This window comes from Phodopus roborovskii, unplaced genomic scaffold (assembly GCF_943737965.1).
Source record: "Phodopus roborovskii unplaced genomic scaffold, PHOROB, whole genome shotgun sequence".
Classification (NCBI taxonomy): Eukaryota; Metazoa; Chordata; class Mammalia; order Rodentia; family Cricetidae; genus Phodopus; species Phodopus roborovskii.
In genome coordinates this window covers 4607489-4751667 of record NW_026126514.1, presented here as the reverse complement: position 1 = coordinate 4751667, position 144179 = coordinate 4607489, and the positions used below count along the sequence as shown (strand labels likewise).

The 144179-nt window shown below is 43.7% G+C and overlaps 1 protein-coding gene and 1 non-coding gene across 2 annotated transcripts; one reads left to right on the top strand and one right to left on the bottom strand.

Moving 5' to 3' along the window:
* Nucleotides 1-51693: 51693 nt before the first annotated feature.
* Nucleotides 51694-51852, bottom strand: LOC127230804 (U1 spliceosomal RNA). The gene has a single exon (XR_007835206.1). It is a non-coding gene; the product is annotated as a U1 spliceosomal RNA (small nuclear RNA).
* A 32112-nt stretch (nt 51853-83964) lies between these two features.
* On the top strand, nt 83965-111241 carry Egln3 (egl-9 family hypoxia inducible factor 3). Its single transcript, XM_051195858.1, has 5 exons — nt 83965-84684; nt 104799-104918; nt 106418-106554; nt 108586-108659; nt 109648-111241. Exons 1-5 carry the CDS (start codon nt 83986-83988, stop codon nt 109662-109664), a joined length of 1047 nt encoding a protein of 348 aa, XP_051051815.1. The 5' UTR covers nt 83965-83985; the 3' UTR covers nt 109665-111241.
* The last annotated feature ends 32938 nt before the right edge of the window (nt 111242-144179 follow it).

The following is a 144179-nucleotide window of genomic DNA, read 5'->3' as shown; positions in this document are numbered from 1 at the left end:
CCTTTCCCCCTCACTCCCCTTTCTAAATAAACTCCTCACTCAAGCTCTATCTGTCTGGCGTGTTATCCCCTCCGCCTCAGTCACCCTCACCTACTATGGAACCTGCTATGCTCTCCCACATGGTCCCTTACCTTGGGATCCCAACTCGGGACCACCACCACCCCCTTCTCCAGCATTATTCCTAACTGTAACAAAAGAACAACACCCCAGGTTTGCCTTAAGTTTGACAACCCCTACCTTAAGTTTATGACAACTTCAGCCTCCCAAGTGTTGGAATTACAGGGTGGTAATTGCTTCTCCTCCTTGTCTTCCTTCTCCTCCTCACCACATTCCTATACAGGCAAGGGTCACAGTAGTGTCCATTGAAAAAGCACAGGGAAAGGACAGCCTGGTGAAGGCTAACCGCATGGGGTCATAAAGGAACTGAACATTTCATGGCAAGATGGCCTTGGCTTCTAGCTTAGAAAAAGAGACCCAAGCAGCTGAAAAGCAGAAAACCTTTGCCACCTATTTCCAGCTACCTGCTCTGGATTTGTAATAAATCATGTTCTGAAGTGAAGTGATATGTCCCAGGCGACAAAGAAGAGCATCTTGCTCTGTTTGCCTTTGGAGTCAACAGCCCCAACTGTCTAGCATTCTGGAGAGGTAGCCCAAGAGATTCTCTCTTCTCTTGTTGACTTTCGCACGTGACTCAATATGTCCAGACACTCATGGTGTCGTTGTGCTGGGTAGACTTGGCAAAGGAGAAAGGAGAATCAGGTTGGGTGGGTTCAAGATGGCAAGCTTCATCTTTGCATTGGGGATAACAGGGAGCGCCCGGCTTCTCGCTTTCCTGTGGTGCAATCTTCACTGTAAACTCACCTGAAATGGATCTTGGCTGTGACTCAGGTGCTGAATATTGTGGCAGATCATGTTGCCTGTGTGGCATTTCTTTCTAGTCTGAGGAATTTGGGTTTCAGATGGGGCTGAGATTAGACCTCAGGCCCCTGTGTTGGTTGGCACCTTACAGGAGGAAAGGCCTGTGGGTGCTGGACTGACAGACAACTGAAGCAGGCTGTTGTCTTCGCTCAGCCTGAGGTCCTGATAGTGCAGTCAGAATGCCTTGGTACCAGTGAGATGGCTTAGGGAGTAGAGGGGCTTGGTGCCAAGCTCTAAGTTCAGTGCCTGGGATTCACCTAGTGGAGGGAGGGAGAGGGAGAGAGGCAAGTAATTCCTGCAGATTGTCTTCTTACCTCCACCCATATGCGTTAGTGTGTCTGTGTGTCCCTGTGTGTGTATGTGTGCATGCATGCACACACACATGCACCCCCCCAACACACACAATATAGATTTTTATAAAATCCTTAACTTGTAAGTAGTTATGAGAGACTGACAGAGCAGGACAAGAGTCAGTCACACATGAATCATTCCCAGCGAGTGTCTTAGGAATCCAGCTGGAGCTTTCTAGGCACACAGGGGTGGACAGACCCTGCCTTGGGAGACCAGGCCTTTGCTAGAGACCTTTAGACCTCTCAGTTTACCTGCCCAGACATACTTAAGAAATAAAACTCACCCCATTGTTGCTGCTCCTCTCAATTAATAATCTGATTAGCAAACAAGTGTGTTCATTGTGAAGCAGTAGTCCTCTCTATCCTCACCTACAAGAGGAGAGAAAGAGCTATGTCCTAGGCTTTTGTGAGCATCGACTGGCACAGAACCAAGCTGAATGAGCAGTTGGTAATGTTGGATCCCCTCACCGACTGTTTCCATGGCTGCAAGGAATTGCCCCCTTCTGAGAATGGCTTCTCCAAGTGGTCACAGCTCCTAGATTTGCATGTCTGCTATTCTCCCTGCAGCAAGGCAGGGCTGTGAATAAACCGCAGATCAGTAACTGCCTTTCCTGTTAGTGTCCTGGCTCTCCAAACTGAGATAAGCTATGGGCTTCCCCGCCTTCCCCTAAGGGTCGCTTTGAACTTACAGTCCTCCTCTTAGCCTCCCAAGTGCTGGGATCACAGACGTGAGCCTACTTAGTACAACATAGCTTACCATAAGGAAGGCTTTTGCTCAAGTACTGGCTGCTAAAAAGACCAGCTCCTCGGGAGTAAGCGGGGACCAACCATTTTGATCAGTTCAGCTCCCCTAGAATCTCCTAATTTAAAAACCATTTCTCATTTCATCTACACACAAAACAGAGGGCTATAAAACCCCCGGTGCTGCACTTGAGTGCCGGGTCACTCCGCTGAAGCAGGCCTGGGAAACCAAGGGATTTTTAAATGGTGACTCATAAGGCCGTGGTCACGAATGGGGAGGAAGTGGGAGTATTGATCCTGGAGGTAAGTAAGCAGCCTCGACTTGGTTCCTTGCTCCACCACGTCCCTGTCTACGTGACTTGGACAGAGTGCTTTCTTCTTGCCATGCCTCGGCTTCCTCATGTGTTAACGAAGAAGCTAATATATACATCCTATAGGGTTGTTGTGATGGGCCAAGCAGGTTTTGGATCCATGAGTGGCATGGTACACATAGTAAATACAAGTCAGCCATAATTAATGTCATCATGTCCTGGGGGAAATTGGGGGAGGGAAGATCTGGGGCCTTGAGGTAAGCTGTGACCCTAAAGAAAAGGGCACGAAGACAGCTAGCAGCCAGGCCTGTGACAGTGGGAAGCGTAGAAAGAACTCTTCAAGGGAGGTGTATGACCAGCTGCCAACTCCTAATGGGACAGGAGAGGTTGGCTCGTTGACAGGAATCTGCCACCCCAAAGCCCCTTTAGAATTTGACAGTCTCCACGATACTCTGTGGAATTCCTAGATACAGTCTCCCTGCCAGCTGGCCCAAGATTTGTTCCAATGAGAATGACATGCTAGTACAGGGCTGAATCAGCCACAGACCCTTTGTTCTGTCTCCTGGACTCCTGGGTGCTAGCGTACAGACAGGTCCGGCCTGGCAGACAGCTGACATCTGAAGGAATCAGGTTGTTATCAGATGGACACTCACTAAACAGTGTCCCTCCCGGCCTCTGCAGTGCATGCAGGCGCGCACGTAGGCCTGCATACCTCCTATCTCTGCCCAGGCAATTACATGCCAACCACCCTTCCCCATTCCAAGGCAGCTGGAGCCAGCTGGGGCGCAGTGCTTGGGTCAGGAGCTATGCAGTTTTTCCTCTCTCTATCATGTCTGATTCCACAATAATTTTCTTCTAAGTATAGGCAGGGACAGCAGTGGTCAATGTGGGGATACAAACCTGCAAAAGCAGGAAGCTAAGTTATGCCTGCTCTGAATGGCAGCCAGTGGGCACAGCCTCTGCCCTTAAGGACAGAAACATGGGAAACAGCTCCCTTTCTTAGGCCACAGCCTGTCCTGAGAACTGGATTTAAATACTGCTGTGGGACTCAGAGGCTAAGTGGGTAAGGGTAAGGTGTGTGTGTGTGTGTGTGTGTGTGTGTGTGTGTGTGTGTGTGTGTGTGTATGTGTGTGTGTGTGTGTGTGTACATAGGTCCTTGGCCAGGATTTTTTGCAGCCCACCTGTGCTAGATAGTTTTATGTTAACTTGACACAAGGTAAAGTCATCTGGGAGGAGGGAGCCTCAATTGAAAATGCCTCCATAAGATCAGGCTGTAGGCAAGCCTGTAGGTTATTTTCTTAATTAGTGATTGATGAGGAAGGGCACAACCTGAGTGGGTGGTGTCATCCCTGGGCTTGTGGTCCTGGGATCTCCAAGAAAGCAGGCTGAGCAATCCACTGGAAGCAAGCCAGGAAGCAGCATTCCTCCATTAGAAGCGCTCCTCCCTGGCCTCTGCATCAGCTGCTGCTTCCAGGTTCCCGCCCTGCTAGACTTCCTGTCCTGACTTCCTCTGATGATGAGCTGTGATGTGGGAAGTGCATGCTGAATAAACCCTTTCTTCCCGAAGTTGCTTTGGTGATGGTGTGTCATCACAGCAGTAGTAACCCTGACTAAGACACCACCAGACTGGTCCTCACAGCTGGTCTCCAGCATCAGAAACAATGCTGGGCCATTCTGTCAGCTTGTCACAACTCCCCACAGTTTGTGGAATCTCTGGTGTGTGTTCTCTTACATACACACATAGTTTGAACACTAATGGTCAGGACCACTTCCTGATGGCTTGCTTTGCCCCAGGCGGTGGTTAGGATGCTTTGAATAGTCATTTCCTTCTGTCTTCCCACCAGGGCTCAATGACCCTGTTGTCAGTGCCGCTGGACAGGTGTGTACCCACAGCATTGTGCTGTAATATTTGGGAACTTGGCCAAGGACCCCCAGTGTTAGGCCAGCGTCCAGGACCCTGGCAAGCTCACTCATTGGCTGGGAACAGCTCGCAGGGGTGTGACTTGGCCCTGTGCAGCCCCCCCAACCCTGCACATTGGCTCCCTGTGGGAGGGAGTCCATTCTGACTGTGTGTGTGGGGGGTGGTTTAGCGGTGACTTCTGGCTTTGCAAAGGAGAAAAGTTACCAAAGCTGTGTCTTGCATAAAAGGGCAGGGAATGGCCATTTGGAGGCTACACAATTATTTGTTGAGCAGCAAACAGAATTTGAAATTTTAAAAGTGACCATTGGATCCTGAGATTTCCCTTCCTTTTCAGCTTTCACCTACTGCATCGCTAAGTTTTCAAAGAAACTTTTGGCTTAGGAAGCACTTGCCTTGCAAATATGCTCGTCAACAGTCCCCTGGGGCTCTTTCTTTAAGCTTATTTCAAGTGAAAGAACAGGCAATTTCAACATGTGGTCAGCATGGAGGAAGATTTTGTATCCAGTTACCACACTCCTGGGTGGCAGAGACTTTGGAGTGTGAGCACAGGGAGCCCCGAGGGCTGGCTCTTCACGGCTCACCCCAGGCACTGTTCAGTTTGGCTTGCCACAGCTCAGTCACTTGCACAGTTGTTTACTCAGGCTACACTTGCACAGTGCTCAGTGCCAGAAGGAGTGGAGTGTGTGATGGGCCTTTCTTTTCTCTACGGACAGCCTCTCCAGAGTTTCTGCCCTTCTCCCATCTCTCCAAGCACCCCTGTCATAAACTATGGCTTGCTTCCTTACATGCTTATCTGCTGACGTTGAACTTAACTTCTTAGTGGCACCTGTTTAGTTGGTTGGCCCTTTTTAGGATTTCACTCAACTATTTTCTGAGAAACTGGCAGAGGCAAATCCTGTGCCTGAATTTTCAGCATATAGGATGAGGGCAGGACCGATTAAGGCATCAAACTTATGCATGAAATGTGTACACTGGTCTGAAGAATCAAGTCTGGTCAAATGCATGCATGGCTCATGGGTAGAGAGATGGCTAGGTCAGACAGCTTGCTCTGCAAGCATGAGGATCTGAGTTCGAATTGCCAGCACCCATGTTTAAAAGCAGGGAGGAACTGGGCATGAGTACATTTGTGGGGAGGAGACATGTATATTCCAAAAGCTTGCTGGTTAGCCAACCCAGGCAAAACAGTGAGCTTGTGGTTAGTCCAGTAGAGTCCCTGTCTCAAGTCAGTAAGGCAGAGAGAGTAATAGAGGAAGACATACAACCTCCTGTTGGCATCATATATATGCAACACACACACACAGAGGCTCACACACATGCACACCTGTGCACATGTCTCAAATACAGCAGGGGAAGAAACAACTTTCCCAAGGTGAAGAGGCAGCCTTTGATACAGGGCTAGATGCCTTTGTGAGGAAGGGGCTTGGATGGCTTAGGCGGGGCATTGATAACTGTTGTTCCTTACACAAATAATTTGTGAAAGCTGGAAGACAGAGCCAAGGACAAACTAGAATAGAAAAAAGCAAACTACGGCAGCCTTTGAAAAACGTATTCAGCAGCTCTCCATGGGCCAGAGAGCGATACAGGAAGCAAAGTCAGAGCTCCTTAGGAAAGTATCCCGATGAAGGGCAGAAGTGACAGACAGACGTGACACTGAGTTAAAGTAAGTGCCGGAGTAGTTCATCAGTTAGGTAAGAGGGAGACTGTGTCTGTAGTGATGAACACAGAGGTAGGCAGCAGAGGGATGTGGAGGGGATTACCACGAGAGGAGGAACTCCAGGAAAAGGCTGCTTGGCTGGGAAAGGGGTCTTCAAGCAGGTGACATTGCATGGAGAGCTGACAGGATAAGTATCTTCACATGGCTAACCGGCACCGGGGATTCAAGGATGTAGTCAGGGCAGGGCCAGGGAGATGGCTCATTTGGTCAAGCTCTTGCTTGAGGACTCAGTTCAGATCCCCAGAGCCTACAGGTGTGGTGGCACATGCCTATAATGCCAGCACTAGTAGGCAGAGCTAGGAGCATTGTGGGCACACATGGGCTGGCAAGTGTAGCTACTCAGTGAGATGCAGGTCCAGGGAGAGAACTGAAGTTGTAGGAGTTATCAGCACAAGGGTACCAGCTAAATGGTAAGCTACTTAGCTTCTTGGTCATCTAAAGTTAGGCTTTCCTGGTTTTATGGGTGAGTGGGTATTTTCTGGTGTCTAGGTGCAATCCTGATTCCCCTAACACAGCTAATTCTTGGATCCTTAATATTCCAAGAAAGGGATTCATTCTCTCTGTCCTCCTCCTCAGTTGTCCAGCTTCTAATTCTGCAAACAACAGATGGAGAGAGGCAGTGAGGGTCAACTCAGCAACTGTGAGGTAGGAATAAAGAAGGTGTCCAGGCCTGGTGGGTAGGTGGTGTGTCGCAAGCCCACGGAGTAGGTAAAAACTATTTGCCAACTTTTTAAAGGCATGGCAAATTTAAATACTCTTTTACAATAATTTGAATTGTATCCCGAAGATTATTTCATTTTATAGTTCCATTTGTCATTCCCAATCCCGGTGACTAGAACTCCAGATGGCAGGACCCTCATGCAAGCAAGCATCACATGCATACCAAGTCCGAGCCACATTTACAGTGGAGTGTCCACAAAGTGAAAAGGTAAGAAAAGGCTTCTGTCCAGTCCCTGTGACAGCAGGCCTCTTCCGAGAGAGTGACTAGGGAGCTGTGTGCAGGGTTTTATTCCTGGCCAAGCAAGCATAGGTCTCAAGATGGGTAGTCTGTTTCTAATCATAACTTGCTTCTTGCTTCACTCTCTCACTAACCAAATGTTTGTCTCTGGGGGACACTCCCTGGGCATGAGAGAGGCAGGAAAATGTCCCTGAGAAAGCTGAAGAACCCTCTGTAGTCTGTGGCTGCTGGTTCCTTGGGCTGGGAACTGGCAAGACCAAATCACTCTGCTTAGAATCCAGTTTCTTCTCTTGGAGGCTGCCACTCCTGGGTCCTGGTCTTCTGTCCCTGTCAGTCTTCAAACAGGTAACATGCCATCGTTACTTCCCAGCTGTGGGCATTTGGCACTCTCTAGAGACTTGGTTGTTACCACTGGGTGGAGGAACAGTGCTAGCTAGGTAGAAATGACGGATGTCAATCATCCTTCAGTGCGTGTAAAACAAGTCAGGTGTGCCCTGTAGTAAAGCCAGCTTTAACTTGTACCCTCACCAGTGTTTGTTTGTTCCAAAGTGAAGTAAGCAAACTTTCCAGTAGGTAGATGCTAGCGAAGCAGTTGTGTGTGTGAGTGTATAACTGAATGAAAAAGGGTGTGTAATTGGGTATACAAATGAGTAAGTGTATGTGTATATATAAGCATGTATATGAGGGTGAACATATAAGTGGGTGAATAAGTATATGTGAATGTAAGAGTATATATGAGTGGGAGTGAATAAATGAGTGAATAGGTGTGTGATAGTAACCTTTACTAGTTTTGCTGACACATGTGCCATATTTGGACCAAGCTTCCCGGGTGACATCATTAACATATGTTAATGCAGGGAAATTTCACTAGCTATAAATCAGGACCAGATATTCATACAAGGCCCATCCATCCTCAAATCTTAGGAAAAACCAAGGCCAGAACATGTGACTGTGGCTATTAGTGTTATGTGAACTGTACTAGAACCCAAGACTCAAGGAAAGATTAAAATGGGGATCCTGTCTTCATTACAGTTTTCTTAATTTTTTCAGTTCCTTGAGAGTTTCATATAACATCCCACTTAACACTCTTCAAAATTTGTTCATTACGGGCATTTTGCTGTAATTTAAAATATTAAAAATTATTTCCTTTATTATTTCTCCTTTTTTTCCTCTCTCATTTTCTTTCCCTTCATCTTCCCACCATCCTTCCTTCCTGTTTTTGCTATTCCTAGTGTAAGGATGAGGTTATCACCCCTGAGACCCTCTTTCAACTGCTGTTTTCCATCACAGGGAGGCAAGAATGCATGAATCCAATGTGTTCAGGCTTGGAGAGGTGGCTAAGCTCTTTATAGAGTGCTTGCTGCTCCATTGTGAGGACCAGGGTTTGGAGCCTGGTGCCCACATCAGAAAGGTCAAGCACAGGAGGAACTCATTCCAAGGGCTCTGATGTGTCCCTGGCCTCTATGAGTGTGTGAGTGTTACAAGCATGCACATACACAAGTAAAATAAATATTTTTTTTTTTTAAATTCCAGTGAGGCCATTTTAATGTTTTCTGAGGACAGTTACTTATCTGTAAAAAAAAAAAAAATTTTTTTTTTTATAGTTTGCCATTAACTAGGTGTGTGTTCAGTCTGGAAGGCCCAGTCCTTAGTTACCTTGAAGGGTCTCAGAGTTGCCTGACAGGTGACCCTGCCTCTTGAAATCTCTTCAGACCTTTCTAGCTCAGCTGAAAGTGCCCATAGACGTTTCTCTGCAGCAAAGCCCAGATGACAGCTTCTTCTTTTCTCAGGACTCCTCGAGGTCTAGAAAGCAGCTCTGGCTGTGGCCCATGCCCGTGGGACCTCAGGCTCAGGACAGCTGCCGTGACAAATGCTTTTGCACAAGTGTCCTCCATTAGAGCTGTCTGTTTGGCTCCTCCTGGAATGCCACCGTTTACCTGATTGTTTACCAAAGTCTGCCCTCTGGGGCTCCTGCTCATTTTGTTCCTGACAAGTAGGTACTCAATGACTGTTACAAGGATGGATAGACACAAGACAGTGACACAGAATGTAAAGAAGCACCTAGAGTTCAAAAGCAAGGCAAAGTGAAGACTCAAATTCCTGGTCCCCTTTGCTGGAAAAGCTGATAGCAGGTATTTTAACACTATGCCCATGTCTGGGTGGAAGAGATATTAAACCATATTTTCCTGAAAGACAACTGACACATGGGAGACCAAATCTTACATCCCACAGATGACAGAGTCAGCTTCTGCTTTCCAGAATGTTCTGTTCACTGTAGAGGACAACAAGCTATTTGTAATGTCTTCTTGAGATGCCAAGCTGTTAGATGCTTGCTATCTGTGGCAGTTTGAATAGGAATGGCCCCCATAGGCTCATGTATTTGATTGCTTGGCCTTAGTGAGTGGTGTTACTTGACAGGGATTAGGAGGTGGAGAAAGTGTGTCCCTGGGTGTGGGCTTTGAGGTTTCAAGGGCCCAAGCCAGGCTAAGTGGCTCTCCCGCCTCACTCCTACCCCCAAACACCCACCTGAAACCCCCCCACCCCCACTGCCTGTGGGTCTAGATGTAGAATTCTCAGCTTTCATGTCTGTCTGTGTGCCTCCATGCTTCTTGCCAAAAAGATAATGTAACTGTAAGCCAGCCCCACCTAAATGCTTTCTTTTATAAGAGTTGCTGTGGTCATGGTGTTTCTTCACAGCAATAGAACACTGACTAAGACACGACCCCTCTCTGTATATGTGTACACATGTGCGTGTGCTGTGTTGAAAGAAGGGTTTGGCTTAGCCTTAGTGGGACTGCTGGTTTTCCTTCAGGGGAGTAAACTCGTTTGATCATCATGTTCCTACTTCCTGCTCTTAGGAGAAATTTTTGTAAGAAGAGATGATTAATTAGGAAGTCTTCCAATGAAGGGTGGTTGAAAGTGTTGGACACAATTCCTGGCTGTGGTTATAGTGAGATCCCAGACTCTTTAAATGCACCCACCTCTTGTATTTCAAGCAGGAAGTATGTGTTTGGTAGAGAAAGGAGGGGTAAGAAGCAGAAGGAGAGAGATGTTGGAGAAATGACAACAGTACAGTTAGCCCTCCGTAGCTGTATACAGATTCAACCCAACTACTAACCAAGAATTTATCTAAAAATTACATCTTGGGGGGAGAGAGACCTGGCTCAGTGGGTAAGAGCACCATTCTTCCAGAGGACCCAGATCTGATTCCCAGTGCCCTCATGGCACCTACGAACTGAATATAATTCCAAGTTCAGGCAATCTAACACCTTCCTTTGGCCTTTGCTATCAATGCATGCATCTGGTGCACACACATACATGGCAGACAAAACAGCCATACACATAAAGAATAAATCTCAAAAAAAATTCTTTGGTGAACACATATAGACACTTTTCTTGTTGCCATTGCTTTGTGCATAGCATCCATATTCTCCCAGGTATTATAAGAAAGCTAGAGATGACATAGAGGATACAGGAGGATGTGCATGGGCTGGATAAAGATGAGCCCCGGTTGTTAAGGCTTGCTTTGAACTGGAGATTCTCCTGTCCCAGCTCTTGAGTAATCTGGATTATTATGTATGCCACCCTGTAGCTTAACATAAGGAATTTGACTACCATAGATTTTAGCATTCTTGGGTGCCCCAAAAGAAAGGGTTTATTTGAACCTATGATTCCGGAAGGTTAGGGCCCATGATGGTGGTGGAGTGACAGGATGGCGTGGTGGCTGGAACATCAAGCTGAGGGCTCACATCATGAACCACAAATGGGAGGCAGAGAATGAACTGGGCATGGAAACTGACTTTACGGCCTCCAAGTGGCATTCACACTGCAGCAAGGCTAACCCTACCCAAAACAGCACCACTGGCTGAGAACCTGCCTTTCAATCATCTGAGCCAGCACACATATTTATCATTCCCTGTGTTTGTGGAGCGGCTCTCCTGAGAAAGCCTCCCATCTCTCCTTCCACAGTCTTATTTCGGGAGGAGGTGTTCCATCCCATATCTGCTGAGGTCCCCTCACAGGCTGGCAGCAGCCTCCTGCCCCAGGTGCTGACACAGTGGAGTGTGTTGTGAACCCGACTCCACCTCCAGCTACATCTGCTCCCCAGTCACAAGGTGCAGGGCTTGTTCACATTGCAACTTCCTCATCGCTGAAAGGGGATAGGACCAGCACCTGACCGCCTGTGTGGTGGCAAGGATCAAGGGGGTGATTATGTGTGACATTTGCCCAGGCCTCAGAATGTGGGAAGCACCAGGTGAGTGTTCCCTGCTGTGCCTGCTGCTTTTGTTGTCACCTCTCAAGAGACCACAGGCTGACTTAAAAGTAAATTGTTAGGGTTATCATTTGCACGTTGTTCATAAAAACTGCCAAAAAATTTGGCATTGATTTAGAGCAAAATGTCCAAGTAGACAAAGTGATGCTTAATTCTCTACTTCTATTGTTTGGTTTGTCTTAATTATTTAGACCTTGCACAGTTCTGACAGTTTCGCAGGACCCAGGGCTTTAAGGGTTATCAAACGTCACCCTTGTGAATGTGATCTAGGGTCCAGATGCCCTCAGGGCTCCATTCACACTTTTCAAGGAGACCAGAAGCTTCAAATTTTCATGGAAATACAAAAGCATTGTCTGCATTGCCTTTTGCTTTGCTTTAATCTTGACACAAGAACTCAACTGAGAAAAAAACATCTATCAGACTGCCCTGTAGCCAAGACTGTGGGAATGTTTTCTTGATTAATGATTGATACAGGAAGGCCCAGGGCACTGTGAGTAGTGCCATCCCTAAGCAGGTGGTCCTAGAATGTATAGGGAGGCAGCAAGATGAGCAATCCAGTAAGCATCTTTCCACTGTGGCCTCTGCTTCAGTTCCTGCCCCAGATTCCTGCTTTGAATCCCTGTCTTCTTGGCTTCCTGTCTTCCCTCAGTGGACTGTGCTCCAGGATATGTTAGTCAAGCTGCTTTTGGTCATAGATTTTTTTTTTTTTTTTTAATCACAGCAATGGAAACCCTACCATAGCATCTATACAGCTCTAGAGCTTTTAGGTTATACTTCAAGGACTAACAAGTTCAGTTCCAGAAATGATTCATCCTCAGAGACAGACAGAGCTGGCAGAAAGCTTGGGAATCTTTGGGTTAAGTTAGACAATTAAGAGCTAAGACCATGTGACACATAGTACCACTCTTTTTGAAAGAATGCTTCTGCTGAGCTGTATTGTGATAAAGTGTGATCAGTCTCCAGCGCAGCCTATTACAAGATTGCCTACAGAACACACTGCTTTGCCTACAGAAGGGGTGTGGCTAAGGTTGCCATCATGATCCCCTTTATGAGCACCCTGCAGGGATGTCCAAACCAATCTGTCTCTCATATCTACATGCTGGGCATAGCAGTTACTTCTGTAACAATTCATTTGTTTGCTTTTAAATTTTTATTTGAACCTTCAAAAATTATTAACATCATTTTTGATTGACACATATACATATCTAATTTGTCTTCATTGGATAAACTTGTTAGCAGCTGCTTTTATCTATTGAACCATCTTGCTGGCCCCAAGAGTCTTTAAAAATAATTAACTCAGGGGGACAGGAGAGAGTAATGGGAAGGAGTATGAATATGATCAAAGTATATTATATGCATATATGAAAACATAAACTTGAAATCCATTATTTGTATGATTGGTATATGCTGATAAAAATATTTGAAAGCAAGACTAAAATATCCCATAAATATCTAGTTCCATATAATGTATTTAGAGGAATACTGTTTTCCAGTAAGGTACTATTTGCTTTAAAAATGATGTTTACTGTTGGGCCTGGTAGTTCACGCCTTTAATCCCACCACTGGAGAGGCAGAGGCAGGAGGATCTCTGTGGGTTCAAAGCCATCCAGGGCTGCAGGAGATTGGTCCAATCTCAAAGAGAAACAGAGCCAGGCAGTGGTTGCTCACCTTTAATCCCAGCACTAGGGAGGTGGAGATATGACTGGGTAGAGAGAGGAATATAAGGTGGGAGGAGACAGGAGCTCAGGCATTCAGTCTGAGGATTCCTAGGGACAGGATCTCTCTCCCCTTTGGTCTGAGAATTCAGTAGAAGTAAGAGGTCTCTCTTATTGCTGGCTTCTTTACTTCTCTGACTTTCCAGCATTTTCCCCTATATCCAACCCTGGGCTTTTATTACTAAGACCTATCAGAACTTGTGCTACACTACAAAGATGCCTGCTGCTGTCATTGACTACCCAGAGGCACCCCACCTCCACCCTGCTTGTCCCTCTAAGGTAATAAATATCCTTTGTGCTAGAATTTGGTGTCTGGGTGTGTTCTGTGCCAACTCAGAGGGCCCTTTCAAGATTGGTGCAACTTCTTGCTGCCTTGTAGGAACACCCAGTGACTAGGAAGATGGTGGTCCATTATGAGCTTACATTGTTCATTTGAGGCATCTCTGCATATACAATCCATTCTCTTTCTTTTTCCACTTAAACTAAACAAAGTGGAGGCCTCAGCACATCCCCTGCTATGCTTGGGATAATCCACACTAGCGCAGCATGGATATGTTGTCTGTCATGAACCTGAGACAGAACAACACAACCTCTGGAGATGTTTGTCTGCTTAAACCAAGGAACCACACCTCAGAGGAAGCAGCAAAGCAAGCCCAATTTCAAGGAAAAGTGACAAGTTTCAAGGAGGGGCAGGGAGTACTGGATGTGTCAGGTCCCGGGTTGGTACCGGGTTTCTCCATCAGCTTCTTGGATACATCGCCATGACTGGTGCTTTCATTGCCTTTCTCTCCGTCTACACCTCCGTGTGGGATAGTCAGTTATTCCTGTGGACTACCTGTGTCTCTCTGACTATTTCTGAGGCTTTGCTTTCTCTCCTACCCTCCATGCAAGATCAGAATCTTACCACTAAGTCTTTTGTAGCCTCAGACTAGCTTTGAACTCAAAGTTCTTCTGCCTCTGTCTCCTGAGTGCTAGGATAATAGGCATGTACCTTTATAATTCATATTTCTGTCATCATTGTCATCATTATAATTATGATTATCTTTTTAAAATGTATTCTCTCATACATTACACCCTAACCACAGTTTCCTGTCCTTCCACTCCTCCTCCCAGGCCCTTCCCACACCTCCCCTCTCCCTCAGATCCACTCTTCATCTGTTTCCCTTAAAAAAAAAAAAAAAGAGCATCTCAGGGCTATTAACTGAACATCTGAACATGGCATAACAAGTTACACATTATTGCTATCTTGAGACAGGGACTGACATGTGTCTCTGGCTAGCTTAGAACTCTCTATGTAAACCAGGGTGGCCTCTGACTCTGCCTCCTGAGTGCTGGGATTAAAGGAGCTCACAACACAAGTGGCTTATTATTATTATTATTTGTTCATTATTTAATTAAGATGGGGGAAAGACTGGGTGTCTACCACATGAAAGGGATCATGTTCCAGGCAGGTGCCCCATCCTTGCCTTGATGGAGCTTATGAGAAACAAGAACACATGGGAGCTGAAAACAGTTTCACTCAGGGCAACAAGGACTCCAGAGCACCATGTGTGAAGTGCAGAGAGGCAATAATGGAGGGGACTGGGAATGTATTTGACCCTAGCTTTTCATTAAAAGAATGACTTTTTTGTCTTAGTAGCAACCAGCCTTCTAATATAGGAACTATAAACCAGAAACTCACTTGGGATTAACTCAGGAGACAACTGATGGGTTCTCTCAGGTCAAGGTTAAGACCTTCAAGCACAAAAGCAGATTCCAGACCTGAATTGTTTCAGGCATGAAGTAGATACCATCTGGAAGCTAGACCCCTGAAACATACCCTCAAGGTTCCCTGAGCGACAAATGTTCTTAGGGTGGCCTTCTGTTGTGGAATATTACTTTTACTAGGCAAAGATGTGTCTCATTTGTTTATGCTGCATTTATTTATGATATGTTGGTTGCATCTGTTTCACCTTGCCTACCTAAGGAAACTGATTGGTCTAATAAAAAGCTGACCGGTCAATAACTAGGCAATAGAGGGATATGTGGAGCTGGCTGACAGAGATAATAAATAGCAAGAGAAATCTAGGCTCCAAAGAAGGGGAGAGGAAAGAATGAGAGAGAAAAAGAGGGAGACACCCTGGGCCAGCCAGCTAGCCAGGCAGCCGCTAGCTGACAGACACAGTGTAGGACAGAATGAAAGGAAGGTAAAAAGCCCTGAGGCAAAACGTAGATGAATAGAAACAGGCTAGTTAAGGTATAAGAGTTAGTGGGAACCATAAGATAAAGTCAAGTATTTAGAACTGATAGTCTCCGTGTCATGATTTGTGAGTTGGTTGATGGCCCAAAAGAAAGCCTGCCACCGCCTTCAACTTTGTAAATTTCTAGAATTAGACTTTACATCCAGTATATCCAGTTTATCAAACTGTCAGCAACCACTTAGAAAATAAGAACACATTTAAATAGCTATAAAGAAGAAAGCATGATCTTTCCTAAAGAAGTGGTTTCAATTTCAATTTCAGAAGAAATTTTATAAAGACTAGGTAGGGCAAGCTGGCTCCTTGAGCATGCTATTTCCTAGAGAGCTGGCTCTGAAGCTGGTTTGCACTCATTGTACCAGGCAGAAACTTGTAGGTTTGACAAGACAAAACTATGGAGTGTCAACCACATACTGGAGGGTGGGGGTGGTACTATGGCTTTTCAAGGCCACATACCTAAACATGTAACATACTGAAGCTATGAGCAAGCTTTTCCCTAAAGTTGACATTGGCCTTAATGAGTGGATGGTTGAAATCTACCTCCACAATCGATATCTGTTGGTATTTGTTAAAAGAATCATTGTACTAATAGCTGGTGGGCAGTAAAGCAGAGATCTGACCAATAGTTTTGCAACCTATGTTTACTTCCTCCCTACTTCTCCTTGAACTTGAGGTGCATCTAAACTCCACAGTGCCAACTATTACTGAATGACGGTCCATGTGGGGATAGAGATTGGGGGTCTCTCTTAAACCTCTTTCTGGCAAAGTGTTCAGGAAGAGGCTACTGATTGACATCAGGGGACACTTGCTCTGCTTGGACACCATTCTGAGTACTTTTAGTGGACCGTCATGATTATTCTTTCTCAATAAGCTATAGGAACCTTCCATCTCCTTTCTCACTCTCAAGAAGAGCAAAGTGTAGTAGTACAGGGCAGGCAGACAGGTTAAATAGCTTGCCTAAAGTCACCACTAAACTAAGCAATGGAATCTTAGTTACTTTTCTACTGCTGTGATGAGACACTATGACTGAAGCAACTTATAAAACAAAGGATTTCAAGTAGGGCTCATGGTTCCAGAGGGCAGTAGAGTCCATGACCATCATGGTAGATAGGCATGACACTGGAGCAGTAGCTGAGAGCTCACATCTGATCACTAAGCATGAAGCAAAGAAAGGTATATATATGTGTGTGTGTGTGTGTGTGTGTGAGAGAGAGAGAGAGAGAGAGCCTATGGAGGCCATTCTCACTCAACCCACCACAGCATCTACGTTTACATTCATATGTCTCTATCTCATAATTCTTTAAAAAAAAAAAAAAAACACACACACACACAAAACTATTTTTTTTTTGTTTTGATTTTCAAGACAGGTTTACTTTGTGTAGCCTTGGCTATTGCGAGCTAGCTCTATAGACCAGGATGGTCTTGAACTCAAAAAACTTTGTCTGCCTCTGACTCCTGAGTGCCGGGAGCAATTTTTTTTTTTTTTTTTTTTTAACATTTATTTATATTGTGTGTGGTACTTGTAGAGGTCAGAGGAAAACTTGGCAGAGTTTGTTTTCTCCTTCCACCTGTGGATTCCTGGGGTTAACTCCGATGTCAGGCTTGAGTGGCAAGCAACTTTACTCACTGAGCCGGCTCCTTGGTGCTAGCTAGCCCCATATTTTCAATCTCTTTGTGTGCTGCTGGCTAGATGTATGTCAACTTGACACAAACTCTATCTCTTTCTCTGCTCCCTGGCCCACTGTGGTGTGCCCTCAGCTACTCTGACATGCCTTCCCTGCCTGTGCTGAACAGATTTATGTCAACTCAACACAAGCAAAAATCATCCAAGAGGAAGGAACCTCGATCAAGAAAATGCCTCCATAAGATTAAGCTGTAGGTCAGCCTTTAGAACACTTTTTTAAAGTTGGTGATCAGTGGTGGGGAGGGCCCAGCGCATTGTGGATGAGTTCATCAAGTTGGTGATCAGTGGGGGGAGGGCCCAGCGCATTGTGGATGAGTTCATCCCTGAGCTGTCGTCCTGGGCTCATTAAGAAAGAAGGCTGAGTAAGCCTTGAGGAGCAAGCCAGTGAGCAGCATCCCTCCATGCCGCTACATAAGCTCCTGGCTCCAGGTTCCCGCCCTGCTCGAGTTCCTGCTCCCACTTCTTTTGATGGTGAACTGTTATATGGACCTGTGAGTGAAATAAGCCCTTTCCATCCCCAAGTTGCCTTTGGTCACAGTGTCTCACTACAGCAATAGTAACCCTAACTAAGACTCTTTGCCATCTATCCTTGGCTTACCTTGTTCATATATGGTTGTTGCTTTCCTTTTCATTTGTCCCCTAAGTGAATCCTTCTCTGCTCTGCTCTTTTCAACCTACATTCATCTTCATTATCTCCTGACCATGCTTATCCTTTTTCTCTCTTTATCCCCACTTCGACTCTTCCTCCAGACTCCATTAGTGATGGCAGCCACAACACTGTGTACCTGGAAGTTCTAGCTTTGGGGAGCCTGCTATCAGCACCCAGGTCCTTCCTGTATGCTTTGCCACTTCATGAGAGAAAATACAGGTGACAGTTATAAATCTCCAAGCTGGGGTGCTCCTATTACTTTTATGATCAATTAAGATACACTTTCAAAACCAGCTTTGATTGTGAGCTTTGAGTTTGGACTGGTAAAGGGAGTAAAAGCAATATAAAGAAGAAATATAAACTCCAAAAACAGCTCCTCGCCCCCCCCCTTTTTTTTTTTGTACATGAAAAGGCCACAATACTGCAGAGATGCATCTTAAATATAATTCAATCCCCCTACCGCCCGCTGCTTCCTTCTGTGTTTTTATCTCGGGTCTTGAAGACTCCGAAGCCCCTCTTGGAGCCCTAGGCAATCTGAAGAGGCATACTGATTTGCATTTCTAGGTCAGCCTGAATTTGTGTTCCTTTAATTTGTCCTAACCCTTGTTTTCAAACATGCTGGCTCTTTCCATGTCTGAGAGCAAGTGATGTGCTCAACCCACAGATGGTCCTATACAACCACAAGCCTGCATCCACCTAGCGCACATCTTCAGGGCTCTGAGCATCACTGAGGTACTTACAGGGAGGAACTGGCTAGGGGTTTCTGAATGTACATTCTATTCATGTTTAAAAAGGTAGCTTAGTATGATAATGGGAAGTGACGTGGTTTTAGGTATTATGTATCCACATGTCTCATGGCTCCCATGTTCATTGTAACAAAAAATGTAAGGAAGGACCATAGGGACACCTGCCACTCCCATGGATCATGCTGGGAATTGTGTGAAGACTCACAGTGCATCAAAGACCATGACACATACCTTAAATTATAGAATAAGGCTTTTCCAACCATCTCAGTCACAGTGTAATTCCTATTACCAGAGAGCCATGATCCCAAAAAAGATTTAATTACGAGTACTGTTATATAGGCCATTAGTTGTTCATCTGTGATAAGGTGCACTTGGTTGGAAGCACCTTGTATAAACTAAACATGCACTGGAAAGGTAAAGTGTTTCACAAAGGTTGACAACATACACAGTGTTAAAATGATTGAAACAAAATGTTGTTTGTTCAAGACAGGTTTACCCTCATTGGAAAGAATCATTTTATTGCTTTTTCTTAATTATAAGTTATCATGCAACTGTAAGAAACGTATTAGTTTCTTAAAAAGTAACATTGTATGAACATTGCATAAACATTGTAGACACAAATAGAATAAAACAGATATCACCAACCACTGGCAACATAGTTTGATTTGTTTTTTATATGGGAATATTATAGTGAAAGAATTCAATAAATGATGCCAGAATTTCCCTTTTGCTTAATATGTTGGGGATGTTAACACTGGTGCTTCTGCACAGTGCATCTGAGTGTCTTAAGTATTTAAACAATCTTCTCTTGTTGGAGAGTCAGAATTCTCCCAAGTTTCTGATAATATACTGGGTTCTCTAATGAATATCTATGTATTTGTAACTTTGAGTCCATATATGATGGTTTCTCAGGTACATTTTGAGACCTATATTTAAGTAAAAGTGTGTGTGTGTGTATAAACTAAATTTGAATAAATACCTTTCACTTTTTAAGTTTTTATTTATTTATTTTTATCCAAGTGCACATGCTGTGTGTGTGTGTGTGTGTGTGTGTGTGTGTGTGTGTGTGTGTGTGTGTGCAGGTGCCCTCAGAGGCCAGAAGAGAAGGTCAGATCCCCAAAAACTATAGTTATAGATAGTTGTGAGCTGCTCAATGTGGGTGTTGGAAGCTGTGTCCCGATCCTCTGAAAGACACAAAGCTCTCTGCACTCTGAGCCTCTCTCCTCATCCTCAATACTTTTCTGTATTCATATTTTATTTGACTAAATGGATTTATACTAGTGCTGTATGCCATTGTACTTACTTTTAGATACCAATATGTTATTATCACTTAGTTTCTTTTTTCCAATTTGAAAGGTAAACAAGCTATCTTGTGCTCACAATTTGCACACTTGTGGTTCTTAATTAAAAGAAAACCCACCACTCAGAGGTGACTATCCTCTGACCACTTTTCTCATGAGTAGGCTGTCTTTCTGTACATTCGTAGGATGGCTTTGATCTAACCAGGCTACTGATTCTTTGTCATTACTTCTGAGTTTAAAAACTACTAAAATGAAAGCCGTGCAAAGCTTGCCTTAGGGAAAAGGGTCATCCAGAACTAGGTACAGTGGTGAACACCTAGAGTCCATGGGCTTAGAGGTCCGTCAGGAGTTTGAGGCCTACTTAGGTTACATCTAGAGTTCAAAGCTGACATGAAAACTTGAGACCTTGTCTCAAAACAAAGAAATAAAAGAGGAACAGAGGAAATTAGGGGAATGGGACAGGAAGATGAGCAGGAGGAGGGAAAAGTTCCCCTAAAGTCAGCTACAGACATACCCTCTCCCTGACCACTCATACCCAGCATCTCTTTGTTTGCCACTGGCTGTATTTTCTTTACTTCTTTTTGTTTCATGGCAAATATTTCCAAGCAAAAGTCAGCCAATATCATCTTTACAAATATTGGTAGCTTCATCTTGAGATAAATGGTCATTTTAAGGTAAATGAAAGAAAATTATGGGTTTTGAGCATTAGGCAATCTTACATTTATAGTTTTCATTTCCAAAGAATTTCAGTTCAAAATATTTCTGAAAGTCAGTTTGTGTTTCCTTTAAATGTAACTGCTTCACGCTGGGGCCTTTGGTTCTTTCGCCTCTTGCTCTCTCAGCAATGATAAAAACTGGGACAGATACAGGCCAAAATGACAAACTCTGTGTTAGTGAAAAGGAACCCTGAATATGGGTCAGTGCTTAGGGCTAAGGAATCATATAGGAGTTGCTTCTTGGAAATGGAATACTCCACCTCTCAGCCCCTAGACCTTTTCCCCCATCCCAGACCCCAACCCACTGGGGCTGGTCCTAAATGTGACTTTGCTTCCCATCTGGAAGGAATACTTATATTGCCTATAGCTGTCTGAAGCTGGGGTGGGGACATTCTTGGACTGCCATTGAGACCTCATAAGAAGTGGGATTGACCAAGAGAAGATGATTAATTATTCAAAGCATATCTCCTCTCCTTAAAAATAGAACATGTATAGGCACGTGTATGTGTGTGCTTGTGTGTATATCTGTTCATTTGTACACACATCTTTGTGTCTATTTTAAAGCACTCGAGTGTGTTTTTCAGTTTGCCTTTTAGAATTTTAAAAATATCTTTTTAAATCCCAAGAATGTCTCTGTTTTGAGAGTCTACAGGCCCTCCCTCCTTTTAACTAATGGGGATAGCAATGGTTGCATCTTAACCGTTGTAGCCGGTTGTTGAGTATTGTCTCATCCAGAAAAACCTGCAAGCTCTAAGTGGGAGCACACAGCTACTTGTCTCCAGATTGTAGGGTGGGAGCGAGGCTAAGACTTTAAGGGATGGAGTTGGCATGTCCCATCTGTTATAGCTCAGACAAAGCCTCCCTCCTCTCCACCCATCACAAGTATAAAATCTATGCTGCTAGCGGAGACCATCTGGGTCTCCCATTGTCTCCTGTGTTCACACCTGCAGAGTCACAGCAAGTCCTTGATGGATGCTTTTCAAGATTGCCTCATAAAACCAAAGGACAGATGAACAATATTTTTCGAAGACTGTAAATGATAGAACAACATCCCTAGCTTTCATTACTGCTTTGAGAATAATAACTCCAGCCTCTGGGGTTTGGTATGAATGCTTTTGTTTTCTCACATGTGACACTTTGGGAGCTCAGATTAGAACACTGGTGAGAGACATCCCCCGGAATCTCAAGAGAAGGTAGGGTCATCTCTGTATTCAGTCGATGTCCGTTCAGACAGCAAAGGGTACCTGGGTTTTGTGGCTGGCAAGTCTCTCCAAGCCATTAGAAGCCAAGCTTTTGAAAGCTCCCACACTGTTCTGAGTTAGGACGCCAGCCATGTCCTCCTCACACGTGTTTCCAGTGTCCTTAGCCGGACTTCTTTATCACTCCCCAAGACTGCCTGCTGCTGCTCTGAAGCTTGCTTTCTGGATCCTATCAGTTTCCTCAAACACGCTAATCTCTGTCCCTGATGTGCTGCTGGGGGTTGCAGGGCCCTGCTGCCCAGCTGTTGCCTCTCCACTTCAGAGCTGTTTGCTTTTAGGGTGCAGGGAGCTAATTCCTCCAAGTGCCACACACTTGGGGACCCTTCAACACAAACCACAACAGGGCAGAAACAGAAGTGCTTGCTGCTTTCCTGGCATCAGATAAAAAGCTGGCCACTTAATATCACATTTTCCTTCCTTTTTAGTTCAGATGAGGGAGCAGGTGCAATTTCTAAGAAGAACGAGGCTGATCCATGGTAGGACTGTATTGTCTGCTAGATCTACCCCAGCGAGATTAGGCCTCTTAGATAATAATGAATTTGAAACGTCCAGGGTACCGGGAAACAATGAAACACAAGATTTAGACGGTTCACCCTGAGTCATGTAGCATGCTGTCCGTGTGATTAAGGAAACTTTCATCTGGTTAGGAATGTGGTAATGGAACCAGGCTGCCGCCTGGGCTGGTAGATTACTTCCTTCTCTTAGTAAGGCTTCCCAGAGAGTAGCCCAGTGAGAAACTGGAACTCTGTGTGGGCAAAGACGCTGGGGGGGGGGGGGATAGTCATGTTATCAAGCTATTACAAATGACCTGACTGGTGAGTTCACACGTACACATTCTCCACATTGCAGGAAGCTCTCACATCTCAGCAGTGTGTCCTGTCCGCCTCTCACCATTAAATTTTCCATGGCTTACCTCTGAAATCCCAGCTTTCCAAAAGCTAACTCTATCATGTCAATTGTTTTCCTATGGTGGAGTAGGAATATGGCCACATTATTACAAAAACAGTAATCTATACATATACAAATTCAGCAAGTGTAAATGACAAAAGATCCTAGTCACTTTCAGATGACAGTGTGTTTGTTCCTGCTCCAGTCCAGTCTTTGAGCTGGTTTTTTTTTTTTTTGGGGGGGGGGAGTGTGTGTGTGTTTGTGTATGTTTGTATCTCTGTGTGTGTGTGTTTGTGTATGTTTGTATCTCTGCTGTGTGTGTGTGTCTGTGTATGTGTGTGTGTGAGTGTGTGTATGTGTGTATGAAACCAAAATAGTATTACGAGTTGGATCATGGAAAATTTTACCAGTTCATTTCTTTTTCATTATATAACAATCACCCTTCTACTACAGGAAGTATGAATGACTCCATGAAGTATAAACTGAAAAGAAGCTTATAAAATTTCAAACTGATTGTGCCTTGATGACCTCAGCCTCTCCACTCCCAATTCCCTCCACCTTCTAATCTCTACCAACCAAACTCCCAGCCACATTCACATTCACTACATGTTTCTGTAGCCAGAGTTTGTTAGAATGTCTAGGGATCCTTGACAACAGGAAAGCAACACAGACAAGGAAGGGTGTACGGACAAGCAGTGTGTTTCCCTCAAAACTGGATGAAGGGGAAGGAGGAATAAAGGGCAGACCAGTCCAGCAGAATTCAAAACACATTCCTGGCTTCTTCCTTGGGAGTCGGCTCCTTGAGGGGAGGGTCCTATCTCGGCAATCTTTATAATCTTCTCAGGCCAGAAGAAAACCCAATCAGTAGGTGGTACAAGTGAATTATGTAAAGCACAAAGAACTAACTACCTGGCTGGGGCTTCCTTTCAGAAACAACTTGTAGATTTTTCCATTTATGAATGCCTTTGTGTGCCTATGTTTTCTATTTATTGTGGGTTTCTAATACTCTGTAGCTAGCAAGTGCTACTTTGAATTGTGACTGCTGCCAAATTGACCTAAGTTGAAAATGAAATAGAAAAGGGAGCTTTGAACTGTGTCTCCTGGTAGTTCTAGAAAAGTCACTAACACCCAAAGCTGTTTCTAGGTGTGCCTGCTCTGTAGGTTTGGTTGCTCCATTTCTGAGCACACACAATGTGTGCTCCTTAGTCACATCTGGTCAGAACCAACAGCTGACCAAAAGACAAGACGCTGTTTTCATGCACTCCATCTCCTAACCTGTATCCCAGAGTGGCACTGGAAAGGGACTTGAACAATTAAAGCCCTCTCTTTGAGGCATTTGGACTTCAGGTAGAGATGGATAGAAAGCCAGATGCAGAGAAAGGAAAATTGATGCAACATCATGCAGAAGCCAAGCGCCATGGAAAGAGACGGCAGCATGGAAAGAACGAAGCAGGTGATGACTTCTGTAGGTAGAGGCTGGAAGAGAAGGCCTGCAAAACCATCTGTTAGCAGAGATGAACAAGAAGCAAAGACAGAAAGGAAAAGGGCACAGGAGACACTTCTAGAATGGGAAGCTGCTGGGAAAATTACAGTTCTGTTCTGAGCAGGGTTCTAGATCCTAAAGAGGCCTGCTGTGTAGCCCTGAAAAAGCTCTGCTTCCTCGGCTAGCTTGAGTACAGTTTACCCCTTGGTAAACAGTTAACCCCTTGGTAATGGCATACTTTACAGTATGCACATACTCGAAGCATCCCCATTGTGATGGTCCCCCCCCCAAAAAAAAAAAAAAAGCAAAGTAAAAAGGCACACATGTGGCCAGAGCAGCTTTGCACATGGATCGATACTTTTCAAGGTCACCACAGCCCGTGTGGTCAGTGCTTTGCAGGTCACCACAGTTCACGTGCTTGTGTCTGCGCTGAAGTTTTCTGATCTACTATTTGATCTTTTGGTCTCTAAAACTGTGACCTAAAGAAATCTCTCTCTCTCTCCCTCTCTCTCTCTCTCTCTCTAATAATGTCATTGTTCTCCTTAGAGTTTTTACCCTTTTCTCTGAGTTATTATTCTTTTTCCTTTTTGGGGGCTATACATGTATATGATCTTTCACCTTTATTTGATGCTTGCCCTCTGTGGTAAGGCTCTCGTGGTGGTTTTGCTCACCACTCCAACACTTCTCTATATCTCCATGTCCCGCTGGGGGGAATTGAAATGCTCCCAGCACTTCAAATTCATTGAGTTCAAAATAGAAGATTCTTTTTCTCTCTTAATTTCTGCCCCCAATTTGTTTATTCCTGATCTGAGTGGAATGGTGGTAAGGAGCAAACGTCAGTAGCTGTGATTGTGAAGCCCTGGTAATTCTGGCTGTGTGCTGTCGATGACTTCGCCTCCTCCTCCTTCTCCGTCTTCATTTATTCTCTCATATATTACATCTTGACTGCAAGTTTCTCCTCCCTCCTCTCCTCCTGGTCCCTCTTCCCTCCTCCTTGTGGATTGCCACATTGCAAGTTATGCAAAGGCCTAGCAGCTTCCAGCAACATATTTATTATTTCATACAGTGTCTGAATGTTAGGGATCTGGGTGCGGTATAGCTTGGCTGGGCTCTCATGAGGTTGGAGGAAAACAGCTGTCTCGGTTGCAGTAACCAAAACTTGGTCAGGCCAGTCTAGGGTCACTACCACTTCCGTGACACCTGTGGTCTCAGTTCCTTGTTTAGAAGCCTCCATTTCCTGCCATGTGGTTCTTGCACAGTATTGCTCACATCATAGTTTTCTGGAGATGGGTGGGGGGCAGGGAGGAACATGTGCTCAAATTGGAAGCCACGGTCCTTTTGTAACCTAATCTTGGAAGTCATGCAACAGCACTTTACTCTCTTCTACTTGGTAGACGCAAATTGCTAAGTCTAGCTCACACTCAAGAGGAGTGTTACTCTGAACCTGTCTGTGAAACCAGTATTCTAGGGACCAGTCTGTGAGGCCAGTGTCCTATGGACCTGTCTGTGAGGCCAGTGTCCCATGGACCTGTCTGTGAGGCCAGTGTCCTACGGACCTGTCTTTGAGGATAGTATCCCACGGACCTGTCTGTGAGGCCAGTGTCCCATGGACCTGTCTGTGAGGCCAGTGTCCCATGGACCTGTCTGTGAGGGTAGTATCCCATGGACCTGTCTGTGAGGCCAGTGTCCCATGGACCTGTCTGTGAGGCCAGTGTCCTACGGACCTGTCTTTGAGGATAGTATCCCATGGGCCTGTCTGTGAGGCCAGTGTCCCACGGACCTGTCTGTGAGGCCAGTGTCCCACGGACCTGTCTGTGAGGCCAGTGTCCCACGGACCTGTCTGTGAGGCCAGTGTCCCACGGACCTGTCTGTGAGGCCAGTGTCCCACGGACCTGTCTGTGAGGCCAGTGTCCCACGGACCTGTCTGTGAGGCCAGTGTCCCACGGACCTGTCTGTGAGGCCAGTGTCCCACGGACCTGTCTGTGAGGCCAGTGTCCCACGGACCTGTCTGTGAGGCCAGTGTCCCACGGACCTGTCTGTGAGGCCAGTGTCCCATGGACCTGTCTGTGAGGCCAGTGTCCCATGGACCTGTCTGTGAGACCAGTGTCCTATGGACCTGTCTGTGAGGCCAGTGTCCCACGGACCTGTCTGTGAGGCCAGTGTCCCATGGACCTGTCTGTGAGGCCAGTGTCCTACGGACCTGTCTGTGAGGCCAGTGTCCCATGGACCTGTCTGTGAGGCCAGTGTCCTATGGACCTGTCTGTGAGGCCAGTGCCCTCTTCCTCATTTCTGCTTCTGTAGGATTCAGCAACACCCTCCTTTCCCCCTGCTATTTGTTTTTAATGAAAGACTCAGATCTTTAATCTGCTCTGTATGGCTTGGTGCTCTTGTATTATCACCCTCTTTCTCTCTCTCTTCTCAAGAGTCTTGAACAATTTTAGGCAGTAGATGTCACTCCACATACTTTAGTGGGGATAAAAGGCCCAATAAAGCTGTCCTTTAGATAGTGGGGCCCAGGTGCTGGATGATTTAACCTGCCTTATACTCCCTTACCTCACACAGTCTCCTGCCCTCCTCCTACACCTACCTCCTGGACCTTCATTAGCCTCTTTGCAGATGGTCCGAAGAGCTGTTCCCTCTTCTGACCCATAGCCCGTGCTTGGTCAGCTTTGCCTGGCCAACTCTTATCTGCCTGGGCCAGTCCTGCTTATTGCTACCTCTCAAAAAGTGGTAGGGGACATCTCATCTTTGAAGGACCTGGTATATATGACAGTCATGAGTTCCCTCTTTTCTGGTCTTTACAATGGTTAGTTTTTGTTGACTTTACACAATCTGGCGTCACCTGGGAACATTAGCTGGGAAAATGCCTCATCAGACTGACACTAGGCAAGTCTGTAGGAGGTTTTCTTGAACACTGGTTGATTCAGTTCCTGCCTCCAGGTTCCAGCCTGGAGTTCCTGCTCTGACTTCCCTTCGTATTAGACTAAGCTAGCTGTAAGATGAAATAAACCAGTAGTTTTCGACCTGTGGGTCACAACCTCTTTGGATGTCAAATGACTCTTTCACAGGGGTTGTATATCACATATCCTGCATATCAGATATTTACATTATGATTCCAACAGTAAAAGATTACAGTTATGCAGTAGCAATGAAAATAATTTTATGATCGGGGCCACCACAACATGACCCTTTATTAAAGGGTCACAGAATTATGGAGGTTGAGAAGCTCTAACATAAACCCTTTCCTCCCCAAGGTGCTTTTGGTCACAGCCTTTATCACAGCAAAAGAACCAAATTAGAACAGTCATTAATGCTCGCCATGCCTGCTTGTCCCAAAGGGACCAATGGGAATGCCTTAGCCTAGGCTCCTGGGTCTAAGACAATCTGTGAATAGGTACTATGGTGCCACCACAGTCCCCTTTCCTACCCTCGGACTTTCCCCACTCTGTACATTTGGATGTCATTCATGCCTGTGTAAGTCTGCCAGATTTAGAATGGGAGAGAGAGAGAGAGAGAGAGAGAGAGAGAGAGAGAGAGAGAGAGAGAGAGAATATGGAATTCCCAGTTTAATTTGCATTTCAGAGAACCCATTTTTAAAGCGTAAGTATGACCTCAAGATTGCATAGAACACACATATGCTAAATATTGATCGGCTCTCTGGATTTCATGTTTAACCGGGCAACCTGTGTTCCATCTTTGCCTCTCTCAGGCCTGAGATTCTGCGGCTGTCTGACTGTGGTCGCAGGACCATGACTTCATCTTTGGCACTTCCCAGGAAATCTCATGCTGAGCTACTGTTGTGCTGCATTCAAAACTCATCCACTGGGACAGCCTTGTTCACTGTTTCTGGAATAAGCATTCAGAAGCATCCAGCAGCAGGACCCCCCTCCAGGAATAGAAATCAGCATACTTTCCCAAGATGTACAATCTGAGGGAATGTGGGAGCAAATGGGATGCTATCACTACTTGGAACAGTGTTACAAGTATAGTTTTCATCATTCCGAACACTAGGCAAACCCTACGTGCACTCTGTGTGTGTGTGTGTGTGTGTGTGTGTGTGTAGAGGCTGCCTGGTCGTCTATGGTTGCAGGAAAAGGAACGCTCTTCCTTTTAAGAACTGCATTTATATGAACTGAATCTCCATAGGGCGATACAAGAAACACAGGAAAGAAACTTAAGAGGGAAACACATATTTTTTAATTTGTATCCTTTGCCTTCAGGGAAATGATTTGTTCTCGGCTTAAATTTTTCTCCCAGGGCAATATCGTAGGCATCTTGAAGACCAGTGGTTTGTTTCCTTGGTTTTTAAACTTATGTTAGTAGCTTAATAGTTTTAAATTATTTAGTGGTTAATAGTTTATTTGCTAGAACTGGGGATTAAAGCCGGGATTCTGCGGGGCTCATATGGGCTCACAGAGACTGAAGCAACAATCAGGGAGCCTACATGGGGCTGACTTCAGTCTTTGCACGTATGCTCTAGCTTGATGTCCCTGTAGAGCGAGCAGTGGAAGTAGGGGCTGTCTCTTGCCTGCTTTGGGGACCCTTCCCCCCCACCCAGTTGAAGGTATATGTGCCTAGACTTATCATAACTTATTAAACCACATTTGGTTAATATCCTTGGGAGGCCTGCTCTTTCCTGAAGGGAAACAGAGGAGGAGTGGCTCTAAGGGAGAAGGGAGGGGTTGCGGTGGGAGGAGGGGGCAGAAACTGCAGTTGGGGTGTAATAATGAGAGAAGAATTTAAAAAAAGATCCAGAGTCCTGTGCGTGCTAGGGAACAACTCTGCTATGGACTGTATTCCCAGCGCTCTTTTTGCTTTTATGTTATAGCAGGGTCTCACTAAGTTGCCCAGGCTTGCCTTGAATTTACTTCATATCTCAGGCAAGTCTTGAACTTGCAACTCTCCTGTGTTAGCCTCCCTAGCTGATATTTTAGGTCAGACCTATCAGACCTGGCATAGACATTTCCTTGTGAACACTTCCAAACTCGAGAGTAAAGTGAACAGCACATCAACTCTGCATGCTGTTGGTTACTGTGGGACCAGACACCGGCTACAAGAACTCAAGGGAGGAAGCATTTGTTTCGACTCATGGTTCAGGGGATGAAGTTCATTGAAATGGGGAAGGCACGGTGGCTGGGGCAGCTCTACCCATAGTGGCAGGAGCATGAGGTGGCAGCTGCCAACATCTGGCAGACCAGGAAGCAGAAAATGCAGGCTGGAAACAAGAGTGGGCACAATCCTCAAAGGCCTGCCTATGCCAACTCCACCCCCCCCAACAGTGCCACCATCTGGAGTGGGGACTGAATGCTCAAATCCGTGAGCCTACAGGGGCACATTTCACATCCAAAGCACACCATAAACATACACACCTGGCAGAACAATTGTTACTATTCTACCCTGGGTGTCTTCTCATAAATTTTACTGAATTAATTTAGCTTGTAGATACCTTAAATGTTCTTGGGGGGAAATGACATTTTCTTACTCAGCCACAATACCGTTGTTCACCTACAAATTAGCAATAATCTCTTTATGCTGTCTACATTTAATCATAATTACGTTTCCCAGGGTCCTGAGGGTCACATCCATCCTGGTTCTATCCCAGCACCTAGCAGAGGGCCTGACAAAAAGATCAATGAGATGGTAGTGAGAAAATTGATGTACACATGGATGGATGGGGCATCAAACTATACAGGTTTCGGGGGGAGATTTGAGCAGTGAATTGGCTGGGCTGGTTGATGCTCTAGTCCTGCCCACCAGGGTGAGTAAGTCCAGAGAATGGTCAGGGCCATTCTCCTTTAAATGAGACAACATGAAGGGGGGTTGTGAAGCAAGTTGAAGAGTTTTATTCCATGGCATCACCGTGACCAGATGGCCTATGCTTCTCCCAGTCATCTCAGAGACAAAGATTTCTTCCCTTCACTCACCTTCAGTGACAAGTTATAAGGAAACAGAAGTTCCTAGGATTTGTGGCTTCTTAAACTTCTTTTAGAGATTTATTTATATTTATGTGTGTGTGTGTGTGTGTGTGTGTGTGTGTGTGTGTGTGTGTGAGAGAGAGAGAGAGAGAGAGAGAGAGAGAGAGAGAGAAGGAGAGAGGGAGAGAGAGGGTGAGAGAGAAAGAGAGATAATGTGTTGTGTATGTGGAAGCCAGAAGAGAGGATTGGATCTCCTGGAGCTAGAGTTACAGCTAGCTGTGAGATGCTTATGAGCTGCCCAAACTCAGGTCCACTTGAAAAGCAGCATGCACTCTTCACTGTTGAGTCACCCCTGTTGAGGCCCCTCAAACTTCTTACACACAACTTAGATCGGGAAGCTTCGAGGTTCAACATAACAGAAAGTCTGTTGGAAAGCAAGATTAACCTTCCGTAGAGTTTCACTAATAATGTCCTACTGAGATCTCAGCAGTCCCTCCCATAATGTTCTGAACAAATGTGTTGGAGCCACTTGAGCACAGCATTTTCCTCACAATGGTAGAGCCTGCAGACACTGTTTCCATGCATGGATACCATTGAAACTTCTACCATAAATTATTGCATGGAGGTTAATAGAAGGAAGCCAAGCTCTAGGGGAGACCCCATGCACCTCATATATTTGTGGGTGATAACAGAAATAAACATCGATGAGAACAAGAGGTGTGGCTGTCATGAAAGACCAGTGTTCTTTCAATGTCACCAGAAATTCTTAGCAATGGAGCAGCACAGCAGGGATGCCAGTTTCTTGGCCTTTCTTTCACTCTAGCAGAAGAAAAATCTATGTATAGCCATTTGTTTCCTCTTCATGTTTTAGCCTTCAAACAGTTCACTTAAATGTCTGCTGAATTAGCTCTAAGATCTGCCTTTACTGTTAGTAAGGTCTGCCACCCTCCCCCAAAGGAACGGCAACTAAAAGACATCATAAGTGAGAGGGACAGGCTTACCTTATGAGATGGCCAGGTATGACCAATGTGATTTTTCTTAGTGGCCCTGGGTGTGCTAATTTCATTCCTTATTTGCTTTGGAGAACTACTAGGAACCTACGGTGTTTCTAATTTATTCTCTATCATTCTCTAAAAGGAAGCATGGCAGGCACACACTTCTGTTTGGGATGAGTAACAGCTGATGTCCTAGTTTGTCCCATGGTTTACTCAGCACAGCAAGTGGGTGAGTTTTGGTATCTTCGCTTCTTTTCTTCTGAGTTTGTCAAAGTCCAGGCCAGGAAGTACTCAGCCCACCTACTTCCTAACCAAGCTTTTGGCAGATAGCCATGTCAACACAGGAGACTCTGTTCTCTGGCCTCAGTTGCCAAGATGTGCCCTTAAACGGCTGGTTTCCTGGGTCAGCTTCGGTTCCCATGAGTCCATGCTGGCCCCATGTGTTGCATATGAGGCCAGGTTTCTGGAGGAGGCTGCAACTAGCAAAGTTTGGCTAGTTGTGCCAGTATCTGTTTAGCAAATGTGAGGAGTTGGGTGCTGGTTCACAGCTCAAGGGAGACACTCCAGGAGAGAGAGAGAATTCAGTCAGACTTGAGGGTCCAGTGGAAGAGTCATCACAAACCTGTGGACAACCTGTGGCTCATGCCTCCCCACTGTGACCTGCTCACATCTGCCCTCTTTTCTCTTTCGTTCTCCCTCTCTTTCTTCTACTCTCTCCTTTTTCCTCTCTTTTCTTCCTCCCAACCTTTCATTCCTCCCTTTCTTTTGTCCCCACTTTCTTGTTATCTTTCTCTGTTCTTCCCTTCTACCTGCCTAATATACTCATCTACCCATCTATCCATCCATCCATCCATCCACCCACCCACCCAAATTATAGCTCTCAAATTGCTAAGAGGCACAAGGCACTTCTTGGTTCTGTTAGTTGGGGATTTAATGAACAGATTCATTCTTCCTATGCTTGTACAGCTTCCTATGCTTGTATACACTCTGCATTTGTCTTTCTATATTTGTCCTATAACCTGTGAATATAATGTTCTCAAATGCCACTCATGCCAAGTAATCTCCCCCAAATACCTTTAGTATACATTACTTTCTCTCTGTTAGCCAATTTATTTCTGGTAATACTCAATTTAGAGTTGTATTATGCAATATACTTGTTTTCTATTGCTGTTAAAAACAATTTACCACAAACTGTAGCTTAAAAGAACACAAATGAATTATCTTAAAGTCCTATAAAAAGTTAGAAGCCCAAGGGACTAGATCAGGATGTGGACAGGCTTCTGGCTCTCTGTTTCCCTTTCCCTGCTCTTCCTAGCTCTAAAGACTGCCTGCATCTCTTGGCTTCTGTCCCTCTTATTTTATCTTCAAAGCCAACACAGTAACCCTTTCTGATCCTGCTTCTATTGTCTTGGAAATGGGACTCTTGGATTGTGTCTGGAACTCTCCTGCCTTCCTCTTCCCCATTTAAGGGTCCTTGTGCTCCCATTAGAACCAAGAATAATCTAGAATTAGTTTTTAATGTTGTGAATGATTGACTGGTATTTGTAATTATACATTAAACTTTAGTTCCTCTCTGTGACATCCTTGACAAATTCATAGGTCCTAGACTTGGGATATGTTTAGAGGTCCAGTGTGAATGGGATCCTTTTCCTGATTTCTTTCTCAGCACATTCTTTATTGGTATATAAAGAAGCTACTGGCTTTGTGTATTGTGTTTGTGTCTTGCTATCTGTATGAATTATCTACTCTAAGAGTTTTCTGGTGGAGTCTTCAGTCTTATAGCATCTACAGGCAGGGATAATTTGACTTCTTCCCATCCTTTTTGTGCCTCCCCACTTCGTTACATAACATCTTTAAGGACTATGAGAAAGTGGATACCCTCCTTTTGTCAGTACTGCTTTTGGTGGAAATGCTTTGAGGTTTTCCCCATCTAGTACACTTCTGGTTAGAGGTTTGCCATAGAGAATCTTTACCATGTAAAAGTACAATTCTGTTCTTAGGTTCTTCCAGACTTTTATCATTAAGGAACGTCAGATTTTTGTCAAATACCTTTTCTGTGTCTACTGTGTGATTTCTGTCCTTGAGTCCATTTTTTGGTGATTCTTCAAAACAGAAGTACTATATGACCCAGTTATCCCAACCCTGGGGCCATGTCAAAGTCATTTAAGTTAACACAGAGATACTGGTGTGTCCGTGTTGACTACAGCACCATTCACAACAACAAATTCATGGACCCAGCCAAGATGTCTGCCAATAGGCAGATGAAGACATTGGTACATAGACACACTGAACACTTATACAGCTATATAATAAAATGAAATTGTGCTATTTGTGAGCAATGGATGCAACTGGAGATCACGATATTAAGCAAAATAAGCCAGTTCCAGAAAGACTAACATCATGTTTTATTTCATCTGTAGGTCTGGGATTGCCTATAGAGACACGCAACTATTTTCACATATGACAAGATAATGAAAGAGAGATTGGGGAAGAAAGGAGAATGGTGGTGGGGAAAGAGGAGAAAGAGGGATTATATGGGGTAAATATGATATAAAGTACATGATATATGTGCAATTACCTCTGAAACACATCACTATGGAGGATTAATATATCCAGTAAAAAGCTATGAACATATTTTGCAATTATTATAATTATTCTGCCTATATATTTTGTGTATGCACATACACATGCATGTGCACACATATTTTTTTTTGAAGTTTTCTTTCCAACTTCGATGTATGAAACCTTTGATTCAAGTAAACTGTATACTTCTTAAAGGCAAGACATGGCAAAAATATTTTCCTTTCCTGTAGATTTTGTCTTCCCCGAGGTATCTTTTAAAAGGTGCCAGAACTTAGAATTCTGGCAAATGCCTATTGATATCTTCAGTTACTTTGATTCCTTTGGTCATGTTCTTTTCATTGATTATATTTCTCTCAGAAGTTTGTATATATCAAATCCAAAGGGGCGGGGGATTGCCTTGTATGTGTGTTGGCTAATGTCTTCAGGGCTGTCTTTGTTTTGCAGTGGATAAATAGTAAATTAGAAACCACAGGTGTGTGTAATGAGAAGGCCACAGAAGTAGAGTGAGTGCAACGACAAAACTATCTTCCATTCTACTGGCTCCCACAATAGATAGCTTCCTTCAGGTGAAAGGAGAAGCCGGAGTATAGACTAAGACAAATAGTGGTTGCCCTGGCTTCCTGGAAAGTCCCAGAACTCCCTCCTATAGAGACCCACATGATTTCCAGCAGATGCCAGAGAATTTTGCCGTTGGCTTAGAATCGACCAAGAATTTCATGCTCTATCTATATGATCAAAGACTTTCATTTACCCAAAAGTTCAAAGATGACGGGCAGCATTTTACTCTTATTGATCTATATTCCTTTCATGTTTTAGCCCAATTAAAAACAAAGGTTTAACTGGGCAGAGTGGTTTCATATATTCCCAGCATTCATGTGTTAAATGCAGGAGAACTCTGAGTCAGAGGCCTGTCTGAGATACGTTGTAAGGGCCTATCACAGACAAACAAGCAAACATTCTAACAGCTCTTGAGGCCCTAATTCCATTATTTCACAATTCTATTCTTTTGACGGCCTTAGAGTTTGATTTGCTGCATTGTTTTGTCTTCTGGCTTTGTTGAAAAACTGACTCACAGCTGCCCCTTGCACTGGAGGACCAATCCTATTTCTGTAGTGAGGTGTTGGCTGAGAGGCTACATCTAGGACACAGTACAACAGCTTCCATAGCAGCGGCAGAAATTTGGGAAGACAAAAGTGAAAGTCTGATTTTGTTCCTTGTAAAAACAGTAGCCTTACTAAAATAACATTTATGTAATATGTGATTCAGCAATTTAAAGGATACAATGCAACAGAGAGTCGGGATGGACGCGGCTCCAAGTTGTGCAATCATTAACCAAGTAATTTTAGAGCATTTTGTCACCCCCACAAAGACACCCTGTACTCACTGGCAGTCAAGCCCATGTCCTCTCTTTATTCCTCTCTGTCTTAGGCAATTATTAGCCTACTCTCTATTTCTAAAGCTATGCCTATTCCAAATAAGTTTGATGAACGGAATCACACTACATGTGTTCCTTTGTGATTGGTTTCTTTCACTAGAAAGTTTCATCTATACTGTAGCATAGATCATTGCTTCATTTTGTTGTTGTTGTTTTGCTTTGTTTTTGAGACAGGTTTTCTCTGTGTTGCCCTGGCTGTCCTGGAACTTGCTCTGTAAATAGTTCCACATCCATGCCCACACAAATGGCACAAATGGCCTTGATTAAGCTCAGCGAGTCACAAAACAAAAAGATAGGGCTGTGGTAAAGGGACTTGTGGGAGAGGTGATAGAGTGGAAGAGACATCAGAGAGGCAATCAGAGTGTACTACATATCATGTGTAAGAAATCGTTAAGGAATAAATTTAGTGTCTAAAGAGATAGCTCAATGGTTAAGAGTAAACTATATTTGTGTGTATGTGTATTTATATAATAAATTTTTGTCTTAAACATATTAAATTTACCTATTATATATAATATATTTAAGACAAGAAAAAAGGTTTATGAGCCACTAAGTCAACAACAATGTTGATCTGAAGTATCTTAGTTAGGGTTTCTATTGCTGTGAAGAGATACCATGATCATAGCAACTCTTATAAGGGAAAACATTTAATGTTGTGTTTACAGTTTCAGAGGCTTAATTTATCATTATGGTGGGAAGCATGGCAGCATGCAGGCAGATATGGTGCTGGCTACATCTTGATCAGAAGGCAACAGGAAGTAAACTGGGATACTGGGTGTGACTTGAGCATATATGGGACCTTAAAACCCACCTCCACAGTTACATACTTTCTCTAACAAGGCCACACCTACTCCAACAAAGCCCCACCTCCTAATAGTGCCACTCCCTTTGGGAGCCATTTTCTTTCAAACCATCACATGAAGGAAGTATCAGTGTAACATAATTATACTGTGCACCTATGGAAAGTTGTGTAAGCTAGACCTTTAATCCCAGTGCTTGGGAGGCAAAATAACAGGTCTCTATGAGTTCAAGGTCAGCTAGGTCTACATAGCAAGTTTTGGGCCAGCCAAGCCCACATAACAAGCCCCTTCTCAAAAAACAAAAACAAGCAAACAAGCTGTATATAATCCTGACTGAGTTTAAGACCTTCACCAAAGTGTCTAAGGCTATATAGATGGTGCCATAAATGGACTGTTCACCTGTCTATGACTATGGTCTAAATCTCATCTGCCATGTTTATGTAGGCCAATGGTATTTTTCCAGATTTTAAGGTGGTCTAATATTGCGGTTAAATAAGGATCAGGATAAACAAATAGGCCAAATAGATGTTTATTCAGGGAGAAATAACTTACGACCTAGACAGATGAACACCAGGAAATTCCACCCAATGCTCTCCTGTCCGAGTTCCTCTAGCAAGAGAGCTTTTCCAGGCTCTTCCTCCGACTTCCTTCCACAGGTCACTTCCGCCCATGGCTCCACCCCCACTGGGCGTGGTCAGTGCCGCAGAAGGACTATCTCACTACAGTCTAAAGGAAGTAAATTAAGTCACCCAATGTCATGGCAAATAGCAAAGATTTATCTTCTGACCTATGAATTTTAGAAAGCAACAGATTCTCAGAGATAGAAGGGCCCCTGAAGTGGTATGTGCAGCATCCAGTACCATAACTCCTCAGCTTGCTGAGTGTGCCTAAGACACGGGAGCTCTGCACATTGTGAAATGGCCTTCATGTGTTGGCAGCCTGGTATTACTTCTTTAGAAAAACCATATCTCCCCTCCTCATCCTTTCCACCCCTTGACCGCCCGTGTGGGTGCCCATAAAGATGGCTATCTTTGCACAAGGACAGAGTTCAAAGCTGTCAGCTTTGTCTCGAGACCTAAAGGTCAAAGTATGGCTACAGAAGGATGTTTTCACTGTCTTAGTCTAAATAACAACAGACCTGAATCTGAGGTGTGGCTATTCCTGACTGTCAAGGCTAAGGAAGGAGAAGTTGGATCTGAGGTATGGCTACTCCTGACCTCAAGGCTAGGGAACAAGAGGTTTAGAGTTAAGGTGTAGTTACTAAACCCTTAGAATAAGGGAGGAAGAAAAGTCTGTTTGTTCCATACACATGATACTGTGTTCCCCTTTTTGGTTATGGTATATTAAGAGTGGCAAAAAATAAACTTGTGGCATTTCAGTATTGACTGATCTGCCCTCCTGACCTTTATTCTGTCTCTCTCTCTTTCTTATTATCTACAGCTAGCCTTTCCCTCATCCACACTCCCCCACTCAGGTGCAGACTTGGGGCCGCTCGGCTGGCTCCAATTGCAGCCCCACAAAGACGGCTCCTAACATGCTGGAACCACTAAGAATAAAAAAGTACAGTATATATTTGATGCTCAATAATACTTGAGGAAAAAAATGAATTATCAACTGAATTATTTACAATAAATATTCATGGGACTGGAGAGATGGTTCAGTGGTTAAGAACACTTACTCTTCTTTTGGAGGAGTTGAGTTTGATTCCCAACAACCACATAGTAGCACACAACCATCTGTTACTGCAGTTCCAAGGGATTTGATGACCTCCATAGGCACAGGGATGCACTTGGTGCATGCACATATGTACAGGCAAAACACTCACACATAAATAAGATGAATAAACCTAATTTTAAAAGAGAGAATTCATGCATGCCTTTTGTAATTTAAAGTAAAAACAATAAAAATCTCTCTCTCCCTCCTCTCCTCTATCCTTCTCCTCTACTCTCATACTCTCCATCTTTCCCATATGAGTCAAAATTTTAGTTGCCTTTTGTTGTAGGATACTGCTTTAACAATGTAAAGAAATTCATGTTGTAGAAAATTACTTTAACTGTGTAAAAGTGTGTTGCATTTGTTCACACTGCATTTATTTAACTATGTAAAGATGTGCTACATTTGTACATGTTGCAAAATATTACTTTGGCTATGTAAAGGTGTGTTGCATTTGTCCATGCTTCATTTGTTTAACTATATAATGATGTGTTACTGTAAGACCCGCGGAGGGCGTGGACCCTCACGCCCTGACTCAGGAAAGGCGGCCCCCCAAATCACTCACAAGAAGCGGTCTTGATGCAAAAGCATGAGGTCTTTTATATTCCAGTGCACTGGGGTCCGCAGCCATACTCCACATGGGGTACAGGACTGGGAACCCTGGGTACAGGGCTCAGACAGCTTTTATAGGGTTACAACAAAGCCTGCGCATTACAAACCAATCATCTCAATAGCATCCAGTGTGGACCAATCAGTTTGAACTATCCAAGCCCGTGCTTTGCCCAGGAAGTCTGCTTTCGATAGGGCTCCTGGGTAGATTGGCACGGCTCATTTCCTGTTCTCATTCACTCACAGGTGCTGTCAGTAACCCACCCTGTCATAAAACAGTCAAGAATGACCTTTTGCCTACTCACTGCTAGGGGGCAGAGTCTAGGGAAAATTGGGCTAAATTTTTCCATCCTTACATTACATTTGTTTATGCTGTGTTGCTGTTTAACCTTGTCTGCACAAGGCACCTGATTGGTCTAATAAAAAGTTGAATGGTCAATAGCTAGGCAGAAGAGGGATAGGTGAGGTTGTTGGTCAGAGAAAATAAGTAATAAGAGGAGTCTGGGAGAGAGAGAAAGGGGGGGGGGGGGTCTTGGGCCAGTCAGTCAGGTAGTTGCTGGCCAGCCAGACACAGAGGAAACGATGAAAGTAGGACATACAGAATGGAAAAAAGGTTAAAAGCCCCAAGGCAAAATGTTGATGAAGAAAAACTGGTTAATTTAATTTCTAAGAGCTACTGGGGTAAGCATAAGATAAGGCTGAGCATACACCTCTATGTCATGATTTGGGAATTGATTGGTGACCCAAAGAAAGCCTACTACATTTGATGTTCTACTGTAGGGCCCAAATTTTCACATAGGGCCTGAAAAAGCTGAAAAACAAACAAATAAACAAGCACAAACAAACAAAAAAAACCAAACAATAAAACAATGTGACTCCTTAAGAGATTTTTGAGTATCTGGCATGTTAAGTAGAAACAGCAAGCTAAGTAAAAATGCTTGCCACAGTTGTGCCAGCACCAGCTTCCCAGAGCTGGGGTAATTACATGCAGCTCCCAGAAAAATACTTAAATGGGCTCAAGGCTCAGCTTTCATGGACCTGAAGAGGGGACAGAACCAGAGTGAGAGCCACAGTAGAGGGCATAGCTGATGCTTAGTAGGTTAAGGGGTTAAGGTTTGGCTCACCACATGGTCAGAAAAAGCTAAAGACATGCAGTAAAGACAGGTCCAGATGGAAAAGTCCTCTAAACAGGTTACAGTGTGTTTAAAAATGTGTATAGGCTTTAAAAAGAAAAGAAAATGGATATAGACAGTCATAGGAAAAATAGTTTAAGAATAATGAGTAAAGCCTTTAAAGAGAGAGTAAAATGATATAAAAGGAAAAAGCCATTTAAAGATGGAGAATACACAGGGAGTCTGGATCCTGTACGGTGTTTTGTTGATTTGGAATTTTTAGAATGTTGATGAGCAAATGACAGCTGCTGGAGACATTGAATTGTAAAAGGGATTGCTGAATTAAACCAGCCTAGATACAGTAGGGATGCCTTAACTTTAAAATGGAATTCAGAAAGTGCATTGCATTGAGGAAGAGGATTATGCTTTATTTTTACAGGAAATGAAAATCTATGGATTCTTTCAAAGTTAATAGAGTTCAGTTTTAAAGAGGGAAGAACTCCTGAAAATCTTGGCTGCAGACATAAAGAAATAAACCAAGAAAAACTACAAGACAGGTGATGCATATGCTGATCCCTTGACATGGGAACAGTTCTGAGACTGGACAACAAATGTTACGATTGGTTTTTACAGGACTTGACCATTATCTCAATTTTCTCAGGGTCCCCCAAAGATGCCATTGCCCTCAGACAATAGGAAGCAGTCTAGAGAACACAACACCCTCATTCCCAAGAGTAGAGTGTATGGTTTTTGGTCATGCAGTGAGTTATGGATGCTTATCATTTTTTAAAGGGGGGTATATGAATATAGAACAAAAAGACAACTATTAACATTAAATATTTTTACATTGGTATGGATTTTTGTATATTGATACAAATTTAAGGTTATTTTTGTTATAACACACTATATATGTTTCTACTCCTATTTAAGGTATTGAAGGTATTGTACCTTTGCAGTTCATTTCAAAATGTGAAGTTCTAGTTCTTGAAAACTATTATTAGAAACTGTGTACCATAATTAAGAAATGCAGGTTTGTAGGCACCTATAACAGTCAAACTTGTATTTATGTTAGGTATGTCTTCAAGATCATACCAAGATATATTTTAGATAGATAGATGGTATGCAAACACTTCAAAGACCTACAGAATATGGCATTTAAAATCTTTTGTTAACAAAGGGCTTTTCATGACAATGAGACACATCTGTTTCTGGCAGCACCAATTTACTTCACAAAAGGATGATGGGCATCAGCTTTCAGAATTCTTGCTTCATGGAAATCAATATACCAAAATCCACACCAATGTAAAGTCTGTCAGATATTCTAGGCCTGTATGGCAAAGATGGATGCCCCAATGCTACAGATGAACCTTGGGTGACTGTTCAGGCAGCCAGATATCTCTGTCATTTCTATAGTTTTGGAAGCTTCTTGCTCTGCACTTTCTGTTTACTCAGGTAATATTATATCATCTGGAGTCTTCGATGGAGTTGAAGACTAGATAGTTATAGTTACCGTTTTCCATCATGTAATAAAAAGCTGAATGGCCAGTAGCCAGGCAGTAGAGAGAAAGGTGGGGCTGGTGGGCAGAGAGAATAAATAGGAGGAAAAATCTAGGCTGGAGAGAAGGAGAGAGGATAGAATGGGGGAGAAGAAGAGGGCACCCGGGAACAGCCAGCCAGGCAGCCAGCCGCCTCAAGGCAAAATGTAGATGAAGAGAACAGGTGGGACAAACATAAGATAAAGCTGGCATTCATAACTGTTAATACGTCTCTATGTTGACATTTGTTAGCTGGTTGGTGGTCCAAAGAAAGCCTGCTATAGCAATTTCTCTCCTTATATACTTATTGGTTTAAGATAATTACAAAAGTCACATGATAATTATAAAACCTCCATCAATATTCAGGGAAGAAATTCTTATTTGAAGCAAAAAATCATTTAAACTCTTCTCTTAGTTGTTCCTGTCTTGGTCTTTAAGTGTGAGAGTTGATGACTGTATAATCGTCTGCACTCATATGCAAATATTTCCATTCCCATAGATGTTTAGATGCTTTCTATTTCATAAATAGAAAAGATAATCCTCTCTTTCAGTCTCCCTTTTTCCAAATGAATAGAGCTTTTGATCTTAAAGTTTTTTATTTGGCCTTCAGCCTTGGCTTGCTGACCTGTGGGCCTGTCTGTATTTGCCGATCTCTTTTTCCATGAGATTTCCTGAGCTCAGCACCTCTACCAGCTGATGAGGGATTGTAGACTTCAGAAGCCCTTGTTCTCTATTTGAACAGTGCATGCAGGAGACCTGTGTGACAATAGGTTCTCTGTCCTGGGCTTTCAGGAGACTTGCTACCAGCACAAACATGCCTACCCTTAAGTTTAGCTTGCAGAGTTCCCTTTCCATGAGACCTGACCAATCCCCAGTGTCCTCTCTATGCTCCCTCCATAGAGGATGCTGTGACCACAGGAGGTGATGAGCTATTTCATTTGAACAGTACTTGCAGTACTCAACATTGAAGTGGAATGATCAAGTACAAACTTTCCAATGGGTAAACTAAGTGATATATGAAGCCCCATAACTCATCTGTTTTACTCCCATTTTGCAACTAGGGAGTTTATAATGGAGATTAAAGAATGGGCTTGGTTGATGTCAGTTTTGCAGCTGCATGTGTAAATTCATCCTTTTTCAGTTAGACAGGACTAGCCAAGAAGTTTCCAGAGGAGAGGTAGTGACATAAACCAACTTTGAGCTCATGACACCTACACTGCAAACAGGAAGAGCAAGTGGATCCCATACCCTGCATAACTGAAGCTTATCTTCCTCCTTAGATGTATGCTTCAACACCTAGGAAATGAAACATTATAAAATGATCTGTGCTTTGCATAGAAACAAAACACTATGTAAAAAATGGTTCTTGAGGCCTAAAGAGGTGGCTTAGTGATTAAGAGTACTTGCAGCTCTTCCATAGGACCCAGGTTTGATTCCTAGCACCCATAGCTCACAACCAGCTGTAATTTAAGCTCTAGAGGACTCAATGCCCTCTTCTGGCCTCTATTGACTTGCAGACACATGGTGCATATAAGTGCATGTAGGCTAAAAACCATACACACAAAATTAAATTAAATTAAACTTAAAAAGAGATGGTTCCTGTATTTAAGTGTTCTCACAAAGCCTAGACAAAGATTATACAAACGTAAAAAGTCAGGTTCTATATAAACAATGGCATCAACTGTTATTTTTACTTACATCAATTAGAATACATGTGTTAAAAAATTCTCTCTTCTTTATCTATATTTTACAAATTGCCCACTATAAGTAAATAGTAAAGTAGCTTATTACATTGTATCACTGAGTAGAAAACATTTTTTTCCCTCTCACTTGTGATAAATTATTAGGATGAAAAATAAATTAGGGTGGGAACTCAGACAATATTATTTTCGAATTTGTTCCAGCATGCAAGGCTTTTTGAAGTTACTATCAAAATCAGCCAGTGAAACAGACGACAAATTGAAGCATAAGTCATGTTCTGTGGGATTTGTATAGGGACTGTTTAAACCAGCTTCAATGAGGCAGCCTTTCTTGGAAATATCCAGGCAGAGCTGATACTTGCTCCTATGTGGTAATCCTGCTTGTTTGCACTTGGAACACTTTGTTCCTGTTGCAGTGAGACTCCCCAGTGCCTACTCAGTGCTTCAGCAAACCCTGTTCAATCCCCAGGAACTTCCTCAGAACAGTGGGATTCCAGGACCAGGGCCAGGGCCAGTTACTTTGCCCCTCCCCCTTTTTTTGTTTCATGCTATATTAATAGTTTGGAGTACTATTCTTAGAATGCATGATTTCTCATGGGAACCTAAAGGCACAGATCTAGCTAGGACTGAGGATAGAATTAGACTCACGCTCCTGGGGTCTGTCAGCCCTTGGCCCATCTCTCCTCTCTGCATCTGCTTCTTTTTCTCTTGCTGCTCTTAGTCTCCAAGTTCACAGGCCAGAAGTCTGATCTTCAATAGCTCTCAGAGCATTCACTTCTTAGGCCTGGCTGCCTGGAGAGAGACTGGTTCAGCTTCGTGCTGCCCCCTTTCTCTGTCCCTTCCTTCCCTTCTTCCACTTTCAGATAGTCCACATTCAAAAAGGACTGAATGGACTATCCTAAGTCATGGGCCCATTCCTGGAGAATGTGTGGTGGTTTGGAAAGGAAGGGGCCATGTTGCCCCACTTTGTTTCTCCTACTATAACCACTTGGGTAGAGGAGATAAATTCTCTCTCTCTCTCTCTCTCTCTCTCTCTCTCTCTCTCTCTCTCACACACACACACACACACACATAGAGGTATGCACATGTGTATGTGAAAAAGCAAATATTCAAGAATAATGATTCAGAAATGCAAATGACAAATCTAGGGCCATTTTTGCATAAAAATAAATCATCATTTAAAAAGCCCAAGAGGCCATCATTGTATCAAATCAGTCTGTAACTGGATAATCACCTCATCACTAGAACTCTGTATTTCAAGTGGCTTTGCACAATAAGTCTTAAGGAAGATGGGAAGTTCTAGAAAATATAATAACCCTGGACACAGGAGTAGGGGAACTTGCTGTCTAGAACATAGGTCTTACAGAGCTAAAAAGTAATATTCAAGCATGCTAGATCTTAGCTGGGTTTTTGCTGTTCCTCCTGAGGGAGTGAAAATCATAGCCAATTTCTAAAGTAGAGTAAAACCCATTGCACATGAAAATCTTTTGGTTGAAGAAGTCAAGATGTTATTAAAAAGTTGCATGGCATTCCACTTTGGTTTCATGAGAACCATTATAACAAATTCACTTTTGGTGTGAGAAATATGAGGACAAGCATGTCATTACACTTCAGGGATTTCTGCTGAAGGTACCATTTACTTAGATCAGACCTCCTGATTTATCATTGATCTATAATTCCTATTAATTATTTCATACTTAGTAGTTAGGGATTCTCTGTATTTTTATGAATTATATTAATGGCTTTATTTCCTTAACAACAATGTTCAAATCATGTATTTTGCCTATTCTAGTTTATAAAACCAATTTATCATGCCTCACAAAATTCAAACTGAAAGAATCAGCCATTCAAAGCCCCATTCCCTACACAGCTATTACAAGTTTCTACATAAAGTACATTTTATGAAATTTTCTGTGATAATTCTGTTCAATATTGATCTTACCTTCCATTCTTGTTAATCATAAGTGTTAGCTCAACAATGTGTTAAAATTGTACTCATGAATGTACAAAAATAATGGATATTTAGTTACTTGGGAGAGCTTAATCCCCTCTCCCTACCCCCCATTCTGTTTCTTCCTGTTATAAAAGAAAATAGTCCCTTTTCTATATTGTGTATTTCTGGGGCATCCATGAAATTTTGAGTGCCCTCCATACCCATGGCATTGACAGAAAATACCTTCAGATAACTCTCTCTTTATATGGGTATTATACTCTATCAGACAAGCAGGTGAGAGTCTCTTCTAGAAATTGCTCAATAGCAGAGCACTGTACCGGATGATATCAAAGTGACTTCTCCTCTTGGTAAGTACACAGAGAGGTTGGGATGTTCTACACACCCTTTAGAAGAGAGAAAGGGATGCTTAGAACCCCAAAGTGGCCTGCTAGAGCCACTACTATATTGTGAACAGTGCCACACTGTGTTCCTAGTCTGGCATGGAGCCTGCTGTAATGGCCTGTGTCAGAGGGCTGGGACTTGAGGTCACAGTACAGCTTTAGAGATATTCTCCATGCCTGCCTCACTTCCCAATGGAAGTAACCTCCATTAACTGATACCTCTTTCTTTGTTGATAATATCTTTGGCACAAATTGTCCCAAATGAGATTAAGGAGTCTAAATGTATTTGAATAACTCTAGGTAGACATTGTCACATTGTTTGGCAATACTGTTCCTTAAGATTTTCCCTTGACTGACTGTTCACTGTAGGATCTATTCTCTTTCTGTATAACTTCCCCTACATCTACAAAGACGATTAAGCTTATGACATAATTCAGCTGTAAATTTATCATCATTCTAAAATGGTAGAAATAAGAACAGCATTAACTAGGTTGATGCAATGTTGCTCAGGAAATCTCTATTTCATAATCATCGAAACATGACTTTTACTGTTGAGCACATGTAAAAGAGAATAGAACGAAAACATGTTGATTATTGAATTTGCTATGGCATGGTTGTGGGTGGAGTGTCTCCTCAGAGTCCATTGTAAGGAAAGACATGGTCCATGGAGGTATGGGGAACCTTGGGATGGGAGCCTAGCAGAGGTCTTTGGGTCATCGGGCATCCCTTGGGTAGGTACTTCTTGTGGGAGTCATTAGTGTAAGGAGTAGGTTTTTCCTGCCCGCCGCTGGTCTTCTCCTACTGCCGCGCCAGCCCCAATTAACACACAGAGATTCTGTATTTGATATAATGCTGTTGGCCAGGTACTAGTTTCTTATCTGCTAGCTCCGTCTTAAGTATTAACCCATTTCTGTTAATCTACGTATTTCCACGTGCTTTTATCTTACCAGAGAGCCGGCTGGAGTCCTGCTCTCTCCAGACTCTCCATCTTGATTCTTCCTTCCTACTTCCTCTTTCCTCCTTGTCTCCTAGTCCCTCCTCTCTTGCTTTCCTATTGGCCAACAGTGCTTTATTCATTAACCAGTACAAGAAACATATTTACAGAATGACATCTCCCATCATATTAGCACTTTTCCAAAGAGCATTGTAAAAGATCTGAGTTCAGCCCCATCCTACCCGCTTTGTTCCTGGTTCAAGTTGTAACCATTCTTTTGCTTACACACTCTCTATGGTTACTGTATATAAGTCTCCTTTCCTTTCTAAGTTGGCTACCTCAGACATCTCTTTGTAGTCATATGAAGTTAGTTAATATAGTATCATTCAGAATGCAAATCTTTAGTGGTATTTGCTATTTTACAGTTTTGTTTATGTATCTGCATGGAGGTATATGGATGTGAGTTCAGATACCTAAGAAGGCCAGAGGTGATGAGTATCCTTGATCTGGAGTTACAGGCAGTTGTAAGGTGTCCAGCATGGGTGCTGGGATCCAAACTGGGTTCTTGGGCCACTATTAACTGCTGAGTCATCTCCCCAGTCCCTGGAGCTTTTTTCCATTTTTCTTTAACTCACAATATCATCTCTGTTCTTGTTTGCCATCACACAGTATAGTCTCTTGCTCCATCAAGAGACTACTGTTAAGTTGGCATTACTTTAAAATTTTTCTCTGTTGAGGCTGACAAGATGGTTCAAAGCACTCTGCTCTTCCAAAGGGCTCAAGTTCAATTCCTAGAACCACATCAGGCAGCTTAAAACCAGCTGTGACTACAGATCCAGGAGTTTTGATGTCCACTTCTGGCTCCCAGAGGTGCCCCCATGCACCCACATACACATGTGCATGTGAGCATGTGTGCATGTGCACACACACACACAAAGTTAAATTATTATTTTTTTAAGATTTCTCTCAGGGCTGTGGTGGCACGCACCTTTAAGCCCAGCTCTTAGGAGGCAGAAACAGGCAGATCTCTGAGTTCAAGGCTAGCCTGGTCTACAGAATGAGTTCCAGGACAGCCATAGCTGTTACACAAAGAAAGCCTGTCTTGAAAAACAAAGCAAAACAACGTTTCTCTGTTAATATTTCTGAGATTTTCTTACAAGCCATTGACATCCACTCTCAAAGTTTTAATGTTGACCCTTTTGGGTTGTCTGCAAACATGTTAATAGATGTTTTCAGGAATGATAATCCATACAATTTATTCAAATGGTCCTTAGTTATTTTGTTAAGTAAAATTTCTAGAGGGTCACATTTGTCCTGTCCAGTCAGTCAGACAGACAGAAGGCACACAGGTCCATTAGTCCATTATTTGTCAAAAATGACAAGAGATTGTCATCTGTAAATCACATCATTGTTTTATAGATGCTAACATACAATACACATTGTACATACCATGTACCAAAGACTCTCAAATCTGTAATCATCTTATGGGTCGTTAAATAATTCACATTGTGTAATTGACACCCCCATACCTCAAACTCAAATGTGTCTATATAAGTTTTCTGTCACTACTGTGAAAATGTTCCTACAAACTTGGTGGCTTAAGGCTAGGCAAGTTGTCTTTCAGTTCTGGAAGCAAGCAGTGCAACTTAAGTTTCACCTGGCTAAAACTAAGATGCCAGTGGGGCTTTGTTCCTGCTGGCAGCACTAGGGCAGAATTCATTTGCTTGCCTTTTTCACACTTGCAGAGACTGCCTGTATTCCTTGGCTCATGATTCTCTGCATCTCTAAAGCCAGCAACAGTTCTTTCTCACTTCTCATCACCAATTTTACTCTCTTGGCTCTCTCTTTTACCCATAAGTTGTTTGTAGTTGTTTGTTGAATTAATTGGCCTCTATGAACTCATAGGGAATGGAACTATTAGGAGGTATAGCTTCGATGGAGTAGGTATGGCCTTGTTGGAGGAAGTGTGTCACTGTGGGGGCAGACTTTTTAGGTCTCATACATGCTCAAGCCATGCCCAGTATCTCAGCTTACTTCCTGATGTCTGTGGATCAGGATGTAGAATGCTCAGTTCCTTCTCTAGCACTGCATTTGCCTGCACACTACAATACTCCCAGCTGCCATGCTCCCCAACATGGCGATAAGGGTCTAAACCTCTGAAACTGTAAGCCACCCCAATTAAATATTTTCCTTTATAAGAGTTGCTGTGGTTATGGTGTCTCTTCATAGCAAGAGAATACTGAACTAAGACAGCTACCTTAACAGTCAAGGGCCATGACTTTCTTTCCTTTATTTAATCATACCTATAAAGTACCTTTTTCATTGAAGGGGGTATTTTCACAGGTTTTAGGCACTAGGATGTTTGTTGAACAACTTGGAGTAGGGTCATTACTCTATCACTATGTTTAAAACTAAATTCATGGTGCGCTTCTTTATTCAAATCCACTTTCCTTCAGGCTTTTCTATCTCAATGACTTAAGGCATAACTAACCATTTCCCATTAACAGACATCATCCTAGAATCTTCCCTTTTACTCACTTTCCACATCAATCAACCATTTGACCTACTCATCAATCCCTTCTGTCATTTCTTCCCACTAAAGAGTGCTTTGTCTAGCCAGGTGTGGCCTGGCTAGACTAAGATGCACACCTTTATCCCCAGCACTCAGGAGGCAGAGTTCAGAGCCAGCCAGCCTCATCTTTGTAGTGAGCTCCAGGACAACCAGGGCTACATAGTAAGACCCTGTCTCAAGAAGACAAAAAATAAAATAAAGAGTCTAGTTAGTTCTGTGGGTGCTATCAAGTCCTGGTTTGTCTCCAGCATCCTTGCCTCCTACTGCTGTGACCTCCCCAGACAACTTCCTGACATAGAAGTGGTCTATCTCAAAATATGCTAGAGTGAAATTCAGGGCCAGGAAGTTTCTGGTTTGTTTTGGTTTTCTTCTTGGTACTGGGTGTTGAACCCAGCACCTCTCATGTGCTAATCAAACTCTCTACCACTAGCTATCCCCCAGTCTTCCTTTCACTTTATGGTTTGGGACAGTCACTAGCTGGGTTTCCAGGTCCTACAGGGGTTGCAGTTTTGATACTTCCTGGCCTCACCTGCTGCTGGGGATGAGATGCAGGCACAGTAGGACACACACCAAAGGCTGCTTCTGGGTAGACCTAACTCCTCAATATCAAACCATAGTTCATCGGCTCCACAGCTATGCGAGCCGAACACTGCTGGCCTGGTTACCCTGGCTTTGAAAAGCACTTTCCTGATGCTGGCCTTCTACAGTGTCCTCCTCACACTGCCCGATGTCATTTCCAACTTACCATCTGCAAAGCAGAACTTTCTTGCACTCTACTGTTCTGGGGTCAATTCCTCCGTTCATATTCTGTCCTTGCTGACCCACCCACCTCTTCCCATACCCATCTAGCCAGGCACCAAGACTGACCAGATTTGCCTTGGAGCATTTCTTACACTCCCACCGTAGCCAGAAAACCCTGTTTCACCTCACCAATCGTGAACAGCCTGGTCCTGGGTCATACTTCATCCTATATTTCACTGCCAAGTGGAGTCTGGAAATATTACTGCAATAAAGTCACTCTCTCTGTCAAAATCCCTCAGCAGCTCCTGATCCTGTGTCACATTAACCTCAAGCTTCCCTGGGTGGCCTTAAAGGCCCCCAGTAATTTGATTCGTGCCTATCAAGTTTACATGAGTCTCTGTTGTCCCACCACCTGCCCCACACAGGAAGGCTGCCTGGCTGCCTCCCTGACCTCACTGCCCCTCCCCCCATGGCTTTGCCTTCAAGCCTCACTGGGAATGCCTGTATATTCCCCTTCTGTCATCCCAGACCTTCTCCTTTAACCTGGTTCAGTCACCTCATCCCTCAAGTCTTGACGCCCTTACGAAACCCTAGGCTCACATTTGCCTCTGAACCTAGAGAGGACATGGTAGGACACGGGACATTGCTGTCTCTTGCTCATTAGTCCTTCTCCAGCTGAAGTTCAGTTAACTCCCAACAAAGCCTCTGCTTTCCAGTTTCTTCTTTCCATAAGTGAGTAGTGAATTTTTTGTTTTCTTCACTGACTCTTGAAATTGTCACCAAAAGCAGAGACTCATTCCTAGTTGGGGACTAGTTTACTGACTTGATTTCTGTTAGTATTTCAGTCTGTTTAAGATACTGGGATGTTTGACAGTTCACAGATTTATGTTGATTGGTGAGTAGCTGCTGACAGTTGGAAACCCCAGTGAAACTACCCATCCCCAGCTGCCATAAGGAGGCAAAAATCACAAATATAAGCCAAACACGACCGTTATAAAGGTTGACTCACAGACTTCTTTGTGTATCAGGTGCTATTACCTAAAACTAAACAGTGAGGACAGGAGGGAGCAGAGGACTTGATGTCTAGTCCCAGTCTCAGGAAATGTAGTAGTACTCTTGGCAGTGGGGAGAATCGCGGTACCATCTAATGCTCTAATCAAGACAACAGACACAAAAGGAGGCAGGGTGAAAGAAAAACAATTTAGATTCATGGGAAACTGAGTCTTTGCTGTGAAGGAACAAGCCCCACACCATTTACTAACTAAACTGACATGAAGGTGGGCACCTCTACAGGTGCAACACAAGTGGACAGAGCACCCATCTGAGAAATGCTTCCCACGAGGGAAGATTGCTTTCCACAGACTTGTGTGCAAATGTGTGACCAATTTTACAGACATGTGTACCAATGCATGATTGATTTCACAGACCTGCGTGCCTACATGTGACCAATGTCACAGACACATAGACAAGTGTGCCAACGCATGATTGATTGGTTTTATTTACAGACGTGTGCCTACATGTGATTGATTTCACAGATACATGGACACGTGTGCCAGCACATGATCGGTTTCACGGACATGTGTCAATTTGTGATTGATTTCACAGACAATACCATTACAACCTGGTAAGTTAAAAGGCTTTCAGACCTTTCCAGTGAGAAGCTGCCATATTCATGCATACACTGCCACCAAACTGGGTACATGCATGGACACACACTTACACACACACAACACGCCCAAGCCATTTGCTGTTTGTGCCCTAAATGTAAAACAAGGAATTCCCCAGATGCATTTTAAATTCCAGAGCAATTACTACATCCAATTTGAAGAGCCAGAAGGAAGGATCATTCTGCCAAGTAGCTATTAGTGATGGGATTGCTTCGGCTTCAAAGTCTGTGCTGGATTAACTCCTCAATTACTTTTCAGATCATGCTGTGGTGTCACATGGCCTAAAGAGAGGCCACCATCTTCAAAACCTAAGGAGGTAGAAGAAAGAAAGGCTATAGTCTCTTTAACATTGGAGGCTATGTCCAATGAGCTGGCTGAAAAGTAACAACATCAAAAGATTTTTTTCCCCTTAGACAAAAGAGCATTCAATATCAAGTTTCTTTTAATAGATGAGACATTTAGATCAATGCACTCGTGGGTGTTTGGCCATTATAAAGACATTATCTGTGTTGAGGTTGCTTCCTGGAAACTTACTAGTTGTGCTTTGCTGTTGAATTGTCTTCAGAGCCAACACTGCCCTGACCATGTGTTTTCACAGCACAGAGCGGCAGGATGTAGAGCCTCAATTAAGAAGACTAATGAGAGATGAATGGGACACTGGTTGGGGTGGAAATCTGTGGGACAAGGATGGGACACAGGCATGTGTCTTCTCACTTCTTCCCAGGCCTAAGACAATTGTGTGTCAGTCAATTGTGTATCAGTCTTTTGCTCTGAGCCCTGAGAAAGATAGAACTGGTCTCAGAAAACCTTCTCAGCACAATGCCAGGAGGTTACTATTGTCCCACAGGTGACACCTGAGGTCAAACTCACTTGTAACTTCTCACCTAGAAGGAATAGAACTCCCCCCCTCCTTTTTTTAGCTTCTGAATTTGTCAGTATCCACCAAACTAGATGAGATTTTGGTTCTTTGATACCCCTGTGGTTTCCGTTTCATGATGCTGTGTGTGTGTGTGTGTGTGTGTGTGTGTGTGTGTGTGTGTGTGTGTGTAGCTGAGACAAAAAGGGGCAGAATTCTATTCTGCTCTCAGGTTGGGTAGCACTGTTTTGCAAGAGCAGATTTGTGTATATACAGTATGTATATACAGTATGACACAGTAGTGCTAATTCAGCCATGGTTGAGTATTTACAAACACTACAAATCAGGATTGTTTATTAAATGTATTAGTTGAGTTTCCCATATTTGGGGAAATCACAGGGGTCAGCACATCCTGAGTGCAATGGTTAAGCCTCGCCTTGGGAAAACCACCTTCGTGATCATGGTATCTCCCCTCCCATGTAAGATCAAATTTATCTTTTCTTAGCAACAGATAAGTAGAATACTTTTATTCAAAAGTCAATAGACAATGCTATAGTACTGGATAAAACTGAAGTCCCAGGCCTTGGTCAGATCTAAGAAGTAGAATCACATTTGGGTCATTAATGAGTCAGAGCTTGGTTATTTCACTCCTGTGGAGGTAAATAAGAAGAACGTATTAAACCAAATAATAAAACTATGAAGAGTCTGCTGTTGTCATTGTGATCTTAGTGGCATTGCACATAAGCCATGAGAATTTGATTCAAAACAACTGTGGTGGTTTGAATGAAATTGGCCCCCACAAACTCACAGGGAGTGGCACTATTAGGATGTGTGGCTTTGTTGGAGTAGTTACTGGCCTTGTTGGAAGAGGTGTGTCACTGTGGCAGCCAGCTTTGAGGTCTTATATATGCTCAAGCCACTCTCAGGGCCTTAGACTACTTCCTGTTGCCTGAGGGACAGTTATGTAGGACTTTAAGCTCCTTTTCCAGCACCATGTCTGCCTGCATGCCACCACGGTGCACCCTGATGATAATGGACTAAACTTCTGAAAATGTTAAGCCACCCCAATAAAATGTTTTCCTTTCAAAGAGTTGCAGTAGTCATGATGTCTCTTCACAGCAACAGAAACCCTAAGTAAGACAACACTCCACTTGTACCTTATGATTTTCCCCTAGGTACCTGTCTGCATTTCTTTGGTTAAAGAACCAGGATAAAAGAAAGTTGGAGACACCTATTGAGGTAGCTAGCTACAGAGAAGGCTCTCATATTGAGACCCCCCTCCCAAATTTAGTGACTATCAGGTATGGTGGTACATGCCTGTAATCCCAGCACTTGGGAGGAGAAGGAGGCAGGAGAATAATTTTCAAGGGTAACTTTGGCTGCAAAGAACTCTGTCACAAACAATAACTACAGCAGCAGCAACTATCAACAGTAATGTAAGGAGTTTGGAACCATAGTCCCCCTTGGTCCAGCCTAAAGATGACTGGGGTGCTAGCTGGTATTTTGGTGGCAGCCTTCTGGGAAACTCTGAGCCTTCTTGGAGGCCACCCTGAACCAATTCCTGGCAAAGCTACCCACAGATTTCTGAGCCCCAGACACCATGGAAGAGAGAATAAAAAAGCACTGTTCCAAGTCACTAAATTTTGATATAATTTGGAATCTAGAAATAGATAATGCATTAACGTTAAAGATCAGGTCTCACTGAAGAAGTGGGGAACATGGGGAAAATTACACTAAGAAGTCAAACTGGGAAGGTGAGTACTGGACTGAATTTAGTTTTGAAAACCAAAAGCATATTAAAAGTAAATTTAAAAATTTCCAGGAAGTGTTGGTGCATGCCTTTAATCCTATCACTCAGGAGGCAGAGACATGTGGATCTCTGAGTTTGAGGCCAGCCTGGTTTATAGAGTGAGTTCCACAATAGCCAGAGCTGTTACTAAGAGAAACCCTGTCATGGAAAACAAACAAACAAATAAATAAATAAAAATAAATTAAAATTAAATATATACATCTGGGTCCAAGAACTACTCAACCTTCAATCTGCAGAGGAAAACACTTGATTATCCAGAGAATGGCAGTACTGGCACAATATACAATCCTGGCTCATTAAGAGCTGGGAGGAAGACCATTGATGAAAACATTGATTGTAAACTAAAATAATCAGCTTATTTCCCAGTAATTGTGGTGATGAGAAAAAGGAAAGATTTCATTTCTAGCCATATTGTAGTACATGTGCCTACTTAAACTTCATCTAGAATCAGCTGAAATGAGGCAAAAGTGAAAATTCCGTCCCTCAGTCTTCGTAGGTGTATTTCAGGGGCCCACTCACTGAAGCTCGCAGTACCGGGCAGCACAGACATAGAACATTTCAGGAGGGTAACACGGACCTTCCCACTGGGGAAGCCTTCTCTGCAAGGCTTTTTCATGAGTCCCAACAACGATGTTCCCTCTAGTCAGTTGGCTACTTGTGAGCGTTCCTCCTGATTGCCAATTTGATTGACTGAGATGTGCCCAGGATGTTAATAAAGCACTGAAAATTTCAAGAGAAATCTCCAGCCCTTGTCTCTGTGCCTCCATGTTCCCCGCTGTGATGATAAAGGGCTAAACCTTTGAAACTGTAAGCAAGCACCCATTTACATGCTTTCTTTTATAAGAGTAATAGAAATCCTAACTAAGACAGCAGGTGGTACAAAGGAGTGGGGTATTTCTGTGACCATGCCGGTTTGTTGGAGGAATGTAGAAGACTTTGGGACTTTGTACCAGGACAATAAATAAATAAATAATTAAATAAATTAATAAATAAATGATTGGATGCTTTAACAGGGCTTCATAGGTCATCTTAGTAAGAGCATGGAAGACAAACAGAGGTACTGAGGGTGGTATCAAATGTGGAGTCCCAGCTCAAGAAGTTTCAGAGGGGAAGAATATTAGGAAGTTGCCTAGAGACCATTCTTGTGATATTTTGGCAAAGAACATGGCTGCTTTTTGCCCATGTGTGAAAAAATTTGCCTAAGGCTAAATTTAAGGATTTTTGGGTTAATAAGCACTGGCAGAAGAAATTTCAAGACAGCCAAGTATTGACTGTGCTGTGTGGTTAATAGTGGTCATTCTTTTTTTTTTTTTTTTTTTTAAACTGGAATTCTCCTTCCTTTATTCCTAGTATTCTTCTTCTTTTTTTTTAATAACCAAGTCCATTAAAATGAAAACTAACATTTATAGACAATATTTGGGAATTTGGGCGTTGTTCTTTCCAAACTACTTCCTGCTGGTAAGGGGTGCTGTCATGGGGGATTCTAGTGGTCATTCTTATGCAAATCTATATTAAAAAGGAACAAGTTAAGCAAGTAGATTTTTTTTTTTTAATGTACATTTTGAGGAGAAAAGGAGCACCAGGAAGTGTAAGGAAGCTAAGTCCTGTTCTCAGGAGATAAAAGGTTTCAGAAATGCCTGATGCTAAATGGAATAAATAAGTGGTAACTTCAGGGCAGGATCCCACCCAGCTAGCTAAGCACCAACTTGTGAAAAAGAGTTAATGAAAGGATTAAGCAATAAAGGAAACCATTGAAAAGAGAAAGCTGATAAAAATGTATTTGAATGAAGGGACCAAGTTCCAGTCCTAGAAAGAAGCAGAACCTGGTAACTTCAGCTACATGGTTCTGGCAAGGATACAAGAAAGGGGTTGTGGAATCTCCATCCTCAGCTAAGGAAAACTGCTGAGGCCAAGCATGTGTCATGAGTGTCCCTGAATGGAGGCCCAGAAAGGTCACTGCATGAAGCTGTGAAGGTGATGCTTACATTTCCTTGGAGACCTCAAGATGTTGGATATGTCTGAGCAGTGGAATTCCTGCTGAGGAGAACTAACATGGAGTGGAACCTGCCCAAGAGAGAGAAGTTTGTTGTAGTCAACAATGCTGGAAGGAGTTGGAGATCTGAAGAGCATTTTGGGGATGCAGAATTTGGAATTTGGTGTTTGCCCAACTGGTTTTTGTTGTTGTTTTGGTTCAGTATTTTTTCCTATGTTCCCTTTCCTCATTCTGTGCCATTGTATATTGGGAGTATGTGCTCTGCTTTTAGATTTTGATTTTATAGGGGATTACAGGTAAGAGATTGCCTTTAGTCCCAGAAGAGACTTTGAAGTGTGGACTTTTAAACAGTGTTGAGACTGTTATAGACTATGGAGACTTCTTAAGTTGGACTGAATTCATTTTTGCACTATGATGTTGTTATAAGTGTATGTGGGCCAGGGAGAGGAATGTGGTGGGTTAACAGGAATGGTCCCCTAGGCTCATACATTTGAATGCTTAATAGTCAGGGAATGGAACTACTTGACAGGGATTAGAAGGTATGGCCTTGTTGGAGGAAGTGTGTCACTGAGGATCGACTTTCAAAAGCACAAACCAGGCCCAGTGAATCAGCTAAGGAGTTTAGATTCAAGGATCTCTTTCTGAACTACTAGTCTCAAGTATTTTACATTGTTATGGATTTTTATATATTAACACAAAATTAAGGCTATTTTGTTATACTGTATATATGTTTCTACTCTCGTTTAAGGTATTATACCCATGAAGCTCATTTAAAAATATAAGGTAAAGTTCTAGTCCTTGAAAGCTATTATTACAAAGTGTTTAGGGTAATTATGAAATGCAGGTTAGTAGTTAGTAATCTATAACAATCGAACTTAAAGTTACCTTAGGTATGTTTTCAAGGTCAAAAATATGTTTTATATACATAGGTGGTCTTCAAACACTTCAAAGATCTACAGAATATGGCATTTAAGATGCTTTAGTAACATAAGGCTTTTCCTTACAGTAAGATTAATCTGCTCCTGACAACACCAGTCTTCTTCAGAGGAGATTATGGTCATTGAAGAACTTCCCTTTGCCTCGACTGCTGACAGTATGCTGCCCAAATTGGACAAACAGGACACAAAGGAATCTGACAACCAAGCTTTGTCATGATAGGGTAAGCTAGTCTCTCAAAATTCCTGCTTCACTGAAAAATCTGTCAAATATTCTAGGCATATAGGTCAAAGATGGATGCCCCGATGCTTCAGAATAACCTTGAGTGACTGCCCAGGCCACCAGCTCTCTGTTGTTTCTATAGTTTTGAAAGTTGTTTGTCCTGCACTTTCTGTCTACTCAAGTAATATTTTATGCTTCTGGAGCCTCTGATAGGAGTTGAAGACCATTTCCTTTGTTACCAAATTCAAAAATAAACTTACAAAAGAGATGTAAATTTTGTAAGACTGAGAAACATAAGAGTTAAGTTGTTAATCTAGGAAAATGTTTTAACATCTAAAGAGATATTTTTAGGTTGGTAATACATTATGATAAAAAGCCATTTAGGTATAAAACTTTGGACACACCAAGATAGAATAGATAACTGAGTACTTCCTCTGAATTTGTCAAATGCAAATGGACTGCACTGTGAATGTAATTCCTCCCTAATAATTGTTCTTATTGTATATACTTCTACTGTATTAGAGTCAAAACCTTTCCTTTTTATTCAGACAAAAAGGGGAAAATGTTATGGGATAATCTTTTTGCATACTGTAAAGTTATGTCTCTGCCAAGGTACTTTCTGATTGGCTTAATAAAGAGGTGAACAGCCAATAACTAGGCAGGACTTCTGGGCAGAGGTAGGAACTCTGAGAAGAAGAGAGACAAGATTTGCCAGCCAGACACAGAGCAAGAAGGACAATGCAAGGTACCAAGCAGAGGTACCAGGTCATGTGGCAGGACACAGATTAATACAATGGGTTAATTTAAGTTTTAAGGGCTAGTTGGAAACAAGCCTAAACTAAGGTCAAGCTTTTTTAATTGATAAGACATCTCCGTGTTATTATTTGGGAGCTGGAAGAATTCTGGAAAACTTCCACATCCATCAAATCAACATATATATATATATATATATATATATATATATATATATATATATACACATTTGGTCATAGATTTCGTAGCTGCAAAGGCCTGTAGTATATTTTATACTGTGTATGTGTGCCCTTTTGTTGGAACCCGAGAACATTAGATTTCCTGATTCAATGTTTTTCAATGGGATGTTTTCACATTAAGCCTTACCCACAGAATTGGTTCTCATTGCCCAGCCAGCCAACTAGCTAACCAGCTATGCCTTTGGTTAGAAGAAGCCTTGATTTAATTTTCCAGCTGAAATATTCCTATGTGAGCCTGCATGGCAGCCATGTCACATGTGAATTCCAAAGTATAGAAACCAAGGTAAACAGATGCTGCCCTTACTGTGTTCTGCGAGCCTGCTTGGCACTCCTCCAGGGGCTGTGTAGCTCTTCAAACAGCCAGCCCTTCGGTGCCCTGGAGGCTTTTGTCTCCTGGGGCCATGCACCATAGCAGGAATTCAGATGGTGGGAAGTATGACATTTTTATGTATAAAACCGAAAAAGTGATGGCTGGAAAAGGCAGACTGGGAGGAGGGAGGAAAGGCAGTTAATTACAGTGAATCCTTGAGGCAGCTAATTTTAAGAAAGAATATAAAGTGGACAATTTAAAAACCTTTCTTTTGCGTCATCAAAGAGTACGTAGCCCTCAGAGAGTCAATTCACACAAGTCATTTGAAAACCTTAGCCTTGCAGTAAACTGTGCCCTGAACCCCTGGCACGGCTTCGAAGATGTTGAAAAAGAAAACTTTTTGGATTTAGGCAAAACCCTTCTTCTCTTAACAAAGCCTGGAATTATCTTGCTGTGAACTTAAGAAATTTAGTTTGACACCCTAAGCCGAGTAATGGCTTTGTTCTAGTTATGTATTCAGCCTTCCCTTGGAATGGTAGAGCCCATTGATTCATAGAGAGAGGGGTCATAGGGTACCTCCACTTATGGGGAATGAAAATTACTATGGCTTAATATTTCAAGGGTAGCATGCTGCTTTTATCTTTAATTTGGAACAGGGATTAAGCTAACCCTGGGTTACAGGGCTGGCAGACTGGTGAGACACAGAAACAGATTTTGATATAAGGAAAGGGAACTATGAAACAACGGGGGTCTCCATGAGAGAGATGGCCTCTGCCTGTTCACATCTAAGTAAGACTGACTTCCCCATGTGCTCCTCCCCACTAACTGTCCAGAGCTGTCTCTTTTCTTAGGGGTTAATACTGACTCCAGGTGCCTGGTACATCACATTTACTAGTCACACCTGGCATACAAATTCTTTTTTTAATTTAAAATGTTCTCGTAACGATATATTCTGATCACATCTCTTCCATGATCATCCTCACACCACCACCCACACAACACTATGCCTTCTTTCTCTCTTCCTTTAGAAAACAAACAGGCATGTTAAAACAGAATTACAATGCCTCTCTAGAATTAAAAGAAGACAAAGGAAAAAAAAGAAGCACACACATATGCAAGCATACATACACATATACATACATATACACACATATATACAGACACACATATACATACAAACACACATATATACACACATATACAAGGACACATACACACATATACAAAGACATACACATATATACATAAACACATACAAATTCATACACATACATATACACATATACACACATACACACATACATAGACTCATACACATACACACATACATATGTACATAAAAATACACAGGCACATTTATATGTATACACATGTACATATACACACACACATACACAAACATACACACACATCCCATAAAACCAAAAATATAGGAAACTAAACTGTTGGCTAATGGCTAGGTCTTCTTATTAGCTAGCTCTATCTCAATTATTAACCCATTTCCATAAATCTATGTATTTTCATGTGGCCTTGGCTTATGGGAGAATGCCTGGATCTGTTATTCCTTTGTGGTCTACATGGTGTCATATACTGATTACCTTTCCCAGAATTCTCCTTGTTTCCTAGTCCTACCTATCTTCCTTCCTTATTGGCCAACAGTGTTTTATTCATCAACCAATAAGAGAAACATATATACAGAAGGACATCCCCCATCATATAATATATAAGCAAAGACCAGTAAGTTGAACAAAATGACCAAAGAAAGCAACATGAAACAAAAAGATCTCCATAAATACCCAAGTTCATTTTGTGTTGGCCATCTACTGCTGGGTATGGAGTCTGTCCTTAAATGTGGTTTGTATATCTAGTTAGACTCCATTGGAGAGAAGTGTTTTCTTCCTTTGCAAGCCGTTGCCAATTAGAGATCGCTTCCTGGTTTGGCATGGGGCTTGTACCCACTTCCTCTCTCAACACTGGAACCCTGTCTGTCTTGAACCTGTGCAGACCCTGTGCATTTGATGAAGAAATCTGATTTAGTGCCGAGTGTTCCAAAGTCTCTCATTCTCTGCATATTGTCCAGATGTAAGTCTCTGTATGAGTTCATATCTACTTCAGGAGGGAGTTTCTGGTCTCAGGTTCTTGGCCACCCAAGCAGTGTCAGGCATGGGTTCCATCTCAGGGAGTGAGCCTTAAATTTGATTGAGAGTGGTTGGTGACCCCCACAAAGTTTGTGCTGCTACTGCATCCGTGTGTCATGCACTCAGATCACCATTGTAGTTTGAAGGGTTTATAGCTGGGTTGGTGATTATCTTTCTCCTCTGGATATATGAAAGGTGACTTCCAGTATCATGAACACTAGTCAGCAGGGGGGTGAAGGCTCTAGTTAGGCACAGCTTGATGTTTTTCATGCTCAATGAAACATGTAAGTGTTGTCTTCAGCAACACTTATTATCAGGTTGTGGAGTACAACCAATAGCCTTGTCAACAGCCTGAGTTGTTTGGGGCTTCCCATGTGATCCCTGTGGCCAACAACATAATTAGATATAACCCACTCCTAGCACTGGAAGTTATATTTGGTGTCAAGAGATGTCTAGTTGGTGTGCTGTCACACTCATTTAGTGACTCCATTTAGTGTTCTTTCGTATCTATTTTAAGAAGCGTCTACTGTATTGGTCTCCACGTGGCCCTTCAAATGGCCCTTAGTGTTAGTTGTCCTTCATATATTCCCTTCCTTATCCTCTCTTCCTTACTCTCTCTATTTAACCTCCCCCCCCCACACACATATCTCTCTACAGCTATATAGTCTATTTCCCCTTCCTTGAGGGATACTCCCCTTTCCCATAGTCCTTTACTTTATATCTTACCTCTACACTGGAGGCAGAGGCAGGCAGCTCTCTGTAAGTTCAAGGCCAGCATGGTCTACAGAGTGAGTTCCAAGACAGCCAGGACTACATGGAAAAGCCTTGACTTGGAAAAAAAAATGGTAGCCTATAAAAGACTTAAAAAGTTAACATACACATTTAAGAGGATTAGATACCATATTTATCTTTTGGGGTCTGGGTTACCTCCTGCAGAATGATATTTTTATCCCCACTTACCTGTTAATTACATGATTATTTCTGTTACAAACAGAGCAGCAATGAACATAATTGAGCTAGGGCCTCTGTTGTAAGATGTAGAGCCCTGTGGGTATATGCTTAAGAGTTGTATAGCTGGATATTGGGGTAGATCTGTTACCAGCTTCCCAAGGAGCTACCACACTAATTTCCATAGTGGCTATACAAGTTTGTACTCCCGCCAGCAAGAGATGAGTGTTCCTCTTACCCCTCATCTTTGACAGAATGAACTGCCATTTGTTTCATTGATCTGGGTCATTCTGACTGGTGTAAAATGAAATCGTAAAGAACGTTTAGATTTGTATTTCCTTGATGACTAGGATGTTGACCATTTCTTTAAGTGACTAGTTTGTTTTTGAGTCCCTGAAATAAGGTGGGAAGTGATAGAGAAATTGAGAGTGATAAAGTAATAAAGCAATAGAGCCAGTATTGACCTCTGAACTCCACATTCACTCATACTTAGACTCCCACAAGTGCACATGCACACGTGCACACACACACACACACACATACACAGAGAGAGAGAGAGAGAGAGAGAGAGAGACAGACAGACAGACAGAGCTCATGGAACACTGGGAAAACCTTTAACCAGCCCCACTGAAAGATGAACATGGTCATCTCAGTCTCTCTCCATCACAATAAATGCCCTCTAACTTTGTTTTCCTCTGCAGCTATCCCCCTCATTCCTTTTTATGAAGAACTTGTATTAGTCTCTCCATCTCAGACAGAGCACTTTGCTATAAGCATGTGGCCATACTTCGGGGGTATCATCATGCCTAGAGGGTGCCAAAACATTTAGTAGTTCTCCAAATTTGATTCCCCTTCTCAGTGGAATGTCACTAACACAATTATCCATCCAAATGAAATGCTATCAGAATTACTGTGAACTTGAGAAGTAGTGAGTTCCCTATTAATTACAAGTGGCCATCTGCCAGACATCCAGAAGGGTGGTCCTTGGAGGTGGATGTTGGAAAGGAACAGGGATTGCATAGGGGAATCTTCTAGTACCTTTTCATACCACAACCCTTGAGTTTACCCTTCAGAAACAAAGATATTTTTAAAAAAATAAATAAAAAGCACTACTACTGTTGAGTCTAGATGCAAAATAATATGTATGCATTGTTTTTAAAAATCAGAGTAATGTGGGAATCAAAATAGCTTGTTCTTATTTCCATATTTCTACCCAAAAAAGTCCTATTGTTTACATTTCATACATATCATGTGAGATTTCAGATTTATCCAGTATTCATTTTACTTATTGTACTCAGCTTTATGATTCTCTTCTCCTATGGGATATATTTCTACATGGACAATTGCAAACATACACCAACACTTTGAATAGTTACACGGATCTCTATAGTTCACTTAACCAACATCCTATTAGTTGGGTGTATGGAGTGTTTTCAATTGTTAGACAGTGCTACCATGGATACACTATGATGTGTGTCTTATAAAAAAGAGCTTTGAAAGTTTCTCTTTCACAAAAACTTTTGAAATTACCCATCCTTCTATACATTATTACACTTCAGAGGACTATCTTTCACACTCTTAAAAAATTGTATGCACGTACACGTTTGTCTGTGTATGTGTGTGTGGTGGTGCCGAAGGAAGCCAGAAGGGAGTGTCCAGTCCCTTGGAACTGGAGTCACAGGTGACTGTGAGCTACCTTGTGGGCGCTGGCAACTGAACTGGCCCTCTGTAAGAGCAGCAAGTCCTAACTGCTGAGCCACCTCTCCAGCACTCCCTTCACACCCTTAAATTCCTTACCATGAAGGTGAAGGCTTCTTTTGGAAATGATGATGAAGACAATAGCACATTGTGCTGTTAGACAGGGTCAGTTCCTAAAATTTTAAACAAAGGCTTTATTTGCCTATAGTCGATGAAATGTACCTGTTAGAAAAAAAAATATTCCTCATAATTATTATTAGTAGACCCCCATAAGGATAATTTTTATCAATTTGCAGCTCATTCTAGCACACCAGGAAAAACAGCACACTCTAAATCTCCTATGGAGAAATCCAATTTGCATCAAGTTATATCTCCATAAAAAAACAGCTGGACTGAGATCTGGATGACCATAGTGAAGCCCACGTGATGCTTCGCTATGTCGTTTTCTATAATCAAGTTGAAGTGAGTGCCAAGAATCCTCCCTTGGGAAAACCCTGCGATTCTAATTGCTGCAGCCCTTGTTTGGGAAAGGGAAGTCTCTTCATCAAATGTTCCATTTACAACGGCCTAGTAACCGTCCGCAACAGCTAGGCCTATTTTTCTGGGTAACAGTGCCATGAATTAGCTCTGGCCTGCATTAAGGTCCAAGGGGAAATTTCTCCCCCTTGGTGTTGGGGTCCTGTGAGGGTAGGGGTGTTTTTCTGACCCCAAAACCTATAAAGCTAGGTAGGCCCTTTACACAGCCCATTGTTGACTTCCTTGCGCACCAGTCAGGGTCTGGGGAAGGCTCGCCCGGTCAGGGTCTGGGGAAGGCTCGCCCTGTAGCTCAAACTCAACACTCAACCAGCTCTCAGAAGAAGGTACGTGATTGGGGTCTTTGCCCTTCTCTCTCACTTGTGCATTCATTGAGAAAGAACCAGCAGGCTGCTTCTTTAATCCAACTGGGGCTTCGAGGTAAGATCACCAAGGGACCACAAGGCTTTCCTGCCTTGACTGCAGGTTGGGGGTTAGAAGTCAGGGCGTGCTCTATGCTTCAGAAAGTCACTAGCTAGCAAGAAGCTTGGCAGAAGTGGGTCCTACTAATAGTGTGAACATTCATTAGACTGTAGGTGCTGATGGGAAATGGGAGGACACTGGGAGCAGGAGAGACAGCTCAGTGAATGAAACAAAACAGGAAGGACATGGCATGCAGGGAAAGGTTTGTTAAAGATAAAAGGGAGAGTATAGCCAGCTGCAGGGACATCTGGGAAGAGTCCAGAGTGAACATGACTCCTGAGCTGGGCCATATGAAGAGAAGGGGGAGGGGAGATGGGAGAATGGGAGATCAGGAGACCAAGAGGCCAGGAAGGTAAAGGGTAGACAAAGGGGCTGGGTAACCAAAATGGCTGGATTATATAAGGATGAGCAGCTTCAGGAAGGGCATCCCAGTCCCTGGGCTGAAGTTTAGCGGAGGGGTCCGGGTATACCAGCCATACTCTGTAACAAGAAGGGACTGAGGGATGCTAGGAAAACCTTGTGGCCAGGTCCACTTTGATATGTTGAATAGGTAACTCAATTAGCCATTTGTTCCCGGTTTGAGACCCAGCACTGAGCAGCTGAGGACCCAGGCTTGATTGCCAGCACCTACATGGTGACTCACAATAGTCTGTAACTCTGCTCCCAGGGGACCCAATGATCTCTTCTAGCCTCTGAGAGCACCACACGCATATAGTGTACAGACATACATGCAGGTAAAACATCCTTTACACATGCAATGAAATGAAAACCAAATAGAAAAGTGAGGGAAGCATATCATTGTTACCCTGCAGAACGTGGTATGAAGACAGCAAAAGAAAAAAAAAAAGCCATTTCTCTCCAAACGGTATTTGCCAGAGAGAGAACCCAGAGGATGTGTGAAAGGGCTGCCAAACACCTATGCTGCTCCCTGGGACCTATCAAATTCACTTCTCACCTCCCCACCAAAGACAGTCTAGATCTTTGACCTAGAAAGTCACCAAACCAAAACAAACGAACAAAAGTAGGCAAACAAACAAGTGTTTGTTTAGAATGATAAAATAAAAGACAAGAGTTACACGGTTTAAAAAGTCTAAACAGTCAACGGGAGTACCACGAGCATCATGAGAGGCAGAAACAGTTTGACAAAGCAGAAAAACCTGCTTTCAACACTTCTGAGACACGTCTCAAGTGTCCACATTTTTGGCTTGAGAAATTCTTAATCACATCATTTGACAGTGGTTTTGTAACGTAATTTTCCAGGGAGTAAACAGAAAGTAACTTAATCTGTCTTGTAACTTGCTAATTTAAACATTTGAAAATAGCTGGTTGAAAACTTTCCTTTGCTGGGCTTGACGGAACATGCCTTTTGCCCCAGCACTGGCGAGCTGGGAGATCTACAGAGCTAGGTGGATCTACATAAGTGAGTTCCAGAACAGCCAAGACTTTATAGTGAAAACCCATCAAAACTGAAAACCAAACCAAACCAAAACCACCAACAAATACAACAAAATACTTTCTTTCAGCACCATAGCGATAATTGAAGTGACCCAGGAGACGGTACAGAACACACCAGACACCAGATGTTCAGCACAAAGACTTTGTTATTCAGGGGACAAGGAACAAGGAACAAGGAACCCTTGTGGCTCAGCAGAGACAGAGATGGCCAACTGGCACATGACCTTTTTAAGGGTCCTAGTGGGGAGGGGGAGTCTGCTCCCCAGAGAGGGTTAGGATGGCTGTCTCTGATTGGCTAGGAGGAGAACAAAGGAGATGAGGTAGCAGGCTTTTGGTGACTTAGCCTGTTTTGTGAAGTAGCATGCCTTTAGTCACAAGTCGCATGAGAGACTATATCAGGACCAACAAAAATGATATGGCATGTAAATACTTAATATTGTCTGGGAAAACTCACAAATTTCTTTCTTCCTTCTTTCTTCCTTCCCTTTTTCCTTTCCAGCTTTTGTTTTATTTGTGTTTTGTTTTATTTTGTTTGAGACAGGGTCTCACTATGTAGCTGAAGTCAGATTTCACGGTATTAAAATCTTTAACCTCTGGCTTTAACTGTCCAAATGCTGGAGTTTCAGATTTCTTTCTTACACAAGTTATAAAGTCTAGGAGAGTTTTCTGAGCCAGGCTTTTGGCCCTATACATTTTAGGCCCATCTTTCCTTCATGGTGCATATCCATCCATCTATATCCATCCATCCATCCACTCACCCACTTACCAACACACCCACCTACTTACCCCTCCATCCACCCACTGATTCATCCACACATCCACAGATCCATCCATCCATCCATCCATCCATTCACCCACCCACCCACCCACCCACCCACCCATACCCATCCATGACCAGCTGTTGCAACACTGTTCATATTAAGATGTAGCCTGTGCTTTTGCACTTGGGTCAGGACATCCAAAAAAGCAGGGATGGGGTGGCCAGGACCTCAGGAGGGAGTAATTTATGTGGCCAGTAACTGAAGTGAGGACACAGATTAGGGTGTGTCTCCAGATGTAACAGAAAAGATGTCAGGAAGCAGAGAAAGTTTCTGCTAATGATCTCCATTTTTACCCTGAGAGAAAGAGATCTTAGGACAGGAGTCCCAGATTTAACAAATAAAAATACAAGACACAGTAAATGTCGCATGGGTTATCTACTAAAAGGGTATTCACTGTTATCTGAAACTCAAATTTAACTGGGGTGTCCTGAATTCTGTTTCACAATCGTAGAAGCCTTCTTGAAGAGAAAGAGGCTAACCAAACACTCCACAGAGGTTTGAAAACAGAAAACTCAGTGGGGAGGGCTTTGTAATGCAATTCAGGTTTGCAGGTTGCCTGTGACTTCAGAAACAAGGTCATAGACACAGGATTAATGACACAGGTCAACCAGCTTCCCTACTTTTTAATCCTCCCCACTTTTGCTTTCAAGAGAACCCAGACAGAAATTTGTAAAAGAAAGATGAACTGATTATGGATTGGAATCCCAATCACAGAATGTGTTAGCATAAGAATATTTCATTCCACACTTCTCAAATTTGCCATAATGTATTCACCCAAAGCAATAAATCCTGCACTGCACGAGCAAATTATAAACAAATGATAGATGCCTGTGCTTCGCTCTCCAAAGAGGCAAAGAGCAGATAATTCAAAAAGAACAGATTTTATTGGAACGTCAATAGTTTTCATGACACAGATACTTAAACTACTCGTTTCCAGCACACCCATATAAAGAAAGTGATGAAAAGTTTTGTTATTTTAAGGAAAAGATAATTTGACAGATGGAGTCTTTTTATGGGATCAGTAGAAGTGATAAAATTGAATAAATTACCAAGATTTTTTATCTCTATTCCTGTAATTCTCCCTAAAGATTTAGCGATGGCAGACTGAATCAACTAGGAAATAAATTTTCAAGTTTATAATGTGTCTAAAACAGAAATTAAAGACCAACTTCAAGCCTTTTCCAGAGCACCCTGCCTTTCAGAGACCCAGCAGAGTTCATCAGATGGACCTGCACCAAAGCCACCAGGGATGCTGCCGAAACTCTGCATATGGCTCACTGTCTATTATTATCATTAGTGTCAAAGAACAAATATGGTGACTGTAAACTTTAAGAATGGGGCAACTTAAAAACAAAGACTGAAACAGTAGGTGATTTTGTATGAAATGATTTATCGTGAAGTCGGATTAGATTTCTAATCAAATTGGCCCACTGTCTTTCTGTTGACAACATGACTTTTATGATATTAGGGTCATGTGATCATGTTACATGGCACAATTTGTGCTGGTGAGGTGAAGGCCTGGAGTTAGAGACATTCCTTGACAGGAAGACAGAAATGGTAACACAGAGGCTGACGGAGAAGCCCAGCCTTGTAAGTTTCCCAGCAGCAGGCCCCTGCTGATGGACTCCCAAGCTGAAGGTGGGATCAGAACATGTCAGTGTGGGCTAGTCATCCATCCTGCCTTACTTTAGTGACTTTAGAAAGAGTCGGCGTTCAAAAAGCAGTGCTCAGGCTCCCTGAGCCACACTCTGCTTATCAGAGGGTCTTTAGCCCTGTGTATCTGCAGCATGCACTTGTTCCCTCACCCTTAAAAAAAAAAAAAAAAAAGCCTTTCTTCAACTGCTGTCTCTGTCTGCTCCTGTTTGCAATTCCCCCAGCTGTTACCTGTTACCTGTCCTCAAGATTTTTCCTGTCTTTTAATTCTTTGACTGGAAAAGAAAATGAGCATGATCAAGATCCCTAGACAGTAACACCAGGAGGACCCCAGCTTGGGTGACTGACAGTGGGCTGTTTTATTGGCAGGGCTTGTGAGCCTTACTTTAAGAGAAACACCAACAGAGCAGCTGTACTTTCTTATATAATATCCTTGCGGATCAAAATTTCTGTCCTTCCTGGTCTTCCAGCTGTTTAGTCCCAAATAAACACACAGAGATGTACATTAATTATAAAATGTTTGACCTATTGCTCAGGCTACTTATTGGCTGTCTCTTAATTATTAACCCATTTCTATAAATCTGTGTATCTCCACGTGCCGTTGGTTTACCGATGATGCCCGGTCTCTTGCTTCCTCAGTAGCTACATGGTATCACCCTGACACCGCCTACTACCCTTCTATCCCTGTTTGGATTTCCCATCTGGCTAAATCCTGCCTGTCCATTGGCTGAAACAGCTTTATTCATCAACCAATAAGAGAAGCATATATTCACAGCATACAGAAGGATATCTCCCATCATCTCCTTGCACTTCTTGTCTCTGAGTCCATCATCTGGGGCCATAACAAAATGCTGGGAGCTGGGCATTTTACAAAGGAAAGATTATTTCGCTCACAATTTGGGAGTCTCGATGTCCCCAAGATTGAGGAGCCCCATTTAGCTCATTGGACCTCATTGGAATGTTGAATCACAATAGCTGGGGTGCATTTCATATGATGAGACAGGAAGCCTGGCAGATTATACTGTTATAAGTGAGGGGTCTAACTTGGGTTCCCAAGAGCAGCATTAGCCACTTCAAAGGACAACTTCCTCCATGATCTTTCACTATGCATCACTTACTTGTTCAAGATTCTATTGCCTCTACACTGCCACACTGAGAACCGAACTTCTTTCATGAGAAAACTAAATCAAAGTAGCTCTGCTCAGCAGAAACAGAGGAGGGGTGGGGTGGGGTGGGGTGGGATATGAAGTCTGCAAAGAACCACCGGCAGCGTTACCAAGGGGAGACCAACAAACCCTGTACCCACCTCACAGAAAGGTGGAAAACCTTGAGACCCGGAGAAGGGAAGTGACTTCATATTGTATTCACCAGTGAGTCGCATTGATTAGCAGTGAAGGAGCAAAGGCTGACATTCAAAGCCACAGAAAACAGAGCCTGCAAGCACTGGGTACAAGTCAGCCTGCACTGTTGTTTCTATAGTGGTTTTCATTATACTCTTAATTCAGATATATAAAGGGCATGGTGACCCATGCCTTTAATCCCAGCACTCAGGAGGCAGAGATAGGTGAATCTCTATTAGTTCAAATCCAGCCTCATCCACATGGCAAGTTCCAGGCCAGGCAAGCTACATAGCAAGATCCTGTGTTGAAAAGGAAAGGAAAGGAAATTAGATTTACATTGGCAATGTTGACTATGCTATGCAATTTTTCTTTTGTTTTAGGTCATGTTCTATAGCCACAGCTTTGTAGGTCAGCTTCACTGATAGTGTGCCTATGGAGAAGAACACATGGTGAGCAGGGCATACAAATGCGAGTTAGCTGTTGCGTGGAATGGACTTTTTAAGATAAAAGGAAACCAACTCTTGTTTCTTGCGACAGTTTTGGTTGTTAGCCTGTCTCCTCATTTGAAAATGTTTCCGTTTTTTCATGTATTCATACTCTATATAATTGGTGAGAAAACTGTGAGATTAAGATTCTTAATGCTGGGATTGAATTGTATAGCCGTGTATTTGAAGCAGGTCCAACTTTCATCTCTAAACTGCAGTAGATTATGTTGTGATTTTTCTTCCTTGGTTTTCCAGAAGATATGGTTTCATTGTGTAGCCTTGGCTGACCTGGAGCACATTTAACCCAGGCTTAAAGACAATTCTGCTGCTTCTACCTTCTAAGCTGTCCAAGTTAGTTCTTTTTTTTTTTTTTTTTTTTTTTTTTTTTTTTGTCAACTTGACACAAGCTAGAGTTATCTGGCAAAAGGAACCTCAATTGAGAAAATGCCTCTACCAAACTGGTCTTCAGGCAAGTCTGTGGAGGCATTTTTTTGAATTAATGATTGGTGAGAGAGGGTCCAGACTACTGGGTGTGGTGTCCCCTGGGAAGGTAGTCCTGGGTGTTATAAGAAAGCAGGCTGAGCAGCCATGAGAAGTAGGCCAATAAACACTATGGTCTCTATATCAGCTCCTGCCTCCAAGTTTATTGGTGAGGTTTTCTGTTCTGCCAGTCAGTTCTGACCCACCTAGGCAGCTCCCCAAATAACCACACTGAGACTTATTATAAATTATAAATGGTCAGCCAATAGCTTAGGTTTGTTACTAACTGGCTTTTACATCTTAAATTAACCCATCCTTTTTTTTTTTTTTTTTTTGTCACAAAATTGGCCTTAAGTTGTATCAATAAATAAAAATCCATTTCAAAACAAAGTATACATTTCTATACAATAATCCCCTTTTTACCTTTAAAAAGAGATTGATTGTTATCATTAGCCATTTATAACCAACCCCATTTAAATGTAAACAAACATTTACAAACAATATTTGGGAATTTGGGCGTCGTTCTTTCCAAACTACTTCCTGCTGGTAAGGGGTGCTGTCAAGGGACCCTAAGAAGATGCAGAAATCCTGGCTGTAGTGGTCTGCAAGGCTGCCTTGTCCAAGCTGTTTGAATGTTGGATCACCTGGGACAGTGCTTCAGGGGGTCTTGCTTGATCAAACCATGTTAGTCTGAAAAGAATCCACAGCTTATTATTTTCTATGGAAACAAAAATAGAAATCCTTTTCCCCAGTAACCTGTCCTTGAACTTAAATTTTGAAATCAAGGCATTTTTAAAATATATAAATTGGATTAATTTAGCAGCATTGATAATCAAGTGTATTGTAGTAATTACAGCTTTCTTAGCAATTACATCTTTCTTAGCAATTGAGCAATTTAAAGACAATATCATAGCATACAGTATCCAGACTCTTTGTGTGCTTTCCATCTTCACGTGGCTTTTTTATTACTTTATTTTTTCTACTTTTATTTTTTTCATTTTTTGAGGCAGGGTTTCTCTGTGTAACTTTGGCTGCCCTGGAATTCACTCTGTACAACAGGTGTACTTTGAAATCACAGAGATCTGCTTGCCTCTGCCTCCCGTGTGCTGGACTTAAAGGCATGTGCTACCAATGCCCAGCTACTCTTTATTAATTAATTAATTAATTTATAAACCGGCTGTTTATACACACCATTGAATTGTTAGCAGTGTTTCTTAAAAGCCATGTGGCTTTGCCGCTATTGCTGAATCAGGAAACTTCCCTTAAAGGAGCTTTGCAACTAACTCCGCCTGTCTCTAGCAAAACAGAGCCCAACTGGGAAAAATGCTGCTACCAAGAAGCCTTGCTTGTCTCTGTTCTTTTGTTTCTAAAACCCTTTCTTAAGCTTTTGTTAAGTTTTAAGTGGAAGTTCTTAGTAGCCATGCTAAAGGTGCCATTTTGTTACAAGAACTTTTCCCACCTGGTCCCAGAGCTGCGCCAGCCCCAAATAACACACAGAGGTTGTATTAGATATCTAGCTGTTAGCCTGTTACCAGTGTTTCTTATTGGCTAGCTCTGTCTTAAATATTAACCCATTTCTATTAATCTAAGTATTTCCACATGGTCTTATCTTACTGGAGAGAGGGACCAAAATTCTACCCTGTTGGTCCTACATCTTGAAACTTCTCCCTACTTCTTCCTGAATCCTCCTTGTTTCCTTGATCCATATTTCTTATCTGCGCTCTATCATGTGGTGGTACCTTTTCCCAACATCTTGTTGGTGACCCCGTGCAGGATTTCAGATTCCTGAGTGAGAATAGTTGTGTTTAGAAGAGACATAGCAGCAGATAAACAGAAAATTTGCAAAGAAATTGCATGCCAATATCTTCCTCCAAAAAAATGAGGAGATCACTGGATAAAGCATGGCTTTAGAACCAGCATCTTAGCGTGGCCAGGGTGGACTAGAGTGGAGAAACTGTAGTGACTGTGGTTTTCCTTTCCTTTGCCCGAGCACAGAACACTTTTCTGATGCAGATCATGTTCCTGAGAACACACCGTTGGTTTTCCATGGCCATCTCAGGCTCTCTGTGCTAGGTATTTATGCTTGTGAATTGTGAGGAACTTTTTTTCTCAATCAAAGGTGGCTACCACCAAGGATCAATATTCTGTACATCTCCTCCATCTTGAAAAACCTTTGTTTATGCAAAGACCCTGCTGCATTTCAAGAATTCACCAGCACCAGTAGGCAGACCCCCTCCTGGCTTCCAAATTAGCCAATCCTAAGTAGTCTATAAGGTTGCAACTCAGCTAAGGAGGAATAGCCAACCTCCCCCTTGTATGGTTTGGGCCACAGTAAGCTTTTTACTAAAAGAAATTGTCTTGCCAGTTTGTTTTGTTTTGGTCATATGTTTCTTTGTACAACATCAAGAATATTTTCTTTTCCAACAGTAGCTAGTGCTCTTACCCATTGAGCCATTTCACTAGCCCCTGGGATAATTTCTTATCTTGCAGGGTTTCTTTGAAATTATATGAGACAAAAATCTATAAAGCCCACTGTTTCTGGCTTTGAAAGGTGCTCAGTCCATGTCACTCCTTTGCTGTCTCTCTCTCTACACCTCTCACTTGCCTGCTTCAGCACCAGTCCCCAGCTCTGTCAGTGAACTGCCCTGACCTCTTTTTCTTCTGTCTTTTTTTCTTCCCACCTCAGTGTCAGATTCTAGCTGACTTCTCCCTAACTCTGGTATTAGGGGATGGTTTTTCAGCGTTCCTAAGCTAGTGACTGAACATACAACATGTTTTTATGGCCCTCAACAACATCGCCACTGCATTCTACCTTCATGATCCCATTGATAACTATGGATTTAATTTGCCTAGAGGAGAGGCTCCCAAATAATCCTGATTTTGACCAGACTAACTTTATTCTTGCTCTGTATCATAACTGATGATCGGTTGCCTGTGTATGAGGGCCTTATAGATCTATGGCTGTGTACCACAATATAGCCCGCAAGGGAAAAGAGTTAGGTGACCCTTGTCCTCAAAAGTTCCTACGTCAAAGAAGGACATTGTTAGGTGCATGTAAGTGCTAGGTAGAGACAGGAAACATATTTATATGCAAATACTATATAACCATGGCATTTAATACAATCAGTGGAACCAAGAATAAATCATTGGCAGAGTTATCAAACTTAGAAATCCCAGCTTGGGTCCCTGCCAAGTTTGGCAACCATGCCCGATAAACCAATTAAAGGAGCCAAATTAATAGTGAAAGATAGAAAAAATGAGATTTCAATATGGCCACATGGGGAAGATGAACAAAGAAAATCAGCAACTTCCAATCCATCTTGGGGTAGGCCAGGTGAGGATGAAGAGTTGAGGGTAGGGTTTTAATAGATAGAAAAAAACATGAGTAAGGAAATAGGTCAAGCAAGCTGTGTCTTCTGCCCACCACTGTCCAAGCTTCTCTTCCCTCACATGGGTAGGCTGTCCACCAAGGCCATCTAACAAATTGCAAGTCTTTCTCCGGGAGACAATTTCCTTCTCTGGCTATACTCAGGGCTTCAACCATTTCTTCTGCCTAGCAGGAGATTCCTGGGGAAATTCTAATTTCTTGTAGTTCATCCTTCTGAGGATCTGATAGCCAAAGAGAGAGCACAAGCCTGTCTGAATGAATGTATTCAGTTGTGCCAAACAGGCCAGCTACAGCAGCAGCAGCAAGTGAGAGCAGATAATGGAGAGAGAGAGAGAGAGAGAGAGAGAGAGAGAGAGAGAGAGAGAGAAAGAGAGAGAGAGAGAGAGAGCATACTTGAAAATAGAGAAGGAAGACCCCATGAGAAAACAGCAACTCTGAAATGCTGGTATCATAGACATTCTCAGAATCTTGATATGCCAGAAAGGGTGATGGATAGCTGTCAACCAGTCCAACCTCACTGACAGGTTAGCCTCCTGTCAGTGTCCGGCCAAGTAGTATGGTACATCTGTCTGGAAACTCCCAGCAACAGGAAACTCCCTGTTGAACACCAGAGCTCATTCCCATCCTGGAATAGAAACAGTCATCATAATAGTATTTAAAGTCTCTCCAAATGCTTTCATTTTTAGTACCAGGCCTTTTAAAGCCTTCCTGATGCAGCCTGTCAAGACCCATGGCCTTATCTTCTGAGTTTGCACCAAGGACTTCTTCCAACCCCTCTGATACATTCAGCATGTTCCAGCCCAACACCTTCTGCTCTTTGTTTCTGCTCTTTGAATGAAATGAAGGTTCCCACTGGAGAGAAGTATCTTTAGAGGAACTCTCATAGTGGCAGCAGCCCATTCTTAAAAGAATAAAATCTGATGCTATTAAAAGCTTTCACATAGGCCCTTGCATGGACCCCCAAGGCACCTTGAGCAAGCCTGAAGCTGTTGGCTGGAACTCCTTGCCCCAAGGCTGTTGTTGGTACTCTTCCCGTTTTGATAACACACACCTTGTGACAACACACCTCAAGACAACACACACCTCGTGGGGAGGAGCTAAACCTAAAATTCCTGTAATTTTCCACTGTGCTGTAAGTCAGTATTTAAGCCCATTCCATCCCCTCAATAAATGGCATTTGGCATTTGACGGTCCGACATTGCCATTGAACGAATGACCCACTGTCTTGTTTTTATTTCAGTCTCTAGGCCTTTGCCTGATTCGTGGAACAGATCGTAGCGTGGGCCCTACACTTGCATCTGCATGGGAAAGTCTCCTTATTTTCATCAGCACAGTCCTGCAAGTTCTTAAGGCTATCCAGCCTTGCCCCTGCTTCACTTTCTCTCCTTTGCCTCTGACATCTCATGAATGAATGGCCACTCCTCATCTAGAGTTTACCAAGATGACAGCATGCCCCAGACCTTTCCTAAGCTCCCAGGTCTTAGAGTTGGGCCACTGGGGGTGGCCTTTGAGATTTCTAAAGACTCTGGTGATTCCCACATTCCCAGTCACTCCCACCCCCTCCCTGCCTCATAGTTATGTCTCAAGATGCAAACTCTCAGATACTGCTCCAACACCATGTTATCCTGCCTGCTGCCAGGTTTCCTGCCATGATAATTGTAGACTCTAACCCTCTGAATCCATAAGCCCCAAGTAAACATTTCATTTTATGAGTTGCCTGGGTCATAGTGTTTTGTTACAGTAAGACAATGCAATAGGTTTGGTCTTTGTCCCTCGTTTCTGTCATCAGCTTCTAAAACCCTGGGAATTTCGTGAGCCATGAGAGTGTCTTTTGTTAATCCCAAAAAGTCCATTGGCTGACACTTTAATTTGTACTAATAGTCTACCTTCACCTCTGCTGGGTTAGGACCCACCTACAATGTCCAGGAAAAGGAAGGGGCATGGTGGAGATCAAGGTATATAGAATACCTGGGGACACCAGGTGGCGGTGGCACATGCTTTTAACCCAGCAGAGGCAGAGATAGGTGAATCCCTGTGAGTTTGAGTTCAGCATGGTCTACAGAGTGAATTCTAGGACAGACAGAGATTTACACAGAGAAACCCTGTGTCAAAAAACCAGAAGAAGAGAAGGAGAAGGAGAAGGATGAGGAGGAGAAGGAGGAGGAGGAGGAGAAGACAAAATAAAAAATGGAGGAGTTCTCTGGGCATTGATCACAGAGAGCTGCTAAGCACTGCCACTGCCTTGCCCTGTCTCTCTGCAGCTGGATGCTCCCAATGTGTCTCTGAGAACCACGAGTCATCCTGGCCAATTTCAAGGAAAGCATAGTGGGAACCCTGATTTATAGTCCATCTGCTAATGATGTAGAAACAACTTAGTTCTTGCAATTGATGTCTTAAGTGGAGGTAATCTGCAAAGCTGGTTCTGAAGGAGGAAAATTAGCCCATGTTGTAACCATAGAGAGTAGCACGGTCATTTATTTACCATGCAGTTGTACCACACTGATGAGGGGGTCCCCACTTTCAAAGACATACTTTCAAAGATAAGAAAGCAGCCATAGTCAGTATGTGTAAGAACACACCTGACTATCCCAGTGAAAGTATTTATTCCATGGGCTCTGGGTACCAGCTTTCTTGTTAGAGACTACACCACCTCCCAGCCTCATCCTAGAATGTTCTTTCCTCAGATATTTGCATGAACAGCCCTGAACAAATGGATTATAGAAAATCAGCAGAGAAAAGCCTAAAACTGAGAAAAGTATTAGGAAAAATTTTTATTTTTAGTTATTCCCATAAAAGTATTCAAATACTTGCCACTAAAGGGAAACCAGCATTTTGTTGACCTTTGCAATATTTTAATGTTCTTTTAATTGCTTAGGCTGCTTTTCCAGAGGACCTGGGTTCAATTCCCAGCCCACACTTGTCTGTAACTCTAGTTCCAGGGGATGTGGAATCCTCACACATAGATGCAGGTAAAACACCAATGCACATAAAGTAAAAATAAAGTTTAATTACTTAGAGTGGGAGGGAAGGAGAGAACATAACTTCATCACTCCTCCTGGGAAACTCTAGCCTCAGGGCAAAGCTAGCCTTCTCAGGGAAGACTTTGAAGATACTATGGACTTGATGTGGCCTCCACCACCTCCATATTTACCTGCTTTTATTCACTTGCCATGATCAATAGCTACCCATAATTCTGTGCTTATTTGGGGATTTCCTGGTGTACTGTCTTCCTTTTTGTAGGCAGTCCTCAGAAGCACAAGAATCCTATCATCTTGTCTTTGTCTCTGCTACTGGGGCCCAGCACAGAACCTGAAACACTGAGGTGTGCAAGAAAGTACTTGTCAGTTGAATGAATGGATGGATGGATGGATAAATGTATGTTGAATGCTATTTGGAATGACTCAAGAAAGTAAGAGCTAAGGGTGTTGATACCTATACATTAGTATGGAAACAGTAAAATAGACAGAACATTTACCAGTTATGGCAAACAGCTGTTTTGTGTCAGACTTGGTAGTCGGGCAGTAGGAATACTGTGACTGGCTTGTTCCTGCCCCCATAGTCCTGGATGAGATAGAAATAAAGTTGACCCATAAAAATAAGCCAACAATAAAATGTTGGTTGTTTGTTGTTTCTTTTTGAAACAGGGTCTCACCAGGCTGATCTCAAACTTGATCCTCCTGCTTCAGGCTCATGAGTGCTCAGTACTCAAATGCTCGGGTTTCTATAGGGCAGAGAGAAGGATGTACACTTTGCAGAGGTGGCAAGAGGCTTGGTTTGCTCGCACAACTTCGAGAGATGTGGTGAGCCTGGATCACTGTGAATGAAGAAGGCATAAGGACAGTGCTAACATAAAAACTGGGCTGAACTTGGGCTGTTCATCTTCCTGAGTTTAAATTTCATTTGATTTCCCCCTGAGTGTGTTCACAAGCATACATGTACAAGCATTCGTCTCCATGTGTCCATGCACAGGTTTGTATATGTGCTTATGGTATTCAGAGGCCAATGTCTTTTTCAGTTGATTCTCCACCTTATATTTTGAAACAGACCACTTCCAGCCTTTATACGGTGCCAATAGGATCCTAGGAAAGACAATGGTCACTGCATGAAAGTAACGAAAACCTGAGTAAAATTGGGGCTTTAATTACTAAAAATATATCAATATCAATCTTAAGTCACCACAAACAACCCAAGATGCTAACAGCAGGGAAACAGCCTGTGAGGTATTTGGAGATCCGCATAAGTCTTCACAGCACCTAAGATTATTTTTAGGATATGTTTATTTTTTAAAATATACAGCATGGTGTAAAATTCTAATGAATAGAAACACTTTTAGAAAACCCTTTCTGAAATTAAGCAAAACGACTCTTTAAAATACCCCATCTTAAAATTTGACACAGCTGTATTTTTGGGACTAATGCAAAAGCTTTTTAGATACTTAAAACCTAAACAAGAAAAAGCTGGGGAAGTATTAATGAATATTTTTAATGTCACATTTCCCAGAACTGTAACCTGACAGAATAATCAGAGAACAAATGAAATGGACTGAGATGTGCCTATGTGCTGAGAAGTAATTAAGGGCTGACAAAAGGTCACTTTCCCAGCTCTCCTCTTAGACCTGGGAAAGACCAGAAAGGCTTAGGTCCACAGGGAAAACCATGTGATCAAATGCTTCTTTCTCTGAACCCAATTTATACCCACGAGCTTACAACCATAAATTCACTTTGGTCTTGTTTCACTAGCTGCATTGAAATGAACTCACTTCCTGTGTCCTGTGAATGCATACTCCGGGCAAGGACTGAAAAGTAGCTCATCGCTAGGGATTGTTCTCAACAGGCCAATACATCACTGAAATTTATGTTTTGCATCCTGGAACCCTGGACTATAATTAGGATGGAGCAAGAAGCAGATCCTAATTTGCAGTTTGAAAAGTGACTATCATCTAAACAACATATGGTATATTTTGCTTACGTCCCTTTGGCAAACAGTATTAGTAAGGAAACAAAAATTTTAAACAACTGCAAACAAAAAGTACTCGGGAGTAAGGGATCTGTATACCCAGCACATGGCTCAGAATTTCCCACAGCCTCGGTACACCGTAAAGCCCCACATTGTTGTGTTTTCTGTGTAAACTGCAGCAAATTATTTACCATCCCATGTCCCAGTTTTTGTTTATATTTACAATGGGGGAATCATAATAGAAGGTAAGTCAGTGTTATAAAAATTAACTGAAATAGTGGTTGTAAAACCTATGATACCATGTCAAAAGTTATGAGAGTATTTTAGTTATTAGATATCATTTGTATATTCATTCAGCATAAATTTGTAAGTCATTCAGTATAAATCCATTCAATATGATGATAAACCTCAATGACATAACACACACACACACACACACACACACACACACACACACACAAGATATTCAGGCACCTACTAGGGTAGAAGGAAATTCGGACATATGGCAGAACTTTGATGAGAAATGATAAATTACATAAGGATTAAAAAATAATTTGAGGAGCTGTAATGACAGCTCAGCAGTTCAGAGCACAGCCCAGACCAAAGGGCTCAGCCCAGTACCCACACAGGGACCTATAATTGTCTGTAACTCTAGGTCCAGGAACTCCCTCTTCTGACCTCTGTGAGAAACAGAAACACACATGTTGCACAGAAATACATTCAGACCAAACTCTGCTACACATAAAATAAAATAAAGAATTTGAGATGAAAATGGTATCATATACCTTTCATTCCAGCCTTCAAGAGGCAGGCAGATCTCTATAGGTTTGTAAATATCCTGGTCTTCTAATTAGTTCCAGACCAGCCAGAGTTGGAAGTAAAACCCTTCCTTGGGGGACTGGGAGGGGGGAGGAACAGACCCCTGATGGGGGTTGTCCTTATGTAAATATGTTTCTCTTATTGGTTGATGAATAAAACACTGTGGCCAAAGAGGTCTAGGAGATGATGATTCTGAAAGATAGGTAGACTGAGCCTGCCAGACAAAGTTGCAATGCTGCTGGAGGAGTTGGGCATTACTGGGTAAGTCACAGTCTCATGGCAATACATAGACTGATAGAAATTGGTTAATAATTAGGACAGAGCTAGCCAATAAGAAGCCCTAGTTATTGGCCAACAGTTTCATAATTAATATAGTGTCTGTGTGTTCACAGACCTGTGGGACCTGCAGGGCCAGAAAACTCATGCTTACAGTCCCCTTCTACATTAGTGATGGGAGTGCAAAATGGTAAGCTGTTGCAGAAAATAGTTTGGTGGCTCTTCAAAATGTGACTCTAAAACTTCACTCCCGGGTACATACCCTTACCCCCAGAACTGAAACTGGATACTCAAATTCTTAGATACACATGTTCACAACAGTACTACTAACAGCAGCTCAAAGATAAAAGGAAACCAAATGCCCATTGTGCTTGCTTGTCTTACGTCAACATGACACCCAAACTAGAGTTATCTGAAAGGGGGGGGACCTCAATCTAGAAAATGCCTCTATAGAATCAGGCTGTAGGTAAGCCTGTAGGGCATTTTCTTAATTAGTGATTGATGTGGGAGTGCCCAGCCCATTGTGGGTGGTATCATCCCTGGGCTGGTGGTCCTGGGCTATTTAAGAAAGCAGGTTGAGCAAACCAGGGGAAGCAAGCCAGTAAGCAGCACCCTTCCATGGCCCCTGCATCAACTCCTTCTTCCAGGTTCCTACCCTGTTTGACTTCCTGTCCTGACTTTCTTCAATGATGAACAGCAATGTGGAAGTGTAAGCCAAATAAACCCTTTCCACCTCAACTTGCTTTTTAGTCTTGGTGTTTTGTTGGAGCAGTAGACTCATCAACTATTAAGCAGACATATAATGGTACATCCACAATGGATTATTATTCAGCCATAAAAAATGAAGCACTGACATGTGGTACAGTATGGAAAACATCATATGAAGTGAAAGAAACCAGTTGGAAGGAGTCTCATATAGTATGATCTATTTACAGGAAATGTCTGGTATAAGTAAATCCATGAGGACAGAAGCAGATCAGTGGTTTCCAGGGACTGGGGAAAGGTGGGAACAGAAAATTACTGCTCAAGGGGTTTAGAATTTCCTTTTGGGGACAGTGAAAACGTTTTTGTGCTAGGCAGAGGTGGTGGTTGTAACACACTGTGGATGTACTAAATGCCACCGAAACTTTCACTTTGGAATAGTGTGATGGCTAGTTTTGCTAACCTGATAAAATCTAGAGTCATCTGGGAAGGGACTCTCAGTGAGGAATTCTCTATATTCCATTTATTTGTTATTTTGCATATATGGGTGTTTCCCCTGCAATTACATGTATGTATTACATATGTGTCTGGTTATCTTGGAGATCAGAAAAGGGTTTTGGAGCTACAGATGGTGACCATGTAGGTGCTGGGAAAAGGAATCGTGGTTCTCTGGAAGAAAGGTGTTCTTAACCATGGAGCCATGCCTCTAGTTCCTCCACGATGAATCATATAGACAGGTTGGCCTCTCAGGATTCTGTGGGGGTATTATACTGATTAAATTAACTGAGTGGGGAAAGACCTGCCCACTCTGGTGGCATCATTCCCTAGGTACGGAATCATAATGTGTAAGAGTGAAGATGGTGAAGCATGCATCCATGTTTTTACCCATTGCTCTCTCCTCTTGACTGTGGATATGATATGACCAGCTGCTTTACATACATGACAGAGTGACTTCCCTGCAATGATGGACTGTGACTGTGACTTCTTAGCTAAAATAAGTCCCTTCTGTGTTGCTTTTGTCAGGGTATTTTATCACAGCAGAATCAAAGGTAATGGTGGCTTTTTTTTTTTTTTTTTTTTTTTGAAAAGCTATTTTGATGCTTGCTATGGTTTGGCTCTTAAATGTCTACTATAGGCTCATATGTTAAAATTTGATTGGCAGCCCAGGGAACCACTGGGAAATAGTAGAGAGACCACTAGGAGAGTGGTCTAGTAGAAAGAAATTAGGTTATTGGGGGTGCACCCTTGTATCACATACTGGAACCCTGGACTCTATCACTCTTCCTGGCTCTCCCCATCACAATAGACCTTGCCATAGTCCCTAAAGGCTATGCACTGACAACTCAAAATCCACGAGTCCAAATGAACCTTTGCCTCAGATATTTTTTCATGGCTATGGAAAGTTGATTACTATAATATTCATTTTTAAAATGATATAGGTTAATGGACAAATGTCTGAAATACAAATACTTAAAAAGCAACTTGGGTTTTGCTTCAGAGTCCGTTTGGCTCCTGCTTATCTGTGCCCTATATGTAATCATGAACTTTGATTTCTACCAGCTACAGCATCTCTGACTCCCTTACTCAGTGCTGGCAGACCTGAGTTGATTGGTAGATCTGTGGTTGATTAGTAAATGCCCTTGCTGAGAAAGGACGGTGCTGCAGGGCTGACTCCCTTCCCCAACAGCCCACATTTTGTAACCAAAGTCATCTAGAATAACTTCAGGCCCGAATCTGCTTGAACTATTGTTCTCATTGTGTCTACACTAGAAGCCACTGTGCTTTGAAATTATGGAAATATTGTTTGACTATTAAGTTGAATGGCTTAGCCCTGGGATTTAAATTTACAAGTAAACAGTCATCCCAGATGTGGATATATAATTTTCTATGTTTTATTAACCAACCCCTCCACAAAGATTGTAGATTTTCAGGCCTTTGTAAATTCCCTTCTATCAGCCTCAGGCATATGGTGCTGTGGAATAATCCCTTTGTACACTGTGGAGATGTGTAGCTCTCATTGTTAATAAAGAGCTGATTGGCCAACAGCTAGGCAGAAAGAGGTTAAGCAGGACAGCCAAACTGAGGGAATGCAGGTAAAAAGCAGGGAGTTGCCAGCCAGATGCAGAGGAAGCATGAGATAAATATGCCATGCTGAAAAAGGTTACCGCTGTGTAGTACAGCACAGATTTTAAAAAATATATATGGGTCATTTAAAGTTATAAGCGCTAGTTAGTAATAAGCCTAAGCTATTGGCTGAGCATTTATAATTAATTAGAAAGTCTCTGTGCTGGTTACTGGAGAGCCTGTGGTCCTGATGAAAAACTCCACCTATATGAGTTGGACCTAAAAGGAACCATAGGCGTGCACAATTTAGGTCAGCTTCCAAGAACTAGCTGTTACTCTGACCCTCTTCAGAACTGTCTACTCTGAGAGAGATCTACTACAGTCTCCAAGCTACAAAAGCCCTAAAGTACTCCCTACCTCACCTGGCTACCCCATGGTGTCCCTGCAGAAGAGCCCAGGAGGGCTCAGAGTGGCTCCTAGAGACAAAGGGTTCAGATAACAGTGGAGAGATGGCCCTTCCTCCTCTTTGTAATTCATTTCCATCCTGCTCCCAATGGAGATAAATAACCCTCTAGCCTTTGCTTTATTTACCACTACCAGGACAGGACAGGGCCAGCTGGTGAGACAAGTGTCCTGCAGAAGTTCTCACTGTCCCCCTCCAGTGGCCACTGAGGTCTAGTTCTTGACACTCTGTCCCAGTGAATACCCTGGGAGGTTCCTCAGTCCCTCTTGCAAAAAGGACTTGTCCTGCTGGCTCCATGTCTAAAATCCCAAGTTGGAGGTTGCAGGCAGGGCCCAGGTTCGGGGTCTCAAGAGACTATTTTCCAACCATCTATCATGTACTGGCATCAATGTTCCAAGGACATGGGCTCCTATCACCCTGGTGCTGCTGTGGGCTTTCTGTTGGCAACTTCTTGAGGTCAGTCCAGTTTGAACCTTTATCCTGAGGAAGGACACCTCCTCCTGGACAGACACCAACTGAGCACTGACAGGGCTGTTCTCCGCAGAGCTGGCGAGATTTCATCAAAGCTGCTTGCATCCTCCACTGTTGACTGCCATACCCCAGGGGTCTACCTCAGGCTTCTACCCAGTCAGCGCGCCTTACTCTGCCTCTCTTTCTTGGCATGAATTGCTCTCCCCTTCTTCCCTCAGAAGAGAAGAGGAGAGGGACTATTGGGAGGAGAACAAAAGTGAAAAAGCTATAGGCACTTTATGTCCAAAACACACGATGCCCCAAAGACCGGTGCACTTTTTCATTCCATTTAAATGAAAATCCAGATGTACAAGGATGTGAAATTCAGAACATAGAAATGGTTTTGCATGTCAGCCTCTCTCCCTCCCTCCCTCCCTCCCTCCCTCCCTCCCTCCCTCCCTCCTTCCATCCCTCCATCCCTCCCTCTAGTATTTAGAAGGAAAGGGCATCAGAAATCTATATAGACACCAGCTTATCAGTAGATATTTAAGGCTCTTAGGTAGGGTCTTACACTCCCTCACAAGAGTCAGAGAGACCTGGAACACAGTGTATCTTTTGGGGAGCACGTGAGTGATTTGATCTAAATGTTCAGAATGTTTTAGAAAGAACCTTAAGTAGTAAGGGGGGGCATGAACATCTCCTGCAGGGCAAAATACAACAATTTACAGTTTGGCAACGCCCCTCCCTTCCAGTAATGCCTCTTCCCTCCCCTCAGTGATGCACAACAGCCTGGCACACAGCGGGGTCAAGAGGAACGTTTGTTAATGTATCAATCAGTTCCAGTAAAAACTGGATTCATCTCACTCTCTCAGGGGTTGGAACTGGCAGACCCAAGTCAAACGGAAGAGTAAAAAGGAGGACGGAAAGACACAAGGTGAAGCTAGCTGGAGGTCAAAGGCTAAGAAAGTCACCAGAAAGGTGACTCCCAGAAAGTGGCAGTAAACTTTGAGGGTAAAATCACATGCATCTCAGGTCTGGGATCCAGGTTTTCAAGTTTGTTACGGGATTTTATGCAAAACAATATGCAAATCCAGAGTATTAAAATAAAAAACAAATTCCAGCCCTTTCTTGGGTCACACACAGGTTAGCGTTGAACTCTCCCGGATGCTCTCAGCACCAGTCCTGTAGGAAGGGCCTCGAGGAGGGCTGTGCCACGGGCGGGACCATGACGTTGAGGTCAAGGCGGGGCCTCCTCTTGTTCCTCCCCCGGCTGCGGCCGCCGCGGCGGTGGCTTTGCATCTCCAAAAGGGGCCCTCCGACTTCTCGCTGGGCCAGTCCGGCGCTGTGTGGCGGAGTCTCACGCTGCTCCCGCCGGTCTCGGAGCGGGACTCCTTTCTCCTCAGAGTTACGAGTAACTTTCCCAGCCCCTGGCGCTAAAGTGGCTCGGGGACCGTGGCCGCCGCAGGTGGGTGAGCCCGGGGCCCGGCTCTCTGCAACTCCGCTGTGCGCAGGTCAAGCCCTCGGTTCGTGCACCGTGGGGGTCCCTGGCGTCGGCTCTGCGGGCGAGATGCCTCTGGGACACATCATGAGGCTGGATCTGGAGAAGATCGCCTTGGAGTACATCGTGCCCTGTCTGCACGAGGTTGGCTTCTGCTACCTGGACAACTTCCTAGGCGAGGTGGTGGGCGACTGCGTGCTGGAGCGAGTCAAGCAGCTACACTACAACGGGGCCCTGCGTGACGGCCAGCTGGCGGGGCCGCGCGCCGGCGTCTCGAAGCGGCACCTGCGGGGCGACCAGATCACGTGGATCGGAGGCAATGAAGAGGGCTGCGAGGCCATCAACTTCCTCCTGTCCCTCATCGACAGGCTGGTCCTGTACTGCGGGAGCCGGCTGGGCAAATACTATGTCAAGGAGAGGTCCAAGGTAGGATGCGTGCGTGCGCCCAGCCGCAGCTACCGCTGCCGGGACGGGAAACCTTCGTTCAGAGTGTTGTCTCCTTCGCTGGGCTGCAGTGAACTTTGGTTTTTAACCAAGAAGTCACCTTGCCTTATCTACTCCCTTGCGTCCCCTCCACCTCCATAAGCAAAAGTCCCCGCTAAGGGGCTCAGGTGTGTCACGATGATGAGCTTCTGCAGACTTTGAAAGAATCGCTCTGGTTTTGGTGATGCCCGCAGGACAACTGGCTTGTGGAGGGAAAAGATGTCCATGGTCCGAAGTGCCAACTTTAAAGCCACCCGGTACTGCCCTTCACTGTAGCCAGAGGCACTCTTAACCCTACTAGAGGCAAGTGTATTGTTTGCCTAATGTTAGCTGGCTTGTAGATTCTGGTAGGGTGGTAAGGAAGCGTTTGCTATGTCAAACGGTGAGACTCCACTTCTGCGTGCAGCCTTTGACCCCTGGCGCCCAGGATCCGCTTAGACTCATCAACCCAACTGAAAATTCTCACCTGATGCCGGGCCCTACACCGTCTCCTTTCTTTCTCTATAAACGCATGGCAAAGTCCACTCAAACAACCTGATTAGGTCAGTGGAGAGAGTCGTGAAGTGCCTCTGGGTAGAAACCTTGTTTCTGTTCACAGAGCCGGAAATGGTGCAGTGGGTGGTGATGATTTATCTTGGAAACGGTTCCAGGTGTAGATTGGCAGGCGGACCAATGGGAGGCGGAGGAGCTGAGAGGGTGCTTAGGCTTTTCTTTGGGTTAGTCTTGGCTGCTTGGGCTCATCTTCATTTAACGATAGTCAAACTCTCTTTCCAGGAGCAATTCAGAGTGATTTGTCCTTATGTTGTCTGGTCAAGGGACCCTCAGAATCATTAAAACTTTTCAAGTGTAGCTAGGCAGAGCCTATTAGCCGCTGAGGGACCATGAACATCCACGCGTGTGCCATTCTTTGTAAGTGTAAAGTTTCTCAGTGTTGGTCTCGGGATAAGCTATTGCAGTCTTATGTGTCCCCAAAGCTGGAAAGAGCATGCTTGTAAAAAAAAAAAAAAAAAAAAAAAAGTAGTCAACTAGAAATGTCGAAATGTCTGGAGGTGAAAGGGTTGAGGTGGATGAGTAGCAGCGTTGGGGAGCTGCAAATTGCTATCAAGTTTGGACGATGTGACTTGACTGTCTGACAAGCGTCCTCATGGACGTGAATCTTAGAAGAAAGTTCTGGCTTCTGCATTTTAGTTAGATTTTGGGAGTGGTTCATAGCCGAAATCTGCTGTAGCATGATTTCGGTTTTTGTTTATTTTCTTCATCAGTTTGTTGATAGACTGGAAGGTCATCTGTGTTTTGATCAGTGTTGTTTCTGTGCTAAATAACCTTGCTGATAGCCCTGGGGTTAGTCTCGGTATCAGGAGACACTTGGAGCTTTAACTTAAAAGGGCAATGAATGGTTCCTTATCGGTTTTGTAAAGTTTCTAACAAACCTGGGTGTACAAGAATTTTTCCTCTGTGGTTGAGGAAAAAACTCTCCCTTTTGAGGGAGATTGAAATTAGTTGATAAGTCATGTTACTACAGAGTTTAAAATTTATGTGTTTATTTGACTTAATGGATGATGGGGATCCCAAGCTAGAATTTAATTCAAAGAGAATGGGGGGGGGGGGAGAGTCACCCAGGGTAAGGAAGCAAGCTCTATAGATTTTCAGTCTCAGGTTCTCTTCTAGGTGGACTAAGTAACTTTTCAGCTGTGTCAGAAGGTGCCTATACATTGAAAGGAGAAAATCTGTCTTACCCCGGGAAGAGGTGTCTTTCCTTATTCTGAGTCCAGTTTTCTCGGCTGTTCCTGGAACAAATACCTGGCTAATTAGAACAACAAACAAACAAACAAAAATACACAGACAAAAACCAAGCTTCAACAAACAATTAGTGTAGGTGTTTTGTTGTTGTTGTTGTTTTGTTTTTTGTTTTTTTTTAACTGTAGCACTTTGATTTACTTGTGTAAGGACAGCGGCCTCCAGTCCCTTACTCAGAGTTCACTAGTGATGCATTGTCAGGCACATCCTGTCTATAGGGGCTATACTCGTTTCCTTTCACTCGGCCTGTTTTCTTCCTTGCATGCCTTTCCTCCCTCCGTGTCCTTATTTTGTACTGCTTCCCACAGTACTGATATAGATAGACCTAGTTTCCTGCTTATAGTTTCAAGGGAAATTTTTTTTTTTCCTAGAGAGAATTTGTACAGATTTTAAACTTATTTATAACTTTTGATTGAGGGAATTTCAAACATACTGAAATGTAGATAGGCTAATGTGAGCTCCTACCAGGCAGTTTTAGCAACTGCCGATTTTGTGCATTTAGTTTTGACTGTTTTTTTTAATTGTTGTTTTAAAATACACTTTAAATTTCTATCCATTGTGCTTATGAATGCGTACATCCTTGTTACATTACCTATTTATTTATTTATTTATTTATTTATTTATTGCTGTACTTATAAAGGTCATTGAATAATATGAGTGGAATTACAGATATTGGGAAGAAACAAGAGTATTTGCTGGACCTAAAATTGAAACTGGGAGAACTGTTAGGTGGTACCTTACTCTGTCAAAAGTAAAAGTTGTTGTTGGTTAGAATTTGTGCTTTTCCTTTGTTGTAGCCAAGAGGGGTTTGGAGCCTCTCTGGGGAAAGCCGGTCCCTGTTGTGCTGTGGAGTGTGGCATGGCGCCCCCTAACCTCAAGTATGGTCATTGCTTTGCAGCCAGCGTTGGTTATCTGTTACTCTCTTCTGGAGATCTAGACCATATCCAAGATAAATACTGCTTATAATTTGCTCCTTTTTCTTTGGCTGCCCAGAGCCTGCAAGTGGCTATTTTCCAAAGAACGTGTAATTTATAGAACTGAATGTCCCTTTGCCTGAAGCACTCACTGTAGACTCAAGAGTTGGGAACTCTAGCAATAATAAATACCTTTTACTGAGCAGTTTGCACTGCCTGGTCGTCTGCTCAGCACTGTGCTGATTTGACTTATTCTTCTATGCCATAATCTTAAAGGAACTGAGCACCTAAATAAACGACCCAGTCTCTCTCACAGCCAGGGGCAGGAGGCAGTTTTCAAAAGAGTTCAGGAGTGAGGGTTGGCATTACTAAGTCCATGACATTTGAGAAGTCACTCAGGTCTTATCCAGTGTAAAATAATAATACAAAGGCTTTGGGAGAAAAGACTTTATAATACATGTAAAAATTCTTAGAATTTCCAGTCTCTGTCCTTGTTTAAAGGCTCTGAGTTTTGAGGTTCTAGTCCAAATTTGTATGTCTTGAGTTTGTGTTCTTAACCATTAGGGCTTTCTAATTTAATTCGTATGTGTTTCTGTGTAGGACTTCTGTGTAAATGAGCCAGCTTATTACACTCACAAATACCGGTGAACTGTAGGATAGATAGTCTAGTTCATAGTTAACAGTGTCTCAAGCGCTCTCTCTATAGTTAACAGTGTCTCAAGATTTCTCTCTTACACACACACACACACACACACACACACACACACACACACACTGAACTGGGTCAGTCCAGTGTGTTTGAATGAATGAAAATCTGGGTTAGCTTTTCCAGTGTTAATTTTAAGAAAGTATTGCTAGGCTGGTTGTTAGGACCCTGACCATCGTGAACAATGGTAGTGACAGGGTTGTACTGTGCGCGGACAGGTCAGTCCCTTCCCTGGAGACAATACAGAGAATTGGTGAAACAGCAGGAAGTTGATAAATAAGGGAAGTGTGTTCCTCAGTGGTGGGCTTGAGCACACAAATTTGGACGTCTGTTACTTAGTGGAACTTACCCTGGTTGGAAGTGACTCTCAGCAAGATTGGGATGCGGTACTGTGCCAATCAGATATCTCTCAAGACACAAGCACAGGAAATGCAATCAGGAGTCTCAGAGGACTGGGACCACAAACTTGGAACCACCACATCCAGCTGGTGCTTGCTCTCTGAGTTTTAAGGCCTTTCTTTTTGTCCCTCTGCTTGTGTTCTGTATTCCTTCCCCTCTCCTTCAAGTCCAGCCTTGGCTGCCATTCCACACACATGGCACAAGATGATGCCCTTACAATGGCTGCTTCAACCTTCAAGTCAAGATGGATGGAGGCTTGAACACCAGCTGAGAATCCAAGACCCCATTGTCCTGGAGAAAGCCCTCTTGTCTTCACCATAGTTTTGGGGCCCTGTGAGTTCTGGCTGGGGTGGTGGAAGCCTATTGAATCATACATATGTCACCAATATGGTTGCCGGAACCCATGACAGGTGTGATGCTAAGGGAACAGAGGCTTGTCAGTGTCTCCATAGTTAGTCTTCTTTCTAGAACAATGCCTCAGTGAGAGGGAACCCTGTTATTGATGAGGGAGAGCTCATGGTCTATGAAGAAGCATGCTGTGTGGCTACTCAGGAGTCTCCCAGGCTCAGGGTGAAGCTATGAATTGGTGGGCATCAGGTTAGTTTTTTCTTCAGAGGGTAGCTGGTGTCTGGTTGCTCTGCGGCAGATCTTAGTATGAATGGGTAGAGGAAGGAAGGAGTGGAGTGCTTACAAAGCTGGGTGTGGTAGTTAGCACCCATATAGTGGACGTCTCCCCTGACCCCCTTTAGTTTGGTGTTTCTGATTGAAAAGCCTACCCTTGCATTCTTTAGTCATTGTTTTCTTTGCCCTGTTATCCTTGCTAGAGGCAGGAGGATCTCTGAATTTAATGTCAGCCTGGTCTACATAGCAAGTTCCAGAATAGCCAGTGCTATCCAGTGAGATGTCTCAGAAATATTTTTACTGTCTTTAATTACATGTATGTTTGTGTATCTGTGTGTGGGTGTGTGCAGGTGCCTGTAAGTCAGGGATGTCATTATCTCTTGGAGCTAGAGGTACAGGTTGTCATAATCTGTCTTATGTGGGTGATGGAAACTAATCTCCGGTCCTCTGCAAGAACAGTATGTGCTCTTAACAGCTGAGCCCTCTCTCTAGCCCCTAGTGTGTGTGTTTGCTCTCTCTCTCTCTCTCTCCCTCTCTCTCTCTCTGTGTCTGGTTGCTCATTCAGCAAGAAAGGTTTCTTTTAGGAGAGGACACCTTGAGCAGTTCCTTGACAAGGGCTTAGGGGGCACAGGTGTCTCACAGAGAGGCCTTAGCTGGCTGGGTCTGGGTCCTGTGAGCCAGGACTAGCTGGTGAATTCTCTCAAGTGCATTCAGTATTTTATTTGGGATATTTAAATATGGTTCAGACTGAAAATGATAAGCTCCTGTAAGGCGGAATTATGCTGCTTATCATTATAACTGGCTTTTGGCTGTCAAGGGTGGTTCCTCTTTCCAATGGCTTCAGTGAAACTGGCAAATTCTCTGCAATTCCCAACTCTGGCTTGGAAAACTAGTTTTTCTCATGATAACAAAGATAGTTTTGCATCCTAGAATGGTACCCTGAGAGCACACCATATATATGGGAGACACTGCGATGAGGTTTAAAGATTTGTCCCTAGCAGAACTCTCTGGTGAGCATCATGAAGCCACTCAGTAGCTTGTGTCATTAAGGTCAAGGCTCAGAAGGCAGTTCACCTGGAGCTTTGCTTGGTCAGCTGGGCAGCTCTGCTTTTGACTGAATTCTCTGGTGCCGGGTAAACAAATGCCATGTGACTTGTGCCCATTGAAGAGTAGTGAACAAGTTAGTGTGTGGAGGACAAGGCTTCTAGTTTTTGTAGTTATTTTAGCCACAGATTTGATGGCTTCCTTGTAGCAGTACTTTGTGGCTGTTAACTAATGCTGTTCTGTGAGATACGTGTCACTTTCTCTGGTGTTTGTCAAATGCACATGTTCTGACAGTAATGATAGTTCTGATGTTTTCTGCTGGGTTTCTGCCAGGGGTGCCCAGTGGGTGGCTGAATCCAGAAGCACTGGAATTGTAAATACAACAGACAGATCATTTTATGATGCCAGACTAAAGAATTCAGCTTTGGCAGATGGCCAGGAACCATTGATTTGGGCTTGGATTTGCAGCTCGGTGGGTGTTTGCCAAGTAAGATTACTGAGCTCGGTTAATTATACGTAGGATTTGTACCCCCTTCCTCTCAGTTGTTTCTAGCTTAAGCCAGTACAGCACTTGCCCCCTCTTGTGATACTGATGTGTGGATGAATTTCTTCTGCCTGCCCATGGTTTTGGTGAACAGGGAGTCACTCCTGTGCATCTCTTACCCGCTGCCCATCCCAGCCTTACCTACCCCTGGCTGCACTGTAAAATGTAGCCTCTTTAGGTTTTGGGATTTATTTGGTACCTTGCCCAGTGTTCCCTGTGTTCAGAACAGTGTTGATACACCCTTGTTAAATTAATCCAATTTTTGATTCTTTAGAAGGCACATTTGGTAACGCTTCCCAAGTTTTAGAGTAAATGTGTGTTGTGTTTTGCAGACAGACTGGCCCCTCCGAAGGAGCAAGTGTGAGCACTTGGTCCTGAGTTGGCACTGTTTGTACAAACTGTAGAGCCTTAATGATGGGAGCCTGGCTGGAGGAGGAAGTGGACCACTGGGTTAATGGAGGAGGGTCTTTGGGAGCTGATAGCCCAGCCTTCCCTGGCCAGGCTGGAATGAATCCCCTCAGATTTTAACCCAGAATAAACACTTCCTACCTTAAGTTGCTCTTGTCAGGTATTTGGTTACGATAACAAGAAAAATAATTAAAACAGTGCGTGCATCTTCCTCATTAAATGATTTTGCCTTTCAAAACAAAAGTGATTTCCAAATGTGCATAATTAAAGGATGTGATAGTGATAGTAGTCTTGTAGTCTTTTTTTTTTTTTTTTTTTTTTGCCAGTTGGAAGACAAAATGGGAAACTCAGTTCTGAGTATCACTACAATCCTGTTTTGATTTTAACAGGAGAACTTGAGGGGTTTCCAGGAGGCTGCTTAGAAGTGTGGTTTGCATATTGTGCTAAGCTTGGGCCTGGTATTCACTACTAAACAATAAAGATTGCATCCAAACACCTCCTTCCTGCTTCCCTGCTCTTCCAAACTTCAGGGACTGTGTACAAAACCAACCCGTTCCCTTGACAGTTTGATGACTTTTTAAAACACACACACACACACACACACACACCCTACTTTTCACATTCATGTTGTATGGGATGACCATTACACTCCTTTTAACCACTTAGGCAGGGACACAAGTTCTGTGATCAATATTGACCCCATTGTACTTGTTTTATTTCTCAGCTTCACTGTGGAACCTTGAGTTTTGTGATTTCTTTTTCAACTAGAATTTCTTTCTTTAGTAGACTTTAAAGAAAATCAGCTGCCTTTGGCTCTCACCTTCTCTGTAACCCCTCTCCGGGTTTCCCGTTTTGTTTTTGTTTTTTGTCTTTTTGTTTTTTTGTTTTTGTTTTTTTTTTTTTTTTGGCTAGAATCTGGTTGCACAGGCCCCCACTAATCATGTCGTCTCCACTCTTAAAACATGGTAGTAGCCAGAGCTGTTCGCTCCCCATTGTCCACTGTAACAAGGCTTTGAACCTCTCTGAGCCATAGAGGTCTTTCTGTCTGACCTCATCTGACCCTTCCACACTTAATCTCCCCCTGACTGCCTTCATTACTACACCGTGACATGCTAGAAAAGGATTTTCCAGGCACAGCCAGCACACTCTATTGTCTTCGGCTCTTCACGTCCCATGCCATGCAGTGCCTATCTTGGGAAGTCACTACTCTGTCCCCTGGAACTCAATGGTGCCACAGTCTAGATTGCCCCAGAACATTTATTTGGTTGCTTGTTCTGCCTCTCTTCAATTTAGAAGTTCCTGAATTCAGAGGCCACTGCACTTGGTACATGCAGCTCCTTAAGATTCTAGGTGATGGGCCTCATTTCATCTTTGAAAGGAATTTTGAATTCAATGAATGATGATGAAGAGGAGGAGGGGGAAGAAGGTATATTTGATATTTGCTAGGAGAAAAAGGAGTTTGCATCACATTGGACCAGCTATGTGGGGCCCTTCTAAAGGAGAACCTTAGCTTTGCAAGTTATTTTCCCCCTTTGGGAAATTCTGTGCCACACCTAGATCCTGGCAGCTTCTCCACATATCTTCCTCAGAGAAGTGAGACACCCAGACCCAGGACTTAGATTCCTGAAGTTTTGGTCTTAGCTCTCTCTGCCTCTGGCAAGGTGGTCTCTCAGAGCATCTCCCACCCCTTTATGAGCAAGTTAGGTGTTAATTTGTACATTTTAAATTAAATTTGGGTGCTATTTGTTACTAGGCACTAGAATGGAAACCTTACACTTTATTTCTTCTCATTGTGCTCTTGGGCAAGTCTATTCTCTGAGCCCATTCTCTGCATCTGTAAGATGGGTACAATACTATATTTCCTTCCAAGGGTATAAGGAGTTAGATGAAAATGGAGGTTAGATTTCCCACAGAGAAGGAAAATAGTTGATTCCTGAGGCCAGCCACTTGTTTCTAGAGTCTGACTCCAGCCCTGGCCTGACAGTTGTCCTCAGAGGCAGAGTCCAGCACCAGACAGCATGCTGGAAAGAAACAACTGGGTGTTTTCTGCCTGCTGTAGGGTTGACCAAGTAAAGCCTATTCAGAAACACCCTAGGAGCCCTCTCAAGGCTGACTAGTCCTTTTTCACCTTTGAACACTTAGAGTGAGGCTTTATACATTTAAGGTTTTGGCATAGAATAATTGTGGCTCTCAGAGGTTCAGGGCTGGTAGTACCATTGGCTCTAACCACACATTCTTGGGTTTCTCTAAACCCACTGAATCAGAAATGCCTTGTCTCGGGTGATTCCCTGATATGCAGAAGTTTGAAAACTGCCATGGGAAGTTCATGAGGTGGTATGGTGTTGATATTTTCCTGGTCCCTGTGTTAACAAGAAAATTAGAGTTCAGTTGATGAAACACAAGTATATTTATTTGTTGCTAAAGCTAATAGGGTTCAAACATTTTTAATTTGCTTGTGAGATTTTGGGGGAGCAACCATGTCTTACATGTCTAGAGCTTTTCTATTATTTGTGCCAACAAACTTCATTTTCCAGAACTATAGTGGGGTGAAGCTGGGAACTGATGGTTTCCTTCTCTTCTGGTGAGTCAAGGGGAAAGTAAATCTTATTGACCACAGGTTAGGAGAGCTGAGCAAGAAGAAAGATTCATGGTCACTTAGATGATTGCAAGTCTGAAAATACTGTCTTGCAAACAGTCGAGTCTCCAAAAAATGAGAGTCTATATATTCCAACTATGGACACCACTTGGGAGCCAGGGAATCCCTGGCCCTCCAGAATAAGATATCTAGGTACAGAAGGCAGGAGCAAGCCAAAGTTTGGGGCTCTCTGCCATGGCATCTCTTGACTGGAATTGAAGGTATGATTCAGTAGAAATTGGGGTGTGGTGTGGAGTCCTTTTTGCTTCCTCCTTCCTGCTTAGGTATGGATGGCCTCGATTTTTCCATTTGGGGCTTGGAGACTGTGTTTGGTAGTTCTGAGGAACTAAGATCCTTTTTTTGATTGCTTTCTTGTTTGTTTGGAGAAGGTTCAGTTGCCTAGGTGAACTCGCTATAAGCTCCGGAGGCTGCCTTTGAACTCCAGATCCTCTGCACTTCCAAGTGCTAAGATTACAGGCGTGGCCCACCATACCCTGCTTCTTCGTTGTACATCGAGGGGTTGAAGGAAGGCAGTTTCATTCCTGGCCCCGCTAGCAAGACTAGCGCCTATTTCAGATAACACTTCCTAGTATTTTGGAAGTGGTGTTGAGGCAGAGAGACTGCTTTGGAACGCCAGTTCACCTACCTTGATTTGAAATACCCAGCACCCCCTGCAGTGCCCTTCAGTTCTCACCTTTGTTTTGGGTTTTGCTGTTTAAAAACAGATCTTGCTATGAAGCCCAGCTTGGTCTTGAACTGTGACCATGGACCTCAGGCTTCTGCTAAATACAAGTGTGTGGGGTCGTACCTGGCAGTTTCCCATATTTGTCAGATGGGCCCCACAGGCCACTCTGAGGAGCTTCTGTACAACTGAATTAAATGCTTGGCAGAGCCAGGCACACAGTTCCCTCACTCCTCAAAACAGGCGAGGCATCTTTCCTCTCCTTTCTACTCCCGCCACAGACCCTCTGGATGTTCATCTCTCTCAGAACTCCCTTCCACTTCGACCCCAGTTGAAGATCTTCTGGATGTTAGCCCTCCTTTAAGCCAGCAGTCTGCATTCAGTGAATTTTAATTAACGTGACTGTAGACATTCTGCATCTTGTGAATTCTAATTAATGTACTAGTAGCAGAGTTCAGATGTCTCCCAAACTAGCTTTGTGCCTGAGTAGGGAAAACTGGTCTCTTCCCTTAGATTCTTTTAGTGGGTGTTTCTCATTTTCTTTCCAAAGGAAAAATGAACTTTTATATTTCCTTTAAAAAATATTTTTTTTTCTGAATTGGCCACTGCTTATTATCTGACTTTGAAGCTGGTCTGGGAAACATAGCTTGTTTGACATGACCTGATGAAGGTGCTAGAAGGAAAGTCCCACCATCACAGATATGGAAGAAAGCATAGCTGCTTGTAGGCTGGCCCTGGGCTAAGAATGGTGCTGGGGCATTCGGAAAGGTGGATGGGCTGGTGTGGAAGGGGTTAAGGGGCAACAGTGACCTGATGGTGAGGTTGGCTCTGCTGTAAGAGGGATGCAGGCCAAGGCAACAGCTTGGCCAATGTTGTTTTGCCACAGAATTTAAGCAATTTCCTTTGCCTCAGACTCCCCTCAGCTTGTAGTTCACAGACAACTTCAAGCACATTTGTTTCTTGCTATCTTCTGTAATTTTTTTATTGTTTATTTGTTACCTCTTATGACTTTCTATCTCTGTGGAAAAGGGTGAACTGAATGAATGTACTTGGCTCCTCTGTATCTTTAAATTCAATCAACTGGATTGGAAATATCCAGAAAAGATTGATTCTGCACTAAACATGTTCAGATCTTTTTGTCATTTCCTAAGCCATACAGATGGTCAGTTATTTGCATCGCACTTACGTGCTAGCAAGTATAGGGGAGGGTTTGGGTAGGCCATATGCAAACACTCCACCGTTTTATATGGAGGACTTCAGGGTCCTGAGATCCTAAGGGATGGCTGTACTTCGTATAGATCTGAAGACTTTAGTTCCCCCCAAAAGCCTGGGACAAGCTAGTTATGTCTTTCGCCTTAGAGAACATTCTTGTTCAGCTTTGTATTTCAGCTTCACAGTCTCCATCTAGACTGATTGACCCAGTTCAAACACAAGTTTCTGAACACCCGTGTGCCTCCATTTATTTCTTCTTCATGGAGGATGAGTGCCCTCCTGGTGGGGGTCACAGAGGGAATGCAGCAGCACTTGGGATACACCCATTGCTGGCAGGGATGGTGGTGAGCGTTGTATGAGTGGAAGTGCAGAAACTGAATGTGAACGGTGAATTTTCTGATTCCACTGCCTTTCGGTGTGTGGTTTCTTTAACTGAGCAGACACATTTTTCTAAGCACTGAAATGCAAACACAGTTCTCTTCTGTCTAATGAATGTTGCTACAAGGAAGGTGTTTTGTTTTTGTTTCAGGACATTTTTGATTGGTGGTTGTGCTTTTCTGTGTTATACATTAATAACCTCTTTTCTGACAGGTTGCATTTAAATGTGAAATCCTTCACATACGCTGGGATTAACTTAAGACAAAAGCATAAGAGATCCACACACAATTTTCTGGGCAGTCAACTGTCACAGGTTGCCCTATTGTATGTGGTCTTTGGGGCACTATGTTTGATTTTTCTGCTAAGTCTGTTTCTCGAGTTGAGGAAGTTTAAATGCTGTGAGTCCCAGGGCAGAGAGTCCCCACCCCTCACCCCTGCATTGCCTTAAGGATGACTAATGTATTTATTCTCCAGGGATACGTGGTAACCTCTAGGTCCATGTGATAACCAGGGTTAATGACTCCCTCTGAGAACACGTGAGCTGTGTGACTGGGACACAGCTTCTGCTCACCTTCCCAGGAACCGGGCAGTGAAACAGGTTCTATACAAGTGCTGCCTGGGCCTGTGAGTTTTTAGGAAGTGGCAACTGCTAACATCTGGGCCAAGGCCTTGGGAAGGAGATGGTTAACTGCTTGTCAAACTGTCCTCCAGCCTGCTAGACTGGCTGATTTTGTAATTGCCAAGGAGGAAGCCCCTGCTGAAAGCTTTTCTCTGGTGACTAGACACGATGGGGGAGGAGCCAGGGCTCCCCAGAGTCTGTTCCCTCCTCTGGCTGCCTGGCCGTGTGCTCGGGTGTGGGCTGGCTGCCACCCTCACGAAGCGCACGTAGCCCTGTCACTCAGTCATCTCCCAGCTGGCTTAGAGCCAGGCCTCCACGGGAAGGGCTGCTTTTCCAAACCCAAACAGCCTGCATTGATATGTGGATGTTGCCAGGCCTGTTTACTGTGCCTAATTGCAGGACTTAGACGAATCTCCTTCAAGCCAAGGAATTAGCTACAGCTAAGAAAGGGGTGGCAATCTTCTCTTAAAGTCCCGCTCTTCTGCTAGTTTCATTGGCTTCTTGGGGGAGAGTGATTCACTCAAAACTTCATGCATGGCCCAAGGGTACCCCCCCACACACCGGATTCTTGACCAAACACTGTCAGATTTTTACAGTCTCGGTCTTCTGTGGTTTTGTGCAAACCTGTGGGGGCATATGTGTTGTGTGATGGATGTCTGTGTTCCTGTGAATGCTTCCTCTCAGGGAGTGGATTGGAGAGCCTCATTTAACATACAGATCTCAAAAGACTCTGGTACCTGGTACCTTTATCTTCTGCATAATTGCTGGTGCTTGTATGATCTGGAAGCTGAGGCCAAGTTCACTGAGGAGTGGCTGGAAAGTGAAGATGGTGAATTATCTGCCCTTTCCAGAACAGGAAGGGCAGGCAGACCCACTTCACCAAAGTAACTCTGCCATTTATAAATCCCATTTGCAGAAATCCTCAAGTTCCTTCTTGGTTGTGCAATTCAGGTGTAAGGGCATGCACACCATCACGCTGCTTCGGCAGTGAGGTTAATGTGTAGCGCAGCACCCTGGGTGTGTGGGAATGGCATTGGTGTTAATGTGGACTCAGGACCTGTGAGTGAGGAAGGCATATGTAGTCTTTTTTTTCCCCCTGTGAAACTAGACCAGTGGGAAACCTGAGGGATTTGGAGCTTGTTGACCCTGACATGCATTGGACTATGTCATCCTGAAACTTCCGGAAGGAAAGTGGGGAAGCCAGCTGTCCACCAAAACCACACTTCCTTTTTCTCCCCTCTGTCACATTGATCCCTAACCAGAAGCACTGAAAGGGAGGAAATAGAAGGGCTTGGTCCTAACCATTGATACAGGTAACAAGCAAGATAACTCAGGGTACTTGGAGCCTTGGAGCAACTCAGGGTACTTGGAGCCTTGGCCGGTCTTTGTTATCTAAGTGCCTGACTTGCCTGTGGCTCATTAGGTAGTCAGATAAATATGTAAGAATTCTAAAGCTGGGCCAGTGAGGTGGTTCACCTGGTAAAAGCACTCACTGCCACCTAGCTTCACCTGACTTCAGTCCTGGGGAGCCTACATAATAGAAGGAGAGAAATGATTCCCACAGGTCATCCTCTGGCCTGGGTGTGTAAGTGCAGGGAATGGCATGTGTGTACACATGCACACACACACACACACACACTAATACATAAAAAAAAGTTTCAAACCCAGCCCTCCAATGCTAAAAATACTGTTTAAAAAAAAAAAATTCTAGAACATTTGAATGCTGTTTTGCTTTTTTTTTTTTTTTTTTTTTTTAAATCACACCCAGACCTTGTTTTTTTGTCCAGTTTCATAGGTTAGCTCATTTGGCAGCTGTCGTGGACTTTGTGCTGGTGACATTTTCATGAACTTAGAAATAAGTTTTGTACGGTTGTCACCATCTTATGAAGAGGCCTTTTACATTTACCTCTCTGTCTCTGTCTCTCTGTCTCTCTGTCTCTCTCTCCCATCTCTCTGGTGTGCCTGGGGGCACATTCATGGCATGGCATGCATTGTGGAGGTCAGAGGACACCTTTTGAGAGTTTGATCTCACCGTCTTCCATGTCAGTCCCAAGGATAGAGCTTGGGTAGCCTGGCTTGGTGGCAGGCCCCCTTTCCCACCATGTCATTCCATAGGCTCATGAAGCAGTCTTGCACCATTTATGTTGTAAGGACTAAATCTTGGTGTTCTGGAAGAACACAAACTTTTGATGGAGGAGGAAGGGGACTGAGGGCTAACGCTGCAGTTCAGAGTCAGCATTTTCATGCCTCTGCATTTAATTTGCAAGGGATATTTGGAGTTCTCTTCATTGTCAGAGCTAAATAAAGAATGTAATTCGACATGCTGGCTTCAGCTATCCTTTAACTTAAAAAAATACATTTAAGAACAAAACCCGCCAAAGAAGCTGTCTTTGTGGTAGGATGCTTGCATAAGGCATTTAGATATGTAGAGATTTTAATTTTCCTTTTTTAAACGGGAGAAATTCCAGGTTAGAGCTGTTGCTAGGCCATGTCGGCCTCTGTGCAGTCAGTCACCCTTCCTTCCCTTGCCTGCCTGCATGTGCCACGTTATGGGCCCTGCCTAAGCAGGCTGTGTTTTACCAGCACAGGACATGAAGTGTTCAGAGGGTAGCTGGCCCCGCTCCCTGTCCACATTCATTGTGTGGTTGAAGTATGTGCTGAACATAAGCCACTCCGAACCATTCTCCCCCAGTATTGACTTCCTTCCTCCACCCACGGACCCTACGCACTCTGCCACCACATGTTACCTAGGCTCTTGCCACCTGAATACCAATGAGATCGTTTCAAGCCAGAAAATTCAGCTGTGACTTGCTCCCAGTGGGCTTTTTTCCAGGTGAATGAAGGTGTGGGCTCCCCTATATTTTCTCCTGACTCGACACATCTAATTGTCTGTGTGGCTGTGCCTTGGGGTAGAGAAGGAGACAGGGAAAGGATCTCCATTGCCCTCAATGCAAATGAAAGCAATCCCAGATCTTGAGCTATGGCTTTTACATGGGTTATTTACTTCCGCTCGGACCCATTTTTACAGACGAGTTAGCTGAGGTACAAAGCGATTGAAGCACTGTCAAGCCCATACCCAGGCTGCCCTGCATTCCCAGTGTTCTGTGCACAGAGTCTGTCACCCCCATCCCCATTGTTGCCCTCCTCTTTTCTTCCTCCTTTCCCTTCTTTCAGACATTCTTAATTAAACAAGTCCTAGGGCCAGAGAGATGATGTTCCGGGAGTGCTGGTGTGTGGTGCCCTTGCAGAGGATGTGCATTTGATTCCTGGTACCCAGGCCAAGCTACTCACAGCAGTCTGTAACTTCAGCTTCACTGGGATCTGATGCTTCCTGGCCTCCACAAATGCTGGTCCCTTCACACCTATGTACACATAATTAAACAATAATATCAAAGAAGAATGAAGAAACAAATTCTTAAAAAGTTTGCTAATATTTCATTTAGCAGCTAAGAGGTCTAATTTGCTGGTAGATCAAACTTTAAAGGCTGTTCGACCAGATAGATATCTTTTAAGTTCTGCTGTTCTTGGCTCAGCTTTTTGTTTTTAAGATCGCATCTCCTTTTGTTGTCCAGGCTGATCTAAAATTTGTGATCCTCTTGCTTCAGCCTCCTTAGAAACGTAGTAGCAGGTGTGAGATACCATATCAGGCTTCTTGGCTAATTGGAAACAGTATCTTTACACCAATGATAAATTTTGTAAATTAAATGATTAATTTTTAAAAATTTGTGTAAAACATCACTTTGCATTTTGTAAAGATCAAGTCATTACTAAGGAATCTGACTACAAAGGTCTGAGCAATAAACTACATTTTCATAAAATGCATGCTATGGTTTATTGTCTTTTTGAAGGGCTGGGCATCCGACCTAGGCTGTCACTCTTGCTGGGTGTGGCTCTACGGCTTGGTCGCACCCCCAGTCTGCAGCATGTTTTATAGAGAAACGCTGAAGTTTCTGTCTGAAAATGAGTGTTATTGCTACATGGACAGTGAGGCTGTCAGTGCTGGTTTTAACGCTGGTCCATATCTGCAGCCAGGCTGTGGTTCAAGTCTTAGAGCAGCCAGTTGGGGACTTGGAGTGGAAACCCAAGGCTTGACCTTTGAACATGGTTTCTTGTTTGGTTTTTAGTTCTCCCGCAGCCCCTAAAACAAGCATGATTTTCTTTTCTGCTAGTGGCCATGGTAAAGTGGATTTTATACGTGGATTCTGTTACAGTTTTTCTGTTTGCTCACTTCTTGCTTGAACGTGACCAGGGAGGTGTCTGAAGCACATATCTCTGGTGCAGAGCCAGCTCGGGAACACCTGGTTCATTCCTCTCATTTCCTGTTGCTACAGAGCTATGGAGAGGCTTCTAGGGATGGGGGTTTGCACAGGGGGCCAGTGCAGGGAACAGAGATGCATCAGACAGCATGCAGAACCAGAGGACGTGCTGAATCATCTGCAAACCCAGGACTAGGACAAGACTACTGTGCCACCAAAGGGACACTGATGTGCTATAAAGCTGATGTAGATTTCAACTATTGGTCAAGCCAGGAAGTTTTCACCAATAAAACCTATAATAAATAAGATACCTTCCTGGTGTATGTCAGTGTTGATAACTGTTAAAATACCCCTGCCCTGTTCCCATAAAACAATAAAGTGTTTGCAGCATTTCCCTCCATTCTGCACTCTGGATCCTTCTACAGACTTGATGAGGCTTAGATAACAGATCTGATAAACCCATTAATTTCCGGAGTCTGTTACTGCCCCGTGCACAATTGGCACAGACTTGATGACTCGACACTTAGGTTTGCCATTCAGAGCATCCTTAGCATCCTTAGTTTCATGATTTGAGATCCTGGCAAGGACCGGCAGACAGTTGGGAATGTGTCCTAGTCAAAACCCGTCTCCTGCCCCTTCTGGCATTCGGCCAGTAACCTCAGTGGTACAATTGGTCAGCAAGGTTGCGGCGGGACCTTTGAGCTTCCCCTGGTTTCCTTCCATTGTTTCAAACGTGATGCACATGGCTTCTGGAATCAGAGAGAGGGTGAATTTCACTCTGGCCAGAAAAATGATCTCTTCCTTCCCTTAAACACGCATGTGCATGTTCTCACAGTTAAAGGGGTGTCCTAATGGTGAGTCCTTAAGGAATTGTGCAGCACATTCTCTCAGTGTGTTTCATACCTATAGTGCTATTAGTGGAGGCTGCGTTCATGGGAACTGCCATTATTTTTCTGCTTGTGTTTTAATTCAAGCTGAGCTCTGAAGTGGGTTAGTGCTTCTCGATGCTCTGGAGGACACCGCTGTTCCCCCGGGTGCTGAGCTTAGATCAAGTCTTCACTCTCATGGACACTGGAGGACTGTGTTAATTACTTGTCTCATTGCTGTGACAAAACGCCCGACAAAAGCAGCTCAAGGAAGGAAGGATTTATTTTGGCTCAAGTCCCAGGGCACAGCCCATGGTGGCAGGAAGTCTTGGCAGCAGTAGCTCAAAGCAGATGGTCACATCGCATCCACAGGCAGGAAGCAGAGGGAGACGAGAGCTGATGCTCCACATCTTTTCTCCTTTTTAGTTAGTCTGGCATTTGGGACATCTGACCATCTCAGTTAATCCAATCTGCAAACTCCATCCCAGACATTCCCAGAGATGTGTCTCCACAGTGATCCTACATCCTGTCAAATCGACAATCAATATAAACTGTGTAACCCGTGCTCTTCATCACAGGAAGGAGCCCGGGCTCACACAGTCGGTTGCAGATGAAGTAGATGGCAGGCATCCAGACCACTGACCTTTTCTGGGAGCAGAGCTGTTTTGGAATATAAAGTTATACCACTGGCTGACAGAAGACTATCTTTTCTTTCTTTCTTTCTTCCTTCCTTCCTTTCTTTTTCTTTCTTTCTTTTTTTTTTTTTTTTTTTTTTTTTTTTTTTTGGTCTGCTGAGTAGGGAGAGACTGGGATGGTGGGGAAATCAGCAAATAATTGTACCTAAATAACTTTCTGTGTTGCCCTTACACTTCTGACAGGTGCTTCCAGGAATAGGTAATTCCCCATGTGTTCTAGGTGATTTCATTTGTCTCTTCCTCTACACCAGGCCAGTCACTTCTGTCTGCTCCCAATCACCTTTCCTCAAGCCACAATCTGTCCGGTAGTTCCATCATTTGTCAAATCCTTATTATAGTCACCTCAAAATGTCCAGGCTAACAGACTAATTTCAGCTCTGCTCATGACCATGGCACTTTTCAAGCTTCAGAGGCAGGCAGTGGGGCTGCTAGCTGCTCAGAAAAGTAAAGAGTGGGACATCCCCTGATTTAAACTTCAAGTTCATTGCAAAGCCAGATTACAACTCAGCCTTCTCGATGCTGTGTGCATGAAGCCCAGCTCTGCTCTGTGATTTCAGGCTTAATTGAGAGTCCCTCACTCTCTGAACCATCGGGCTGCCCTTGACTATGCATCTTACTCATGAAGTAACCTTGCTATTTATCAGAATTTTTAACCAGACCTCCCTATGATTCTCCCCCCCCCCCCCCCCCGCACCTAGGTATGTCTGAAGGTAGGCTTTCAAAACAGAAGAAAGAGCTATTTATCTAGGTAGCACGGGATCTGGTTTCAACAAAGACCCATTCATAAGTGCATTGATACATTTGTCAAGTTTTCAGTGAACAACTTAGCACGTACTCCTTAGGTGCTGAGATCATAGTGGTAAACAAAATAGGAAAAAGCTTTCAGCCCTCATTTTATATTACCAGTTCCAATATTTTCCTTAGATATCCTGAATCTATATAATATTTTTAAATTATAGCAGTATCTTGTAATGAGAACAGGTTTTATATTTTTTTCCTCCCATCTCCATTATCCCTCCCCCCCCCCCCCATGAAACTAAAGGTTTGTAAGCCTGTAATTGTAATTCTCAGGGCTTTTCTACATGGCTTTCTACTTTCTTCTTTTACTACCTGGTTTGATAGTCATCAAGCAGACCATAAGAGCCCATTCCACATAGAGGGATACTTTCTTAGCCTAGACACGTGGGGGAGGGCCTAGGTCCTGCCCCATTTGATATGACAGACTTTGAAGACTCCCCATGGAAGGCCTCACCCTCCCTGGGGAGCAGAAAGGGAATGGGCTGGGATTCAGTGGGGGGTGATGGGGAGGATGGGAGGGTGAGGGAACTGGGATTGACATGTAAAACAACCTTGTTTTAAATTTAAATTAAAAAGGGGGCGGGGGAAGACCATAAGAGAGGCTTGAGAGATGGATCAGGAGTTAAGAGCACTGGCTGCCCTTCCAGAGGTCCTGAGTTCAATTCCCAATAACCACATGGTGGCTCACAACCATCTATAGTGGGATCTGATGCCCTCTTTTGGTATGCATTCAGATAGAGCACTCATATACATAAAATAGATCAATAAACCTTTGATAACAGAGAAAAAAGGATAATATTAAGAAATGCACTTAATGTATTTTCCCCCTTCAAAGAGGTCTCCTATGTCACCTTGCTGACTGGTTAAGGTCGAGCTTCCCACTGACCCTTTACTCCCTTGGGAATTAGACATAAACTTTTTGTAAGAAAACAAGCATGATCCCACAATTCAGGGCACTGCTAAACAAGCACAGTTCCAAAGCCCCATACTAAAGATCCTTTCTTTTTATCTTTCCCCTCTTCCCCCGACTCTCTTCTTTCCTTCCTTTTAGAGCAAGTCTCTCTGTGTAGGCCAGACACCTCGCTCCCCACCTTTCTGCTTCAGCTTCTGAGTGCTGAAAGTACATTCATGTGTCCGCTATGCCTGCCCCTCGAATCTCGGCATTAAGATCTTGTGGGCTTGGATGGAAACCTGGAACCTGCTTCTCCAAAAAGGAATGTTAAAGAAACGCAGCCATCTTGTTGATGATGTACATGGGTTTCTTTAGGAGGTCCTCAATATTCCAGACCATGGGAATATTACTGGACCACTTACCCTGAACCTAGTCTTAAGGCATGGACTGCCTGTTAAGCTTTCATACCAAAGGTTACCTCATGCTAATTTTATATTCTGATAGTAATCTGAATTTATATACTGTATATGCCTGCTGCGTGATGAAGCTACTTAAGCTTTTCTAAACAGAATCCTTCTGCTGTCTCCACAGGCAATGGTGGCTTGCTATCCGGGAAATGGAACGGGTTATGTCCGCCATGTGGACAACCCCAATGGTGATGGCCGCTGTATCACCTGTATCTACTACCTGAATAAGAATTGGGATGCAAAGGTACTGTGGAAGGGAGGGGGTGGGGTGGGTTATATGTGCCATGAAAGTGCAGGTAGGGGTGCATTGAGAGGAGCAAGCCGTTTTCAATTAGGTAAAAGACATTCATGTGTATTTAGGAGAGTTATGGTTTATGATAGTCTGGCTCCACTGTTTTCTTTTTTTAACCTTGCCTCTGCTTGTGGACTTAGATACCAAAGTTGAGATTAAGAACAGTAGCTAGATAGTTAATTTGGTGGGAAGGGTGATTGTGAAGGTCAGGGGTAATTAATGGGGGATGTCATTTAACACTGGGATGCAGAACCAATGGGAGTCTCAGCTCAGCCTATGATGTATACCTTCCCTGCCCCCCCCCCCAGCAGCAACATTGAGAGAATTCCACAAAGACAGAACTGTAGGATAGCAAACTGTCCCCTGAAGAATTTCCCACACAGTCCTCTTTCTGAGGATGATGTCCCATAGGGAGCCATTTGTAGCTTGTGAATGGCAGAGATCGTATGGCTTATTTTTGTATGGTAGATGGTAGAGATGGGATGGATAGAGATGTAAAGTGTGTGTAACATGGTTTGTTCCTTATATACTCTCCGAAAGCTAAGAGTGACTTAGGACTGTGGGAAATCAGAGACCTTTAGAAGTTTGTTTAGCTTTTGAATTCTGTGCATCTCTGTTTGCTATTTATTAGTGCAGGCTCTGACTGGTGATGTATGTAACATTATATTTCTCCTCTCTATTTGGTAGTGAGATGGAACAGTACCTTTAGGGCTTAAGAGTATCTTTTGGGATGCTATGGTGAGCAGAGTTATTGGACCAACAATAATAAATAAAGGAGAATAAAACCAACAAATATTTGAGTTTCTGCCAGTGCTAGATATGTTATGTAGAAACACTGATGTGTGAAGCCTGATTTCCACCCAGAAGATGATTGTTGCAGTAGGGACTAGTAGGCTGAACACATGAAAAAGAAAAAGGGAGGTGAAGAGAGTGAAAGATGTCCTAAAAGGTGTAGGCAGTGTGGTGTGAGAGTTCAGGGAAGGGTCCAACCAAAGAGGTCAGATGGGCATTTGAAGAACTCAGAGGAATACTTTAAGTTGTTATTTCAGGGGCAGCTGTATGTGATGAGTGCTTAGACATATTTGATGGAGCTAGGAAATTGCTTAGGATTTGTCTGCTTGCTTTTTTGGGTTGAAGCATTCTGACATGGCCAGTTTTGTGTGATGCCCTCTGACTGTCCGCTATGTTGTGTCTGTGGCCTTCCTGGCTGTGGGAGTTGGAAGGTGCTGATTTGAAGTGGATGAGGAGTTATGTATAGCTGTATATAGCTAAGCTGTATGTATTAAGCTGATGTAAGTTTAATTACACAATATAAGGGGAGTAAATATTGGGGGGGTTAAAACCCATTTAAAGTTGAGATAGATGTGGCATTTCTCTTTGATAGAGCTAACACTCCTTGTTGATAAACGATGTGAGACCAGGAAATAACTCCCCCTTTTCTTGTTCTACAGTTACATGGAGGGGTTCTGCGGATATTTCCAGAAGGGAAATCATTCGTAGCAGATGTGGAACCCATTTTTGACAGACTGCTGTTCTTCTGGTCAGACCGCAGGAACCCACATGAAGTTCAACCCTCCTATGCTACCAGGTAAGATCCAGGGCCACAGTTCCTATTCCAGAACATGTGTGGGATTCTTCCAGAACATGGGTGGGCTCCCAGTTCCCGGAGAACTCTTAGAACTCATGTCCTATACTAGGAAGTGCTGGTCACCCCCAAACTGATAGGTCAGCCTGTTTGGAGTGATAGAAATTGAAGGGGCTCTTTAGGATTCAGTCATGTACAACCCTAACTTCAGATTAAAGTAACTATTCTGTGAGTTGTGCCCACTGCTCTCAGTTCCTTAGAATGTTTTTCTCTTTCCTTTTGTCCCTTCCTCCTTTCCCTTACGGGGGAAACTTCTAAAGTTGCTTGGGTACACTCCAGTTATACCAGCAGTCAGAGATGTAAACAGGAAGATTGAGAGTTTAGACGACATGAGCTAAGTGAGACCTAGGCTCAGAAATGCCAAGTAGCAACAAACACTTAATGTTGAACTAACTCTGATTATCACATATCAAAAGTTCTGTTCCTTCAAGTTTGTCAGTTTAAGCAAAGAAAGAACCTTGGGAAAAGAGAGTCATTTGTTTTAATTCATTCCTTTCTACTCTTTCTGTCTGCCTGGGTGGACATTAAAGCTTGCCTGGGATAACCTTATTGGTGCCATAACAATTGGATGTCATAGTTTTGCTTGCTGTCTGTCCGTCCATTCATTTTTGAGACGTCGGCTGGCCTGGAACTCTGCATGTAGCAGAGGATGACCTGAGTTTCTGATCCTCCTGCTTTTACCTCCTTTCTGAGTGCTGAAATTACAGGTCTGTGCACTGCACATGGTTCTTGTGATGCTAGGGCATTCCGCACGTTATGCAAGGTCTCTATCAACTGAGCTACATCCCCAGACCTACAATTGAATTTTTAAAAATCCTTCCCCCCCCCCCACTTTCCCCTTCCTTCTGTCCTCCTTCTATCCCTTCCTTCCTCCTCCCCTCCTCCTTAACACATGGATGTACAGATTTTTAGAGTCACTGGAGACTTTAGAATTGTCTTATCTTAATCTAGAAAACTCTGACAAAAATATTTATGTATGCTTCTGCCTCCAGTTCTCTCCCAGCAAGCCCCGTGGGCCAGGCAGAGTGTGGAGTGATGCAGGATGGGGCTTCTGCTGGGAGTAGTAGTGAGACAGGGGAGAGCTATAGCAGGGCAGTGCTAAACCTTAACAAGCTTAACTCAAAGCCATATGCACAGCCCTCTAGACATCTCCGGTCCAAGCCCCAGAGATACAGATTTGGTCATACTGGAACATGCCCTATGCAAACAGGCCACTAGTCCTTACCACTGAAGTCTACTTGTGGCTTGTTTTGTGGAGATCAATAATTGGATCCTGTTTTGTGGCAGGATTCTCTTGTTATTTCCCAGTCCCTCTGTGACCAACTTCATAGGGAAAATATCAGTAAAAGTGGTTTAGAAGCCCTTGGGTTTTTACTGGAAATTTTAATGGATATTGTCATGGCCGACAATAAATATAAATGTAAAAGTTTTTTAAAATGCAAGCATCAGATGCTTCAATTACAGTCTGTCCCTTGGATAGGATAAAGCAAGTAGCAGGAGGGTAGCTAGAACAAAGTCATCAGAAGTGAACTGTATGTTTTCCCTGATGTCTAAAACTAAAGAAAGCAGGCCTCAAGCTAGATTCTGTGACTTGTGAAAACTCCACTCAAATGTTACCTCCCCTGCTCTGTTCCCTTCCTGTGTCTTGGAGCCTCCAGTCTTTAGCAGAGCAGGTCTCCTCCAGTCCTTCCTGTGCAGGTTACATATCCCGGTAGAATCACCCACTGGAGCCCGAGCGCTTAAAGTGGAGGTTCTAGTGACAGTATCACTGAATTCCCAGTGCCTGTCACGTGCCTGGAGCCCATGTGTTATATGACATTTACAGAGCATTGAACCCTGAGGAAATGATCTTAAATTAAACTAGGAGTGGACTTCCGAATAAGAGGAGGTTTTACAACTGGTTTTGATGTATACTTCACAGAGTGAATTTGAAGGCTTTGGTGTTTTCTAGTAACACGGGCTTGTCTTTCACAGGTACGCTATGACTGTCTGGTACTTTGATGCTGAAGAAAGGGCAGAAGCCAAAAAGAAATTCAGGAATTTAACTAGTATGTGTCTAATCATTTTCTTTGACTTTGGTTTTTTTCTATTTTACAATACACTGTTTAATCTCAGTTGTAACTTAGCTTCGCATATAGTGATATCTGAAATGGCCTTCATGCTCTTAAAAAAATAAATAAATCAGAAGGAAATGCAAGGGGCCTTCCCTCTCAGGGTGCTCACTGAGGGGGGATGATTTGTAATAGATGGAAATAACTTATTGTGAATGTTAACCAGTCATGTGCAACATAAAACTTTGTCCATGAATCTGGCACTTATACAGAAACTGTCGTGGGTCCTAGTTCCAATAGCTAATTTATGTTCATGTGGGATTTGACTCAATATAAAAATGCAAGTATACATAAAAGTGTGGGCTCTTACCAAACTGATAGGACAACATCATTCCTGTCACCTCCAGCCAGTATCCATAAAGCACACTTCTTGGTTTGGTTGCACTAAGCTGAGCACAGTAGAACCAGTGTTTTAGAGGCTGAAGCAGGAGGATCATGAGTTTGAAGTCAGCCTGATCTCTTGTATGAGGACTATGTCCTGCCTCACCCAAAAGTTGTATAAAAGTAGTAATTTTGCCAGGTTGGTTTATGAAAAGGTAAACTCCTGGCTCTCCAAGTGCAGGAAATGCTGTGTCTGTATCCTTCTTTCTAATGAATGCACACACACCTAAGACATCTTACAGTAAGAACTGGAGAGATAGCTCAGAGGGAGAGCGCCTACCTAACACATGGAATGTCCTGGTTGCAGTTTGCTGCACTGTCAAATAATAAATGGGTGTAGCTTTACCTACCTCAAGATCTGTTTGACCTCTATTCCGATCCGATGCCAAGGAAGACACCATTGCAAAGTTCTGTCAGGAATCTCAGTTTGCTTTATAAAATGGGATGTTGTTTAACAGAGAGAGAGAGACTTGGTGACATGTTCATCAAATTTGACTCCTAACCTCTTTTATTTTCTTTCTTTTCTTTCCTGTCACCAACCCAGGGAAAACTGAAGACTGACTGGTGTGAAGTCCGCTGGCCTCATTCATTTAGTAGTGGTTCCTGAAATTTTAAGAGTCAAGAGCCAAAGAGTCTGTAAAATCCCCCCCACTGCCTCCATCACTTAATCCCTGTCTTGTTTGTGGTACTTCATGTTTTCTTGCCAGGACTGTATTGACCTTCAGATACTCTCTTTGTCAGATGAACTCATTAGCTAACTCTAGAAATACCTGCCAGCATCCTTTATTGGCCAGCGGTTTAATTGATAGATTTGGGGATACGGCTGTTGAGACAGGAGCCCAGGAGTGACTCTTATTTGCACTTTATATATATATATATACTTCCTGATTTGAAAGGAGGAGGTTTGCAAAACACATTGGTGACAGATGACACAAAGAGGCACCCTTGAAACCTTAGCAGCAAGAAGCAGAGATACATATCATCTCAACAATTTCCAGATGTTAACCTGAGACTGGACGATTATGACAACCTAATGACATTATTACCTCTAGAAAGAGCTGCTGTCATTGTGATCGATTTATAACTGTCCCATGGTGGACACTCCTTTTTTTTTTTTTCTGGCCCTTCTGGACTTTCTAAGTCAATGACTTTCTTGATGAAGATGACACCACCATTCCTCTCTATTTTCACTTCTTACTTGGAGAACCTAATTATGCAGATAATAAAACTGGCTGTGTAGTTTGGATTGTTTTTCTGGCATTGAAATTGGAAATTAAAATCAAAGGACAGAAATCGTCCAGGTAATTTAGCATCAGCTTCTGCTCACTGTGTGGACAGAACAAAGCCTAGCGCTACACAATACCCATGTGGGCTGCAAACAGGTTGAGAGGGGAGATGAGATTGGAAGCGCAGGCAGTCCTTTTCGTCAGTATTCCTTTTAACCCTTCATTATTAGCTACAACAAAGAACAGCGCGCTGTATTCTTGAAAGAGATTGAAATAAAAAAGATCTCAAAGCTGTTAAGCGTTCTGCCATGTGGTCTCCCCCTACCAGCCTTTCTTTGGCCACCTTGACCCTTGAGAGCAGCTGGTTGGTAGTGCTGCCAGACTTGTGGGATTCGTTTTGAACTGTGGAAGGTTCTGCTGCTCCAGGAAGCAGTTACCACCTTCCTCCAGAACTCTGCAGTTAGTACCTATTTTGGAAAAGTTACCCATCCTAGTTTTGCTTCTACCTCCTCATCTTTCAGATCACTTTCATTTCTTGCTAAGATCCCACAAGCATCAAAGACCCGGAAATGTTTTTTCCATCATGTTCAGATGTACAGACTTTCCAAGAAAGAAGCTGATGTTTTTCCTTTAATCATTTGGGAAAGTGTTCAGGAAGAACTGTCATTCCTTCTCACCATGGCTCTGTTTTATTTTATGTAGCATTTTCCACCTTCTAACTTACAATGTCCTTTCCTTATTTATTATGTTTATTGTCTTGTAGCCTATGATGTCTAGAGCAATAAGTACAATGGAGACAGGGACTTTGTACATTTTTGGTCAGTGAAACATATTCCCAGCACCTAACCCAATGCCTGGCATATAGCAAGGGCTTAGTAAATATGTGTTCAATAAACTCAGTTTCCTCTGTAATGGCTTGATTCATTTTCTTTGTCTTTGGCAAGAAAGGCTTGTTGGGTTTTATATCTGTTTCTAGCATTTAGACTGCATTTCTTTCTTTCTTGGATCTAAGACAACAGTTCTCAATCCGTGGGTCATGACCTCTTTGGGAGGGTCAAACTACAATTTCACTCACAGTGGTGGCATATCAGATATCCTGCATGTCAAACATGTATGTTACAATTCATAACAGCACAATTAGTTATGAAGGAGCAGTGGAAATAACTATGGCTGGTGTCACCACAACACAAGGAACGATATTAAAAGGTCCCAGCGTTAGGAAGGTTGAGAACACTGCTCTAGGGTCTCATACTGCCCTCTTCCACCATCATGGCCCCCTGTCATTTCTATAAAGTTAGCCTGAGAGCTTTAGAGAGCTCTGGTCACAGTGTCATTTCTTCCCTGTTTACCAGTGAGTAATCATTCACAGGTGCCTGTCCCACACAGCTGAGGCTTGATCTGACAGGGATTGGAAAGACAGAATGAAAACAGGACAGACAGACTGGGATCAGGTAGGCTGTGCCCACACACAGACCGAGCAGTTCCTCCTAAACAACCGTGGAACCTTATTATATATGGTACTGGAGGAGTTAGCTGGTCTCAGGAGATCTCTGAATTGGATCTGTCTCAGGCTGCAGTCTTCTGAGGAGAAGCTGCTGCACATACTATCAACATTAGTGCTCCGACATCCTCCTGAGCCTCACCCACACAGGGCAGGCTTTGCCATCCTGTGGTCTGAGGCATTGGACCCTTGACATGGCCGTGTCCATATCAACAATACACCTTCACTTGGGTGCTGGAGAGATGGCTCAGGGTTAAAGGCTAGGCTTACAACCAAAAATACACCTTCTCTCGGGACTTCATCCACTCTATACATGAGTACCCAGGGCTGCCCTTCCCACACAATTCAGTGCTGGAGGAAGGTAGATAGGTCAAGTATTTCAGGTTCTGTAAAATTGCAAATATCTTTTCAGGATCACAACACTCTTAGAATGATAGTCACGGTATTCTGAAGCAAAGTGACACATACCATTTAATCTCACACTATGAACTGTTGCCCCTCCTGTCTGTACCCCCGACCCCCGAGAGCACTATAGCTGATGATTGTCATGTCCTCTCCTTTACCAGATTCCTTTCTACTTCCTGCTTTGAATTCCTGCCTACTGTCCAGCTGAACTGGAAAGACTAGGGGGAGCCAACTTTAGCTTGTGCTGTGAGGTGTGAACATGTATCTCTCTAGATCCCTGTTGAAACCTCAACCCCAAGGTACTACAAGGCGGGGCATCTAGGTAATAAGGCCTTGGGGTTCACAGTCACGGTACGTAGAGAAGAGCTCTAAGGAGCAGGTTCAGTGCTTCCCTTGGGCATTTGAGGGCAACAGAGTGCATGCTAAAGAGAGGGCAGCCTTCTTTTCATCCTGCAGCTCTTGACACCTTAGCCTCAACTAGCCAAGGTCCTTTAGTACAAAAAGCCAATTTCTGTGGTTTATTAAGGACTCAAAACAAGGTATCTTGTTAGAGAACAAGAAGAAAGAGCTCTCTAGGGGCCACAGGAAGGATGCCTCTTGTATCTGTGAGGCTCAGGACTTGCAGGTTTTTCTTTATCCTTTTGAATACATCAACACTGTCTTTAGGAATCCAGGTTTCTGATGAGGGTCCCAGGGAAGTCGTGATGCATTTTCCTCTCTGAGGCTCATGGGTGTTCATCACATGCTCAAGATGCTTTGGAAACAGTATTTTGTTAGACACCCATAGTTTGAGAGAGGCCCTCAGCCTTTAAAACTCACAGTTTAAAGCAAAAGGATTTGAATACCCTTGAGTGTAACAATGATGAGGTCTGTAAAAGCCAAATGTTACAGATTTTAGGGTCCAAGTCATAAGGACACCGAAGCACCCCATGTTTACTCCCCAGCAAGTGCCACCCATGGAAACACAAAGCTGCCAGACACTTGCCGCTGTTATGGTTGCTTTCATTATTGTAAAGTGGAAGAGGTCTTTGTTATGGGGTGAATGAGAAATGTCCTGCATTTTCTCATGAATCTTTGCTCCCTGAGCTAGATTGTTTGATGTCAACTTGACACAAGCTAGAGTCATCCAAGAGAAAGGAACCTTAACTAAAATAGAAATTGCTTCCATAAGATGGGGCTGTAGGCAGGCATGCAGAACATTTTCTTAATTAATGAGCAAGAGGGGAGGGCCCAGCCTATTGTGGGTTATAGCCTACCACCCCTGGCTGGTGGCCCTGGGTGCTGTAATATAAGAAAGGAGCCGACCAAGCCAGGAAGCAGCATTCCTCCATGACCTCTGCTTTGATTCCTACTTCCAGGTGTCTGCCCTGCTTGAATTCCTGTCTTCTCAGTAATGGACTGTTGCCCAGACACATAACAGGAATAAACCCTTCCCTTCCCAGGTTGCTTTTGATCATGTGTTTTACCACAGCAATAGAACCCTAATTCGGACTGTCTCCTTAGACAAAAGTTTTGAGAAGTTTGGGGACCCTTGAACGTGGGGCCTAGGCGGAGGTGTTTGGTCCTTGGAAGGCACAGGGAATCGTCAACACAGTGGAAGCAGTTCTTTATGACCCTGCCGAGCCCACCACAAGGTCTTCTCCATCTTCTGAAAGCCCAGGCCCAAATCAACCCTTCGTAATTGCTTCTTGTCCAGGGTTAGGGAACAGCCGTGAGAAAGTCACTGTGGGTTGTGACTAGCTGTGATAGTGGCCATCGTGTGACCATGTGTGACCTCACAAGGAGCCATTTCGAGAAATGATAGCTGTCCACCCCTATCAGGCACAGGTTGGGGTGGGGGCGGGGGTAGCTGGTCCTTACTGTGAGGAGAAGCTGCCAGTTGGCTGTCAAGCAGTTGGAAGCTCAGGTTCTGACACAGGTGGATTTTGTCAATCTTCTGAAAGACACTGACTGGTTTTCTGTTTTGAACTGTACAGAGTGTTTCCTGAGTCATTGGTTTAGGATTGTGAATTTTGATTTATATTTTTAGTTGTAGATTTTGGTCTGACGTTTAGTTTGTGCTGTTACTTCAGTTTTTTTTTTGTTTTGTTTTGTTTTTCACTGCACATTTTTCTGTTCTTAATTCTTGATTTTCTTTGGTATTTAATTTTTTTCTTAAAATTTTTATTTGTAGCCGGATGATGACAGCACACATTTAATCTCACAAATATGAGTTTAAGAAAAACATATTTTGTGTACAGATCATGAGGTCTATAGTAATCAAAGTTACCGAGAATGTTAGGGTCCAGTTTAAGCAGCCAGCGCATCCACTCTCTAACTAGTCAGTGCCCATGTTTCCAACCCAGAGAAGCACAGAGCTTCCTGTGTCTGTCTGCATTGTTCTGCTCTTATTAAAGTCAAAACATCCTTATGGTCTGAATGTAAAAGGCTCCATACCATCTCATGTGTCCGAATGATTGACCCTTACTTACTAAGTTGTGCTCTTTGGGGAGGTGATGAATCCCTTAGGAGAGGGAGTGAGTGGGTCAATTAGGTCACTAGATGGGGGCCTGCCAAAACCATGTAGCCAGCTGTTTCAGACCCATTTCCTGAGCTAGCAGTTCTACCATCTACCATAGGATGCCCGTTATCTGAAAGCCCAAGCCAAAGTGAATCCCCTCTCACTCTGCTTCTTAGCAGAACTGATCACTGCCATGAGAAACGTAACCAATACAGTCCTTGGGGACAGATAGTTCGAAAAGCCACTGTGGGTTGTTTCCCATTCTCCTTGGTCTGCTCCTTGCTGTGATAGAACCATTGAGAGGAATGGCAGACACCTGTCAAGGGTTAGAAACCAGCTTTGTGGTGGTTGAACCACAAGAGGGAGCCAGGCCGGAAGTCCAGGAAGCGTGCACCAGAGCACCTGTTGCGTGTGGGACATCAACCAGAAACCAGGCATGGGCTCCTGTACCCCTCCTCTCCTTGCTGGATCTGAGCTAACAGCTCGCTCCTTCACTTCACTGTTATCCCAGCCCCACTGGCTGGAGAGAGATGTGCTCCACATCTTATGAAGCTACAGGCCTCCAGCTTCTGTAATACATACGCGATCCAACACCCACAGTGAGTAAAGTGTGTGTCCCATAGCACTTCACTAGCTAGCTGCTGTCCTCAGCCCCACCAAAATCACCAGTACCCAAACAAACAGAAACCGTAAGCCCAGGAGGAGGAAGATGGGCAGGACGGGAGAGAAGACGAGGGGAGGGCTGAATGGGACACTGTGAAGAGAGAGGAAAGGGAGAAGAGGGGGAAAGAAACAGAGTAGAGGAGAGTCCGTCCAGAAGAAATTCCAGTCACCTGTGTGAGGAGAAAAGGGTGGATGAATCCGGCTGGGGCAAACCTCCCCTGAAGAGCAGAGTGGGAGGCTGCAGGACACAGCCAGCCATGAGGAGGAAAGGGTTTGTTCCCAGTGGAAGCTGGCTTGTGCCAGAGTGCACAAGGGAGCTGCTGCCTTAAACCATCTCCCAGGCATTAGCCAATGCACAGCCAACAAATGTGCTTCTCCTTAGTGTGTGGTACCCACATCAGGGCCAAGATTAGCAGGAAGCCATGATGGCCACGGGGCTGCAGCTGTCAGCAGTAAGGTCTTTGATAGGCCCTGCTACGTGAGGTGCCTGTAGGGTTCTCCTGGGTACCTTCAGGCTGGGAGCAGCTGCTTACACCTTGTGCTGAATGGAGGGGGCTAATCGCTGGCTGCTGAGTGTGACATGAGTCAACTATGTGTGGCCTGTGGTAGAAGAAAGTCTCTAGTGCCTCACAACAGGTCTGAGTTGAGAGATGAAAGACATAAGGCAGTTGGAGCAAGCCTCCCAAACCCCCCAGGTGTCATTGCTGAAGGTCAAAGGATGCTTGAGAGACTACAGAGGTATGACTGGGGGTGGGGAGGCTTCTGGTCTGTTTTAATGGACACACTGTCCCCAGACCATTGTGGAGCACCAGCACTATTGACCAAATCATCCTCCACCAGCACAGCATGAAGTCCCTGCTGTCGCAGGCCTGCCACTGTACCACATCATTCTCTAGAAACATGACTACTAGGTTAGTGCCACATGGCCCCACATGGGAAACAGGGCCAGAGACAGCAAGCAGCGGTTTGGGCAAGCAGGTAACAAGGGAGCCAGTCCTTTGATTTGTAAAGCCATCAGGTGGGGAAGGGGTTTGCACTATCAGGAAGGGAGTCTGTAAGGAGAACCCAGGGGAATCAGTGGATCTAATCAGTGCATCTTTAGGATGCATAGAGGAGCTAACCAAGAGGCTGGCAGCTAGCTTTCCTGTGGAGGACCATATCTGTGCCATTTCAGGAGACACTGCTGGTTCTTTGGACTCCTACCCAAGAGAAATGGGTGTCAAGCTGACAGAGCCAGCCTGCTCACCCATTGTATTTCCAAACTGTCCCTCACCTTTCCAGCAGGATTCTGTCTCAAGCTACTATGTACCAAGTTCTTGACACATCTCCATGCGGCCTCCAGACATTGGCCTCAGAGGACACATTGTGGACTTTCTAAGATATGCTAGGTAGCTGTTCTTGGACACAGAAAGTTTGGTCAAGGAATATTATAGCTTCATACTTTTGGTTGCAGGCATAATGGCCTTTGTGGTCAGAGGCTGGGAACTTAGGGTTCAGAGGTTAAGTTCAGAACTCTCAAGAGCCATCTTTTCTTTCCTTGATTCTGTGGAACCATGTGTCCTGTCTGTGAGAGAGGTAGGGTGATGGAGGGCAGAGCGCCCAGGGCCAGGCACTTGATGGGAGCTGTCTAGGCAGTTTGTTCCCAGAGCATCAGAGCAGCCAGGCCTAACTCATCCCTACAAACACAGTCTGCTGAGTAGGCCCGGCTGCTCTCTACCTGGACACATCACAGGCGAAGGAGACAGGCATTGTGCTGCCTCATTAGTCCCAGAACTGCAGCCAAAAAAGAAGGTGGTGTTCTCTGCAGAGATGTAGGCCTTGGGCATACATAGAGAATAGGAGAATTTGTACCTGATTATCCATTTATCTAGAATGTTCTTTCTCTTTCCTCATCCAAGTGGATGGTCCCTCCTTTACTCAGCCTGAAGTGCTTTCACAAAAGTAGCTGTAGCTAGACCAGGTCCTCCATCTAAAATTGGTTGCTGATAATCAGAATGCATTACTCATGCCTGCTGTGCTTAGAAGACACTGGAGGTAAGTATCAAGGGTTGTCAAGGTAGAGAGTGCAAAGCCAAAATAAGCAGATATGGGACATAAAGAGTGGAGAATATGTAATACCAGCAGCAGGTTAAGAGAGCATTAATGTCCTCCTTAAACTTAGAAAACATGGGAGTTTCTTCAGGGACCTTCAACATATTCATAAATGGGTAGGTCCATCCCTGAGTATGGTCTGTGAAAGGACATACTACATTCCTGAGCATGCTCAGTGGAGGAGGCCATCACATTCTCTAGCATGCTCAGTTTAAGGTCATGAAGCTCATGCTTAAAAGATTCAAATGATAGACAAATGTTGGTGGCCATGGGCATGCTCAGTTTTCAGTGCAACTCTGAAGCTGAAACCAGAGGAGGGGACACTTTGACAGTCCATTGATATATTGAAACAGCTGGTGACCTATGTCCCCATCACTCACTGGAAGCGGTGAAAAAGCAGTTACGACGTGCCAGGAAGCACTGAAGGAAAAGGAATGTAACATCAGTTCGTGTCCAGCCTGACCTTCATGTCTAGACTTTTTGTTTCTGTGAACATCTTGCAGGGATGTTGATACAGCCCTGAACATTCCTTTTGTAATAACTCCTATTTGTTCTTCACTCTCTGGTTTCAGGGAAGTTTGCTCCTCCTTTGGCTTGTTCGTGGCTCTGCCCCAGTCCTGGGGTAGGTGTGGGTGTTCTGTCCACAGACATAAGTCTCAGTGAGCCTTCATCCTCTATGATGGACCAAAGGCAGATTACAGTGTGATGGTGTATGTTTATTCATAACCATGCATGGCTTATTTCTATTCATGACAATAAATACCAGCCTTTTTCTGCTGTTATTGTAGGACATTTTACTAAGCAGGACTGTAGCTCCTGGAGGGACTGTCAAATAGGCATTCCAATATAAGACATAAAGAACATTATGGGCTTGCTCAGGGCCCTGGAACTTAATGGAAAGATGATGGTGGTAGTTGACTCATAGTCGGTGTGGTGGTGTTCACTGCACCTCAAACCAGGATGCAAAGATGGTGGTGCAGGTAGCATCGGTTGGTGATCTGGAGCAGTTTCAACTCTAGTCAGTGACTTTTACCCAGGAGACCATGTGAAGAATGCTGCTACTGTTTTCTCGTGGAAACTATTGAACTCTGGGGTTGCTTAACCACTATTCTTAGCTGGATGTGGTGATACCCATCTTTAATCCCAGCACTCAGGAGGCAGAGGCAGGTGGCTGTCTATGAGCTCAAGGCCAGCCTGTCAATAATCAGGCAGCTCCACAGTCCTAATACCATGCTTTCTGCAGTTTGATTGGCCAGCATCTCCACACCCAGCAATGCTTACTCTTTTTTTACAAGGCTGGGTAAGGTCCCTCAGGAATCTTTCAAGCTTCTGTTCTCCCAGACATGTGACCTTTTGTCGCAGCTGCACTGGATGGAATCTCAAGGGCAGGGCAGTGAGACTAAGCATCTAAAGCCCCTGAGGCCATTTCCAAGTGGATGAGAACATGCCAGACTATACAGCCTAGAAGAGACAATAGGGACCTGAGATCAAGAGGGGCTAGTTGACATCCTATGTTGACTCTGACTGTGCAAAGCTGCAGCGATATGCCCCCAAAAGACCCCTGGGCCTGGAGTATTTTCTCAACCTATGGGTTGGCTGTCTTCACAAAGCACCCATGTTCTGATTGAGTGGAAATAGCACACATTGCCTGGCAACAGGTCTTGGAGTCGGACACCCACTTCAGGCAGCTCACCTATGGGAAAAACCAGTGTTTGATGGTAACCATGCCAGCTCAGGAGGCTGAACCCTGCAGAGGCAGGGATGACATTGCAGTCCAAACACCTGGACCCTGGTTGTCCCATCCCACTTAAGGCTGGCCGTTTTCCCTTTCTGGGCCTCAGTCCCCCATCTATGATAACAAAGTCCACTGTTTAACAGTGAACTTTATATGTCTGATAAAGAGTTCCCATAAGAAGCCACATAAACAATAGGAAAAAAAAAAACGTGACAGAAGACAGTTAATGGCAAAGACCATGTGCAATAACAAGAAGGAAACAGGATGGGGACATCTGGACACTGGTGGTAAAATGTGTCAGTACAGGAAAGCTCATCAAACTATACGAAACTACAAACCATACACACTTCCCAAGTGAGTTAAGACTGAGCATGCTAGATGTTGGTGAGGATGAAACCTCTTAAACACTGTATGAAGTTTGCTAACTGCTACACACACACACACACACACACACACACACAAGACAGTGCCAGACAGCTAAATCTAAACCTGCTAAGTACTGCTTCTCAAAACATCTCCAACGAAATCACTCAAATGCCTACTAAGCATCATTCAGATACCTACTGGCTGGGGGAAATGAGTCTACCTGACAGTTTGCTACAAGCCAGTAAACATCAAGGGGTAGAGGAATATCACAAAGAACCAGGCTGGAGAGATGGATCAGGGCTTAAAGTATGAGAGCATGAATAATACCTGAGTCCATATCCTAGACACCTATACACAATGGCAGAGATGGGAGAATGCCAGGGCTCTCTGCCAGCCAGCATATCTGAAATGATAATCTCCAGACCCAGTGGTTAAGAGCACTGGCTGCTCTTCTGAAGGATCCAGGTTCAATTCCCAGCACCCACCAGGGCAGCTCACACCTACCTGGGACTCCAGTTCCAGCAGATCCAACACTATCACAGACAAATATGCAGCAGGCAAATCACATAAAATAAAAGTGAATAATTAAAATCTCTTCTTCCTCCTCCTCCACGTTCAGTGAGACCCAGTCCAGAAGGCTTGGTTATGGAAACATGGCTGAGAGTGGCTAGGGAATGAAGGAAGGCCTAACAGGCACATGTATAGAAAAGCTGGGGTCTGGTGCTTGGTGCACACTCTGATGGTGGCAACAACCTGGAATCGTGACAAGTTTATATGTACAGCACAGGGAGAGGGGTATCTAGTCTGGGTAGGAGGTCTCTGTAGGCTAAGGGTCGTGCTGTAAACACCTGGAAGGCTTGCGTTGCCATTGCTAGTTTTTGCTGGCACTGGGTAATAGTTGGTAAGTTCTAGTACTTGGACAAAAGGAAGACTCTGCTATTCCCTTGTGTCTGAAGCATTGGACCTTGACAGAGCTATGCTATATCAAACAGTTGTTTAACACATTCACTTAAGGCTTCCTTGGCTCCCCATAAGTGTAGTAGCTAATGCAGTACCTATCTACTTATTTGACCGTTGTCTTTCAGGGCCAGTGTTGTCATTTCCCTTGAACAGATTCCTGCATGTGGAAATGGCCTGTGGTACACTTGTGAAGCTTGTGTAGGATTTTATAAATCTTCCAAACCGTTTTCCAAATAGTACACCATCCATCATGACCGCGGCGATGTGTGAGGATTCACTTCCTCCCCATTCTTCTCTATACTTGCTGATGTCTGTTGAACAGGCATTCCATGGGAAGTGCAGGGCTAGCATGACAGTTTTGACTTAGATTTCCCTAATAGTTAATGATGTTGAACCTGTTTTCATTTGCTTAATGGCCATTTACATATCTTTTTTCCCCCCATGAAATGTCTACTCTGAATCTTTTCCCCAGTTACAATTGTATTCCCAAAGAGATTTAAAAGTTATATATTCTGAACACATGTTATTTATCAGGGATGTGAACTGCAGACTTTCCTCCAAGTCTGTGGCTTGTCCCTTCTTTCTTTGAACCGTGTCTTTGTTACAGCAAAATATTTGAATTTTCATTCAAGTCAAATTTACCAAGCTTTTCATGGTTTTTATTTCATATTTAAGAGTGTTATGGAGATTTTCTTCTGCGTTTTCTTTGAGAATTGCATCTTACAGCTACAAAGCATTGCCCTTAGGACCCTGTGCTTGCTAGTCCTATGCTCTACCACAGACCCTCAGCCCCAGTTAGTCTTTGAAAATGTCAAGACTCTTACATTCAGGTATATAATTAACTATGCATTTGTGTTTATAAAGTGTTAAATATGTGTGGTGAGCTGTCTTTGTGGGGCTGCTATCGAGGCCAGCTGAGCAGCCCCAGGTTCATACCTGAGAGGGGGAGTGTAAACTAAAGAAAGGCTAGCTATAGATGATGGAGACACAGAAATAAAGTCAATGCTGAATTGCCACGAGTTTATTTTTCACCACTCTTATATACCTTAACCAAGAAGGGGACATGGTAACATGTATATGAAGAGAACAGAATTTTCTTCCTCTTTTCTCTAAGGGTTCAGTAACCATACCTTAGATTCAACTTCTTGTTCCCTGGCCTTGAGGGTCAGGAGTAACCACACCTCAGCCCAGGCCTGTTGTTATTTAGAATAAGACAGCCAAGGCCAAGATTGAATATCCTACTGCAGCCACACCTTTGACCTTTAGGTCTTATGTCTTGCTGCAGACAGTTTCGAACTCTCTGCCCTTGAGCCAAGATGGAGTGCTGCCATCTTATAGGCACCGACAAATATGTTATCTGGTTTTTATTACGTGTGTACATTTGTCTTAGCATCATTTATTGGTGAAAATAAAAGAAATGAAGACAGAAGGGTGAGGGAGAGATTGGGGGAGGAAATTAGCCTTTCTCACATGGAATTATATTGGGTCTTTGTTGACCCAAACAAATGGACAAAGGGATTTGTTTTGAACAGTTTTCCCATGTACTCTCTGAAGCCTTGACTTATTGATGCAAAAGGCACAACTTGTAAGGAAAATATGAAATGAAATGTGTAAAATCAAGTAATTTTAGAGAGTCAAAATGTCAGAAACTGGTGGACAGACCAACATTAACCCTAGAAAGTGCCTCTGGGTCTGAGCTCTCTGGTCCAAGAGGTCTTCAGAGAGAGAGGCAGCGATGACTGTGATGCTGCTGTAAGGTGTAAAGTCACTGGGGCTGGCAGCAGCCAAGCTTCCCAGCAAGGGATGGAGCCCAGAGAGCTATCTGGAAAAAGCCATACTGATGCCTAATGCTGGTCCTGGCCTGGCTGTTTGCTGCTCATTCGGGGCAAAGGCTTGCTTTATGCTAGTCCTGAGCTAGCATGGAGCTGTAATTCTCCAAGTAGGGGACCACCTATAGTTCTGCTGGTCCAGAGGGGAGGATAATTAAAATCATCATCTTAGAGTCTCCCTGGAGAGCCTGGTTTCCAAGCAGGCAGCTTGGATCAGGAAATTTAGAAACAGTGTGGGGACACAGTCAACAGCTTTAGGAAAGCCACCAGACAGCCTGGTGGCTGAGCCAGGATAGCTGGCTAGCCTCACATAACAGGTGTTCCATCTGGTTCCTGGTTCATGAGCTCATGGCTCTCCCCATACAAGGGTATGGTTCTGTTTCAGGAGTTCCTCATTATCCCCACCAGAGCATCCATCCTTGCTGCTGCAATCCCCACCCCCACCCCACCCGGCCGAGTTAGTTCATTTTAGTTGTTGACTGAATTAGTGGTATAGAGATAGTGATATAGCAGAAGGCACTGTTGGAGGCAAGTCTCTTGATGGTGACTCTGCAGATTAGCATGGGGCTGAGAGGACGAGCAAGGACGAGCACAACCGAGTCAGGTGTGTGAACACAGGAAGGGGGGGGGGAGAACAAATACAGAAAGTCCCAGCAGGAGTCCCCAAGCAGAGTAACTAAAGTGTCTAGGGCGCAATAAAGTCTACTAGTCATATTAAGACACAGGAAATGACACATTTAATGAAAAAACAAACAAATAAACAAACAAAAATACCTGGTTTAAGTCCTGAAATGAATCCTTTTGATAATTGTTTCACAAAGATGAAAAGGTTTACCATAAGAACGCTTCAACAGACTCCCTTGAAACAATGAAAAATAATCTCAGTAAAGAAACGGATGCTGTAAAATATTGAAATTATAGAACTGGAAAAATACAAGTAAAATTAAAAAGCTCAGTAGACAGAGGCTGAGGAGATACCCTGGTGATCAACAGCCCTTGCTGCTCCTGTAGAGAACTCAGGCTCAATTCCCAGCTTACAGGATGGCTCACAATTGTTTATAACTTAAGTTCCATAGCATGTGCACCTTCTACTGGCTTCCTCAAGCACCAAGCATGCACACAGTGCACATACATACATGCAAGCAAAACATTCACACACATAAAATAAAAATAAATTGCCGGGCAGTGGTGGTGCATGCCTTTAATCCTAGTACTCGGGAGGAAGAGGCAGGCAAATCTCTGTGAGTTCAAGGCCAGCCTGGTCTACAGAGTGAGTTCCAGGACAGGCTCCAAAACAATACAGAGAAACCCCATCTCGAAAAACCAAAAATAAATAAATAAATCGTAAGGAAAAACAAAGACCAAAAACAAACAAATAAAAACCCTCTTTGGACAGACTCAGTACTACAGTAAAGACTACAAGAGCCCAACCTTGAGAATGTAAAGCTATCTGATGCATTCAACCTGAAAACTAAACGTAAATAAACTGAATGCCAACAGAGCACTCAAAGCCTTAGCAATCTGTGAGAAACCACTCACCTGAACACCTAAGTAGCTAAGATTCATATCATCAATGTTCCAGAAGTTAGCAGGGAAGGAGGATGGGACCCAAAAGTCTTCAGGTTATACCTGTCAACCTCCCCAATTTGGCCAGAGACAGGAAAACCCTCAAAATCCTAAAGGTAACTGCAGCTAAAGGCTAAACCAGGGCAAGTTAACCGTAAAACACATAGTAACTACACATCCAAAACAGTAGAGAAAACAGTCTTAAAATAGCCTGGGATGAAAACAGCACCGGTCAAGAAGACCAGCTGAGTGACAGCAGATCTGAAGTCATCAGGACCAGAAGTTAGTGGCACATCTTTCCAGTAGTAATGGAAGATGGGAAGTCATGGGAGGGGACGAAGGGGAGGAGAAGATCTATTAACCGTGACTTCAATGTCTGAGAAAAAAAGCACTATAGAAATGGAGGGGTGTAGCAACAGCGCTACGATCTGTTCCATGAATCAGGCGAAGGCCTAGAGGTTGAAATAAAGAGACAAGACCGCTGGTTCAATGGCAATGTCGGAACACCGAACGCCGAATGCCATTTATCGAGGGGATGGAACGGGCTTAAATACTGACTTACAGCACAGTGGAAAATTACAGGATTTTTAGGCTTAGCTCCTCCCCACGAGGTGTGTGTTATCAAAACGGAAGAGTACCAACAACAGGTTGGGGCAAGGAGTTACTTGCTCAAGGTGCCTCGGGGGTCCATGCAGGGCCCTACAGAGGGATGTGCAGTAAAATGGCTTTGTGGATTAAGGAGCTTAATTAAGCCTAATATTCTGGATTTTATCCTCAGATCCTACATAGTAGAAGGAGAGACAGATCTTTTTTTCTTTTTCTTTTTTTTTTTTTTTTTTTGAGACAAGGTTTTTCAGTGTAGCAGTGGCTGTCCTGGAACTCATTCTGTTCCCCAGGCTGGCCTTGAACTCAGAGATCCACTTGCCTCTTCCTTTCAAGATCTGGGAGTAAAGGTGTGTGCCACCACTGCCCGGATCAGAGAGAGAGAGTTATCCTCTGTCCTCCACACAACAATGCCATGGCAAGGGCATGCACGCATGTGCACACAGATGGGGGGGGGAGAGTAAATGAATCTAATAAAAAACAAAAATAGAGGGCTGGCGAGATGGATCGGTGGGTAAAACCCTTGATGTACAAGTTTGAAGACCCAAGTTCAAATCCTCGGGACCACTGTAAAGCCAGATAGAGTGGAATGCATCTATAATCATCTCAGTGTGTGTATGGACACATGGGAGGTAGAGATGGTAAAGTCTCAGAAGCCTGTTTAATAAAGAAATTCTACCTCAAACAGGGGGAAAGCCAGGGTCCTAAAGCTGTCCTCTGCTTTCCACTGGCCAGCACTCACATTGGACACATACAATGAAGGTGCATAAGATATTCTCATACGAAAGAAAACTAAGAAGATGCTAGGTCAACTCCCTTAAAGGCTGGTCTCTGAGCCTAGTGGGCAAGAGTATGACATAGATGTCCCATTTGTAGCTGAGCACTCCATAGACACTTACTCTATGCTTTGACCAGTTTTGAGTTAGAAAAAAAAATGAATTTTCACACAAAAAAGAAAATGAATATCAGTAAGCATCTTGTAACCTTAACAACTATAAAGGTGGTAAAAGGAAGGAGGAGGTACCTAGACAGCCCAGTCCTCAAAGAGCCTGCTATGCCAGCAGGATGACAAGTGTTCCAAGTCTAGGATCCAGGGGAAAGTGAACCAACCTGGGAGGCTAAGTCAGCATTTTCTTGAGCCTCCCTCTACCCCCAAACACACACACACACACACACACACACACACACACACACACACACACACTGGAGCCAGGAGTACCAGGCCTGGCATTAAACTCAGGTGGCCATGGCCTGCAGCAAACACTGAAATGTCTCCCAGTTCCTATTTGGATGTTTCCAGAGAACACACATCTCTTGTGTGACTTTAAAAAAAAAAAAAAAAAAAACTGTAAAGGAAAACATAAGGCTTCTCATCTCCAGCAAAGACAAAGGACCTTGCAGATCAGATGGCCACGAAGGTACCAGGTGTGGAGGAATGGCAGCCTAGCTACAAGCCTGAAGTCAGCTCTAGGGCTGGAGCAGAAAAGACAGGTGACAGCCATTACCCAGACATCCCTCACCCTGGGATGGGGCTCACCCCTACAGAAAATGCTGTTGGAAATTTCCTCAGAATTTGGCCTCAGAAGGTGACCCCCATGGGCTGGCACCTGGAATCCATTCTACCTCAGCTCCTGTGGAGTGGGGACTGTTGGAAGGCACTACCAGAGCATCCAGGCTCCCTGGAAGCTGCTGAGGCAGGTGGAGAAGGTCAGTCCTTCCCTGGGAGGGCCCAAGTGTTTGTGGGTTCTGCAAAACAGCCCTGGTAGGAATCAGGTTTGGATTTTACTTAGTCTCAAGGCCCTGATGGAGCAGAGAGACATCCTATGTATGGCTCAAGTAGGAAGGATGCCTGAGCTCTGGCCCTGGGATTTTTCTCTTTACTAAGGGCATCCACACTCTTATGGCCTTCCTGGCGCAGTTTTAAGTGGTACACACCTGGGTCTCACAGCAGCCTGGGACAGAGGGTTTAACAACTGTTTATTACTACCTAATCTCTGAGTTTTGTAGCTTTCATGTTAGCATTATATTGACCCTGCAAGGGGCATGACTGTTTAGCCTTTGAGTATTCTTTCCAGACAAAGGTCCCCTAAACTAATGAACCACACAACAAATCACTTTACATGCACACTAATTTTTCATGGCTCATCTGAGGCCCGTAAGATCAGTGTATGCTCTCTGGCCTCTTGTTTTCACAGACCACTTAGGGGAGGACTCGGTCCTGCTGAAGAAACATGGTTTGGCAAATAATCTGATCAATTTCATTTATATTCCTGGCAATGAAATGTTAAGAGCCTACCTCACTGTTACATCATCTGAATAGAGTCGAGTCCCAGGGAGGAGATTAAATTTTGGAGCAAAGATCCAATTTCATGGAAATAAAACGCCTTACCTAAGTGCATTTAAAACTCTTTAGTAGAGTGGTTAATACCAATTAAATTGTGGGCTGTCTGAATCATGAATTGTCGATTCAGACATGATTTTGTTTTTCTTCTATAAGTAACTCAGGTTTTGTGGGGGTTTTTTGTTTTGTTTTGTTTGGTTCGGTTTATATTTTTGTCATTCAAATTCAGCCATCCAGTCTTGAAATTTCCTGTGTTGCTTAGGAAGCAGTGATGGAAAATGCCATGCCAGTTCAAGACTTTGTGAAAGACAGGAGTCGGCATGCCAGGAGCATCTAGGCTTCATCAAGTGCAAAGGTTATACCAAACAAAACTACTTCAAATAAAAATTAACTCCACTCCTGCTCTAAAGTTTCTGAGTGGCGAGAAAAGACTTTGCAGACTAGCCGAAACCAACAGTTCCCCTCAAGCCTAAGCTGTCCACACTTGAACCCAGTTGAGCAATAATGCTCTGGTTTGCATTAAAGAGCTAGGCTAGTTAATCTTTTCCTATCCAAGAGTAACTTTCGGATGTTGCTTCTCCCTGAATTTGTGTGTGGGTCCTTTGAAAGGCGCACTTTACCATGGACCATCGCCTTTGCATTTGTAAGGCCAAAGTGAGGCAAACCGTCCTGTACAATGGGCAAGTCAGAGTCCTCAGAGGGTACCTGTGTGCATGGACCTGATCTACGTGCTGCATGCATGCACGGTTGTCCTTTGCAGCCACTGTGAGGCAGCTCTCTTCCTCTTTCCCAGATGAGGAAACAGCTCAGAACAGTTAGGTGGCTCTGTCAAGGTTACAGTAGAGTAGCACAGCACGACTGGACCTCAGACCTCCAATTCCTTCCTGCAGAACAGAGTGCGAATAAAGAGCGGGAGTGAATGGAGTCAGGAGAGGGGAGCTTTAAAGGTTCAACGCCTTTTCTTCTGTCCCCATAATGGGTGATTCACACATGTTCTGGGCCTAACTCCTAAAGGAATCCTTATCCTGTAAAAGCCACACAGGCAAAAGCCCCGGCTTCATTCTTGAATTCTTTCTTCTTAAATAGGATCTTCTCCGTCAGCCTTATAAGACTGTCGGGGATAGGGAGGGGAGACTTTGGGTTCCCACCCAACACTGGCCTCTTGGGCATGAGCTGTTTGGGGTATACCCTCCCCCTTAAGATAGAGTTAAGCAGACACTGGTCATTTGGAATGGAAAACACTGGGGTGCAGTCTGGAGTATTTGGGCAGTGTGCCTGCTGCCTCCCTCATGTTCCTATGTCAGATACACTTTCCAAGGAGGAAAGGGAACATTACCGCTTTTTCTTGGTGCACTTAGATTCCTGCCTTGTAACACATGGCCTTCAGCCTACTTAAATAGTATAAAAAAAGACCGTTAAACTAAGACTAAAATTAAAAAAAAAAAATCGGGGGACTTAGATCTTTGGTAATTATCCCACTTAAGATGACAGACAGCCTTTCTGGAAGGAGTTGTTTTTTATGTTCCTGAATGCCAACTCTTTTGGGAACTGCCCCCCCGCCCCCTTCCAGGGTCTCTTTGTGTAGTTGTGGCTGTCCTGGAATTCACTTTGTAGACAAGGCTGGCCTTGAACTCGCAGCCCAGCCCCTGCACCACTACCCTTGGCTCTCTTGGGCAAATTTATAGAGGTCATTTTGTGGTTCTCCTTAAAAAGACATCTCAGATATTCAGGGAATACTTTGTATCTTATCGGCAATGTTTTATCAACATGTAAAAGCAGAAATTGCTCTCGGAGTGGGTAAATCTGAGTTGATTAAGACACTACATTTTCAGGAAGTCTCAGTTTTGTGTCTTTCTTGAGGGGAACTTTGTGACTGATGTGTGTGTAGATGTCAAAAGATGACTTGGGATTAAGGAGTGAGGGCTTCTGGGAAATAGGGTGTAGGAGGTCTGTACTTGGTATGCTGTGCTGGTATTTCAGTGCTTTGGGGTAGCTCCCAGTGGTTCTAGGAAGCCTCTTGTCTTCAGAGCTGGGGAGGCCAAGAAAAGAGCAGGGGGAGGGGGAGGACCTGAGGGTTCACAAGTTATCCAGATTCTGGAGATTTTCCTGGGTGTGTGCCTTAAAATGCTGGAAATAGGAATTTCCAAAGAAACCTCTGTAGACTTTCATTTTTTGCAAACAGAGGGAACACCACCATTCTAAAAAATTGTTTGCCAGTGTATTACTTACCTGGACAGTTCTGCCTCAGCGAAGCTCGGATTCTGGGCTCTGACTTGCTATCTCAGCCAGCACTCCAGCACACACACATGCATGCCCCACGCATTTGCATGGTCATTTCCTCCTATTTTTCTGCTTATTCATCCTGTGGCCTGTGTTCCCTTGACAGGCTTCCCCCCCCCCACCCTCCCTGTGGTGAGAGATAACATTCTCAGGACTTAAATCCATCTGATGATAAGTTCTAATTTTAGCTAAGCCCCGTGGCCTTTCCTCCTGGTTTCTTTCTTTCTTAGGCCCACACTCAGCCCTATGTGGCTTTCTTAGCAGGCATCTGACCCGCTGTTGGTTGACTCTTGTGTCAGGGTTTTTCTGACTGACTGTAGTTGAGCAAGTTGCTGGGAAGGTGGCATGGCTTCCAGGGCAGGGACACTTTCTCCCTGGGTGTGGGTTGCTGTTTTTAGCAGGGCCACTCACTCTTAACCTCCTGTTTCCCCAGCGTGCTGTCTGTGAACTTCCTTTTCTCAGTAATTTATGTTATCTTGATGAAGGACACCCCCCCTTAAAAAAAAAAAAAAAAAAAAAAAAAAAAAAGGTCAAGACATCTGTGACTTCTGCCAATTAGCAAGGCCTGGTGGCCACTAAGACTTCCACAGTATGGTAATTTACCCTGAGATTTAGTCAAAGCAGCCAGTTGTTCCCCCAAACGAAGGGAGAGGTTTGGTTTTGGATTTGGTGTTACATGCTCTCTGCCTGTTGCTTTCCCGGACAGTATGTGGGAAATAAACTCATCTCACTACTTTATATACACATATATTTTCTTCTTTTAAGCCTTTGGCCTAGCACGCCCCTTCCTCAAATAAAACCAAATATGGGTATACCCAAAGCTCTTCCGACAAGACTAGAGTAAGGAGTTGGAAAAGGAGCACAGAGCCTGACTGGCAGCATTCTCTGGAGAGGGGTGTGCATGGGAACACTGCCGCCCAGAACTTGAACTTCATTTAGCTCTCAATGGACCAGTTAGTGGTCTCACGTAGCTCTGTCATCCATCATGCATATGATCACTAGAGCACCGTAAGCAGCGCTGAGAAAATGGGATCGCTTCATAAGGTGGAACGCTCCTTTCAAATGACTTACTACAGATAAAATCCCGGTAACTTACGGTGTGGTCGACTCAAAGGCAGGTTTGGGCTGTTTGGTTGTTTCAGTGGGGGCTGTGGGCAAGTCAGATAGTGGGAGGTATTCTTTTCGAAGAGCTAGACCATGGCAAAGCAGATATGTGAGAAAGTCCTAGGTCTGGGAATGTGTTTCAGAACATGCAGAAGGCCCTGGGGAGATCCTCAACTCTGTTGGGGTATACAGGAGGATTCCTATGCTTGTCCACAGTCTCTAGAGTTATTGGTAATCCAGGATTCAGGTCAAGATTGAGTATGTCAGCCTACTTTACCCTGTCCAGATCCCATAGAGGCACTGTCTTAACCCTTTTTTCATTCTTATAATGAAATACCAGAAGGAGATTGATCTATCTCCCAGTCTAACATCAGGTGGCTCCATGGGTTCCATCTAAAGATGGAAACCATTATTGTGGGAGTGAGTATGAGAGCCAGTGAGTGAGTCAGAGCCATGACTGCCCACCCTGTAGTAGACTTTTCAGAGCTGAGCTTAATGACCTCAGCCATTCCCACTAGGCCCTACCTCTTAAGGGTCCCACCACCTCTGCATGGCCACACAGGTCACAAGGTTCAACCAAGCAGATCTCAGTAGGCACTTGCACTCTCTGATAGCAAGGACAGAAACATATCCCAGTGGCCTGCCTCCTGAGGCAGACAGCCTGCTCCACTAAAAATATGTTCATCATCTTACAAGTGTTACACACTTTGGTGGCAACTCTGTCACAGCAGCTTGTGGAGACTCAGTCAAGGGTCAGAGTCCTTCAATCTCCCATAATGCCTGTCAAATTGTCACACCCATGGGTGCATTGGTTTTCCAAGGACTGGAGTATTGGGAGCAGAAGATAAGGTGTCATCAGGCTCTGATCTCAGGAGTTTGGATGGAGGAACGCGGGAGAGGGTGCAGCCTGCTGGGCAGCAGCATCCACAGCTCTCCTGACTTGGTGATGAGTGGCCTAAGCAGATGAAGAAGACCTGTCCCACTCAAGCACTTAGATCCACACAAATCGGATCAGGGTCTGGAAACTCCTGAAGAACCTGGCCTTGGCAATGACCTATACAAATCAAAGTAATGTTGTTACAAAGTTTCCTCTTCAAGGAGAGTAATTACATCATGGCCATTTCTTATCCTATTAGATTATGGCCAGCTGCCTCTAAAAATAAAAGCACTCTGCATTTACTATAGGTCAGTGTTAATGCTTTCCCCAAATTCCAGCCATATGTTTCCCTGCTGTTCCATGAGTGAGCCACCAAGGGAGGTATGATAACAAAACCAGAAACCAAAAAACAACAACATAAAACTTCAAAGCTGCAAAGAGGAGACACTGGTGACATTTTTACCACCTGTGACCGACACCCTCTTATAGTCGCCAGCCTGAAGGGTTCTGCAAACGTCAGCCAGAACCTCCTTTCTAATACCAGGTGGACCATTTTTTTTACAATACTCCTGTCACACCTAAGGCAGATTGTATGCCTCTGTCACAGGACAGGAAGTGAGGTAATTCAACTGCCAACCAAGGCTCCGACCCATGGATTAGTCTCTGCTGCAGTATTTTCAGGCTCAGAAAAAGGCTGTGCTCTGTCAGAAGGGAAGGACACTGGTCCTGAAAGTAAGACATTCTGAGCTAGATGGTTATGGTTGTGAACTGGCCACAAGGGCAGGGGGTGCCTGCATGGCCCCTGTCTTAAGGTTTCTATTGCTGTGAAGAGACACCGTGACCACAGCAACCCTTACAAAGGAAAACATTTAGCTGGAGCTGGCTTACAGTGTCAGAAATTTAGTCCGTTATCGTTGTGGCAGAGTGCAGGCAGAAATGGTGCTGGAGAAGTAACTGAGAGTCCCAGATCATGCAGGCAACAGGATGTAATCTAAATAAGTCACTGGGCAGTATCTTGAGTCTATATGAGACCTCAAAGTCCACCTCCACAGTGACACACTTCCTCCGATAAGGCCACACCCCCTAACAGTGCCACTCCCTTTGGGGGCCATTTTCTTTCAAGCCACCACAGCACTCATGTTGTGGGTCTCCAAAAAGTGGTGATTCTCTTAGCTGCCAAGAGCTGGGGCGCTGGGTGTCTGACATGGTCTTAATCACCGAGGTGTCACAGAAGCTTTATAAAGTGTAAGAAGTAACATGCTGTGTGGGAAGCAAGTGAACTTTGGAGGAACTTTATTTTTCAATTCCAGGCCAGCTACTCTAACTCTGCAACCCAAGTTGTCCTCTCTTTTTGTGCCTTTGTTCCCTCCTTTGCTTTTGTCCTGTTTGTTTGGCTCTGGGCTAAGCTCTGTCATTGGAGGGTGCTGAGGAGACGCCACAGAATTTCCCCGCTTCCCTGCACACCCTTCTGCATGCATTCTCAGTTCCCTGCACACTCTTCTGCTTGTGCTCTTATCTGCTGCGTGTGTGGTCACAGTCACTGCATCCAGGTGGCACTAACCCTCTAGAAGTTCCCTCAACACTGGCCCATCCATTGCTGTGCTGGATGCTTCCAGGGAGCTACAGGCAGCAGCCTGATCCTCTCCAAGGAGTCTGCAAGTTGGCCCTATGCAGGAGCAGCCCATCCAGCTTAGTTCTTCACTCACCTTCCAGCGGCTTCTCTTCTTCGGCTCCAGGTGTCCTGATTTCGTAGTGTATACTCCTCAGCCACACTGTTGCATGTAAAACTTTCCTTGTTCCAATCACCGTTCCTGCCTGACAGAGGAATAGTTCCAGGAGACAGGTCCCTGACCATTACCAGGGTATTTACTGAGTGAGAATGACAAAGTCAGGTCCTTTACCCTCAGTTTGGGTCACCGTCTGAAAACCTGAGCTCCTATCGCAGCTCTAAAAGAGTTATTTCTTCTGGCCGCAGAGCTGATATTGCTGGATATAAGCTCTCTGGACACCCTTGACCTTTCTGGATTACTTTTTGCTTGTTGTCTCTTTAGACTACATTGAAAGTAATTATAATTTATAAAGGAAATCACAGCCAATGAATGCACCTGATCTGCTTTTAGCTGCCCTTACAACCCTACTGCCTCAGTATCCCAAGGGGAAAAGACTCCTCTGAAATTGCAGGAGTGAGTGTGCCACTATTCCTGGATGGTTACCATATTTTATAATTCTAAGAGTGTACTGGGTTCCTTTTCTCATTTGCTAAATCACTTTGTAATGGTCTCCTGATTGCTACAGATGTTTAGAAATGTATCCTTTATATTTCTTAGACACAACAATCAGCATTTTCTAATAGTCATGATCATGCTTTTTTCTTTACTGTGATCTGTTCCCCCCCCCCTTTTTTTAATGTGTATGTATGCATGATGGGTGTGCACATGCCTATGGATGTGTGTGTGTGTGTGTGTATGTGTGTGCATGGGTACATGTGTGTGTGTGCATGCAGGTATGTGTACATTCATGTGGTGGGGCTCTTGAATTCAGTGATTTTCCTTAATTACTTGTCCAACTTAACTTTTGAGGCATACTCTTTCAGTCAAATCCATATGTCTTATTTATGGTTTCTACTGCTGGAAAGAGATACCATGACCATAGCACTTTATTGTTTGTTTGTTGTTTTTGTTTTTTGAGACAGGGTTTCTCTGTGGCTTTGGAGCCTGTCCTGGAACTAGCTCTGTAGACCAGGCTGGCCTCGAACTCACACAGATCCACCTGCTTCTGCCTCTGCCTCTGCCTCTGCCTCCCTAGTGCTGGAACTAAAGGCGTGTGCCACCAACGCTCGGCTCGACCACGGCAACTTTTGCAAAGGAAAACATTTAATTGGGGCTGGCTTATAACTTCAGAGGTTTTGTTCATTATCATCATGGTGGGAAACATAGTGGTGTGTAGGCAGACAAGGTGCTGGAGAAGGAGCTGAGAGTTCTATATCCAGATCTGCATGCATCAGGAAGAGGGAGACACACTAGGCCTGGCTTGAGCATCTGAAACCTCATAGCCCACCTCCAGTGACACACTTCCTCCAAGGCCACACCTCCTTAACACTTCCTAGGGGCCTATGGGGGCGAATTTTACTCAAACCACCACACTAAAGTTAGTGGATATTGCTAACCATCTTGCTCCTGGGAGCTCTTATCTCACTTTCAGAAGGCTGCAATTACATGTGGGTCATCATCCTTCACCTAGCAATTATATTTTCCTGGTTCTGGGGATTCAAACTCTTGTCTTCTTGCTTGTATTGCAAACACTTGTAACTGTTGAGCTATCTCTCTATTCCTGGTTTATTTTAATGCGCATTCATTGTTGATTACTATTGCCTTGGAAATATCTGTACGAACAGAGGCTAACTAGAATATGGCAGTCCTTTGTGAAGAATTGGAGTCTGCTTCTGTTAGGCATGTGAGTCTAATATGAGCAAGTGGCGCTGAGCTCTGGGGCTCCTGAGGATGTAGGATCCTGGGGCTTAGATCCTTTTGGTCTATCCCCTCCAATGATGATGCCTAGATTACAGAGGAGAGTCTCCACTTACTGCCCCTCTTCTTCCTTCTTATATTGGTCTGTGCTATGATATGGTGTCTCTTTTTGCAGACCCAAGCTATTCACATGTAAATTCAAGAGTAGCAGGAACATCTAAATCACCAGACAGAAGTGGGGTCTATGCCCTGGAGTTTGCCTCTGGAGTTCTTTGGTTTGATTGTTTTGAGACGGGTCTTACATACTCCAAGCTTTACACATACTTAATGTGTAAAGGAGGATGACCTTGAACTCCTCCTGATCCTCCTGGCTCTATCTTGCAGTTGCTGGGGTGTAGGCATGGGCCACTACTCTGTGCTGACTCCCGTGGTTCTCATAAATTTTAACTCTTGTGTTTAGTCCCTCTTACTTTTAAGAAGGGAATGACTTTTATTTCTGAACACTTTAATCAGACTTGAGGTTTGTTTTTGCTTGTTTTCTTTTTATGAGAGCTTATCCACAGTCCCAGGACACTGCTACAGAGAATCTGATGTTTTATGGTCTCCTGGGGCAACTTATTTCTCTTTGCTTTCTGACTTTGGAGTACACATACCTGTTTGTTTTGGATTGTTAATTGCAGTTTTTAGACAACACTGTATAAATATCTTATGTATCTAAATGACAGAAAGGAGCTATTCTCTGCTAGGCTCATTCTAGATGTTTTATAATATGCCTTCACAATACCACAGAAAACTATAGAGTTGAAAGGTTAAGTAACTTCATCAAGATCAGAAAGCCATCTGGGGGTCTAAGCCATAGCCCCAAGCTAAAGCCTGACACCATAGCCCCAGCCCTGAACTGCAGTACCCCAGTTGACTCCATTTACAGAGACTTACCAAGGTGCTATAATTGAAGTCATTAGAGATGCAATCACTGAGAATTCAGTTTTGATTCAATATGCACAGCAATAATGATTTTGACTCAGTATCTGCAGATGCTCTGATATACCATTGCTTGGGAAAGCCAGGAGGATTCCAGCAACCCACTCATCTACCTATGTGCACAGATCTATTCCTCTTCCCACACCAACAGGCTGTGGGGAAGTTCTCAGCCTGGGCAGAGGTGTTGCCAGTCCTGTCCTAGCTTTTCCCCTGTCTCCATGTTTCATGCAGAAAAAAAAGCAGCCTCCCCCGTCTCAGGCTGCCATCCCACCAAAGTCTATGTTTTCAATATGATTATGAATGTGGGTGGGTTTTCTTCAGGGTTTTTGTCATTGCCGTGGATTTTCAAGGCACTGGTAGTTATAGAACGTAAGACTGTGGTGTGGGCTTTACAACCAGGTTGCATGCTGCTTACTTGGCTGTGAGTCCATGGAAAAATCACTTGGCCTCCACATGCCTCGGTTTCCATGTCTGAAAGAATGAGAAGCATCTATCGTATGGAGTAATGAGGATAATATGAATGTAAGTTGGGAGAGTCAGACCTTGCTGAGTGTCTCCTGGCCTAACTTTCCGGCTGTTTCTCAGATGTACTCTAGAACTTGTTAGATAAAGAACAGGTAAGAATGGAACTTTGGCCCCGTGGCATGAATGGTTGAAATGACAAAACTCATTTGATTGGACCCTGCTTGATATATAGAGAACAACCACATGCTGAGTTTTAGTAATTCATATTTTTATCTATTTCTGAGTATTCTCCAACTCCGCTCATAGTTTGTTTTCTGAATCAAGAATTTGTAGTTGCTGTGAGAAACTATTGACAGTGGTTGTTGAGGAACTATTGACAGTTAATGGTTGCTGGCCAGGGAGATGTCATTTTCTTCAGTGGTGTAGCCATGGATAAATTGTCCATACTTCAGTAAATAACCCCCAACCCATGCTCACACAAGTAACTCAATTTAGTGTATGGGAGAAAAACAAAAGACATAATGTAGGAAGGAGATTTGAGAGGAAGAAGGAGTTCATCATTCTGCAGGAGATGCATGGTGAGAGGAAATGGGGGTAAAAATTACCCTAATTCTCCTGTTTCTGAAGAGAAATACTGGAGGAAGAAAGGATGGGTAGGTGACTGGGAAGAGGGGAAGGAGGGGAAACTTTGATTGGGATGTAAAAACAAATAATAAATAAAACCACAAGCAAACAAAAAATTGTCCCAATTCATTATATATACATGTATGAAATTATCAAATAGAAATTAACCTTTTTATTGCTGAAAATTCCCAATGGTTAATATGTTTGCTTTTGTTTTCACTTATTTCTAGTGTGGGTACATATTTTGAGCAGAATATAATTAAAAACTTAAAGCTGAGAGTCTCAAAAGAAGTAATCTAATATCTAAATGGGTTTTGTTCCAGAAACATAAAAGCATGTCTGTTTTTGAAAGAAGGCATTATTATCTGCATGCATACAAATATCTATCAAACCATCCTTGTTAATGTTCACCTTCTAATCCTCTGCAAGGTTTAGTCTAGTAAATTTGAAAACCAGAAATTCTCCACAATATCTCTAAATACATGTGAAATAGTTTTAGGTCTTCAAAGAGCAAAACCCTTCTCTGTAGTTGGTGGATCACTGTACACCCTACCCAGGGAAGACATTGTTTCCTGTCCTGTTACCCCTTTCCTTGTCTTTAGTGTTAGCCTGGAGATTTCAGGACAAAAATAAATCCCTCCCCACAGCCAGAAGCTGATGCTTGCTGAAGTCTGCAAGCAAACAAGACGGAGATCCCCGCCAGAAGCTGGGCTTTAAAATACCTGCACAAAACACTGGGCAAAGTGTACCCTTAGTTCCAAATTCTAAAGTGACCACTGGACTCACGGACATACCTACTGGACCCCCCAATCCCAGGCAACACTCCACTACTTTATCAAACACGTGGCTGCCTCCTACCCCTCTCTGACAAAAAGCCACTAACCCAGTCTAGCCGCCTGACTTGTCTGTAAATAAACCTGTCTTTTACTTTTTAGTTCGGCTCAATTGGATTTACAGCGGAGTAGCCATTCATATAGGATCCCCAAGAGCCTTGTTTTGGGTTAAGTTTTGAATTTTCTTTATGGGACAGAGATCGGTGCTAGGCCTCCTGCCACTGATGTGGTACCAGGAGAAACATGTTTCGTCTTGTTTAGATATAGGAATGAGAAGCACATGATGCTGTCAGGCCTGTTTATTTAATGTATGTGTGTGTAATATATATATACATATATATCATATCATATATGATTTATCTAATTGTATTGTATGAATATTTTGCTGGCATGTATGCATGTGCACTGTGTGTGGTGCCTGTGGAAGTCAAAAGAGGGCTTTGATCCTCTGGAATTGGAGTTATGATTCCCATTTGGGGCTGGGAATCATCAAACCTGGGTCCTCTGCAAGAGCAGTAAGCACTAACTGCTGAGCCATCTCTCCAGTCCTGTTGGCTTATTTTTAACCACAGCATTCCTTTGGCAGACTGGACCCCAGTCAAGATCAAGCCCAAAGCCCAAATAAGCAACCCCCTATTCTGTATCAAGACATGAATGAGCATATACTCTGGTGTCTTCCTGGCCGTGGGCTGATCTCCACAGGGCAGCTCATCTGAGGCTGTTTCAGTATCTCTCATATGAAGTGACACCACACACCTGGTACCTTCTTAGGTTTCTGTGAGGATTTCCCTCTCCACACTCTACCAATGGATGTTGCTAGGCAGCAAGGAGATAAAAGCATTAGACGTGACCGTTTGCCTGCAACTCTTTGTCTATTTCTACCTACACAGTGCAGAGCAGCTTTCCTGTGGGGATTCGTGTTCAAAAGCAAAGAATTCTTGTCTTTGTTTCTCTGCCTACATCATTAGTAATGACGGCCCAGTTTTCCAAGGCTGCAAAGCCAAGGGAGCACTGCCTCTGCCTTTAACAGCCCCTGTCACACCCCTGCTGGGAGTACCCGCCCACCCCATCCCTGCCACTCTGACTTTGAAGGTTGCTCAGTGTTGTCTTTGTGGCTGTCCTGGTGGAAGGAGTTGATTTACTGTTAGACTCTCTGGTGTGCAGCTTTCTTTCACAGTTCCCTTGTGGACTACTGTGTTCTTTGAGCCGCTATGGCACTCATGGTTCGCATCAGCAGGGTTGGTCTTTCGAACTCTTCATCCCATGGTGGCCTTCTTACCTCTTCTTTATCTAGCAATTCCTAGAGTACATCTGAAAACAACCAGCTAACTTGGAGAAGAAACCTAAACAGGGCTTACCTCTCCTGTATTTTACCTATCCAAAGTGTGTGTGTGTGTGTGTGTGTGTGTGTGTGTGTGTGTGTGTGTGTGTGTGAAGGTCAGAAGATAACCTTGGCTATCATACCTCAAATGCTAGCCATCCTGATTTGGAGCAAGTGGGCTAGGCTGGCTGGCCAGCAATCCCTGGAGTTCTGCATGTCTCCACTTCTCAGAGCACCACCATGCCCAATTTTTCTTTTTTAAAGACTTAAGAAAACTGGTAATGCTTGCTGCATGTGCATGAGCATATATATGTGTACCGTGTGCACATAGGAGCCAACTGTGTCAGAAGAGCATGTCAAATCCTCTGGAACTGGAGTCACAGGCAATTGTGAGCTACTACATGGGTGGTAGGAATCCATCTTGGGGCAAGAACAGCAAATGCTTTTAATGATGAATCATTTCTCCAGGTTCAAGTGAATTTTTGTTTGTTTGGTATGTGTGTGTGTGTGTGTGTGTGTGTGTTTAAATGTGGGTTCTCAAGGCTCAAATTAGATTCTTGTGCTTGCAGGACATATAATATACTTCATCAACTGAACCATAACCCAAATCATCTCCTCTCCACCCTTTATTATTTTTTAGGGACAAATTTATTGAAACATCATTTCCGTTTTGAATCCTGTGTTTCAGCTATTACATTAAGCTATGCATTTCAAGGAACTTACCAGTTTTCTCTTACTTGGTCTTTGGATAAACTGGATGCCTTTTGTAAGGTAACAATGGCAATGTGCTATCCTCTCGGAGTCTCACCAGCCACTGGAAAATGTTGTGTACTTCCATCAGTTTCCTTCTTAGGACATTTAGGTCTATTTAGGCACCCAGATGTGGAGTGCCTATGTGCACACCCGAGGGCTGGGAGAAGTACTGCCAATGGCCACTGTGCAGCCCCACGCCCAGCTTAGGGCTCACTGCTTTTACTGTAGTACTACGTTGGTTTTAGGTTGTAATCAGCTTGCATACACCCAAAGGCCCATCCCATTACTTTAACCCTCTGACTCTGTCATTGTACATTTCTAGTGTAATTTGGTCAAAGATCTGGGTGGCCAGCACACTATGGGCCTCAGATACACCAGATGATCATATAGTCATATTAATTAATAAGCTCTCATCTTCCTATAGTCACTTCTACTCCTGCCATATAGGAAAGGAAAAGGCTTTCCCCTCTTTAAACGTGATTTGTGATGCTTTCTTCAGCTCTCTCTGTTGGCCAGTCATTCTGCCAGGAATTTTCAAATCATGATCTGTATGCATTACATACGTCATTGAATAAATTTGTAGAGGAAAGTTGTCCTTGTCCAGTATCCAATCTAGTTCATTGGGCCTTATCAGTCTATGTAGAAAACTCACTGAATGAGATGTTGGTATGTGACCCAACATTATTAACCACTATAAATCTTTCCATATTGGTGAATACAAACACACACGTGTTATTTTTAAACTAAATAAAAGAAGCATTTTATGAATTTTCTTTTATTCTCCTACATTTATTAGGATATAATTGAAAAGTAAAAAATGAATTTATAATATATATATAGATAATTTTATATATTGACAGTATGTTATGTAATATGGTCATTGTATATCCAATGATTAACTCAAACAAATTATCATATCGCTTATATATGTTACCATCTCTTTGTGATAAGAACATTTGTCATCTTCTGTCTTAGCAGTTTTCGGGTAAATGATAGATGAGAATTAGTTAGGATCATGTACTATATCAATCTCAAAAATTAGTTCGTCCTGTCTAACTGAAACCAGACCCTTTGCTCGGTGTCTGCGCATTTCTCCTCACTCCCAGCAAACACATTCCCCTCTGCCTCTTGGCTACAGCTCTGGGGGCATCAGCGCACCAGCGGTGAGGTGACAGCTTTCTGTGGCTTGTGGGGCACAGACATCAGCAAGGAGGCTGGGCAGGAGGGCAAGAGCACACTGGTCCCTGGACACCTACAGGGCTCCCCGGGGTGGGGGTGGGGCTGAGAATGAATGGGGAAGATGAGGTGGGAGGGAGCAAGTCAGTAGGGACCAATCCCACGTTTGGGACTCCCTAGCCCCCATCTTCATTTAAGACCATTAAAATATTCTGGGTGTACCGGGTGAGACAAGCCTTGCCAGAAGGTAACAAACAATCCCCCTGCACACAGATCCTCCAAGTTCATATGTGCCTGATGTCTAGCTGCTTTCCCCAGGAGCACACCCTGAGACAGGTATTCAGGTGCACATACTATCAAAGACATGTTTTGTCATGAAAAACCTGTAGCCTGAGCAATGGAGTGGAATAAGGAAGGGGGAGGCAAATCAAGGAATATAGTCTTAGGTAGATTAGAACTCTGTGGGGGAGGAGCAGCAGAGGGAGTTCAGAGGATCCTGGAGTGTAATTCACACTGCCTGTGGTGCTCCATACTCTCTATCTGTGGACTGATGGTACAGGTGAAGCGGCTGGAGCTGTAGCCTTCTGGATAAGATACGGTTCTCATTGGCTTGTCAGCCAGTTGTTGTTAGCCTACCCACAAGGTAGTGGAGGGAATTGATGCCCACCTCTTACAATAGTCTCACCACAGTGGGGTACTAAAAGCATCAACACCAGTTCACACTGTCCAGCTTCTCACATTTGGTATGTTTTATTAAGGTCTAGATTCTGCTCTTGTGCCAGGCAGTATTCCGGTTAGTCATGGTCTCTGAGATAGCACACTAGAGGAGGATTTGTGGGAACAGTGCAGTCACTCTGGTGCAGCTAAAGTCAGTCACAACAAATGTTCACCATCTCCATCCTTCACTCCATATTCTAGATTCTCCTCAAACTTAGTTGCTGTTCCTGAAAGTCTAAGTAACCTGTCTGGGGGGGGTGGGGATTTCACATACTTTCTACCCTAGAGGGTCTGGGCTCAAGAAGCACTGTTCTTCTCTTTTGCTCTCTGGCCTCTTAATCTGTTTTCTATAGCTAAAACACAATACCAAAGGCTGGAGACTTCACAAAGACTAGATGTTTGCTTAGTTTATGCTTCTCAGGGTCTCATGAAGGACATCACATGGTGAGGGAATATGCTGAAGTGATTGCATGGGCAGACAGAAAGATGTTTGGACAGGATTGCTCATAACAGCTTGCTTTTTCAGTAACCAACCAGGATCCTGTGAGAATTACAGGATTCCCTTCATGGATAGTGATGGCACCTTCCAGTAGGTCTGACCTCTTGTGGTTTCTACTACATCTCATCATTGCCGTATTGAAGCCTATGCTTCTGACATGTAAATATTTGGAGCTCAAATCAAAGCAGCTGTTTAGAATCCTTTTAGAAGGTACAAAGTAATGAATCCATTCTAGCATGCCCATTTTTCTGAGCTCTTAATCTTGCATCCACAGTCAGCCATGATAGTTCTTGTCTTTCCTCTTCACTTTGTAAGACCCTCAGAATGAGGAGTCTTCCAGGTTCTGTTGATACCCCAAGAACTCAATGTCCAGTCCAGTTGCTGCAAAACGCAAGAGGCTTTAATGAACAGGAAACATTTGCGCAAACGGGCTCCTCCAGCACGCAGGCTACAGAGAAGCCCCCTTCCCCGTCACAGGTGTCTTTAAAGGCAAACCCACAAGCTTAGGGAGGGGGTGGGACCCTCTGTCCATTGAGTACGTGACCCTTGGAGGCCAGATGGTCTGCTATTAGGGTCAGCAGACCTTAGGGCCTCAGGTGTGCTAATTAATCTTGTCTGGGCAAACCAGAGTTACAGCTATCTCTTTGTTTCCTAAGGACCCTATTTACCACCTGTTGACTCACAGGAAAGGAGGGGCAGAAAGGAGGGGCAGTGTGAATTCTTGTCATCTCAGGGCCTGGTGAGAGGAAGCTAGCAAATTCCAAGGAACAGATATTGGTTAGCTTTCCAGGTCAGACTGTCCTTCATTTAACTTCACTTTTTGGTCTTTCATTCCCCCCTTTTTCTCTTGTCAATAGTTCTAATCTTATAACTATGGAAATTAAGAAGCAGCCTCCTCTTGGCTCCGGAGGCTCCTGTACTGCTATCTAAGCACCATAATCTGGACAGCACTCATAACAAAAGTAACATTTTTTTCCAATAGTAAGCAACAAGAGAGAAATAAAAATGGGCAGTTGTAAGAGGCTGTCCCTGGGTCCTATAACCTGAAGTGGCATGGGGGTGGGTCCAGAGGAGGAGGACCGAGTCTCAAGGTTTCTGTGCGGTGACATCTAATGTAATCTGGATCTCCAACTTGGAAGTGATGTGAAACTTCCAAGTCTCCCGCCGCATAGGTCTCTCGGAGTTGTCAGAGTTGCTTCCATGCTCGCTGTCTCACCCACTCGAGCACCTTAAGCCTAGCAAACAGAGGCTTAAGAAAACAGCACATCAGCACTATGTACAGAGGTAATTTCCACCAGTGGAGGGCCCCCAACAGAGAGCCATTTACAGGGGCTCAGCCCAAACAGTCCAGGGGTGTGTCTAACCCTGAAAAGCATAAAGGGTAGGAGAGCTATCTGATCATTAATGCCAGTCTCTGCGGTCAATTTAGTGAATGTCTCCTCAATGGTTTTATTTATGCTTTCTACCTGAGCTTTGGGGTCTGTATGCACAATGCAATTTTGATCAATCCCCAATATCTTGGCCAGTGACTGACTTACCTGGGCAACAAAAAAGCTGGACCATTGTCTGATTTTAGTACCTTAGGTATTTTAAATCTTCAGAAAATTTTCTTTCTTCAGTAATTTTTTTACCCACACGGTTGAGACAGTCCCATGCACATGAACAGATGAAAAAGCATACCTGCTGCCTGTTAATGTTTATGGACTTCTCTTTGTCTAGCAGTACCACCGTCCCAGCCCTTTCTTTACCTTTTACAATGTAACCACTCCCAGCAGTGAACAGGTCATCATCAGTCGGTGGCTGCCGGACAATGCTCTCCAATACATGGGGGCTATTATAGTTGCTTTATGCCTCAAAGTCAACTTGTCAGCAGAGATAGCTTTTAGACAGCCAGGTACTCCCCTGGCTACAGAATCAAGCTTCTTTGTCAGATAAGCAACTGGTCTATTCCACAGCCCTAGGGATTTGGTCAAAACTCCCCAGGCGACCCCCTTACGCTTGTCCACATAAACGGTAAAAGGTTAGTTACATCAAAAGGCTTAGAGTGGGTGCTTTCAACTGGGCCTTCTTAATGGTATCAAATGTCTCCTGATGCTCTGGGGTCCAGGAGAATTTTTTCCTTAGTCAACCTGCAAAACCCAGATGTCCCCAGAAATTCTCTTACTTGCCTGGCCATCGTTGGGGAATTTTAAA

Coding starts and splice junctions, on each gene's coding strand:
- Egln3 (XM_051195858.1), top strand. CDS start 83,986: ATGACGTTGAGGTCAAGGCGGGGCCTCCTCTTGTTCCTCCCCCGGCTG. Junction 104,919..106,417: donor ATAAGAATTGGGATGCAAAG/GTACTGTGGAAG, acceptor CTTGTTCTACAG/TTACATGGAGGGGTTCTGCG. Junction 106,555..108,585: donor CAACCCTCCTATGCTACCAG/GTAAGATCCAGG, acceptor TGTCTTTCACAG/GTACGCTATGACTGTCTGGT.